Below are 112,025 nucleotides of genomic sequence, written 5' to 3'. Positions count from 1 at the left end.
TTCGGCTCCAGAGCCTGCTCCTCCGAAAAGACCTAGACAGTCTAAGCCTGCAGCCATCCCACCACAACCACAACAACTCTCTGAATCAATTTCGGTTGGTTCTCCTTCAGATGATGACGGACTACTGTCCCATCAACTGTGTTCTCGGTCTCCGGAATGGGATGACAGAGTTGACCCCCTGACGTCCTCTTCTCCCAGTTCAGAACTGTCTATTCCTTCAAGCAATCCTTTGGTTATTGCCTCCCCCAATGATCTCCATCCTGAACAGCTCGACACCATTCCATATTCGATACCCTCGGATCGCCCACCGATCCCTAACCAGAACCGTCGACATCACCAATCTCAACAGCTTGCTTCATCACGTGTGGTTGAAACTCATGCTCAGCACACGCATCAGGTTGCCATTTGCCCCGACCCGTGCTCTGTTCGACAAACTGCATTGACTAGTCGACCAAGTGTTTTGCCCGGTTCGATAATATCATCTAGCAGTCAGCCTACCTCTCAACAGCCATCGGTGTCAAAACGGCCACATCACCAAGACATTGCTATACCTCAACCTGATCCCCACCTGGTACTAAAAAAGCCCAGAACTGTCGAGCAATTTTCTTCTGCAGACGAGGCTTTTGCAGCCCCAGCCTCCCATTACTTTCCTACCAGACTAGATGATGGAAGCCACTCTCCATGCTCGGCATCACCAGCGTCTGTTTATTCTACTGCTATGCCATCGCATCAGCAATCTCCGTTTCGACATCAACGATCCTTGATATCCATCCTGGTTCATGGACACATGTTCTATTCTGTTACCTCGACAGAGTTCCCGTCCTCCAGTAAATCCAAGTTGTCAACCCCAGCACTGTTACAACACCGGGCTCAACACTGAGGTCCATCCCTACCATATGAGGTCCATGGACACTCAACCACCATCTTTCGATGTCAACGATCCTTGACACTGACAGATGTCCATGGACATGCTGCCTCCATCTATTTCAACTCATAACCGGCAATACTACAAAGCTCAGCCTCTCGACACCGAAGTCAATCGACAGTCCGTCAATTCCAGACCCAACCTCGAAAATGTTCATAAGTCAAAAAGTTCGTAAGTCGAATCAGCATTTCTCATAGGAATGCATTGAAAATCGATTAATCCGTTCTGGCTGTTTTTTATTTGTATGTAGAGGAGCCATTTGTAAGTTGAAGCATTAGTTCCCAAAGGAACTAATGCAAAACCAGTTAATCCACCCTCTACCACTAGGGGAAGATTTCTTTTAACCTAAGATAATTTAGGTTTTAAAAAGGACAGTAAAGGAGGAAGGGAACGAACACCTTTTAAACAAAACACCTTTAAAACCAATCCGCTTTAAAACAAACCAAGCACTTTTTAAACCAATTTTTACCTTTTAAAATTACAGTACCAGGCAATCCATTTCCCACTTTCCCCACATTTTGTTTGTTGTTCGTAAGTCGAAGCTCCGTTTGCAAGTCGAAGCAAAATTTTGCAAACATAGCTGTTCGTAAGTCAAAATGTTCGTATATAGGGGCGTTCATAAGTCAAGGCACCACTGCCAAAGATGGACAGCCTGTTTAAGCTTTCTGGAAATGAAAGGCCATACTGGGGAGGAAATGGCAAATCAGGTGTTGCAGTGCTTAACTGAAGTTTGTAGGCTAAACTTTTAAAAATGTAGGGGTCAGTCTTATGACAACGCTGCTAACATGTCTGGGTGTTATAAGGGGATGCAGCAAAGTTTTTTAGAAACAAACAAGTTTGCTACGTATGTACCCTGTGCAGCTCCTTCACTAAATCTGGTAGGCCGAAGTGCTGTTGACTGCTGTCAAGAGGCAGTTAATTTATTCTCTACAGTGTAGTTACTCTATACCTTTTTTTCAGCGTCAAGCAGCCTGTGCAAAATTCTTAGAGGCTGTATTGGAAATGAAAATGTCTTAAAATCTCTCTCTGATACCAGATGGGAGGCACATACTATGGCAACAGCAGTGATTTTGAAATCTTTCCTCAAAATTTTAGAAGCATTAGAATACAGTGGTGCCTCGCAAGACGATTTTAATTTGTTCCGTGAAAATCATCATCTTGTGAAAAAATCATCTTGCGAGGTTCCCTAGGCATCCGTCTCAAAAAAAAAGTCTTGTGAAGCATCGGTCTTAAAAAAAACCCGTCTGGTGAAGCACGGTCATAGGGGAAAAAAAGTCTCGCGAGGCACTATAGTGATCGCAAAAACCAATCGTCTTGCAGGTTTTTCGTCCCGCGAGGCAATCGTCTAGCGAGGCACCACTGTATATAGCCGAAGACCAGTCACAAAAGGAAGACTCTAGAAGAGAAGCAAATAATATTGCAGATAAGATGCAAGAGCTAGAATTTTTTTTATGTTGGATTTTTGTAATGAGATTTTGCAGACTTTTCACAGAGTAAACCAAGTTCTACAAAATGAGGATGTGAACTTGGAAACATGTGCAGACCTGTATGTACCATTAGCTGACCAACTGTGCACTTCACGAGGTGAATTTGAAAGATATGAAGCAGCTGCAAAGGAAATGCTATCAGATGTTGACTACAAGGCAGTTACAACTAGCAAATATATCAGAAAGAAGGTAGCCAAGATGGAGATGCACCAGAAGTATATCTGAATGCCAGAGATAAATTCCATATTACCACCTATTACACAATTGTTGACAAACTTGAAGCTGAGATGAAAAGAAGAGGAGAAGAATATAAAGAAATAGCAGAGAGATTTTCTTTTCTAAGTGATGTGCCACATGATGTCACTTCATCATCTGCTAACATTGAAAGATATTCTCAGTGCTGTCAAAAGCTGATGGATGCTTACCCAGAGGACCTCAACAGCAGTTTCTCAGCTGCACTTCAGCAGTTTCATTCATATGTGCGCCATAAGTTCAGTGCAACAAAAAATGTAAAAACAAAATTCAGTTCTGCTGAACTTTATAAAATAATTGTAGAAGACAATATTGAGTGTGCCTTTCCAAAGTAGACATTGGCTTTTGTATATTTTTAACATTAATGGTCACAAATTGCTCAGCTGAGTGTTCCTTTTCTCAGTTGAAGTACGTATATTAAAAATCCCATCAGAACAACTATGCAACAAGGCAGGCCGGATGCCTTATGTCTATTAAGTATAGAAGCAGAAGTGTTCCATAAGATTAGTCTTGAGGATCCGTTCAATTAAAAAAAAGTAGGAGAAAACTTTTCAAATATATAGTGGAAGTATACAAAAATAAACATTATTTTCCATCTTAATGTAAATGTTTAATTTGGATAAATAAAAATTTTATTTTATAGTTTATTATTGTTTATATTTTGAATTACCTATATATGGGGGCACCAAAATCTTTTAAGTGCTTAGGGCCTCTAAGGGTCTTAATCCGGCCCGGCATACGTACAATATGACAAGCCTTAGGAGAAGTTATTCCAGGCTTTCAGGAATGGGAAAAACCCTGTACAAAACCAAGCAATTGTGACAATAGACAGCATTTCCTGTTCATATGGAAATGCTCCAGTGCCACTGCTATTTGGCAATGCTGGTTCATCGTACTTAAGACACTTGTGATGGATGGAGAAAACTGAATCCGTACTTCTGTTCTATAAAGGAAAAGCAACTTTCAAAGCCTTGCCGGGGTTCAAGCCAACCTTCTCTCTCAACCTGTTCCTATGGGCTTAAAACTCACCACTATGTAGAAATCCTCTATCCAGCCTCCATTTTCGCTGCCCGGTAAGCGAGGAAAGAGTGCAAAAACACAGCAGGTGGCCATTTTTTTCTGGCGGCCATTTTGGAACTGTCGATCAGCTGTTTTTTAAACATCACAATGTGAAAATCGGTAAGCGAAACGCTTACCAATCATCGCAAAGCGATTTTTAGCCATTGAAAACATCGCAATGCAAGCGCTTTTGCGATCGCAAAAAATCCATCGCTATGCGGATTCATTGTTAAACAGGGCACTCGTAAAGCGAGGCACCATTGTATTCTGTTATAGAATGCCAGTCAATGTTTTAAGGCTCAAATGTCTGAAAAAATGGATTGTACTGTAATCGTGACAGCTCATGTGTTAGTCTGAAAAGATGCCACAATGTATCTGTTTTTGTTGTTGCTGAGACAACTGTCGCTGAAAACTGGAAATGCTTAGTAATTTGGAAACAAGCAATGAAAAGCATCAGAGAGGTAACACAAGATTCAATACGTAATCTTTTGTCTCATTCAAATGCTGAATTTGCAATTTCTGTGTTGAGATGGCCACCGGCAAGGATTAATTCGATTATAAATCTGAGAATTAATTTGATTATAAATCCATGAAATCTCTAGCAAAAAATTATGTTTGGTGCCAGGATGAAAGTAGGCATAACAGAACATTAGCGTTTAATAACTCTTTTGATGCCAGAACCGTAAAATATACACTTCTTCATAACTAGAATTTTTTGACACTTGTAAATCATAGAATCGTGAAGTTGGAAGGGGCCTATAAGGCCATCAGGTCTAACCCCCTGATTGATGCAGGAATATAAATCAAAGGATATTGCCAGTTGGTTGTCAATGTTTCTTTTGAATGCCTCCAGCGTTGGAGCAGTTGGGTCATAAAATGTGAACCTTGCATTGTATGTCATCGATCTAATAATGACTGTACAGTGGTGCTCCACATAGCGACGATAATCCGTGCAGCCAAAATCGTTGCTATACGGATTTGTCGCTATGTGGAACAAAGAAACCCATAGGAATGCATTAAAACACGTTTAATGCGTTCCTATGGGCAAAAAACTCACAGTTCTGTGAAAATCCTCCATGCCGCCGCCATTTTCGCTGCCTGGTAAGCGAGGAATCCGGGCAAAAACACAGCAGGCAGCCATTTTATTTACCCGGCAGCCATTTTGGAACCGCCAATCAGCTGTTTACAAAAATTGCTGTGCAAAGCGATGTTTTACCATTACAAATATCGGAATGTGATCGCTTTTGCGATCACAAAAAACACATCGCTATGCGGATTCATCGTTAAATGAATCGCTCGTTATGCGAGGCACCACTGTACTATAGTTTACAAGTGAATTTAAAACTCAGTAATGCTTTGAAGTGTCCAGGACTGTGTTGTGAGGTGCTAAGTTACTTATAGGTTGTATTTCTGAGTTCCTCTTTCTGGGATTATATACCCTTTTGCCAGCTCAGAAATATCAACTGCAAGCAACGTAGCACCTGATGTCACCTTTCTGGACACTTTCATGCTGTGTTGAGTTTTACATTCACTTCTAAACTACAGTCATTATTAGATCAATGACAAAATAACATAAGGTTCGCATTTTTTGATCCAGCTGACCTTGGATCTCCTTAACAATGGGAGGCAAGGGCCTGACAAGACCTCAAAGTTAAAATCCATCAAAATGAAAGAGCATGACCCTGTTGTCTATACTAGAAAATCTGATTACCAGCGGTGCTGTACTGGTAAATTTGGGTGATCATTACTGCAACTCCACTACCCAGCCCACCACTACGAAAGTCCACAAAAATGCGGGCAGCTAGGTTGGTCCACATCAACCAATGAGGGGCAGATCTTTTGTGAGGTTAATGCCTCTTAATTGCTCATTCAAGGCAAATCCACCCTCAAATATTTTGCATTACAGCCAGGATTGCTTGCAACAATTTATACAGTTCCTGGGGAAATCCATTTCTTCCAGTTGATGTTAGGATTGTAGCTAAGCACAGAGGGAACAGGGAAGTAGGAGGTAGTGATAGGAGATCATGCTGCTCAGAACGTTCTGGGGCATTGACCTTTGACTCCATTATACCACTAGTTATCCGTAATTTTTGGAATTCCATTTCATGGTTATACCAATGGGAACGACAACAAAATATTGTAGCATGGAATGCTGGTATTCAAGACACATCTTTCCTTTCTCCAAAGAAAAATATGAGGATGAAGCGGAAAGACAGTTTTGCTTCCCATGCTCCTCATCTGAACAAGTAGCTTGATGGTCCCTGTTTATCCACAAGACACTTGCTAGTTTTCATGCACCATTTTTTCTCTCTAGCCTTTGAGGCAGAAGGTACTCTGTCTTCACATATTTTTTTCACGCCCCTATTTCTGATCAAGATGGGGGAAGTACATCCATGTGTTATATATACCGTTCTAATGTGTCTTCAGGACTAGAAGCTGGTTTCTTTCACTCTGGAAAGGCAATCTGTGCATGCTCAGAAGCACTGCGCTTTGGGGTGCCTTATCGGTAGACAACATCTCCTTCAAACCTGAAGTACAAACAGGTTGGAAGGTGAATGGTGCACACTAGATACCATGGCTACCCTGTCAATGCACTTTATTCGAAAGCAATTCCATGGATGCTAGTTTTGCTATTATGGCATAAGCTGCTTTGAGACTACTGCTTCTTCTTTTTTTATGCTTCAGTTTTTGTGTGTTTAATTGTACGTAGATCAAGATGTGAATTGTAGGCTGCTTGTGGTTTGATGTCGTTTGCTTCTAACCATAAAACAAAACTGTAGTAATGGTCATGTCATCCTTGAAGGGGCTTGCTTTGCCATTTAGTTTATCTCACCATGTCAGATCACATCTGACTTACCTACTTGGTTTTCAGGTCATTCTTATCTCAGAAGATTGAGGTTTTGAGCTAGAAGGTTGCCGATTCTCCACCCCCCTCCCAGCTCCTGTGCTGCTTTTTAAATGAAGGCTTACAGCTCTGACTTTCACAGATGATAATGCTCCTTAGCAAAAGCTTTGGCTGCTGCAGATCAAAGGGATAAAGGCACAAAAGCATCATTCCATGGCAAATTTCTAATCATCAGTTGGCAATCTTATCAATATGGTACATAGAGGTAGGTGAGGACTAAATTTGAAGGCTTAAATCTAGACTGTGTTTTGTTTACAGACCATGCTTCAGATTAAAGGGGCAGAAGGATGAAACAAAAATAATAAACAGCGGCTGTGCAAGATCTAAAAAACAGTCAAACCGCTTAGAGAATGAATGCAAACTTCATTTGAGCTCCAAAGTTTATGATGGTATAAACTTTGGAAAGAAGGTTTCATAAGTGGGATTGCTTGATGGGGGAGCTAATTTCTTTCATTTTGATCCTCATATTATCTCGCCCCCCCTATTTCAGCCCTGGTATCCCCCATGGTGGTGTAGTGGATAGTGTGTGATGAACTAGAGTTCTGGAGATTAGAGTTTGAATTCCCGTTCAGCCATGGAAATTCACGGGGGGTACGGAACTAAAACCAGATTAGGATCAGTATAAGTCAGTTCTGACTCTATGGCACATAATCATGAAGAACACAGGAGAACTTGTAGAAAAAAAGTTGGCAGCACTATCATTCAGGTCTCCAATAATTTTTAAAAAATGGAACCACAGCTCAGTTCGAAGAATTCTGGTTTTGGATCATAAGCCAGACTCTCCAACCAGCATGGATTGGGGGATTCTGGGAATCATAGTCCATAAAAATGTTCCAAAGCTCCGACTCAGTCACTGTAAAAACCTACCAGACAAAAACTACACAAAAGCCTTTGACTGTGTGGACCACAACAAACTATGGCAAGTCCTTAAAGAAATGGGAGTGCCTGACCACCTTAGCCATCTCCTGAGAAACCTATATGTGGGACAGGAAGCAACAGTTAGAACTGGATATGGAACAACTGATTGGTTCAAAATTGGGAAAGGAGTATGACAAGACTGTATATTGTTCCCCGGCTTATTTAACTTCTATGCAGAATACTGTACATCATGCGGAAGGCAGGACTGGATGAATCCCAAGCCAGAATAAATATCAACAACTTTCAATATGCACATGATACCATTCTGTTGGCAGAAAGTGAGGAGGAATTAAAGAACCTCTTAAGGACGGTCAAAGAGGAGAGCACAAAAATGGTCTGAAGCTCAAAATAAATAAATAAAAACTAAGATCATGGCCACTGGCCCCATCACCTCCTGGCAAATAGAAGGGGAAGATACGGAGGCAGTGACAGATGTTACCTTCTTGGGCTTCATGATCACTGCAGATGGTGACAGCAGCCCCGAAATTAAAAGACCTGCCTCTTGGGAGGAAAGCGATGACAAACCTCGACAGCATCTTAAAAGGCAGAGACATCACCTTGCCAACAAAGGTCCACATAGTCAAACCTATGGTTTTTCCTGTTGTGATGTATGGAAGTGAGAGCTGGACCACAAAGAAGGCTGGCCGTCGAAGAATTGATGCTTTTGAATTGTGGTGCTGGAGGAGGCTCTTGAGAGTCCCCTGGACTGCAAGGAGAACAAACCTATCCGTTCTGAAGGAAATCAACCCTGAGTGCTCACTGGAAGGACGGATCCTGAAGCTGAGGCTCCAATCCTTTAGCCATCTCATGAGAAGAGAAGACTCCCTGGAAAAGACCCTGATTTTGGGAAAGCAAGAGGAGAAGGGAACATCAGAGGATGAGATGGTTGGACAGGGTCATTGAAGTGACCAACATGAATTTGACCCAACTCTGGGAGGCTGTGGAAGACAGGAGGGCCTGGCGTGCTCTGGTCCGTGGGGTCACGAAGAGTCGGATACGACTTGACTAAACCACCACCAAAAATGGCCCTTGCCTTCCATTGAAAGAGAGTGAGGAAGAAAGGCATTTTGGTTCCTGGGTGCCATCACCATGAGGATCCTGCCCCACCAGCCCACCCTCCGTCGGGTGTGGTATGCAAAGCAGAGTCGTATGGACGATTTCTCAAGGTGGGCAACGTTTTAAGGTGCTTGAGGCTATGACAGGCTTTAAAAAAGGTCATAGTCAAGACTTCAGATTCTGCTTGGAAGTGATCTGGAAGCCTGTGCGTGTCAAAAAGGGCAGGAGAAAAAGGTTCCAGATAAGAAGCACACCAGTTGCAAACGCTTTTCAAAAACAGTTCACGGCCAGGCTAAAGGAGCAGCAGAAAGACTGGCAATCTGCACGTTCTCGGACCACCTTGCTACCGAGTTTTCCCAGAAGAAGTAATTGTTTAGTTGTTCTGTTTCATGATGATTTATTTGTTGTATTTTATTTTATATTAGTGATGATGGCTTGTTTTTTTTAATTCTATTGTGACCTGCCCAGAGTGGACTTAATCTAGATGGGCAATGTACAAATGAATGAATGAATGAATGAATGAATGAATGAATGAATGAATGAATGAATGAATGAATGAATTGCCTCCGATTTATGGCCATCCTATGCATGAGTGCCTTTTTTTCCTCCCCAGCCCTGCCGGGCTCTTGCAAACCCAAGCTGGTGGCTTCCTTCCGGCAGTGCGTCCATCTCTCCTGGTCAGCCCCTCCTCTCTTCCTGCTGCCTTCTCCCGTGGGACCCGAAATATCGCAGCCCCTGAGATTCCTCATTTTTGCTCAGGTTGAGACGGGGTGGGGTGGGGGGACAAAAGTGGAGGTATGTGGGTGGGTGTGCGCTGGCTTGGCTGATGCTGCGTGACCCCCCCCCCCTTGACATTTCAAGAAAGGTTAAGTAAGCCCCGCGATCCTGCGGGATGGTTTGGTGATCTCACGCGCGTGCAGAGCCCCGGGTGTGTGTGAGTGAGTGAGTGTGTGTGCGTCGCCACCGCCGATGCGGGGGCGTCGATGAGCACGAACCCGGCCCCCCTTTCTCTTTTTGCTCTGCCTCTGATCTCTGCAAGGAAAGGAGGAGGAGGAGGAAGACCAACGTCATCCCCGAAGGCAACCTCGTCACTTGGGGGAAATTCCCCGCCGAGGGGAGGTGTGGCGGGGCGGGGAGAAAGGGAGCAGCCGCCCCAACCGCGGCAGAAGGCGCCGGCGATCCGGGCGAGGAGCACAGCCTTCGCCGGACGGACGCTGCAGAGCAGGCCAAGAGGGGACCCGATCCTTCCGACCCTTGGGGCAGCGCCGCCGCCGCCGCTCTTCCTTGCCCGCCTGCCCGGGGGTTGGGCAGCCTCCGCGTTCGCCATGGCCGGTAAGGGCTGCCTGGGCTCGGAGGCAGGGCGCGGCAGGGCGCGGGTTCGAATCCGGCGCTCCCGGGGAGCTGGGGTGGTTCGAATCCGGCTTTCCCCCCTTCTTCTTCCTTCCTTCCTTCTCCCTCTTGGGAGGACTTCGATGAGTCCTCCTCCATCAGCCGGGGGGGGGGGAGTGGGGATGACGGCGCGGCCGCTTCGGACGTTCTTCCCCTCTCCTCCCCACCTCCTGCTTTTTTTTTTTTTTTTTGAGTCTTGACTCCGGTCTCGAACTCGCGGGGAGCGAGAGGAAGTCGGGAGTAGCAGAGAGGAAGGTCGGAGAAAGATTGCTGGGGGAAAAGGGGGGTTCTACTCGGATTGCGGCTGGCAGAACTCTGTATTCCTCTCCCCAAAAAGGGGGGGGGGACGTGTCTCACCTGGCTATGAGATGCAACGTTTTGGAGCAGGATTTCTGGAAAGGTTACTTTTGGGGATTCTGGGAATTGGAGTTCAAAAAAAAAAAGGAACTTTAAGAAAGACCAAATCGTCTTAAAGCGGCAGAGCTGAATGGGACCCCTAGCGGCCATCAAGTCGAGCGCAGGGCGGGGATCGAACCCCCAACCCCCTGGCTCTGCCCTTGAGATTCTTCTTGGGCTTTGATAGGCCCAGGAGCGGTGGTGGTGGTGGTGATGGGGGATTAATGGCTTGCGTATTTGGTGATATGGATGGAGATGAAGCTGGAGGGAACGAGGAATTGCCTGCTAATGTTTCCAGGCAAGGAGCAGTGAATCAAATCTTGAATGGCAAGTCAACACTTAGTTAAAGAAGTGACAATCCTTTTTAAATAAACTTGCTCTTTTGTAGTATTTGCATACTTACTGTTTTAGCTTTAACATTGGCTTATTGTTTGAACTGTAATATTATCCTTTAATGATGCAAACCATCTGTTGTATACTCCTTGTTTTCCCCTTTAAATATTGTCTTTCAAGGATATGAGCAGTCATGGGTCCTTTAGATAGATAGATAGATAGATAGATAGATAGATAGATAGATAGATAGATAGATAGATAGATAGATAGATAGATAGATAGATAGATAGATAGATTGACTGACTGACTGACTGACTGACTGACTGACTGACTGACTGACTGACTGATTGACTGATTGACTGATTTAACTTATAGCTTGCCCACACTACCCAAAGGTCTCTGGGTGGCTTATAACAATTTAAACTAAATACAGTAAATCCCACTAAGTCCTTAGTTCTATGCTAGTCAGGACTAGTGATAGGACACGAGTCAACATATGTGAAATATCCAGGATGGAAGTCATTAATATTAAGCAGCTCTGAGAATATTGTACTTTGCTATCCAGTGTTGGAGTGCCTGGCCAAAGTTGCCTTGAATAAGTTGTTATTTCTTAGTATATCCTACCTCAGCAGGGTTGTTGTTGTTTAGTTGTTAAGTTGTGTCCGACTCTTTGTGACCCCATGGACCAGAGCACGCCAGGCCCTCCTATCTTCCACTGCCTCCTGCAGTTGGGTAAAATTCACGTTGGTCGCTTCAATGACCCTGTACATCAATCTCATCCTCTGTCATCCCCTTCTCCTCTTGCCGTCGCACTTTCCTAACATCAGGGTCTTTCCCAGGGAGTCTTCTCTTCTCATGAGATGGCCAAAGTCTTGGAGCCTCAGCTTCAGGATCTGTCCTGGGTTATTTGCTGCTAAAATGCAGCTCTGATCTCCCGGCAGCTGGCTTTGTGGTACTCCTGAGGCAGTGGATCAATGCAAGCTCCGGGTGTTGCTTACAAAGCCCTCTGAAACATGTTCTTCCTCTTTCGGTATTTACAATGAGAGGGACAACTATGTTAATCTGTCACCGTAAAAAGTCAGTTGTAGGCTAGCAAATTTGTTATGGCAGCGGCTGTTGTGTTCTAGTTACTTTGCAAAAAAATGTCTTGTGGACAGTCCATGGCTTTCCAGATAGTGCGTTACCGCAAATCCTATCAGACCAAGCGCCGTATTCAAGGGTACATATTGTGGGAACTGCAGTGGGCGCATGTACGGTACATATTTCCCACCACTGAACTGTGTTGCCCAAAGCTGTTGGAATTGAGGTTGGAAAACATCTGGAGAGGCTGCTGTTGCCTTAGAACAGTGCTTCCCCAACCCGGGGTCTCCAGAGGTTCTTGGACTACAACTCCCAGAAATCCTGGTCGTTGTGAAGGCTTCTGGGAGTTGTAGTCCAAGAACCACTGGGGACCCCACGTTGGGAGCCATTGCTTTTTAGAGTTTTGCATATGTCCTCTTCAGAATCCTTGTTCTGGTTCTGTGGGACGGGTTAGTATTATTATTGTACCTGAACTGCAGGTACTGAGGGCTGAGGGCCAAACCCAGGGCAGATGTTTTGAACTACAACCGTCATCATCCCCTACCATTGACATGCTGATAGGACTTGTAGTCCAAAATACTAATCCAAAGCTCTGAAATCGGATTATCCCACTGGCAGGTCCCGAACCACTGCCGTACAAGGTTAAGGGGGTCAGAATATGCTTACTTTTTAAAAGAAGAGACCAATGCTGTCTTTTGCTGATGACACTAATAGGTGTGCATGGGCAATTTATACACATATGTTAAAATGGGAGTCTTTGACCCAAGACTGGGACCTTTGGAGCTTTCTACTTTGAAATCAATTAATCAATTGAATAGATTTCCTGTACTGAACTCTGAAATTAGGTTCACAAACTGTTATGACATTCTATGGTCACTCTTTGATTTTAAGTACTGTAGTTTCCGTCATCTCTTCTCATTCTAATTCAAATCAGTTAGAATTTTCCCTCACAGTGATTTGGAAGAAAAGGGAGGAGTTTTACCTCAGATCCCAACACCTTGTACCACACATGTCGAAGGACCACTCTCTCACATAAGCAGAGCTGAGGTGATTGGTTTCGTGTACATATTTGGCTTATGATGCACATACAAAGAGAGTGAGAGGCCCAATGTGGTTTCAGTGGATAGAAGGATGGACTAGGGCTCAGGAGGTCTGAATTTGAATCCTTGCTCAGCCATGAAAACTCACTGGGGGTCTGGAACTGGCAAAGAAAGGCAAAGTGTACTGTTTACATACCACCCCATAACACTTAAAGCACTCTCTGATGGTTTACAATTTAATTAAGCAGGGTACACATGGCCTCCCTGGCAAGCTAGGCACTCAGTTTACCAATATTGGAAGGATGGAAGGCTGAATCAACCTTAAGCAGGCTACCAGAGCCTATTAGGATTAAACTCAGGTTGTGAGCAGAGTCTTGAATGCAGTGCTGCATATTTCACTTATCTTGAAAGCTCTATGAGGGTTGCTATAACTCAGGTCTGACTTGCTGGCACATAACAACTACAGTGGTGCCTCGCAAAACGATTGCTTCGTATGATGATGAATTTGCTTTACGATGTTTTCGGAGCGATCTTGCGCTTCGTTTAACGATGTTTCCTATGGGCGATTTTTGCTTTACAATGTTAGGGACCTTGCCTCGCAAGACGGTTAAATCTTAGGTCCCTGTTTTTCGCTTTACTATGTTTTTGACAGCTTGGTCTTGCTTCGCTATACGAGTCTTTTAATGGTCTCTGTTTCGTTAGATGGCTGTCTTCGCTTGGGAACCGCATTTCGCTTAACGATGTTTCCTATGGCAATTTTCTCTTTACGATGACAATCCGTTTCCATTGGAACAGATTATCAGGCTTTCAATGCATTTCAATGAGAAAACGTGTTTCGCAAGACGATGTTTTCGCTTAACAGTGATTTTCGCAGAACGAATTAACATTGTCTTGAGAGGCACCACTGTATATCTATAATTTTTTTTAGCCCGAGTTACAATTAGTTTGAATAATCTTCCTCTGTTTCTATTGTTACTGTCTTTCTTTAAAGTTTGACATATAGTTGGGGTTAGGCAGTATAAAGCGGAGCTGGACAATTGTGACCCTCCATACATTTTTTGGGCTGCATCTCCTGGCATTTTTTTTCTTGGCTTAGCTGAGTTGGGCTGATGGAAGTTATAGATGGGCAACATCCAAAGATCTACAGTTCCTTATTCCTCATACATAAAACCCCAATTTAAAAGTGAATCCGGAGTGGGAAATGTTTGGCTCACCCAACATCTGGGCTTCTGGCTTCCATAACCTTCACCCAGCAGGGATGGTAACAATAGGAGGGTTGAAATAGCTCGAGGGACGAAGGTTGCTTACCCTTGAGGAGAAATGGGTGGCTCATCAAGTTTCCAAGACTCTTGTGTGACCACGACTCTTGTCATTCTGTGATCCCTGTCCATTAGCTGTGCTGATGTACAGACCAACCACATAGGCAGGTTTGAGAGTCATGATCTGTCTAGTTCTGTATATACAACAAAATAGTCCAGTCTTGGAACTGAGATTCATACTTCCTCAATTATAAATTTTTAAGAACTTGCTTGACATTTCACCCACTACATTCTCAGGAATCAAAATATATATAGCTGGAACCATATATCAGTTTTTTTAAATAACAATAACATATTGCCAGTAATTTTCAGGAGACCCCATATTTCCTCTTCTTGCAGCAGACCAGAGAATAACTTTAAAAAAATGATTTATGGTAGCCAGCTTGGCCTCATTTTTGCTGTTCTTCTGCAAGCAGGCCAGGATCTTTCTTTTCAGGCAAGTGACTGGCTGCCTGAGTGTGACTTTTAGATGGACTGTTACGCATTACTTCTCTGACTGGGTCTTTAGTACTACTTGTGTTTAACATCTGTCAGAGTGGTATTTGTTTGTTCCTTTTAAAGATGTGTATAAAGGTAAAGGTTCCCCTTGACATTTAGTCCAGTCGTGTCCGATTCCAGGGTGTGGTGCTCATCCCTGTTTCTAAGCCACAGAGCCAGTGTTTGTCCGCTTCTGTGGTCACGTGGCCAGCGCGACTAGACACCGTGAACACCGTGACCTTCCCACCGAGGTGGTACCTATTTATCTACTCGCATTTTTACATGCTTTCGAACAGCTAGGTTGGCAGGAGCTGGGACAAGCGATGGGCGCTCACTCCGCTGCGTGGATTCGATCTTATGACGGCTGGTCTTCTGACCCTGCAGCACAGAGGCTTCTGCAGTTTAACGCACAGTGCCACCATGTCCGTCCACAATGTACAGTGGTACCTTGCTTAGCGATTTCCTCATTTAACAATGTAATCGCTTAGCGATGAGGTTTTAGGAGCGATCTTGCGCTCCGTTTAGCGATGTTTCCTATGGGGGAATTTCGCATAGCGATGTTCGGGACCTTGCTTCGCTTAGCAATGACAGTTTAGGTCCCCCTGTTTCACTTAGCGATGGCTTTGACAGCTCCGTTTTCGCTGTTTTTAAAAGGTGTTAAAATGTTTTAAAAGGGTTTTAGAGTGCTTGAAATCGTTAGTACGCTTAATAAACCCTTTGTTAAACTAATCTGGCTTCATTCTGACTCTTTTTGAATTTTTGGTGATTTTTCCCCCCATTGAAATACATTGAAAAGGTTTCAATGCATTCCAATGGGGGAACTGCGCTTCGCTTAGCGATTTTCCCTATGGCGATTTTCGCTTAAGGACGGCAATCCGTTCCCATGGGAACGGATTATCTGGTTTTGCATCTCTATGGGAAAACGCGTTTCGCTTAGCGATGTTTTCCCATAGCGATGTTTTTTTCTGCACCAATTAAAATCGCTAAGCGAGGCACCACTGTATACATAATATTTCTATACTTATTGTTTTTGGCTGTGGTTTTAGCTTTGAATATTGCCTTTTAATGATGTAAGCTGCCTTTTTATGGTTTTAGCTCTAAATATCGTCTTTTAAATGATGTAATCATCTTTGTATACATTTTGTTTTTAGCTTTAAACATTGTCTTTCGATGACATAAGCCGCCTTGGGTCCTTTTAAAGGAGAAAGTTGGGGAAAATATTTTAAAGAAAATGAATAAATAAACAGCTAGAGAAGGAGAAGAACAGGGTGATGTGACTTTGGTCATTTTTTGCTGGCATTATATGATTTTTAACATTCTTAGCCATTTAGAGCCTTTAGGAAGAAAGTACTGTATGAAGTCACTGTTTCTAAATGATTATTGTTCCTTTTTTATTTGCAGATAAATTAATGTTGTAAACTTACTACGAATCGCATACTCATGTCAGCCGACTTCGGGGGGTGGGTAGGGTTATCGGCTTGGTTGTGTTGTACATCCCCCATAGTCTTGTGACAAATGTGGATGCATAAATTTGAATGTTAGGAGGGGGGAAATCACTATTACAAGCAAATGCAATATAGATACCGACCCTCTTTCTCTCTGTCTGCTTTGTCAGATCTGCCAGGGGGTTGTTTTGTTTTATGCAAAAGCAAAACAACTCGGGATTCCCCCCACCAACCAAATTGGGAAGTTAATGAAACACAGATCTGGGAAAAGTTGCATTTTTGAAGGACAGCTTTCACAATGGCCACCCATAGGGGATTTTGGCCTTTGTAGTAAAATCATCATCCTCTTTCAAAGCCGCAGAGAATGTGACCTTTGAATATATTTTGCCTACTAGACAGACACTCAGCGAATACTATCTGATTCAGTTCTGTCTCTTCAGAGACAGACTGAAAAGGTTTTTGAGGTTGGTCGGTTTGTTTCTTTGAACGACAACGAACAAAACCCCAAGCCATGCTGGCTGGAGGATTAGGCACACAAAAGCCCCAGGAAATAGCGTTTCACAAATCTGAGCTAACTCAAGAAAGGAGGAAGTGCAGGAAAAGACTCTGGTTGGAATCTCTGGCCTCACCCATCCAGCCCTGTGTTCTGAATCCAACCTGAACATTGAACTACAGCCGGTGTCACAGAGGAAGGGGTGAAACTGTTTGAAGGAAGTCCCTGATGTTCTTGGAGGAAATATGCAAATCTGAAATGAACGGGAGACTGCTTTAAATGTACAGCCACATGTGTATCCCCCACCTCACCCCAAGTGAAGCGGAAGGTGTGGCTTCTCTCTCTCTCTTTTTGGTCAACCCTGCAGAAGCGAATGAGGTATTGAGTTTGAGACATGTTCGTTCAGATCGAAGGCCCTGCCCTCAGAAGATGGGAACAGAGAAAGGGTTGGCTCCTAGCAGTCAATAAACAGAGCTATCCCTTAACGTTTCCCGAAATACAGGAATGTTTGACGTCATTCCGTGACTTCCATGCAAGCTGAGCTGTTGGCTTCTTGGAGAATCAAACTCTTAAAAAAACTGGGGATATGGAAGATGTTTAAGAATTGGGAGTTTACACCAGGGGCGATTAGGGGTGGAGCTTGTTGGTGGTGGAGCTGAATGGTAAGAGCATGGCGTGGTCCATCTAGGTTGATGATATGTCAGCCATAGGGGGTGTGGAGGAGCTTAGCAACAAGCCAAATGGGAAAACCAGGGCTCTGAAAAGTGATTTTGAGCAGGGGGCAGGGTGGGGCTGTGCTTCCAGAATTTCTTTTAATGAAAAAAAAAAATTAAAAGTTAGATAATTTGTGTGCTTTGATTCGATTGTCAATTCAAAGAGAAAGGTGCCATCAAGAAATCAGAAGAAGACGGAGACTTGGAAGGGAATTGAGGAAGGAATTAGAAAAGGAATCTACCAAATCTACCATCAGGAGTAAGGATGTGGTCACTGGACACCAAGACCAAGATCTTCCACTTGATCATATTTCCAGTCGCCATTTATGGATGTGAAAACTGGATAGTAAAGAAAGCTGACGGGGGGTAGGGCGAGGAATGGATTAGTTGGAATTGTGTTGCTGGACGAGAGCTTTGCTGATTCCCTGGACTGCCCAAAAGACAAACAAGTGGGTCCGAGATCAAATCAAGGCTGGACTAACTATGGTGTAAAAAAAAAAGTTGAAACTGAGGCTGTTTTACTCTCGGCACATCCTGAGAAGGCAGAATTCTCTGGAAAAGACAATAATGCTGGGAAAAGTTGGAGGCAGCAGGAAAAGAAGAAGACTAAATAAAAGATGGACTGACTCTACAGGTTTCAGTCTACAAGAGCTGAGCAGGACAGCTGAGGAGAGGATGTTTTAGAGATCGCTCATTTGTCGGGTTGCCAAAAATTGGAGGTGACTTGATGGCACATAAGAACAACAATAGCTATGTTGGCTGGAGATTTGGTAGATAGGATTCGAAGAATTTACTTTTCCAAGCCTTAAACAGCTGGCCCTTAAACAGCTGACCGGTGACACCTACCTTCAGATCAGAAATAAGAGAAGTTATCTTTTTTTTGGACTACAGCTCATAGTACTGTAAGATCTTAGTCCTCCCTCCATGATGCCAGTGTGCTGTAGTGGATGGAGCGACAGGCTAGGACATGGAGGCCTGGGTTCGAATCCTCACTTGGCCATGGAAGTGCGTTGCGCGTATGGAAGGAGTAAAACCCTTCCTTAAGTATCTCACTTTGAAAACTCTACTGTTGTTGTTGTTTAGTCATTAAGTCATGTCTGACTCTTGTGACCCCACTGAGCAGAGCACGCCAGGCCCTCCTGTCTTCCACTGCCTCCCGGATTTGGGTCAGATTCATGTTCGTAGCTTTGATGACACTGTCCAACCATCTTGTCTTCTGTCGTCCCCTTCTCCTCTTGCCTTCACATGTTCCCAACATCAGGATCTTGTCCAGGTAGTCTTCTCTTCTCATGAGATGGCCAAAGTATTGGAGCCTCAGCTTCAGGATCTGTCCTTCCAGTGAGCACTCAGGGTTGATTTCCTTTAGAATGGATAGGTTTGATCTCCTTGCAGTCCAGGGGACTCTCGAAATTCTCCTCCAACACCACAATTCAAAAGCATCAATTATTTGACAGTCAGCCTTCTTTATGGTCCAGCTCTCACTTCCATGCATCACTTCTGGAAAAATCATAGCTTTGACTATGCGGACTTTTGTCGGCAAGGTGATGTCTCTGCTTTTTAAGATGCTGTCTAGGTTTGTCATCGCTTTCCTCCCAAGAAGCAGGTGTCTTTTAATTTCGTGGTTGCTGTCACCATCTGCAGTGATCATGGAGCCCAAGAAAGTAAAATCTGTCCCTGCCTCCCTATCTTCCCCTTCGATTTGCCAGGAGGTGAAAACCCTACTAGCGTCCTTATAAGTTATTTCTGACTTGATGGCCCATAGCATCAGCAACAGTCGTCTCTCCACTTCAGAGGTGGTAGTTGCTTTTTAAATCAACTGCTCTCTCAATATACCCCTGCCAGCTTAGCAATGGACATCTTAATTCTAGGAATTCTTATTCAGAAAAATAGCTCTTCTCATTTCCGGTGCAGGTACTGTACCTCACAAAATAAATCAAAAAGGCCCAACCTTCAGTTCTCAATTTTATCTGAGCCACAGCAACCCTTGTTATCTCACTATAATCAGTATAATAAACATCATTTCTGCCCTGCCGTTTCGATTTATAACATTCAACACAAGGTTATTATGCACAATCCCCAAAGTGTGAAAAGAAAGACATCAAAACATTCGATGCATTATGCAATCAGCGATCGAGCCACTCAGAACTTATTTTTTTCAGACACCAAGACTGAAACAGAGGGGAAATCAGTTTTCGTCTTTGGCAGGTTGCCAGCGGTTTTCTTGTTTACTCCTTAGAGCTAACTAATTTTTCTTTTACTACTTAGAGCTAACTAATTTCTCTTCCCCCCCCCACCGGTTCCCCCCCTCATCGAGATGAGCAATATTGCCGGTCTTCACGGGTTGGTTTTGTTTTGTTTTGAAAGGCTGAACAATTCCCACAGAGTAGAAGGAAACAACCACCTTACGGTTCCTCCCTGGCAACTGGGGAAATTGCTTGCTTGGGTATTAAGATCATCAGAGGAGGCCTTTCTCTTGGTTCCACCATTTTCCCAAGTATGTCTGACGGGGACACCGGAGAGGGCCTTCTCTGTGGCTGCTCTTAGACTTTGGAACTTCCTCCCACTGGAGGCCAGCCTAGCCGCATCTTTGCTGTCCTTCCGCAAGCAGGCAAAGACCTTTCTCTCTAGCCAAGCTTTCCCTGAGCAACTGGCTGCCTGAGTGGGGTCGTTAAATGGATTATTGTGCCTTACTGCTTTGACAGTGTCGTTAGGATTGCTTTTGTTTACCTTTTCCCAGAGTAGTATTGGTTGGATCCATTTTGATATTTGTACACTTCTTGGTTTTAGCGTTAAATATTGTCTTTTAATGATTGATGTAAAGCTGCCTTGTGTCCTTTTTAAGGAGAAAGGCGGGATAAAAATATTTTAAATAATAAATACATTAAATAAATAATTGTCCAGAAGGGCAAACTACACTTAACCATTTCCATACAAGCTGGGTATTAAACTTTGGCCTACAGCTGGTTTTGTAAATTGGCTTGTTTAGAAATGAAGGCGCTACACAAGAAGAGGGTGAAAGAGGAGAGTCTGAAGCTCAAGATAAATTAAAAAAAAAACGATCATGGCCACTGGTCCCATCTAGTAGGCATCCTTCAGTCTCGAAAGACTATGGTATCGTGCTCTGTATGGAGGACTTGGAACAGCGTCTAGTGTGGCTGAGGAGGCCAATTCGAGAGTGACAATCCCTTCCACACTGGAGACAAATCCAATCTGTCCCCTGTCCAGCTCCCTGGTTTTGCTTCCTTTGTGACTTCCTCTTTGCCTCAGCCTGCTGGACAAGGGTCTCTTCAAATTGGGAGAGGCCGTGATGTACTGCCTGCCTCCAGGCTGAACGATCAGATGTCAGAGTTTCCCATCTGTTGAGGTCTATTCCTAAGGCCTTCAGATCCCGCTTGCAGATGTCCTTGTATCGCAGCTGTGGTCTCCCTCTGGGGCGATTTCCCTGCACTAATTCTCCATATAGGAGATCCTTTGGAATCCGACCATCAGCCATTCTCACAACGTGCCCAAGCCAGCGTAGACGTCGCTGTTTCAGTAATGTATGCATGCTGAAAATTCCAGCTCGTTCTAGGACTACTCTATTTGGAACTCTGTCCTGCCAGGTGATACCAAAAATCCGTCGTAGGCAACGCATATGGAAGGTGTTCAGCTTCCTCTCCTGCCGGGCACAAAGTGTCCAGGACTCACTGCAGTACAGGAGTGTGCTCAGGACACAGGCTCTATAGACCTGGATCTTGGTATGTGTCATCAGTTTCTTATTGAGCCATACTCTCTTTGTGAGTCTAGAGAACATGGTGGCTGCTTTCCCAATGCGTTTATCCAGCTCGACATCTAGAGAGAGGGTGTCAGAGATGGTTGAGCCAAGGTACACAAAGTCATGAACAACCTCCAATTCTTGTGTGGAGATGGTAATAGAGGGAGGTGAGTCCACACCCTGGCCCATGACTTGTGTTTTCTTCAGGCTGATTGTTAGTCCAAAGTCTTGGCAGGCCTTGCTGAAACGGTTCATGAGTTGTTGGAGGTCTTCAGCAGAGTGGGCAACAATGGCTGCATCGTCTGCAAAGAGGAAGTCCCTCATGCATTTCAGTTGGACTTTGGTCTTCGCTCTCAATCTAGAGAGATTAAAGAGCTTTCCATCTGATCTAGTCCGGAGATAGACACCTTCTGTTGCAGTTCCAAAGGCATGCTTCAGCATGACAGCAAAAAAGATCCCAAAAAGTGTTGGTGCGAGGACACAGCCCTGTTTCACTCCGCTTCGGATGTCAAAGGGATCTGATGTTGAGCCGTCAAAAACTACAGTGCCTTTCATTCCATCGTGGAAGGACCTGATGATGTTAAGGAGACGAGGTGGACATCCAATCTTGGGAAGTATTTTGAAAAGGCCATCCCTGCTAACCAAGTCAAATGCTTTTGTAAGGTCTATGAAGGCCACTAAGAGTGGCTGTTGTTGTTCCCTGCATTTCTCCTGCAACTGTCGGAGGGAGAATACCATGTCAGTGGTGGATCTATTTGCTCGAAATCCACACTGTGATTCCGGATAGACTCTGTCTGCAAGCACCTGGAGCCTCTTCAGCACAACACGGGCAAGCAGCTTCCCTACAACGCTAAGAAGAGAGATACCACGGTAGTTATTGCAGTCACCCCTGTCACCTTTGTTCTTGTACAACGTGACAATGTTTGCGTCCTTCATGTCCTGTGGTACTCCACCTTCCCTCCAGCAGAGACAAAAGATTTCATACAGTTCGGTGATGATGATCTCCTTACCGCATTTCAGCACTTCAACAGGGATGTTGTCCCTTCCAGGTGCCTTGCCAGAGGTGAGGGAATCCAAGGCCGCATTTATTTCTGCTAGGGTTGGTTCGCTGTCCAGCTCTTCCAAGACAGGCAGGCACTCAATGTTATTTAATGCTTCTTCGGTTACTACATTCTTTCTGGAATATAGCTCGGAGTAGTGCTGCACCCAGCGTTCCATCTGCTGTGCTCGGTCCTGGATGATCACACCTGTAGTAGACTTTAAGGGAGCAGATTTCTTCTGTAATGGACCTAAGGCCTGCTTGATACCATCATACATTCCTTTGATGTTACCTGTGTCCGCTGCTATCTGTATCTGAGAGCAAAGCTGAAGCCAATAGTCATTGGAGCATCTCCTGGCAGCCTGTTGGACTTGGCTACGAGCGGCTCGAAGAGCTTGCAGGTTGTACTCGCTAGGGCAGGCTTTGTATGCTGCTAGAGCTCTTCTCTTATCCTCAATGGCTGGCATTAACTCCTCCGAATGGGCTTCGAACCAGTCAGCCATCTTTCTGGTCTTCTTGCCGAAGGTGGACAAGGCGGTGTTGTAGACAGTGTTCTTGAAGTGTTCCCATCGTTCAGGTGCATTTACATTAGCTGGACCTGGAAGGGTTTCCTCGAGTGCTTGGGCAAATTCCTTCACTTTTCTTTGATCGCGAGTCTTGTTGATGTCAATACGTGGTCTTCCTTCCTTTTTCATGTGATACAATTTCTTTGTTCGCAGTTTTACTCTACTACACACCAGGGAGTGATCAGTATCGCAATCAGCACTCTGGTAGCTGCGTGTGATCGTAACACTAGGAAGGCTAGAACGTCTAGTGAGGATCAAATCGAGCTGATGCCAATGCTTGGATCTTGGATGTCTCCAGGAAACTCTGTGTTGCAGCTTCGTATTAAAGAATGTGTTGCTGACACAGAGACCATAGTAACAGCAAAACTCCAGTAAGCGTTGGCCATTTTCGTTCATCTTTCCAATGCCAAAACGGCCTAGACAAGTGGGCCAAGAATTGTGATCAGCACCAACTCTAGCATTAAAGTCTCCAAGAATGAACAGTGACTCTCTTTCAGGGACTTTTTTGATAGTAGCTGCCAGATCGTCGTAGAATTTGTCTTTCACTTCTGGAGTGGATGACAGTGTTGGTGCATATGCACTAATGAGGGTTACTGGTCCTGCTGATGAGTGGAGCTGCAGAGACAGGATTCTTTCACTCCCCACAGTGGGTGGAACAATGCATCTCAGGAGAGTGTTTCTGACTGCAAAGCCAACACCATATTCCCTGGTCTCATTCGATGGTTTTCCCTGCCAGAAGAATGAGAAGTTTTTTTCTTTGACAGATCCCGAGTCTGGCAGTCTTGTCTCTTGCAGGGCAACAATGTCCATCTGCAGTCTACTCAGTTCCATGTCAATGACAGCTGTCTTGCGCACATCGTCTATTTCTTGCAGGTCGTTAGGAAAGCCGTAGTCAGGAAAGCCAGGGGTCATTGTCCGTACATTCCAGGTGCCCAGCTTTAGGGCAGAAGTTTTCTTATGATTGTTGCATGGTGCACGGTTGTCGATCTGCTTGTCGGGTTTCACCCTAAACCCCACGCACCCCGTGAGGTTAACAGACCGTGGCGAGGTAGCACCTTACTGGCTGGGGGCTGCCCAGCTTAAGGCGGGCGGTATCTACCTAGTGAGGTGCAATGACCTCTCCCACCGTCAGAAGTAGCCCCTGGCGTCCTGCTCTACGCCAATTCAGCAATGACTTATAACCGGTAACTGCTACTTCCCGTGTTGTTTCGACGCTGTATGCGAAGCTGGAGTGTCCTCTCCAGAGCACGAAGCCTGGGTAAAATAGTATGGAGGATAGGCTGTTACCCAAGCAGCAAATCCCCCCTCTCCACATCGCTGAAATGGTCCAGTGGAAAGGCAAGAGCCAATACAACTGGTTCCAGCAACGTCGCAGGAGTTGGCAGAGTGAAAGAAAATGCCTCCGGGACTCCGGCTCCGGATTTTGCCTCGAGGTTATCTCCTGAAGCCCTTTCCATAAGTGGATATAGCCACAAGGCAGTGGAGGTTAAAATTTGGAGTTTTCCTTCTCCTAGATGGGCTGCCTTCCAGGGCTGACGAGTCCCACCTACCCGGCCTGCTCTCTTTTACCAAATTAAGTAAGAGATAGGATTAGGGAATTTCATGTGACACACTCTCCTCCTCATTCTCTTTTTAAAGCTGAAATTCTGCCCTCCTTCAGGACATCCATATTCAGCATATTGGGGTTGGAGATAGACTTAGAGTATTTCGCGCGCCGTTAGGCGCGCGGTCCAGTAAAATCAGGATTCAAACTACTAGGCCCTCCCACTAGACCATGTGATGAGCCAGAACAAAGAGACAGGAAAAAACAGACTTCTCCACAAAAAGCCTACCTTTCGCCTCCTTCCCAGCCAAGACCCTTAAGGAAAATGGACACAGGCTCCAGTAAAATCAGGATTCAAACTACTAGGCCCTCCCACTAGACCATGTGATGAGCCAGAACAAAGAGACAGGAAAAAACAGACTTCTCCACAAAAAGCCTACCTTTCGCCTCCTTCCCAGCCAAGACCCTTAAGGAAAATGGACACAGGCTCCAGTAAAATCAGGATTCAAACTACTAGGCCCTCCCACTAGACCATGTGATGAGCCAGAACAAAGAGACAGGAAAAAACAGACTTCTCCACAAAAAGCCTACCTTTCGCCTCCTTCCCAGCCAAGACCCTTAAGGAAAATGGACACAGGCTCCAGTAAAATCAGGATTCAAACTACTAGGCCCTCCCACTAGACCATGTGATGAGCCAGAACAAAGAGACAGGAAAAAACAGACTTCTCCACAAAAAGCCTACCTTTCGCCTCCTTCCCAGCCAAGACCCTTAAGGAAAATGGACACAGGCTCCAGTAAAATCAGGATTCAAACTACTAGGCCCTCCCACTAGACCATGTGATGAGCCAGAACAAAGAGACAGGAAAAAACAGACTTCTCCACAAAAAGCCTACCTTTCGCCTCCTTCCCAGCCAAGACCCTTAAGGAAAATGGACACAGGCTCCAGTAAAATCAGGATTCAAACTACTAGGCCCTCCCACTAGACCATGTGATGAGCCAGAACAAAGAGACAGGAAAAAACAGACTTCTCCACAAAAAGCCTACCTTTCGCCTCCTTCCCAGCCAAGACCCTTAAGGAAAATGGACACAGGCTCCAGTAAAATCAGGATTCAAACTACTAGGCCCTCCCACTAGACCATGTGATGAGCCAGAACAAAGAGACAGGAAAAAACAGACTTCTCCACAAAAAGCCTACCTTTCGCCTCCTTCCCAGCCAAGACCCTTAAGGAAAATGGACACAGGCTCCAGTAAAATCAGGATTCAAACTACTAGGCCCTCCCACTAGACCATGTGATGAGCCAGAACAAAGAGACAGGAAAAAACAGACTTCTCCACAAAAAGCCTACCTTTCGCCTCCTTCCCAGCCAAGACCCTTAAGGAAAATGGACACAGGCTCCAGTAAAATCAGGATTCAAACTACTAGGCCCTCCCACTAGACCATGTGATGAGCCAGAACAAAGAGACAGGAAAAAACAGACTTCTCCACAAAAAGCCTACCTTTCGCCTCCTTCCCAGCCAAGACCCTTAAGGAAAATGGACACAGGCTCCAGTAAAATCAGGATTCAAACTACTAGGCCCTCCCACTAGACCATGTGATGAGCCAGAACAAAGAGACAGGAAAAAACAGACTTCTCCACAAAAAGCCTACCTTTCGCCTCCTTCCCAGCCAAGACCCTTAAGGAAAATGGACACAGGCTCCAGTAAAATCAGGATTCAAACTACTAGGCCCTCCCACTAGACCATGTGATGAGCCAGAACAAAGAGACAGGAAAAAACAGACTTCTCCACAAAAAGCCTACCTTTCGCCTCCTTCCCAGCCAAGACCCTTAAGGAAAATGGACACAGGCTCCAGTAAAATCAGGATTCAAACTACTAGGCCCTCCCACTAGACCATGTGATGAGCCAGAACAAAGAGACAGGAAAAAACAGACTTCTCCACAAAAAGCCTACCTTTCGCCTCCTTCCCAGCCAAGACCCTTAAGGAAAATGGACACAGGCTCCAGTAAAATCAGGATTCAAACTACTAGGCCCTCCCACTAGACCATGTGATGAGCCAGAACAAAGAGACAGGAAAAAACAGACTTCTCCACAAAAAGCCTACCTTTCGCCTCCTTCCCAGCCAAGACCCTTAAGGAAAATGGACACAGGCTCCAGTAAAATCAGGATTCAAACTACTAGGCCCTCCCACTAGACCATGTGATGAGCCAGAACAAAGAGACAGGAAAAAACAGACTTCTCCACAAAAAGCCTACCTTTCGCCTCCTTCCCAGCCAAGACCCTTAAGGAAAATGGACACAGGCTCCAGTAAAATCAGGATTCAAACTACTAGGCCCTCCCACTAGACCATGTGATGAGCCAGAACAAAGAGACAGGAAAAAACAGACTTCTCCACAAAAAGCCTACCTTTCGCCTCCTTCCCAGCCAAGACCCTTAAGGAAAATGGACACAGGCTCCAGTAAAATCAGGATTCAAACTACTAGGCCCTCCCACTAGACCATGTGATGAGCCAGAACAAAGAGACAGGAAAAAACAGACTTCTCCACAAAAAGCCTACCTTTCGCCTCCTTCCCAGCCAAGACCCTTAAGGAAAATGGACACAGGCTCCAGTAAAATCAGGATTCAAACTACTAGGCCCTCCCACTAGACCATGTGATGAGCCAGAACAAAGAGACAGGAAAAAACAGACTTCTCCACAAAAAGCCTACCTTTCGCCTCCTTCCCAGCCAAGACCCTTAAGGAAAATGGACACAGGCTCCAGTAAAATCAGGATTCAAACTACTAGGCCCTCCCACTAGACCATGTGATGAGCCAGAACAAAGAGACAGGAAAAAACAGACTTCTCCACAAAAAGCCTACCTTTCGCCTCCTTCCCAGCCAAGACCCTTAAGGAAAATGGACACAGGCTCCAGTAAAATCAGGATTCAAACTACTAGGCCCTCCCACTAGACCATGTGATGAGCCAGAACAAAGAGACAGGAAAAAACAGACTTCTCCACAAAAAGCCTACCTTTCGCCTCCTTCCCAGCCAAGACCCTTAAGGAAAATGGACACAGGCTCCAGTAAAATCAGGATTCAAACTACTAGGCCCTCCCACTAGACCATGTGATGAGCCAGAACAAAGAGACAGGAAAAAACAGACTTCTCCACAAAAAGCCTACCTTTCGCCTCCTTCCCAGCCAAGACCCTTAAGGAAAATGGACACAGGCTCCAGTAAAATCAGGATTCAAACTACTAGGCCCTCCCACTAGACCATGTGATGAGCCAGAACAAAGAGACAGGAAAAAACAGACTTCTCCACAAAAAGCCTACCTTTCGCCTCCTTCCCAGCCAAGACCCTTAAGGAAAATGGACACAGGCTCCAGTAAAATCAGGATTCAAACTACTAGGCCCTCCCACTAGACCATGTGATGAGCCAGAACAAAGAGACAGGAAAAAACAGACTTCTCCACAAAAAGCCTACCTTTCGCCTCCTTCCCAGCCAAGACCCTTAAGGAAAATGGACACAGGCTCCAGTAAAATCAGGATTCAAACTACTAGGCCCTCCCACTAGACCATGTGATGAGCCAGAACAAAGAGACAGGAAAAAACAGACTTCTCCACAAAAAGCCTACCTTTCGCCTCCTTCCCAGCCAAGACCCTTAAGGAAAATGGACACAGGCTCCAGTAAAATCAGGATTCAAACTACTAGGCCCTCCCACTAGACCATGTGATGAGCCAGAACAAAGAGACAGGAAAAAACAGACTTCTCCACAAAAAGCCTACCTTTCGCCTCCTTCCCAGCCAAGACCCTTAAGGAAAATGGACACAGGCTCCAGTAAAATCAGGATTCAAACTACTAGGCCCTCCCACTAGACCATGTGATGAGCCAGAACAAAGAGACAGGAAAAAACAGACTTCTCCACAAAAAGCCTACCTTTCGCCTCCTTCCCAGCCAAGACCCTTAAGGAAAATGGACACAGGCTCCAGTAAAATCAGGATTCAAACTACTAGGCCCTCCCACTAGACCATGTGATGAGCCAGAACAAAGAGACAGGAAAAAACAGACTTCTCCACAAAAAGCCTACCTTTCGCCTCCTTCCCAGCCAAGACCCTTAAGGAAAATGGACACAGGCTCCAGTAAAATCAGGATTCAAACTACTAGGCCCTCCCACTAGACCATGTGATGAGCCAGAACAAAGAGACAGGAAAAAACAGACTTCTCCACAAAAAGCCTACCTTTCGCCTCCTTCCCAGCCAAGACCCTTAAGGAAAATGGACACAGGCTCCAGTAAAATCAGGATTCAAACTACTAGGCCCTCCCACTAGACCATGTGATGAGCCAGAACAAAGAGACAGGAAAAAACAGACTTCTCCACAAAAAGCCTACCTTTCGCCTCCTTCCCAGCCAAGACCCTTAAGGAAAATGGACACAGGCTCCAGTAAAATCAGGATTCAAACTACTAGGCCCTCCCACTAGACCATGTGATGAGCCAGAACAAAGAGACAGGAAAAAACAGACTTCTCCACAAAAAGCCTACCTTTCGCCTCCTTCCCAGCCAAGACCCTTAAGGAAAATGGACACAGGCTCCAGTAAAATCAGGATTCAAACTACTAGGCCCTCCCACTAGACCATGTGATGAGCCAGAACAAAGAGACAGGAAAAAACAGACTTCTCCACAAAAAGCCTACCTTTCGCCTCCTTCCCAGCCAAGACCCTTAAGGAAAATGGACACAGGCTCCAGTAAAATCAGGATTCAAACTACTAGGCCCTCCCACTAGACCATGTGATGAGCCAGAACAAAGAGACAGGAAAAAACAGACTTCTCCACAAAAAGCCTACCTTTCGCCTCCTTCCCAGCCAAGACCCTTAAGGAAAATGGACACAGGCTCCAGTAAAATCAGGATTCAAACTACTAGGCCCTCCCACTAGACCATGTGATGAGCCAGAACAAAGAGACAGGAAAAAACAGACTTCTCCACAAAAAGCCTACCTTTCGCCTCCTTCCCAGCCAAGACCCATCACTCCCTGGCAATTAGAAAGGGAAGATATGGAGGCAGTGACAGATTTTACTTTCTTGGGCTCCATGATCACTGCAGATGGTGACAGCAGCCCCGAAATTAAAAGATGCATGCTTCTTGGGAGGAAAGCGATGAGAAACCTCGACAGTATCTTAAAAAGCAGACACATCACCTTGTCGACAAAGGTCCGCATAGTCATAGCTATGGTTTTTCCAGTAGTGATGTATGGAAGTGAAAGCTGGACCATAAAGAAGGCTGACCGCCAAAGAATGGATACTTTTGAATTGTGGTGCTGGAGGAGACTCTTGAGAGTCCCCTGGACTGCAAGGAGAACAAACCAATCCATTTTGAAGGAAATCAACCCTGAGTGCTCACTGGAAGGACAGATCCTGAAGCTGAGGCTCCAATACTTTGGGCATCTCATGAGAAGAGAAGACCCACTGGATGTTGGGAAAGTGTGAGGGCAAGAGGAGAAGGGGACGACAGAGGAGGAGATGATTGGACAGGGTCATCAAAGCGACTAACGTGAATTTGACCCAACTCCGGGAAGCAGTGGAAGACAGGAGGGCCTGGCGTGCTCTGGTCCATGGGGTCACGAAGAGTCGGAAACGATTTAACAACTAAACAACAACACACAAGAAGAAAAGGGTTTGTGCCTGCATTATGAACTGACATGTGGGCCTCTAAATGACTTTACTGATTCATTGGGCACCTTGCACTATTCTCCGTAGCAATTTCAACACCCAGGGCTTTGGCTTGCCTTTTGAGTTGAGCTTGGATCATGATTGGTCTAAAGACCGTAACAATAAACTGAACTAAACTGAGATCGGATCATATGAGAAGCAGATGGGAAGGATGTCTTGGGATGAAATTTATGACACCCGGATTGGTTTCCTGCTGCGCCTTCTTGTTCTATGTTTCCTTATCAGAGAGGAGAAGCTACAAACATTATATCCATTCAGAGCAGGTGGGTCCCTTCTATTCCGCAGCAGAATTCCTCATCCCGTCTCAAAGCCCTAATTGCTCCACCTCTGACATCTTTTGCAACACTTGGTGGACATCCGGTGACTGTGTGTAAAGTACTGAGCTGTATAATCTTGCAAATTCATGTTTTCAGATGACAGCTTCTGAAATTTCCCAGGTAGCCCGGCCAGAGGCTGTGTGGGGAGTTATGGGAGTTGTAGTCCAAAGACAAATGGCCAGCACCTCCAAGCAGGGTTGGGAAATGTCCCCAGCACGGAACCGAGGAAAGGTTACCAATGATCTGACTCAAGCGTAGTGCAGTTTTCTGTGTTTCGTTCTCAGTAGCTCTGCTCAGTTCTTGGGAATCTTTTTTTAATGTCTTGTTTCCCAAACACCCCAGAAACTCAGTTCTTGTGAATCCTGTTACATCACTTTCTCCTGAGTGCCAAAACGCTCCCAAAATACAGCTGCCGCTACTAGAAAAAAAGAGGAACTTTCGCTGACACTATCCCTATTGGGGAGATTAAGCCTAGTATTGAAATGCTAGAAAAGTATATTTTCATCACAGTCATCATCATCATCATCCCACCCCCTTAAATTTGATAAGCACTCTACAGGTATCAAAAGACAACAGTGATTAAGCATTTAAAAATCGCCTGCAACTTCCTTGGTGCTGCGTGAATATTAAAAATAATAAGGCATTCCTCTCTTCCCACCGATTCAAAATCTAAATGGCGTACTTGAAATGTTAAAAGTGGTCTCCAGAATGTCTTTTCTTGCAGGGAAAAATATTTAAAGTTTCTGGTTAATTTTCAACTTTACAGAAGGATAATGGACTGCTGCTGGGCAAGTGAAGTCTGATTTTTCTTTGTTTCCTGTTGGGTCAAGGGAGGAAGGTCGGGAAATAAGTCTGAAAATATAGTCTGGGATGTGGAGGAAAGATCTTTCGAGAGCGAGAAGCATTCCGGTCGTTCCTCATATTCCAAATGAATATTTGAAATATCGTTCAGTGAAGTACGTACAACTGAACTACTGACCCGGTCGGCTTCTGCACGATGGAAGCACCAACTTGTCTGTCAAACAAGCCAGCAAAATATCACGCTAGCCCCAGGCTTGGGGGTGAGGAGTGAGAAGAAGGGGCTGCCAGAAAAGAGAGAAGTAACATAGTTCTTCTCTATATAGCCTACCCCAGGTGATCTCACATTTACCTGGGAGTAGCAACCATCACCTGGTTAAGGTTCAGCAGGTGGGCACTGTTTTTTAGAGATGATGAATCCCCCGTTATGAACTCTATCAAATCAATGAATGGGGTTGACAGATGATGACACTCTTCCCTTAGTTATGGCAGTGTATATGATTGCTCACACTCCAGGCAGGCCTTTAGCCAGAGTTTCTACAGGTCTTCTGTAACAAACTTCCCCCCCCTCACTGCCAAATTGAAGCATAAGTCCAGTCATTAATTTCAGTTAAAGTGAACTTTGTGAATCCATGGAAGCTACTTAAGTATTGACTTTGTTGTTCAGTCGTTAAGTCATGTCCGACTCTTCGTGACCCCATGGACCAGAGCATGCCAGGCCCTCCTGTCTTCCACTGCCTCCCAGAGTCTGGTCAAATTCATCTTGGTACCTTCGATGACACTGCCCAACCATCTCGTCCTCTGTCATCCCCTTCTCCTCTTGCCTTCACACTTTGCCAACATCAGGGTCTTTTCCAGGGAGTCTTCTCTTCTCATGAGATGGCCAAAGGATTGGAGCCTCAGCTTCAGGATCTGTCCTTCCACTGAGCACTCGGGGTTGATTTCCTTTAGAATTGATAGGTTTGTTCTCCTTGCAGTCCAGGGGATTCTCAAGAGTCTCCTCCAGCACCACAGTTCAAAAGCATTAATTCTTCGGCGGTCAGCTTTCTTTATAGTACAGTGGTGCCCCGCTTGACGATGATAATCTGTTCCAGGAAAATCCCTGTTAAGCGAAATCATCGTCAAGGAAAAAAAATCCCCATGAAAACCGATCAATGCCTTCCAATGGGGGAAATACCTCATCGTCCAGCGAAGGTTGCCCATAGAGAACTGCCAATGAGCTGTTCTAATTTGCTATAATGCGAAACTTCTGCCCAGAAAGCAGCCATTTTGAGGAGGGAGGGAATCCATTTTGCGGAGGGAAGCCATTTTGCGGAGCCGGAAAAAACATCATTTTGCGAACAAGCGGTTCGCGAAGCAGGCTCCTAATCAACGTAATGCAAAAAAACCCCCATCAGAACCATCGTTTTGCGATCACAGTAGCGATTGCAAAAATGTCATAGTCAAGCGATTTCGACGTTATGCGGGGTAAGCGTCAAGCAGGGCACCACTGTATTGACTACCATTTATCAGTCTGTCTACTCTAGCTGAGCCTGGCCATTAGAGTCAAGCCTAAGAAGTGAATAAATATATCCGTTTAAGCACCTGGGGATAAAATATTTTTTGAAATGTTAATTGATATATTTAATCGGAAACATCTTGCTTGTTTATTCACATATTCATATTTGTATGCAAATTATTAAATAGTTGTTGTTGGAAACTCACTTTGATTGGGGATTTGACCTGGGATGTATTGAGCATAAAGGTTAATTACAGCCTTGCTCTTTTGAGCCTTGCTTCTTTTCCTGGGGCCACTGTCAATGTCCATTTCAATGTCACTGGCATCAATTTGTAATTTGTTGCAAAGGAAATCCAAAAATCTGACCAAACTTGTATTGAGTTTTTTCAGTAAGCCAGTTCTGGATACATGTTTAATCTGTTTACTCAAGTGAAACGCTGCCTGATTATTTGCATGCATGCAGGATTGACAATTGAGTGGGCAGGTAAAGCTTTAAAGGTCTGTTATCTCAACTAGCAATCTGTGAAGGGAGTTCACCTCCTCCCTGTCTCTTCTTGAAACAATAGGGGAAGTTTCTAACTTCCTAGTAAAGGCTTATAATTATATTTCTAGCTAATTGGAGTCTGCTGTGGTGAGATTGAAAGTGAAGAGGAAGTCCTGAAGCAGCTTGTTTTTAAATGCTCTTGACTTTTGACTTTAATGAATGGCCACATTTCAGTGCTAAAGACTCTATCCAAAAGAGCCAACTTAAATGGCCATATTAATTTGTTCATTTATTATTACCTTTCTATTGTATCTTCCCACTAATGAGGTCTGGTACAAGGCTCCAAAGAGAACAAACCTACCCATTCTAAAGGAAATCAACCCTGAATGCTCACTGGAAGGACAGATCCTGAAGCTGAGGCTCCAATCCTTTGGCCATCTCATGAGAAGAGAAGACTCCCTGGAAAAGACCCTGATGTTCGGAAAGTGTGAAGGCAAGAGGAGAAGGGGACGACAGAGTTCGAGATGGCTGGACAGTGTCATCAAAGCGACCAGCATGAATTTGGCCCAACTCCGGGAGGCAGTGGAAGACAGGAGGGCCTGGCGTGCTCTGGTCCATGGGGTCACGAAGAGTCAGACAAGACTTAACGACTAAACGACAACAACAATGACGCTGTTCTCCCTGTTCCTGACAACAGCCCTATAAAGTACATCAAGCTGAGAGTATGAGTAACCCAGGGTCACCCAAGAAAACCTCCTGACCCAAATGGGGATTTGAATCCAGGTCTTCCACATTCTAGCTGAACCACACGGAAAACACAAAGCAGCCGTCTTCTCTAGGTGGAGAAAAAAGTCTGGGTCGGATGACACCTCTGCCACCTCAGGGAAAGCTTGCTTGTTTTAAACTTTACTTATTTGAACATTGTGAGCTGCCTCAAGTCCCCTCCTCAGGAGAAAGGCGGCCTCCAGATGAGGCGAAAAAAATCACTGCAAAAAAGGGAAAGCTTTGGGAATGGTCCAGGCGTCTTCTTTCGGGTGGAGATATTATAAAAACTGGATAAATGAGGAAGAAGCACAAGTAGTCCCAACGTTAAAAAAAAAAATAAAAGCGGCCAACTCTTAGTCATGATTCTGGAAAGCAGCCTGCCCAAGAAGGAGAAAGACTGCAGAAAAGTGCCAATCTTTTCCCTCCTTGTAGCTTGTCTGTGACCCTTGTAAATGACTTCACTGCCTGGGGCAGTGTCTTCTGTTTGGCTTTCGGAAGCCACGTGGTAGGCTTTGTGTCAGCCCAACAAGAAGTGGAATTCAATTGTACGACTAGGTTCAAACAGCAATATCAAGCCATTTTGGTCCTCCTACCTCATGGCAGGATGAGACCCGAGTTCTCACATGTGCACCATCTCCTTGGAAAACGATACCACTCCAGGATATAGAGCAATGCCTTTTAATAACACAACTCTGTAGGTAGAGCTACAGCATGAATGGCTACCCTGTTTTCCCGAAAATAAGACCTAACCTGAAAATAAGACCTAGTATAATTTTTCAAGATGCTCGCTTTATAAGCCCTACCCCAAAAATAAGCCCCAGTTAAGTGAAACCCTGCCCTCCACCCTTGTACAATGGTGCCTCGCTTAACGACAATAATCTGTTCCAGGAAAATCACGTTAAGCGAAAACATCGGAAAGCGAAAATAAAACCCCATTGAAACGCATTGAAACCTGTTTTTACCCCAATGGGGTAAAAACTCACTGTCCAGCGAAGATCCTCCATACGGCAGTCATTTTTGCTGCCTGTATAGCGAGGAATCTGTCCCTAAACACAGCGGGGATTTTGAAACCGCCGATTAGCTGTTCAAAAAATGTCGTTTTGTGAACAATCGGTTCCCGAAGCAGGGAACTGATCATCGCAAAACGAAATTTCCGCATTCAGACCATCGTTTTGCAATCGCAATTGCGATTGCAAAAAGATCATCGTTAAGCAGTTTCGTCGTAATGTGGGGCAATTGTAAAGCCACTATACAGCAACTGGAAGAAGATGACAACTGTGTTTGAATAAATGTAGATGGTTGTACATGAAAAAAAATAAAGCATCCCCTGAAAATAAGTCCTAATGCGTTTTTTGGTGCAAAAAGTAATATAAGACCCTGTCTTATTTTTGGGGAAACATGCTACAAAAGTCATGATAGACGAAGTTGGTTAGTGCAGCCTTCCTGGGGCCATCATCCCATCTAGGCTGGGGATTATGAGAGATTGATCCAAGAACATCTGGATCCCAACACTGGAATCCTCTGGTTTTGTGCTTTACCATTAATGGTAAGTGATTATTGTCACCTAGATGGAGGCTTGGAAATGCTGACCCTCCTGATGTTTTCCTGGCCCTTGTAAAGTGTTCAGGCAGAAATCGAAAGCAGAATGTTTTTAAAAAGTGAATGTGAAGTTGAATGTGTGTAACTCCCCAAATTGTTCTGCATTAGCAGATCTTCTATAAGATGTATTACATAAGGTAGCAGTTTGCTATACCGTCAAGCGTCAGTGATTGACAAAGGTTTTCAGTCACTGAATTCTGCTAACCCTCATCACATGCAGCTCATTGTTTGGCGTACACACAGGTGTTGTTCTGTGCCGTCAAATAGCCCTTGACTTATGCTGACCTCATGAATGAGTGATCTCCAAAATGTCCAGTCCACAGCAGCTCTTGTAGACTGGTGGCTTCCTTTAGGGAGTAAGCCCATCTTGTATTTGCTTTTCCTCTTTTCCTGCTGCCTTCCGCCTTTCCCAGCATCGTCGTCCGGATGTAGCCAAAACAGGACAACCTCCGCTTCAACCTTTTTGCCTTTTGAGTTGGCAACATTGATTTCCAACTGTGGATCAACTCCACATAAGGATGCTGAGCTCATTATAGCGGAGGTTATGTCACCAGCAGGATGAGAAACCAAACAGCTTTCAACCCCCCCTTTCTCTTTAGCCACCCAAGGCAAAAACTACCATGTAAAACAGGGGTGGGCAATTAATTTCTTGGGGGGGGGGACATTAAAAATCTGTGTTCAGGGGCCGAACCAACTTTACTTAAAAATAAAATGAAACAGTGATGTTATGATTGTTTTTATTTTATACTTGTTAATCTTCACAAATCCTAAAGAGGTTTTTTTGCGGCATGTTAAAGATAAGCATCTGATCAACTTTAGACAAAAAGCTATAAATGGTTTTGACGTTCAAAACTGTCCGTGGGCGGGACAGGAGTGGCTCGCGGGCCGTATGTGGCCCTCGGGCCGCACTTTGCCCAGGTCTGATGTAAAACGAAAGCACAGCAGGAACACAGCAGTGCAGTGGGTAGCGATGGCAGTGACCATACTAATCATGCACGGAGGAGAAAATCCTACAACGTGAGATTATGCCACTTGTACAAGAGAGATTGCCACTGGGCAAGAGATTATCTCCAGAAAGAAAACCTGCCTTTTGTTTGTGCAAGCAACATAGGCTTTTACTATGCCGGCAGGGGAGTTTCCACACCTCTGAAGCTCAATAGAACACTGGCACATTTTATTCATTTCAAGAAGTGTCGTTCAAGCCATGAATTCTGTGAGTGCAAGTGTAATTTTCAAATATGAACAACGTTTGACTTCTCCCATCCTTAAAACAGACCCACATGACATGTGTGGAGAATGCTTTGTATAATGATGTACATCCTAATGAAGACCATCACTTTGCCACACTGACTGAGATGTTTTGCCCTCTCTTTTTCTCCTCTCTTGTTGCCACGTTTGCTTTATGGGACCCTTCTCTGGAATTTGGTCCAGAGAGATGCCCATTTTCCTTTTAACAGAAAGTTTCCTGTGCCAGCTCAAGGACCAGAAGTTTTAGAAAGGCCTTCAACTTCACCAAAGGCTATTTCTTCCTTAACTTAGAACTACCATTATATTTGCAGCGCCAAACAATCTCTTGTCGTCCTACTCTCCTCTCTGGACTAACTGTTTCAGTTCAATATTTAATTGTTGTTGTTTAGTCGTTTAGTCGTGTCCGATTCTTCATGACCCCATGGACCAGAGCATGCCAGGCCCTCCTGTCCTCCAGTGCCTCCCGGATCTTGGTCAAATTCATGTTGATCTCTTCGATGACACCGTCCAGCCATCTCGTCCTCTGTCGTCCCCCTTCTCCTCTTGCCTTCGCACTTTCCTAACATAGAATTCACTAAAATACTGTATTAAATAATATTTGTTGTTGTTGTTGTTTAGTCGTTTAGTCATGTCCGACTCTTCGTGACCCCATGGACCAGAGCACGCCAGGCCCTCCTGTCTTCCACTGGCTCCTGGAGTTGTGTCAAATTCATGTTGGTCGCTTCGTTGACATTGTCCATCCATCTCATCCTCTGTCGTCCCCTTCTCCTCTTGCCTTCACATTTTCCCAACATCAGGGTCTTTTCTAGGGAGTCTTCTCATGAGATGAACAAAGTATTGGAGCCTCAGCTTCAGGGTCTGTCCTTCCAATGAGCACTCAGGGTTTATATTATATTAAATAATATAAACACCTTTAGCTGAAATAACAAAAATGTATACTGTGAGCCACACTGGGTCCAGCATCCAAGAAAGGCAGAGTATAAATGAAACTAATTGTATGGGGGATCATTCTGCCCCCCCATACCCTGAAGTAGTACAGTGAGGGTTATGTCTACATTTAATAACAATGGTAGAGTAATTGTTACACTGGACAGAAAGTGATTCAGCAATACAGTGGTGCCCCGTATAGCGAGGTTAATCCGTTCCGGATTAACCTTCGCTATACGAAAACATCGCTGTGCGGGTAAGTAAAACCTACTGGAACGCATTAAACTTAGTTTAATGCGTTCCAATAAGTGTGTAAACTTACCCCTCCAGCAATGTTTTCGCTCCAGCGGCCATTTTGGAGCCGCCGATCAGCTGTTCGGCGGCTCCAAAATGGCCGCCGGAGCCCTGATTGTCGCAAAGCGAGTGCGGCGATTGGGGCTGATCCGTATAGCGATCCCCAAAAAGGGATTGCTATACGGATTTTTCGTTAAACGGTGCACTCGTTAAGCGAGGCACCACTGTATTTGGTCTCATGTCATCGGGTCTGGCTAACATGAACATAACTGCCTATGCTATAGCGGTTGTTCTGACTTATTGTAATAACGAACTTACTTTGATTTTAAACAAACCTTGATTACCCTTTTAGTTCTTTGACTCAGTGTATGTTGCTATACCCTCTGGGCGTTTTTGAACTCATAATACCTACAATTTCTTTCTTCTGCTTATGTTGACTATGGCTGACGTTGGGCCCCGTTGCCCAACATGGTATGTATTATGATGATGACCATTCAGTGTGAGTGACCACATAACATGGCCCCAGGCATTCTATCATGTTTTGGAAGTGTGCTTTTCTCTATCTTTTCTGTTGTGCTGTTTGCTGTGATCCATTTATACTAGGAATGCTTTTATACCGGTGTGGGTGGGCGGATCTGCAACTTTGGAAGATTTACTGGGGAGTAAGTTTGTTTTTAACTAGAACTCGTAAGATCTACCAAGGAGAGCCAGTTGTTCCATTGAAATTGAATAACTAGGTTACTCTCTTATTTCTCATCAGATTCGTCCTATTAGCTGAAATCCTGTTGCCGTGCTATGGAAGAGGTGTAACTTTTAGAAGTAAATTGCTTCAAGTTAAGCAATCTCTGTAGACATTATCTTCCATTCGCCACAGAAAGTTACACCTTCTGCATAGCAGCACAACAGGATTTCGGACCTTTAGGTGCTGACTTACCTTTCAGAAGTTGATTTTAAAGGGTCTGTTCCCTAGCCAAGACTTTAGTGGTGTGTGTTATGCCTTTGAATCCTCTCCAGTTTTAGTCTGAGGTTTACAAGCAGGTACCTCTAAGATGCTGAAATTATTTTGGTAACAAGGTTCAGCAGCTTGAATAGTCCCTGTAAAGCAGGGGAGGATAAAAATCAATGATTTTTTAATAAATCAACTTGATTTAAATTAAGATTTAATTTTTTAAAAGTATCTGATTTTTTTAAAAAAATTAAATCAAATCCACCCTGCTGTAAAGTATAAACCAGAACCAAAAGAGGATTCACCACTCCCATGACATCAAAAGTTACCAACCTCTACTGCTAATAGTTCAGGAATATTTTTAATGTCACCTTCCCCCCCACCCCTTCTTCTTTCTAAAGGTAGCCATGAACCGTACATTGAAATACGTGAGCAGCCTAGACAGAGAGGGATGCGTTTCCGGTACAAATGTGAAGGGAGATCAGCAGGAAGCATTCCAGGAGAACACAGCACTGATATCAACCGGACTTTCCCATCTGTACAGGTATTTCTATTTGTTTCCATAGGTGTTGCTTCCTCTTTCTCCTTCTAAGTATGAGTAACTGCTGTACCTAGAGGTGAGACGGTTTGTGTTTTTTGGAGCACAGTTTCCAGAATTCCCGAAAGGGTCATCCGAAAACATGTCTGCCCACCTCTGGCCATATCACCCGGAACATAATGATTTTGGAAGCTAAGCAGGGTCGGACCTGGTTAGTACTTGCAGATCCTTAGTATTTCCTGGGAACGTCACTTGCAATCTGGAAGAGGCCTTTCTAAGAGTCAGAATGGACTGGTCTTGTCCAGAGGAGCCAAATATGATTTGCCTCGTGATAAGGCAGCTTTCTGTGTTTCCCATGCCATGCTAACAACAATGCTGGGGGATGTTTTGCCCATCTAATGAAGAAAAGTATCCCTGAAATTAATTCAGACTGCAGTCCTGTACCTGCTAACAGGGAGTAAGCCCCACTGACCTCAGTGAGGCTTAAACATCTGAGTAAATGGAAATAGGATATTGCTATAATGTGTCCTACCACTTTTCTTCCACGTAAAGAAAAGTGGGGGACTGTTGAGGTGATGATTTCCTCTGCCTTTTCATTCTTATATTATTTTTTTCTCCAAAAAAACACACACAAGTGCTTATTTTCAGGAGTTGTTTTATTTTATTTTTTGTTCATGTACGACCATCTACATTTATTCAATTATAGTCATGTCATCTTCTGGTTGCTGCACAAGGGCGAAGGGCGGGGATTCACTTAACTGGGGCTTATTTTTGGGGGTAGGGCTTATATTACGAGCATCCTGAAAAATTCTACAAGGGCTTATTTTCAGGTTAGGTCTTGTTTTCGGGGAACTAGGGTATATTCCCCTGTGCAAAGTATATTTCAGAGGTCAAGGGCCACAGTGATCATGGATGTGCTTCTAGCAGATGGCGTCTTTATCTGTCACAAAGATGGAGCAGCAAAAGGCTGATTGGGCAAACTTTAGCTACTGTCCACATGGGTTCACATGAACACAAAAATGTGTCTTCTGATATCTTAGTCCAAAGCACATACAGTTCTAGTATTTCTCTGAAATTGAACCTGGAAGTAGATTGGCAGCTGACGTCACTGACATGGAGTACAGTGGTGCCTCGCTTAACGACGATAATCTGTTCTAGGAAAATCGTCGTTAAGCGAAAACATTGTAAAGCGAAATTAAAAACCCCATTAAACCTCATTGAAACCCGTTTGATTTGTTCCAATGGGGTAAAAACTCACCGTCCAGCAAAGATCCTCCATACGGCGGCAATTTTCGCTGCCTGTATAGCGAGGAATCCATCCCTAAGCACAGCGGGGAGCCATTTTGAGCAGCTGGTGGCCATTTTGAAAACCCGACAATCAGCTGTTTGCTGATCATCGTAATGTGAAGAATCAGTTCCCGAAGCAGGGAACTGATCGTCACAAAGCAAAAAAAAAAACCATTAAAACATCGTTTTGCGATCGTAGTTGCGATCGCAAAAAGATCGTCGTAAAGTGGATTTGTCATAATGCGGGGCAATCGTTAAGCAAGGCACCACTGTATTTTGTATGTGAACATGTCTGGTTCCAACTAACAGAAAACATGTGGCTATATTTTGCACCAGTCTATATCTCTGCATAGTCTTCAAAAGCAGCACCAGGAAAAGCACATCACAACAATCAAGCATGGAGTTTGGAAGAGACATAAATAGTGTTGGCCTAGTGAGGCATTAATGTTTTTCCAGGCATGTAAAGGGAGCCTGTGATTCAGACTCCAGTCCCATAACCTCCCCAGATTGCTATAACTATGTTTAAGTTAGATTGTTCCTATCTTATCAGCATTCTTGTTACAATGACATATGACCAAGCTAACATCCTTCTGGGGAATCTGGGAGTATTGGAAACTGACACTCTAGGAAACAACAGGATGGTTTATATTTTGTTGCTTCTAACTCTGTTTCTGCTAATGCTTTTTACCTAACATTTTAAATATTATATTATTAATTCTTCTTCAATATTTGAATAATCTATTGTTTTTTAGTTTTTCATATTGTGTTTGGAATGATGCAAGCCCCATTGAGTCCTTTTTTTAAGGAGAAAAGTGGGGTAACATTATTTTAAATAAAGAAATAATAAATAGAGGGAATACTAAAACTGAAATAACAGAGGTGGAGGGGAAGAAACCCTGCCTGAAAGATGCTAGTGATAGTCCAGAAGTCACGTGTAACAAGCCTGAGTATCTGCCCGCCAAGAAATAGTTCTGAATCCAGGAGGCTCCTTATGTCCTTCTGATAGAATAATGGCCATCTCTTTTACAATTGGAGAACTAAGGAAAAGCGCCATAGTCCCAGATATTTTTGATTTATGGTTTTTTAGTATATTTGCTTTGATGGAACCTGTTTGTCTATTCCAGATTCTTTGAAGAAACAGACTTTAGAGAAATGTTCCTTTCCTTTCCTTCCCTTATTTTATTTTTATTTTTGGATCACAGCTCTAAGAATCTTCCAGTCAGCCTTAGGGGGCTGGGGGGCTGAGTTTCTTGGTATTACGCCTCAAGACAAGTTAACCTTTCTAGATGGGATTTTAAAAAAATCAAAATACCAAGAACAGTTTTGCTGAGTCATTCAATCCGAGCTGGACAATAATTAATTAGCTATGGGTGTAAACCGAAAGAGTAAGCTCTCCTTCTGAGGAAGTCCTGGGCTTTCTAAGAGACAAGTTGTTCCTTGTAAGCCTCATTTTCCTCTAGACGTGGTTAGCAGTTCCTATAGAGACTGTCCTTTTTCACTTTTAGTGGACAAGATTCTTCAAGACGCGATCAGCTAGAAAGATGCTGGATGCTCTGTGTCATTGGTGTCAGGTTGTGTGGTCCTTTCTGGTCCTCAGCATAAAGGCTATGGGATGCTGGCTTGAAAGCAGTTCCTTGAACATGGCAGGACAGAGGAACAAAACAGGGGGCCCTTTTCCACAACGCTGAATGCCCAAGACTGATAATAGATCTGAGGACTTCATTTTTCTTTTTAAGCAGATAACCTCCTGGCCAGCATGGTAATTCTGGAAGCAGTCATCCAAAAAAATGTACCGTATTTTTCGCTCCATAAGACACACATTTCCATAACACGCACCAATTTTTTAGGAGAAGAAAACAGGAAAATATAATCTGTTTTCTTCGCTCCATAAGACGCACAGACTTTCCACCACCACCCTGTTTTGTGGGGGAAAAGTGCGTCTTATGGTGCGAAAAATACGGTAACTTCTGGTCTTGCCAAGGCTTTGTCTTTCCCCACTCGCTTACATCTTCTCATGGAAAATCTGTTCAGGAGGAAAAGATGGAAGAGAATTTACAGAGTCTTTTGGAAAGTAAAAATCAGAATAACGTTGGTCACCAAGAACAAGCCATACCTAGATCTACTCGTATTACTCGTTCTAGCCAGGAGGGGCGGTTGAGGGGCCTAACGCTGAGGGAGGCCCCGAAGGAAGAAAACAAGAAACCGGGCCTTCTCGGCAGTGGCTCCCCATCTTTGGAATAATCTCCCCTCCGAGATCCGCTTGGCCCCTTTGCTGGGTATTTTCAAAAGTCAACTCAAAACCTGGCTATTTAGGCAGGCTTTCCTTCCGGGCACCACTTGATTTATTTTTCTCTTCATCTTGAATGATTGTTCGCTGTTGTGAAATTTTTGTCATATGTTAACTGTTTTTCTTCTATTTGATGTGAGCCGCCCGGATTAGACAGTGTCTAGATGGGCAGGATACAAGTTCAATAAATAAATAAATAAATTTTGACTAGCATCCTTTTTTGGTAGCATTTTGTCTGCTCAGAGATATCCAGTAGAGCAGTGGTCTGGGAACAGGGGTAAATTACCCCAAATGGGGTAAAAATGAAAATCCTGGGGGTAATGAGCAAAACCTACCTTGTAGGATTTTGAGCATAACCTTGTTAGCGTGTGAAATCACTGCAATTGTACAGTAGTTGGAGCATTCTTTGGCACTTCCCTTCTTTGGGACTGGGATGTAGTCTGATCTTTTCCAGTCCTCTGGCCACTGCTGAGTTTTCCATTGATGATGATAAAAAAAATAGTGCACTGGTCTTTGATGTTGGGCTGTGGCACCAGGGTGGGTGACATGATCTTTAGCCTGGTTTATTCCTTTTTGCAAACCACACACAGAATGATTAAGGTGGTAGGAAAAGCGCCCCCCCCCCATTTCTAGCATCACTCTGGCAGCCATTGATGATGATTAAATCCTCTGCGAGCTAACAAAAATTTAATGCAACTTGCTAGGCACGTTGGACACCTTACTACCTCCTATACCACCCCATGGCTGGGGTGCAATGTGTTCCAGCAAAAATAGTGCACATCTTTATTAAATTTGGTGCATCCTGCTAGTTCGGTACATAGCCTGGCAGCCATTGATGCTTATGATATATCTTGCTAGTTCAATACACAGCCTTTGTAGATTCAATAATATTTTGAATTCAAATAATGTATGATTTCCTTACTTTCAAATCAAGGGGGTAATGTTGGCGTATATAATTTTTTTTTGGGGGGGGGGGGTAAAAGGTAAAAAAGTTCCCTGACCCCTGCAGTAGAGTTATCCTGAATGGTTTATTATGCTCTGACCCAGAAGAGAAGAATTCAAGGCTGGTACATACCATGATAGGAAGCTGCCTTAGACTTAGCTGCTGAGTCAAACTGAGTTCATCTAGTCCAATGATTCCCAACCTTGGGTAAACCAGGCAGTGCAGTTGGTGGTGAAGGCTTCTGGGAATTGTAGTCCAACAACACCTGGGTTACCCAAGTTGGGAACCACTGATATAGCCCAATATTGTCAGCTCTGACTGGTAGCAGTTGTTAGTGGTTTGGGATATGATTCTCTCAGCTCCAACTGGAGGTCTTGGGGATTAAACCTGGTATATTTTTTTCACAAAGAGCATGCATTCTACCGAGCATCGCTCCTTCCCTGTTGCTTGACAGTATATTGAACGTTGTAGCTGAAGGATCCTGGTGGTGTTGACTTCTCTAACTCTCTCCCCTGCGCCTCCTTTCCAGATTTTGAACTATGTAGGGAAAGTAAAAATCAGAATAACGTTGGTCACCAAGAACGAGCCATACCGGCCGCATCCCCATCGTCTTGTTGGGAAAGACTGTGAAAACGGTTACTATGAAGCTGAATTTGGACCGGACCGCCGAATTCTATGGTAAGTAATAGATGTTTTTTCTGTATGACTGGATGCAGAATTGGTCTGTCAGATCTTCAACGCCTTGAGCAGGACGTTGGGCTTGATGGCTTTATCAGCCCCTTCCAAATCAGTTATGATTCTATTTTAAAGGTGAAAACAAAATAAAAATAAGAAGTACAATAAGTCAAAAAAAATAGGGTAGCACCTAAAGGATTAACTTATATACAGTATATATATATTTAATATGAGCTGTATGGGTTTCCGTTGTATTTGCAGTCATTCTTCAAGCCTGCTTCTCCAGCTTAAACAGAGAGAAAGGTTTTACAACTGTAATTCAAAATGCTGCAGCCAGACTGCAGATTGGTTGGCTGCTGGTTATAGGGAGCATGTAACTCCCTTACTACAACAGCTTCCTCGCTAGCTGCCAGTCTGTTTCTGGGCCAAAATTAAAGTGCTGGGTATTACGTATAAAGCCCTATATGGCTTGGGTCCATGCTGTTTGAAGGATCAAGGTGTATCATTGATTTGCCATCAGCTTTCTTGTTTTCCAGACTGTTGACCAAAACAAAATACATTTTAGGAGGGATAAATGTAGAATTCTTTATAAGAGAAGATAAAATGAAAAAGTATAAATATAGGCTGGGTGACACCTGGATTAAGAGCAATGTGAATAAAAAGGATTTGGAGTCTAATGTAATTAATAGTATCACTTTAATCTGATTTGGTCAGACCCCCCCACCTTGAAGACTATGTCCATGTTGGATTGTTCCAGTTTAAGATACCAGCAAGCTGGAATTGGGTGCAAAGGAGGGTGACCAAGATCATAAAGAGTCTGGAAATCAAGCTTGTGGGGGACAGTTGAAGGAAGTGAGCATGTGAGCATTCTCCATAGTGCCTGAGGGTAGGACAAGAACCAATGAGTGGAAACGCATCAGGGGAAGATCCAACCTGGAAATCAGGAGGAATTTCCTGACGGTGAGAACCAGCTTGCTTCCCGATGTTGTGGGTGCCCAATCGCCGGAGGTTTTCAAGAAAAGATTGGACAGCCATCTGTCCAGGATGGTATGAGGTCTCCTGCCTTGGGCAGGGGGTTAGACTAGAAGACCTCCAAGGTCCCTTCCAACCCTACGACGCTTCTATGATATGATTCTATGTTTCACTTGGAGAGGAGAAAACTGAGAAGCGATAGGATAGTGTCTTAAAATATTTGAAGGCCTGCCATACGGAAGATGGAGCCAGCCTGTTTTCTGTAGTTCTAGGGGGCAGGACCTGAACCAAATGTATTCAAATTACAGGAAAGAAAGTTATGACCAAACATTAGGAAGAACTTCCCAATGGTAAACTCTGTTGGATAGTGGAAGGAATGTCAGAAGTTGGTGGACTCAACTTTCTTGGGAAGCTTTAAAACAAAGGTTGGATGCCAGCCCAGTGCTTTGATCTGTGAACTCCTCCATTGACAGATGATCATTTGACTTCCTTTCACATGCCATATGTGCATGTTTCCGTGATTCTGTGAATTGGCTGTGCCATTCTGAGAGCTTGAAAGAAGTCCTGCATGTAAGAATTTGTCCTTGCAGGTCCATCATCCCCAGAGATGTAAGATGGTCAGTTTACCATCTTCTGGAAGAGCCGGGAAGCCTTGAGAACAGCAGCGCCCAGGTGGCTACGGCCAAAAGTCTTGTGTTGCAATGTGTTCTAGTTTCTCCTATTGCACATAGATCTGTCTTGAATTTGACTTCCTATTTTGCGTCCTCCCATGTGTATGTGGGGGGCGGGAGGGCAGGACAGGGGATGATGTCATGGGTTTTCCATGTGGGAAAGAATCAGGTTGCTGAAGGTGGGTGGGGGAGTCCCCTGACAGTTGCCTTGTGACCCGATACTATGACATGCAAATTTGCAGGAGCTACTGCTTGCTACCGCGATACAGTTATCTGATGAGACTGGAAAACTTCTGTATAAAAGCGGGCCTTTTTCTTGGTTCACTGCTGACCCCCCCCCCTTTTTTGAAATCTTTGTGCCAATATAACTTCTCTCTCTCTCTCTCTCTCTCTCTCTCTCTCTCTCTCTCTCTCTCTGTGTGTGTGTGTGTGTGTGTGTGTGTGTGTGTGTGTGTGAGAGAGAGAGAGAGAGAGAGAGAGAATGTTTCTTGAGCATGGAATCAGAATGATAGCTATGTCTGAAGAGCAGTGGTTGGGGAAAAAATACTTAATGGGGATGGTAGTATCCTTTTCACTTCTACCACTTATGCCAGTCTCTTCCATGAGTGATTGTGCTCTTAGGCAACATGGACAACAGACACTTCCTTGTACAACTACACAAGCCCTCTTCTAAAGAGGCTGAACTACAGAGGATTATGATGCAGTAAGCATCAGAGATGATCCAGAGATCCGTGAAGGGAAGGTTGTACTCCATTTACTCCTAACTTCATGGAGTATAATTCCCAGTGGCCATGGCAGGGGAAGGATTCTAGAAGAATCGGTCCCCAGAAATCAACTTCTTTAGGTTGTGTTAAAGTGGCAGCTGTAGCTGCCGTTGAAAATGCAAAGGAAGATGCACAAATCTTTGTAAAAGTAACGTATCAGCTGTTTTAGAACCCTGAAATAAATGAAGTGGCCTTATTCTGAGTCAGACGGTCTAATTCAGTGCTGTCGATTGGCCAGCAGCAGTTCTCCAAAGTCTGAGACAGAATTCTTTCCTAGAAATCTCAGGGATTGGATCTTATTCTTTTCCTACTCATGTATTAGTTATTTGGGGGAAGAAGATGTGACACCCAGAGCTGTGATTCTGTGCATACTTACTACAGAGTAATCCCTATTGTACTCAGTGAAAAAAAAGAGGCTTTTTGGATAAAATAAGGCAGGGCTCTGACCATCTTTCTTTCTTGGTCAGGGCAGAACTAGACCAATGATAACATGCCCATGGGTCAGTATAGCTTGCTAGCAGCCTCTGTCCAGACTCAGTAGCAAGGATATAAACACTCGCTGGTCTCAGTCTTGTGTGCGATAATTTTCTCTTGCCTGTGAGATATTTTCATTGGTCATGGCTGATCATTTCCAAAAAAATGATTTTTGCACCCATGATGCACTTTGCACAAATTCTACAAATGGCTTGTGCAAAGCTATGACCGCTGCTGCTTTGCTTCTTGGACTTAGAAGCACTGGATGGGTTGTTTCTATCTCATCGGACAGTCGGCTTAGTCCTTCTGTGGTTTAATACATGTGTGTGCACACACTCTTTGCTTCTCTAAGTAAAAGAACAATAGTTTTACAGATTTTTTCAGATTTTGAAGACTTTGGTGTGGGAAGAGGCTGATCATAAGGACATAAAATCGTTGTGTTCTCACACTCGAAGCAAAGAGGCTGAGAAATTCTCATCAGGGTGTCTTGTTGATGAGTGTACAAAAGAAAATGGTGGTCGGAAAAGGCTGTTCTAAAGCTTCATTGTTGGCTGTCAGAGTGTTTACTTCATTTATGTATTTATTTAAAATACGTTTATCCCACCTTTCTCCTTAAAAGGACCCAAGACGGTTTAAATTAAAATGTAGTGATGCTTTAGATGTCTTTTGCTGTTGATTGTGCCAATGGCCTCCTGATCCTGATTTCCTCATAGGCTGAACAGAGGTGTCTAGGCTTTTAGTGGCAAAGCAGACGGATAGATCACATCAAGATCAAAAATTCTCTTCAGGTTCACAATGCTGTCTGGGGAATTCGGAGAGATGTAGTCCAAAAGCGTAAACTTGTGCGCTTTTGTAGGGGATCTTAGCAGAGCAGGTTTTGACCCAGGCCAGGGCAAGAAAATGTCATCAGCATAAACGTTTCCTGCTGGAGCAGCAAGAATACAGCTGTTGGTACTTGACACTGATAGGGTATGAACCTGCCTGAATTGTGCACTGGTCTCCTCCTCGGGTTGAAGGAAGATTAGGCATCCTTCAGCCTCGAGAGACTATGGTCACGTGCTCTGAATGGAGGACTTGCAACAGCATCTAGTGTGGCTGAGAAGGCCAATTCGAGAGTGACCATCCCTTCCACACTGAAGACAAATACAAATCTGTTCCCTGTCCAGCTTCCTGATTTGGCTGTTTTCGGGACTGCCTCTTGGCCTCGGCCTGCTGGAAAAGGGTCTCTTCAAATTTGGAGGGGCCGTGATGCAGTGCCTGCCTCCAGGCTGAACGCTCAGAGGTCAAGGTTTTTCATCTGTTGAGGTCCATTCCTAAGACCTTCAGATCCCGCTTGCAGATCTCCTTGTATCGCAGCTGTGGTCTCCCTCTGGGGCGGTTTCCCTGCACTAATTCTCCATACAGGAGATCCTTTGGGATCCGACCATCAGCCATTCTCACAACATGCCCAAGCCAGCGTAGACATCGCTGTTTCAGTAATGTATACATGCTGAAGATTTCAGCTTGTTCTAGGACTACTCTGTTTGGAAGTTTGTCCCACCAGGTGATGCCAAAAATGTGCCAGAGGCAACGCATATGGAATGTGTTCAGCTTCCTCTCCTGCCGTGCACAAAGGGTCCAGGACTCATTGCAGTGCAGGAGTATGCTCAGGACGCAGGTTCTATAGACCTGGATCTTGGTACCAAGATCCGGTTGAAGGAAACAAATGAACAAAAATAGGCAGGCTGAGTGTGAAACCAAAATAGCTGTAACCCAGCATGTCCTCTCCATTCCTTCTCTGCTTAGGCCAGTCTCCTACAACCCAAGCTTAACCAGTAGGGTATCAATGCCCCAGTTGCCAAAATTGTAGTTATGGCCAGTTTTATTCTTTGATCTTGTATTTGTGTCTTGCTTACAAAGGCATATGGCTAACACAAATAAAGACACTTGACTTGCTAGTTAAGGTTCTATAGTGAGAATGGATCCTACTGTGATACTTTTCAGTCTAATCTTGTTTATGGATACGATAAATTGGTCAGAATTAAAACTTCCACAATTCATTTTACTACTAGTCCCATAGTGGTGGCGCAATTTTGTTTTATTTTGGTTGTTAGTCTTCAGACTCCTAACTGTATGTGTATGTTCCAGTTTTCAGAACCTGGGTATTCAGTGTGTGAAGAAGAGGGAACTTAAAGAATCCATCATTTCACGGATTTCAAAGAAGATAAACCCTTTCAACGGTAAGTGATTGCTGTCAATGAGCTGCTCAGATACCTTGAATGCTGGATATCTGGTATCTCTCTGGTGAGTCGGGGAGAGATAATCCAACCAGCGACCGCCAGGGGTGGAAACTGAAACTTACACTTGTGACTTGTGTTTGCAGCCTGCATTTTGGAATTCAGTTTTAGGAAACAGTCTTGGTGCGGAGATCTGTCATGGCTTTGATTTTTTGGGGTGTTTTTTTTCCAGCATCATCCACCACGCAGTGGTTCCCAGTCTGACAAAAACTTCTCTGGGTCAAAAGCTAGTGGGTGGATGGGAATACTGAGCAGAAAACCTGAACAGGCCTCGCTTCACTTACTCAGTGAACTTGGAGGGGCCATACCAGATCTTGTCTATCTGACACACAATTAGGGGCTTGTGATTGGGACAGAATCTAAGAACATAAAGCACGCTTCAGGTCACAGTGGATCTGAGGCCACTGCCTTCTGTCAACTTAAGTGACCTTGTGACTCAAGTGACGTTGTGACCAGTGACCAAGTGATAATATATAATGTATAATATACATTAAATATTATAATGTTTATAATGAACATAGTATATATATATATACACAGTGGTGCCTCGCTTAACGATTACCTCGTTAAACAACGAAACCCCTTGACGATGAAGTTTTGCAATCGCAAAACGATGTTTAGATAGGGAAAAATTGCTTAACAATGATTGGTTCCCTGCTTCAGGAATCGATTTTTCACTACAAGACAACGATTTTAAAACAGCTGATCGGCGGCTCTAAAATGGCCGCCTGCTGTGCGAAATGGCTCTCCGCTGTGATTTAGGACAGATTCCTCGCTTTACAGGCACCAAAAATGGCCGCCCCTATGGAGGATCTTCGCTGGACGCTGAGGTATTTAGCCCATTGGAACGCATTGAACCGGTTTTCAGTGCATTTCAGTGGGCTTTTTTGTTTCACTTGATGAGGATTTCGCTTAACAGCGATTTCAACGGAACGAATTATCCTCGTCAAGCAAGGCACCACTGTAAATGGACTAAGATAATTGGGATTACTTCAGAATAGACATGTGCATATTTGATCGGTCTTTTCTGTGATTACTCTGAAGAATCACATTGGGGTGTCCTTCTGGGTAGATAAGTCTGGAACCAAGCAACACTTCATGATGTTGGTAGGCTAAAAAGGCCATACTGGTGCGAATTACCCTTGGCCCTGGCTGCTTTTCTTTGCCCCCAACCGTGAGGCTGAACCCTGTTGCTGAAACGCAGCCCCTCCCTGATGTTTTCCAAACTCGAATATTGCTGTTGGGCCAAAAACATCTGGGACGTTCCGCATGCAAATCATGTGTTGCAGCCTTTCCTGGAGAGTGGGGTTGCTTCCCTCCCCATGCAACGGTTACATCAGAAGAATGTCTTTAGTAAACTCTCATATGCGGAACAATAAAAAGTCTAAAGCAGTGGTAAAACACACGCAGCACAGAAGCAAAACAGCTGCATGGATTATTCTTCATCCCCTCAGTGTTTTGATACGTAATAATTTTTTAAAGAGAAAGCTTTGGTATTTATTCAGAATAAATTTGGTGTGCTCAACGTGGTTGTTGTGCCGTGACAGGAGCTGCATCGGTTTAATCCTGCTATTGTGCTGGGCTTATGTCTCTTTTTATTTTGCCTTGTATCCCCCAAAAATCTGTGCCAAAGAGTTCCCCAGTTGTCTGGAGAGCATCTGGAGCATGAACAGCTTCTGTCAGTGGAAGGACTTGGCCGGATTCAGGACATGTGTAGCCTGCATAACTAAATGGTAAACTGCCCAGAGAGTCCTTTAAGTGCTGTGGAACAGTACATAAGCAACACACTACAGTGGTGCCCCGCATAGCGACATTAATCCATTCCAGGATTAATGTCGCTATCCGGAATCGTCGCTAAACGGAAAGAAAAACCCCATAGGAATGCATAAAACTCCATTTAATGCATTCCTATGAGGGGAAAACTCACAGTTGAGCGAAGATCCTCCGTAGTGCCGCCATTTTCGCCGCCTCGGTAAGCGAGGGCAGCGCGCGAAAACGCTGCGGGTGGCCATTTTGTGCACCCGCCGACCATTTTGGAACCGTCGATCAGCTGTTTTAAAAAACATCGCAATGCGAAGATTGGTAAGCAAAACGCTTACCAATCATCACAATGTGATTTTCGGCCATTTAGATCATCACAATGCGATCGCATTAGCGATCGCAAAAAACGCGTCGCTATGCGAATTCGTTGTTAAACGGTGCACTCGTTATGCGAGGCAACAACTGTATAGAAAGGGTTGCAAAGCAATAGCTGCTTATGTAGTCTTCCACAGCACTTAAAGGACTCTCTGGGCAGTGTACCATTTAGTTATGCAGGCTTCACATGTCCTGAATCCCACGCGCTGGGTACTCAATTTCACCACTGCAACACAAGGCTCCTTTATAAGAACACTGTGAGCCTGATATTATCATCGGTTCATGGAACTGCAACAAAATGTTGCAATGAAGAGAGCTCTCTTCATGCTTCTGTAAAGCCAGTTGTTTCCCTGAGGAAGCCGATACCTTCTGTCTGTGCGTTTTTTTTAAAGTTCAAAATGCTAAAAGTCATTCCATCCACAGCCACTTCTATCTGTGACCGTATCAGGATGCTGTAGGCTAGCCTTGGTCCCCCTATGAAAATGGTACCTCTCTGTCATGTCGTGCACTGTAAACCTCCCACAGTGCAGTTGTTCCATACCAAAACCCAACACGTCACAGGGAGGGCTGTGGTCACAAGGGAAGAACTCTCTCCTTTGTGGGCTGAGCCGTGGCTGATGACATCAGTGGCAAAGTACAGGCTTCCGACAGGAAGCTGCAGAATAGTTCTGCCCACTACTGAGGTTGAGAAACCTCAGCAGATAGACACGTTAGGATAGATAACATAGTCCCCCCACGCATGTGTGCCCATATTTATAGCTAAAGATGATGATGATGATTTAAAGTATGGGTTCATCCCTTTTCTACAGCCTGTGGTCTCTGAGAGATGTACAATGAGGGGAAAAGCTATTTTTAAAAAAAAAAAATAGCCAGTTTATGCTTCCATAAAGAAAATCATATACAGTATGTTTTAGCAGTAGACAGATGTGGGAATGCAACCAGGTTCTCATTAAGGAATGGCAATTTGCCAACAAGGTTTTCATGCTTTTCTTTACGTACTCATTCGTTCGTTCGTTCGTTCGTTCATTCATTCAAAGTATTTTTATCCCATTTTTCTTCTTTAAAAAGGACCCAAGGCAGCTTACAACAGTCAAAAGACAGCATTTAACATTAACAACACTGAGTATACAATACTAGAAGGATCAAAGAAATACAGTACTAAAAAGCGTAAGCAACACCAATGCCTGAGTGTCAATTAGGCGATAGGATTATTTAGTTTTTTTAAAAGACCAGATCAAAAACACTGTTTAAGAGCAGGTCAAATACCTTGTTTGAAAGCCTTCAAAGGCCATTGAAGTCTTGAGGTTAGTTGGGTTGAGTTGTTTCCGATGGAGTTGTTCCGTATCCAAACCTCTGAGCTTGTCACACAAGTTCAATGCCGTTAAGTACGAGAGGAGTGAGGAAACTTTGGCTGTCTCGTTGTTGCTCCACTTCTGCTTCCCTCATCCCCTTCATGAACATCATGAGGCTCGTATATTCCCTTGGTGAATGGGGGTAGCCATCAAAGAGGCTAGAAGAGACACCCCCCCCAGAGGTACAGCTGGCAGAGCACCTCCCCTCTTGTGACCCTGGTCACTTTCCACAGAGTAATTCCAATGGCTATCCCTGTATCACTGCTGTAGACTGGCCACATCTCCTTCTTCATAGAGGAAAATTCCTGTCTTGAAAGGTGATCAAGGGATGGTTCCTCTTTGGGAGGTTTAAAAATTAAGAACCCGTAAGGAGGAAGATGGGAAATACTGTACAGTACCTGGATTTTGACTGCACATGCTGAGCAGCATCTAGTCTGTTGACCCCTCAGGTACACAGGTCTCTCTTTGTCTCTCTTTCCCACTCAGGGGAGAGGCACTGCAGTGTGTGTGTGTGTGTGTGTGTGTGTTTGGCATCTATACCGCCCATCTGGCTGCCAAGGAGTCTCTGGTTTACATATTAAACAAACAAGACGTCAAAGAACAATTCAAAACAATAAACAGAATACTGGTTGTTGTGGGTTTTTTGGGCTCTTTGGCCGTGTTCTGAGGGTTGTTCTTCCTAACGTTTTGCCAGTCTCTGTGGCCGGGATCTTCAGAGGACAACCTTCAGAACAATAGCCAAAGAGCTCAAAAAACCCACAACAACCAGTAGATCCCGGCCGTGAAAGCCTTCGCGAATATAATAAACAGAATAGTTATAAAATCAAAATTAAACACAAAACACGCCAATTTTAAGTAAATCAGTGTCCTCCTTTGTCCTCTTTCCTTGGTGACGGAAGACCTCCTCATGAGTAAGTAGACAGCCTGCCCTGGCAGAAGTTCTTCCACACCAGTCTGTCATAAATCGCTCTATTCTTTCATACCCTCTCCTCAGTCCTGGATGACTTCCTTTTTTCAGTTATATGTAAGCAGTTGCTCTTACTGACGCAGAAGGTTTTCCTCATCACCAATCCTTAATTGATGCTAAAATGCAGTGGATTGAATCCCAGGACGTCTGCATAGAAAATACCTTCCTTATTTATTCAACTTTATTTCTGTCCTCTGACAACATCATAGAATCATAGAAAAGTGAAGTTGGAAGGGGCCTACAAAGGCCATCAAGTCCAACCCCCTGCTCAATGCAGGAATGCAATCAAAGCAGATCTGCCAGGTGATTATCTAAGGTTTTCTTGAATGCCTCTAGTCTAGTGTTGGAGCACTCACCAACTCCAAATGCTTGAAATGGGTTGCAAATTACTAGAAGACATATGTATGTATTTATTTATTTATTTATTTATTTATTTATTTATTTATTTATTGGACTTATATACCGCCCCATAGCGCTACAAGCACTCTCCGGGCGGTTTACAATTTTTAATTATACAGGCTACACATTGCCCCCCCAGCAAGCTGGATACTCATTTTACCGACCTCGGAAGGATGGAAGGCTGAGTCAACCTTGAGCCGGCTACCTGGGATTTGAACCCCAGGTCGTGAGCACAGTTTTAGCTGCAGTACAGCGTTTTAACCACTGCGCCATGAGGCTCTTAGATAGCTAAAACAATAAATTACAGCATCAAAGTGCCGTTAGATATATTAAATACATGTTACGTGCTGTCAAGTCAGAACTGCCTTATAGTGATCCTAATAAGGGTTTCAAAATAAGTGAGATATTTAAGGAATGTGACTGTGATTCCCCAGTGTTCCTCCTTGTGAGTAAAGCCAGCCTGTGTAGTCTTGGGCAAGCCACACAACCCCAAAATACCCCCCAATGAAGGGAATGGTAGACAATTTCTGAGTACTTTCTACAAGAAAGACCTGGAAAGGGTCACGATAAGTCAGAATTAACTTGATGGCATGCAATTATATTATTACCCGCTGAGTCAGGTTTTTGACTGCAGAGCCAAAGGTTGGAAATTCAGTTTTTCACGTTGCTTCCTGTGAGTAGAGCCAGCCTGTGTAGCCATGGGCAAGCTGCATAGTTGCAGAAGAAAGGTATGGCAACACTGAAAAGGGTTGCCATACATCAGAATAGACTTGACAGCACACAATTATTATTATTATTATTTTACCAGTTCCAGACCCCCGATGAGTTTCTGTGGCTGAACGGGGATTTGAACTCAGGCCTCCTGAGTCCTAGTCCATCACTCTATCCCCCACACCACACTAGATATCATTTAATTTATAATGTATTCGTAGCTGGAGCTGGAGTCCCGAAGGCAGTTCATGTCATTCTGCCAACTCCTGCGATGTTGCTGGAACCAGTTGCATTGGCTCTTGCCTTTCCATTGGACCATTTCAGCAATGTGGAGAGGGGGGATCTGCTGCTTGGGTAACAGCCTATCCTCCATATTACCTTACCTGGGCTTCATGCTCTGGAGAGGACACTCCTCGATTCAGAGTATGTTACCATAGTCTCTCGAGACTGAAGGATGCCTATATTAGTATTATGCATTATTGTATTAATACATAAGCCAGTGATAGTCACAGAACATATACACTCCAATACTTTTAATTGTACTATTATTATAAATCTATCTGGCCCACTTATCTTTCACATAAGGTATTTTAAGCAGACAGCATCTTTCCAAAATGAAACAAGACTGCAGTTCTGAGTATAATGCTCTAGTTGGACTGCGTGTTTAAGAGTGCAAAAGTTAAAGGAAGTAACAGAAGAGGAAGTTGTTAAAGTTAACGTAAAGCAAACTTTAGGCTCACTAAAGCAGGGGCTAAAGAGACCTTACTCAATAGAATGGAGGAGACAGTGGTTCCGAACTGATATTCTTGTAAACTGAATATAGTTTATATAAGCCTGTCACTTTCTAACATTTTACTGAGCAAAGAAAAACTAAGGGTACAAATAGTGAAACTTAAAGTATGCTAGTATTAATGATACAACGATGGTAAGATAACCATTGCATATAATGTCATTATCCCCACTCAGCCAAGAAAACTCACTGGGGGAGAGGAACTGGTAAAACCACTCCTTAAATATCTCACCTTGAAAGCCCTATTAGGGTCACTGTAAGTTGGTCAAAGCTATGATTTTTCCTGTAGTGATGTATGAAAGTGAGAGCTGGACCATAAAGAAAGCAGACCGCCGAAGAATTGATGCTTTTGAATGGTGGTGCTGGAGGAGGCTCTTGAGAGTCCCCTGGACTGCAAGGAGAACAAACCTATCAGTTCTAAACGAAATCAACCCTGAGTGCTCACTGGAAGGATAGATCATGAAGCTGAGGCTCCAATACTTTGGCCATCTAATGAGAAGAGAAGACTCCTTGGAAAAGACCTTGATGTTGGGAAAGTGTGAAGGCAAGAGGAGAAGGGGACAACCGAGGATGAGATGGTTGGACAGTGTCATCGAAGCGACCAACATGAATTTGACCCAAATCCGGGAGGCAATGGAAGACAGGAGGGCCTGGCGTGCTCTGGGCCATGGGGTCACGAAGAGTCGGACACGACTAAACAACTAAACAACAACAACAACAAGTTGGTTCTGACTTGATAGCAGGCAACAGCAAAAACATAAGATAAGGTCTGTCTGAGACTTCTTATTGACGATATTTCGCAAGGTGTCAGTAAAATATGTTGATGCATGTCTCATTATGTCAGTAAATCATTCTGCAAGTTAATATGGGAGGATAATAATGTATGAGATGATACACTGATGTTGGAATGCTGTCAAAGAAGCCGAAGTCAGCAGTTGTACGGTTTTAGGCTGGAGAGCCAGCCAACATGATTAGTGATCAAGCTGGCTAAGGAAATCTGGGAATTCAGCGATTTTTAGCCCACCCAAAATTAAATGAATCAAAGCCTACAAAGAGAGGGTAAGGTAGATCCTCAGAAAGTTCAGAAACAAGAATGGAACCAAGGAAGGATCTGTACACCAATGTCCAAGGAACATAATGAAGAAGGAGAAACTCATTGAGCAATTGTTTCACAATTTGAGGTTAAGACCAGTAGAAGAAAACAGTAATTTAGCAAGGCAGATCATAAGTTGCAGTGCATGTCAAAAATACACATTCCTGCAAAGAAATATAGGAGGAAGAGATTGGCTGTCCCATTGAGATCATTTGGATCAATCTAGCTGGGGCGAAAAGCAAAAGGAACATGGTAGTTGAAGTTTACTACCAACCACGCAGTCGAGGAGAGGATGTGGATGAAACTTCTGAAAAACAAATCGCAAGGATTTCAAAGAGACAGAGTGTAGTAGTGATGGGAGATTTCAATTGGAAAGAATTGCAGCGATGGCCTTATGAGGGCAAAAGCTGAGAATGAGCTGAAGTTAGCTAGAAACTACATTAACAAAAGTATCGTCTCCAAATCCCGTGAGGCACTAGCCCCCCCCCTCTATTCAGCACTGGTTAGGCCTCACCTTGAGTGTTGTGTCCAGTTTTGGACACCACACTTCAAGAAGGATGCTGACAAATTGGAACCAAGTTCAGAGGAGGGCAACAAGGATGATCACGCGGCTGGAAACCAAGCCTTATGATAAAAGGCTGAAAGAACTGGGCATGTTTAGCCTTGAGAAAAGAAGGCTGAGGGGAGATCTGATAGCAAGTTTCAAATTCTTGAAAGGCAGAGAAGGGGCAGGGTCTTTTCTTGATCCTCCCAGAATGCAGGACAAGCAATAGGCTCAAGTTAAAGGAAGCCAGATTTCAATTGAGTACAGTGGTGCCTCGCTTGACGAGGATAATTTGTTCTGTTGAAATTGTTGTTAAGCGAAATCCTCGTCAAGCGAAATGAAAAAGCCAATTGAAATGTATTGAAAACCGGTTCAATGCGTTGCAATGGGCTAAATACTTCAGCGTCCAGTGAAGATCCTCCATAAGGGCGGCCATTTTCAGTGCCTATAAAGCGAGGAATCCGACCTAAAGCACAGCGGAGAGCCATTTTGCACAGCAGGCGGCCATTTTAGAGCTGCCGATCAGCTGTTTCAGAATCATTGTCTAGCGAAAAATCGGTTCGCGAAGCAGGGAACTGATCATTGTCAAGCGAAATTTCCCTATCTAAACATTGATTTGCGATTGCTGTTGCAATTGCAAAAATCTCATCGTAAAGCGGATTTGTCATTTAACGAGGTAACCGTTAAGCGAGGCACCAGTGTATCAGGAAAAACTTCCTAACTGTAGAACAGTATGATAATGGAACCAAATTAACCTGAGAGGTGGTGAGTGCTCCAGTGCTGGAGGCATTCAAGAGAAATTTAGACAACCACCTGGCAGATATCCTTTGATTTGTATTAGAGCTCATAGAATCATAGACTCACAGAGTTGGAAGAGACCAAAAAGCAAAAAAAGCATGCTGCTTAGTTTCATAGAGTCCAACCCGCTGTCATGCAGAAACTCCATCAAAGCACTTCTGACAGATGTCACATCTGCCGAGTGGCCGGCTGAGCGGGAAGAGAGCAGTGCTCTGGAAGGATGAACGGGACTATCGCTGCAGCAGGATGTCCTAGTGGACAGTCCAAGTCCCAGGGGCCAAACCGTCGTTAAGTCCAGCTGCGTGGGGATATTTGTATTCATATATGAATACCCCCATCTCTAATTTTGGATTCCTGCTTTGAGCAGGGGGTTGGACTCGATGGCCTTAGAAGCCCCTTCCAACTTCACGATTCTATGACTTCAAGCAAGGACGGACAGATGGTGAAGTGATAGAATACCAGCCTTAATATTCAGCGTTAGCTTCGTTTTTCAAGACAAAATAAAGTGAAACTATTACTTCCCGTGACTTGGAAACTCTATGCTATTTATGCAACGTAAAATCACATCATATTTTTTTACAGCTACATTGCAGTGCTGACTCATGCTTAGCTTGTGACTGACCACAGTATCAGGTAAATTTCTTCCACCCCTTCCTTTGAGCCACTGATTAAAAACAAAAAAACATAGTGAAGAGTCTCAGGACCCGAACGCACCCTGGTGTCAGCGTAGAGAGCCAGAATAATTTATTTTTGGGACGGTTTGGGCCTGGAAACCTCCTGTATAAATGGGCCTATTTCTTCATAGATTCGAAGGAAAGAATATTATATTTTTATTTTTAAATTGTATTGTAATTAGAGCTTGGAAATGCTTCTCAGAATATCCATCCAGGTTGGCCATCCAGCCTCCGAAATAATGCAACTATCGAATGGGGGGGGAACAAAAGTGACAAATTAGTTCAAGGCAACCATATTTGTGGCACAGAATTTGGACTTACTGTACACTGCTTTGGCTGCTACCTAATAGGCATATAAAACTCAATCTTCTTCATACAGGGAATCATTCTACCTACCTACCTACCTACCTAGTTACCTACCTGGATTTTGAGTAATCCTATGAGTGCTGACCATTGAGAGCTGTGCTCCATTTATTTTTGATAACCCCCACCCCAAATTAGCAAAATTCTCCATAAATTCTACACCAAGGATTTGCAAACTTTTTTTTATAAAAAATTGAGGTTAGTTAGGCATCCTTCAGTCTCGAAAGACTATGGTAACATGCTCTGTATGGAGGTCTTGGAACAGCGTCTACTGTGGCTGAGAAGGCCAATTCGAGAGTTACAGTCCCTTCCACACTGAAGACAAATCCAATCTGTCCCATCCGGCTCCCTGGTTTTGCTGCTTTTGTGGCTTCCTCTTTGCCTCTACCTGCTGGGCAAGGGTCTCTTCAAATTGGGAGAGGCCGTGATGTAATGCTTGCCTCCAGGCTGAGCGCTCAGATGTCAGAGTTTCCCATCTGTTGAGGTCTATTCCTAAGGCCTTCAGATCCCGCTTGCAGATGTCCTTGTATCGCAGCTGTGGTCTCCCTCTGGGGTGCTTTCCCTGCACTAATTCTCCATAGAGGAGATCCTTTGGAATCCGACCATCAGCCATTCTCACGATGTGCCCGGGCCAACGTAGACGTCGCTGTTTCAGTAATGTATAGATGCTTAAAATTCCAGCTCGTTCTAGGACTGCTCTGTTTGGAACTTTGTCCTGCCAGGTGATACCAAAAATCCATCGGAGGCAACGCATATGGAAGGTGTTCAGCTTCCTCTCCTGCCGGGCACAAAGTGTCCAGGACTCACTGCAGTACAGGAGTGTGCTTAGAACACAGGCTCTATAAACCTGGATCTTCGTTATGTGTCGTCAGCTTCTTATTGAGCCATACTCTCTTTGTGAGTCTAGAGAACATGGTGGCTGCTTTGCCAATGCGTTTATCCAGCTCGACGTCTAGAGAGAGGGTGTCAGAGATGGTTGAGCCGAGGTACACAAAGTCATGAACAACCTCCAATTCTCCAATTCAAAATGGAGGTAAAGAGCAGGTACATGTGGGGTTCATTTGCAGCTCTGATAATCTTTTGAACCGGGGTTCTTGGAGAGAAAGTGCTGGGAAACAACATGGCAGTCCAATACGCGATTTAAGGTTAAGTCTGAAAAAGACTTTTGAAAGACTGCTGAGCTCTGTCTCATCTCTCCACCCCTGGTTTCCCATGTTCTGAGGGTGGTATTTGACTTTTTGCCTTCTGTGCTGCAGCGGCTAAGCTTGTATGTTGCATGTAATAACAATTACAATGGGCCGTCAAGTCAATTCTGACTTAAGGCGACCCTTTCGAGGTTTCCTAGATACTCAGAGAATACTTTCTCTTCTTCTGGGGCTGCCCTGAGACTGTGCAGCTTGCCCATGAGTACAGAGACCAGCTTATCCTGAGAAACACAGTGGGAACTCAGTGGAAATGATACCTGTCTCCATAGCCATTTACCTTAACCACTGAGCAATCCAGCCTGAATAAAATGGGATGTCTAGACCTAACTCCACTGTACTTCACCTTTTTGATCTCACTGTTTCTCCTGGACTTCTTTTGTTATCATCACCGATTCTGAATTGATTGTGTGGATGTTGACAGTAATGGAGTACTACGTCGTGTTCCTCTCCTCCAGGTATGGAGATTTGTGTTTGCAACTACAATGCCCAGGATTCCTCCAGCCAGCTATGCTGCTGGGGAGTTCTGCGATTTCCCATCCAAAACCATAAAATCTCTAAATTTCAGCGTTGCCAACAATTGGGTTCCCCCGTTCCTAATTCACAGGGTTCATCCAACAATATACTGCTTTGATTTGCTTTATCTCCGTTGCTCTTTAATAATGTGCCCTGGATTAGGCAACATCCAGCAGCTGGAGGAGTTTATTTTATTGCATTTTAATTTTTGTCTTATTGATAGGTCCTCTTTCTCCTAATAAGGGGATTGGTTGTTGCTGTTGATCTGTTCGGTTGGTTGCTAGTGTGTATACAGTTGAAATGATGTTATGAGACCCTTTGGTAGCCACTACAGCAGTGATTCCCAACCTGAGGGTCATGGCCCCCAAGGGAGTGGCAGGTCTCCTTGTATGTGTTGTAGCATTTGTTAAATAATTTATTCCTTGCCCTACCTGGATGTGGGGGCGCTCACCATCTTGGTACATGCGCTCGTAATCTCAAGATTAGACCACTGTAATGCGCTCTACGTGGGGCTTCCTTTGAGGTTGCTGCGGAAATTACAGGTGGTGCAGAATGCGGCGGCCAGATTACTCAGTGGAGTGAAAAAATTCCAACACATTTCGCCCACTCTGGCCGCATTGCATTGGCTGCCCATCAGGTTCCGCATCGACTTCAAAGTGTTAACGCTTACGTATAAAGCCCTAAACGGTTTAGGGCCTCGATACCTGGCGGAACGCCTACTCCCACCAAGTTCTACCCGGGTCACACGGGTGAGCCAGGAGGTGAGGCTGAGGAGCTTAACGCTGAGGGAGGCCCGAAAAGAGAAAACAAGAAATAGGGCCTTCTCGGCGGTGGCTCCTCGCCTTTGGAATAACTTACCTCCTGGTATTCGCGGAGCTCCCTCGCTGGGCACCGTTAAGAACCTATTAAAGACTTGGATGTTTCGGCAGGCCTTCTCTCCAGATTACTTTTGATTTTCTTCTTTCCTTTATTGTTTCCCTACTTTTAATTGTTGTTGTAATTATGCTGTTTTATGTTATTGAATTTTATCTCTGTTGTTGGCCGCCTAGAGTAGTCCACCGCGACTAGATAGGCGGGATATAAATTAAATAAATAAATAATAATAATAATTCATAGCTGGAAATTAAGGTTAGCATGTATGTATTCCACAGACAAGACTTTGAGGAAGAAAAAAAACCCTCTACTTTCTGAGAAGGAATGATTTTATCCCATTAAAAACTGTTTTTATGCAAGTATGGTGCAGGGGTCACAGGTTACTTGGCTGTTATAAAAGGGAGTCATCATTTGAAAAAGGCTGGGAACCACTGCACTATAGGCTACATTGCTGCCATTACATTTTGATATAGTTGTCTGGTTTTGTACTACTCTTGTTGCCACTACCAAAATTTGAAGAAAATACCTGTAATAACTTCCCAAGAGTCCACTGTTTTCTCATTAACTGGCACTTCATCCCAGTAACTCACTCTGAGATATTTATAGGGGAATAGAGTAAAAAAGATTCTTTACTTACATAGTTGCTTGAAATTACAGACTTGTGTATATTGCTTTCTTTACTGCACACATGCAGGCAGCCAACTGGCTAGATCAACAGCAACAAACAACGGCTACCACCTGGTGAAAGAGAGGGCTAGAACTCAGCAGAAAGGTGGTGACTGCTTTCGAATTTCATGAGCCTCGTGGCGCAGTGGTTAAAACGCTGTACTGCAGCTAAAACTGTGCTCACGACCTGGGGTTCAAATCCCAGGTAGCCGGCTCAAGGTTGACTCAGCCTTCCATCCTTCCGAGGTCGGTAAAATGAGTACCCAGCTTGCTGGGGGGGGCAATGTGTAGCCTGTATAATTAAAAATTGTAAACCGCCCGGAGAGTGCTTGTAGCGCTATGGGGCGGTATATAAGTCCAATAAATAAATAATAAATAAATAAAAGCCGGAAGGAACACAATGGGTAGGTGCTGGATAGACAGGTGATCACCCCAGTTGCTCAAACTACAGACAGTACGAGAGGTTGTAAATAAAACTCCAGTCGTTTCCAAATGGACAGCCCCACGGCTTTCCATCTTGATGCGTAGCCATTCCATCTTCCCTTGCTCAGTGGATTTTTCTGCGATAAGAAAAAAGGCAGAAGAAGTGGCAGGAAGTCATGGGAAGTCTGCAAATAGAAGAGGTTATCTGGACTCTTGTGCAATCCCTGGAAATGAGAGAGGATTCCTTCTCTGAATGTCCAGTATCTAGAGCAGAAGTCCTTTTTTTGCCCAGGGGTTGGGCTGGATCCTTGTAAGCTAGCTGTAGAAGTAGTAATGACGATGGTGTACTGTAGTGGTTAGGACGTGTGAAATGTGGCCCTGGAAACACCTGTTCTAAATCCGACCTTTTGTGAAACAACCTGCGAACACATCTCTTTGATGAGGAAGCACCTTTGTAAGGCCGGAAACCTTGCAATTGGGGAAGCTGTTGTGTTGAAATGCTTTGAGCAATGTGGTAGGAACGATGGTTCCTTTTTTCTTCTTCCTGTTCAACATGACTCTTTGTGCAGCCTTAAATAAGCCATCATATCATGGCTGTATTTGCATACGTCCTGTTTTACTACGAGGCTTAGAACATCAACCTAAGAATCATAGAGTTGGAAGGGGCCTATAAGCCCTTGCTCAATGCAAGAATCCTAGTCAAAGCAGATCTGTCCCATTTTCTCTTGAATGCCTCCAGCATTGGAGTGCTCACCAAGATTATTGGTTCTGTTGTCGTACTGCTCTAACAGTTAAGAAGTTTTTTCCCCCCTGAGATTCAGCCTACAGTAAATCTGGCTTCCTGTAGCCGCAGCCCATTCTTACATGTCCTGCGCTCTTGAGATAACTGAGAACAGATCTTGCCCCTCTTCTGTATGACTGCCTTTCAGGGATTTGAAAAGTGCTAGCCTATCTCTCCTCAGTCTTTTCTCAAGGCTAAACAAGCCCAGTTTTTCCCGTCTTTCCTCAAAGGGCTTGGTTTCCAGTCCCCTGGCTGGTCCTTCCGGTCCTCCAGTTTGTTGCCATACTTTGAAGAATAGTTGTCCGTATGATCAAGACCGAGCATGTGAACTGCTTGTACAGGAACATTAACACAATGTGGGCAAAAGGAAGAAGAAGAAGAAAAAGAGTACTTGTACTGTAATTTTACTCTTGTAATAGGAAGTGGAATTTAAAAATAGCATGTATTTCCTTCTTCTGAACAGCAGATTTAAAAACAAACAAACCACACACACTATATTAAGAATGCAGTGGTTTTCACTCAAAGCCCTGTGTGTGTGTGTGCGTGCGCGTGCGCGTGCGCGTGCATGCGTGCTGTAGAGTTCTTTCAACACTTTCCAGTGGTGAAAGAGAGTGTAAAATGGCCATGGCACCATTGACTGTGTGGATCTGCCTGCCTCTCTTAAGCATAGCTGGATCGCGTATGCTAGCCTTTGGCTGGAGCACCATCTGTTGGGAAGCACTCCTGTGTGTCAAGATGGGTTGGGCTGCCCATTGTTGTGGCTTGGGTGCACAAGCCGCCACGACTTACGTCTGCAGAAGTGCCTTTGCGATGCACGGAAGCAGGTCAAGGCGGTGGCGGTGCCATTGTGCGGCTCTCCTTCACTTCTGTAGATCTGTTGCGTGGCAAAAATACGTCTTTTACAAATATTTCATATAGGTGTCTGTGTTAAGGAGGAAAACATGGCATAGCAACAAAATGTCTTGGTTTTTAGAATTTAGATGTTTTGAAGTGTCTACGGGCCTGCCACGAAAACTGGGAGTACTCTTTAAGGCACCTTGAGCTCGGCTTTGTTGCCTTTTCCATTATGCTCAGCCCACCCCAAACATTGGCTTGATTTAGGTCTTTTCAACCCTGAGTGCTCACTGGAAGGACAGATCCCGAAGCTGAGGGTCCAATACTTTGGCCATCTCGTGAGAAGAAAAGACTCCCTGGAAAAGCCCCTGATGTTGGGAAAGAGTGAAGGCAAGAGGAGAAGGGGACGACAGAGTTCGAGATGGTTGGACAGGGTCACCGAAGCGACCAACACGACTTTGACCCAACTCCGGGAGGCAGTGGAAGACAGGAGGGCCTGGCGTGCTCTGGTCCATGGGGTCACGAAGAGTCGGACACGACTTAACAACTAAATAACAATAACAACAAGCAGCTAAGATATTCCTAGGTATTTCCTTAAAATATCTGCTGTTCCGAGTCACTGAGCCTTCTGCAGTTGGTGTATTGTGATCACATTGACATCTAGAGTACAAGAATGGTTTTCTCGGTATTTTGGTCTTTTAGTTTTCTTTTAGGGCCGTGGTGGCGCTGTGGACTAAACCGCAGAAGCCTGTGCTGCAGGGTCAGAAGACCAAGCAGTTGTAAGATCGAATCCACGCGACGGAGTGAGCGCCCGTCGCTTGGCCCAGCTCCCGCCAACCTAGCGGTTTGAAAGCATGCAAATGCAAGTAGATAAATAGGGACCACCTCGGTGGGAAGGTAACAGTGTTCCATGTCTAAGTTGCACTGGCCGTGTGACCACGGAAGATTGTCTTCGGACAAAAAACGCTGGCTGTATGGCTTGGAAACGGGGATGAGCACCGCCCCCTAGAGTCGAACACGACTAGACAAAAATTGTCAAGGGGAACCTTTACCTTTTTAGTTTTCTTTTGCCTGAATCACTTGATCTGGTTTTAACTCTCTGTCTGGCGATATTTTCAATTTCCTTCTCTTGGATTCTAGCATACTGAGATTTTGTCACATGAATTGTTACATGGTGATGATGAAGATTCCAGAGATAAGCCAACATTTTCTTTTATTTTCTCTCCCCCCTCCCCCCGTGCGAATAAAAAGTGGCTGTCTTGTACAGAGGACCCTGAAGCCACTGTGATAATAAGTGCTAATAAGTGCTCTTGAGATGCAAACTTCGTAGAACTGAGATTTGTAGGTGGGCTTGCCAGACAGAGCATCTCTCTACTTTTAAGTGCATTTTTTACATATGGAAATAGCTGCCCCCCTTCCCCGTACACACACAAGAGGAGGAGGAGGAAGTGTGAAAGTTAACAACGACAGTGAGAGAAGTGTGTCACCCCACACACTGGGTAGGTAGGGCCACACTGCTGACGCGAGCTACCTTCTCTTTTTGGTAACCTGTACTTCGTATCAGCACAACGGGTGTAGAGAGAGTGCTGTTGAAATTTCACTCAGAAATTGTTCCCAGAACTAAAAGAGCAAATGGGGTTGACCGTCAATTCTGTATGTTGGTTGGACACCCATGAGGAATCGGTGGAGGAGAGGAATGGGAGAGATCCCTCATGCTTCCGGTTGGCTTTGCTCCAGTTTTCAGCAAGCTGGCACTGTAGCGCCATTTGGACGTAGTGCTAATTCAGATCTTTTAAAAGCTTCCCTTTTTAAAGCCTGCAATCCCCTGAATCAACATAGCTGGGAGATTCTGAGAGTTGTAGAAATCCACCTACTAGCCTAGGAGTTAAGTGCACCATTACTGGGCTGAGCCATTTATCTAGGCCCAAACCTTAGCAGAACATGCACCTCATTCTCAAGTTATTTGGGAGAGCTGGAAGAACAGAATCCAGCTTTAGACATGCTGGCCCCATGGCATGCCCTGGGTAGTAATTAGGAGGCGTTAGAAGCCAGAGCTACGTATACCGGTCACTATCCCTAAATTCTCCTCCTGCCATTGTGTTCAGTGGAGAATGAGGTTTTCTCATCACTTTTGAAGTCCAGGATCTTCCAGAGGGAGCTTGTATTCTCCATTCAGTGCTGATCTCATCTGTGTACTGTCCCACCATCCACGTGACGTTAGGCTTGCATGAGTACCAGCAGTGACAAAATTCATCAGTTTCCAAGTTGCTTTATCCCTTCTCTTGAGTTTGATCATTCCAGGGACAGAGATTTAAAAGCATGCCATTTCCCGGAGGAAATTCATTTCCAGGGTCAGCTTTATAGTAGTCAGCTTTCCACCTGCTTCCAGTTGCTGCAAACACATGCATGCATACATACACACAAGGCTCCAGAAGAGAAGTCCCAGCAGGGAAATTCAGTGGTGGTGAAGGGGATTGCAAATTTTTGAAAGGATTTCCTGTGGAGAAGCAGCTTCAAAGAAGCATCCCTTTGAATAGTTCGGGGCACACTGCTTGGGGATGACCCACAGCTGAACGTGGGGTGCAGCTGGATAAGTAGAATTCTCAGGGTGGGCTCACTTGACAGTGTCCTGGATGTGGAATTTGCTTTGTCTCGGAGTAGACACTGTGTCATTTCACAGAAGATCCTCTCCGGAGTATTTGTCTACATGGTTTGGGGTGATCCACAACTTTTTGTAGGGTGCAGTATAACAATTCTTTCTATACTTATCCTTGTCATCTGCAACTGTCATATACGTATTTATACTTCCCTCAGAATGATTATATTCATTGGAAAACTGGATTTTTTCTTAACCTGGAAAGGAACAAGGGGATATATAACATGGCATAGTGAATTCTGTTGTGAATGCTACTTTGTAGTGGAAAAGTGAGATATAAATGTAATATAACAATAACAACAGCTTAATTCTGGGTTCAGGGCCATCCTTGTTGAAGCTGAATGAATGCGCCCAGATAAAAACCTGGGTCCAGGATTTGTAGGATCAGGCTCCTGGTTGTCTGAGGGTCCAGGATCTCCAGGATCAAGCAGGTCCTCTATGCCCGCAGGCATCAGAATCTCCCGTTCCTTTGGCTCAGCCTCCTTGGAGGACGACTCTGTTGAGATCACGGCAGGTTCACACCAGGAAATGGGTGTTGGTGTGGAAAGGGGAGGAAGAAACCCACAATTCCAGCGGTAAAGAGGAATCTTGCCTGGATCCTGAGGAGGCCACCTTGCCACCACTGGTGTCCGTACTAGGGATCAAGAGCTTGTATCACTTTCCAACCGTCTTTGTTTCCACAGTGCCCGAAGAGCAACTGCTGGCTGTGGAGGAGTATGACCTCAATGTAGTGAGACTCTGTTTCCAAGCTTTCCTCACGGATGAACACGGCAATTGCACTCACTCTCTGCCACCAGTGATCTCTAATCCTATTTATGACAACCGTAAGTTCCTGTGCATCTGATTTCTGTTGACTCCTTGGCCCCAGTCACTCTCTGAGGTCCTTTCTGATGGTCTTTTCTGTGCTCCCCATCAAAAGCCACGGTGGACCGATTTCATCTTGTCCTACTTACTCAATGTTTTTTGGTAGAAGGAAGCTGGAGAACACTGGAGGCTAACAATTAAGTAATCTAAATACCATATTTTTCAGTGTATAAGACAATTTTTCAGTGTATTTCCCCATGTATAAGACACCCTTTCCACTTTTCTAACCCAAAATTTCTTTCTTCACAAGAAAGTGGAGGGAGAAGGCAGGAATCAAAGCACTTTGATGATTCCTATTTTCTCCCTCCACCTTCTTGCAAAGAAAGAAATTTTGGGTTAGAAAAGGGGCATCTTATACACTGAAAAATATGGTATTGAGATTACTTGTTAGCCTCCAGTGTTCTCCCACTACTTCTTCCAGCTTCCTTCTATGAAGAATAGAGTGGAGAGGGAAAGCAGGGATCAAAGTTCTTTGATCCCTTCCCCCTCTTACTTCTGTGTCTAAGATGACTCTCAATTTCTAATCTAAATGTTTTAGAAAAAAGTATCATCTTATACACTGAAAAATACGGTAAATAAACCATGAGCTGTCAAGTCGATTTTATTATTATTATTATTATTTATTTATTTATTTAATTTATATCCCGCCTATCTAGTCGTGGTGGACTACTCTAGGCGGCCAAGATTTTGACTTATGAGAACCTTTGCCAGGTTTCCTAGGTATAAATTACAGTACGTCTTCCTTATCCACGGGATTAGTATCTCATGATTCACTTATCCACAGTCTGGAAATATTAAAACCATTGCAAGAAAAATCCTAGGGAAATATATTTCTAAAGATGAAGTTACCAGAACTGGCCACTAGAGGTAGACAGAGACCAGGCTTTGTACAGCTTTTGACATTATAATAGTGCTTGCTATAATGTGTGTTTTTCAGCATCCGGGGGGAGGGGCTTGGACCTGATACGTGGATACGGAGGTTGTACTGTACTCAGAAGTTGTTTAGCATCCCCTTATTCTGGTAACACTCTCAGACTGTGCAGTTTTGGTCATTGATGTTTCTGTCTTGCAGTCTGTTTGAATGAACCTATATGTTCTGCATCTGTGTTTGTGTGTTTATTTCTTGCATTTATATCCCACTGCTTATTCTACAAGCTAAAAGTGAACTGCATGGCTCTAGGCCTCCCCATGATATTCCCATAACAACCCTGCAGGGTAGATCAGATGGAGACGCAACAACTGAGCAAAGGTTACCCAGAAAATTCAATGGATTTGAACCTGGGTCTCCTGAGTTTTAGTCCAGCACTCTACGTATATCAGCTGGCTCATATAAGCCAGGATCATACGAGCCAGGTTTAAGGTGCAGTTTATGACTGAGACTTGCTAACAAACTCTATTTAAAACAGAGCCTCCAAACTTGCACTAACACAGTCCGTAGAGAGTCCAGAGGAATATGCACGTTCTTGCACGTTTCATTAAGAAGGGAATTTTCCTTTACACTCATGCCACCCCTATTCTGGGGGAGAGGGGCATTCTGTGTTATCTCTGTTAAGCATTAAAAAAATAGCACATTGCCCCTCTTTAACTAGGCAGTGGGATTTTCTCCATACAGAAAGAGCTACTGAGCACCTACGTCTGTCTGTATGGAAAGAACTGCAGACAGATTGGCACGGAGGTGAGATTGCTTGGAGAAATTGAAAGTGAAGGGGGAATCTTTTTCATCAAGTTACCTTTAAATAGTTAGGTTAAAAGGGAGTGGGGAAGGAATTTACAGAGAATGGCACGCTTGTTTGTCAGTGCTGTCCCCTAGTGGCACATTTTGTTATTGACTCCTTCCAAAGTGCTGTTTTTATTGTTGCCTTCCCAAGGAGGAAGGGTCTGATTTCTGAAGTTGCCTTGTGTACATTGGGACACACTAACAAAAATGTTTAAAGTCTCCCTTCAAAGCCAAAGTCTAGACAGTGATGTAAAAGCAATGTCTTTGGGAAACTAGAAGAAGCCTTCAACTCTGTAAAGTACAGTGGTGCCCCGGATAGCGACGATAATCCATTCCGGATATATCGTCGCTATACGGAAATAAAAACTCCATAGGAACGCATTAAATTCTGTTTAATGCGTTCCTATGGGGGATAAACTCACTGCTAAGCGGGAATCCTCCATAGGGCCGCCATTTTCGCCACCTCTGTAAGCGAGGAATCGGCGCGAAAACGCTGCGGGCAGCCCTTTTGTTGATCCGGCGGCCATTTTGGAACCACCGATCAGCTGTTTCTGAAACATTGCAGTGCGAAGATCGCAAAATGCGATTTTCGGCCACCTAAAACATCGCAATGCAATCGCTTTTGCGATCGCAAAATCCGCATCGCTATGCGGATTCGTCGTTAAATGGGGCGCTCACTATGCGAGGCATCACTGTATATAGATTATATACTGGCTTTATCTTTCTTCTAGGCTCACATATGATATTTCAGCTTGCGCTTAGCAAAGATTGCTGTCACCATGTACTGCTGTGTTCAGTATCACATCTGCAGAACTTCCTCTACCTTCCTTCCCCACCTCAGCTCTATTTATAATCACGGGTTACGGTAAAAGCAGCCCCTCTCTCCTTTTCTCTCACTCCTGACCATTTCCTTTTTCCATCTAGGTGCTCCTAATTCAGCAGAACTGAGAATCTGCCGTGTGAACAAGAACTGCGGAAGCGTGAAAGGAGGCGATGAAATTTTCCTCCTGTGTGACAAAGTTCAAAAAGGTAACAATGAGCTTCCTCCAGTTCTCCTTCCGGGCTGGCAGAGGAAAAGACCGCCCCTCTCTGTGGTCCATTCAAGAGTCTTCACAAAAACCAGGGGGAGCAAGCATGGCCACTGCAAGCGCCGCCCGTTCTTTCCAGATAACCAAGACTAGCATGAAAGACTAGCCATCTTTGCAAGGTTAAAGCACTCTCTGGAGGGTTTACAAATTAATTATACAGGCTACACTAGCCCCACCTCCCAGGGCAAGCTGGGTGCTTATTTTAAGGCTGAGACAACCTTGAGCTGGTGTACTTGACTCCATTAGGATTGAACTCAGGTTTTATGCGTAGAGTCTTGGCTGCAGTACTGCGGTTCAACCACTGTGCCACGAGGCTCCTCGTACTCAAGGGTTTTATTTTATTTCTAGGTTGCCTTTCTCCCGATAAGGGGACCCAAGATGTCTCACGACGCTAAAAAGAGTTCAAAACATAATAAGTTAAACATTTTTTTAAAAAAGTATTTATTTAAAATATTTTTATCCCACCTTTCTTCTTAAAAAAAGAAAAAGAAAACCGAGGCAGTTAACCTATACGCTAATTAAAATACGATTGAACCATTAAAAGCAAGTAAACATTAAAAACTATTTTAACTTTTTTATATAAAAAAGACAACTGCTGCCAGCCCATAACGTGAGTTGGCTCGCTCAGAATCAGGTGAAGGAACTTGATCGTTACATGACCACTTCTTTTTCTGTTGGCAAGAACTGAATTCCCTCGGGTGAACTACACTCTTTGTCGGCGCCTCCCCTCCTTGATACTCTTAACTTTGGAGGTGTTTCCACTGGTCTGCCATGTTCTTTCCAGAAGCCAAGGGCAAAGGACAGCCGCAAGTGAGGGTTGCAGCTGTTCTTTGTCACGATTAAGGCCTTGCTTTCTCGCCCACTGAAAGATTTGCGCAGGTGTGAAGAAAGGGTTGTGAATGGCTTGGAGCCGCCAACAGGGGACATGGGGGGTGGGTGCGTGCACGTTCTGGCACATTTGAAGGGGGCCACCAATTCCTCTGTTCGTGTTGTGTCTTTGTTGGCATGCAGCCCAAGGTTTGCCTTGTTTGACAGGGGGGTCCCTGGAAACTTGAGCAGAGCTTTTGAAAGGGCCGTAGCCAAAATAATAATAATAATAATAATAATAATAATAATAATAATAATAATAATAATAATAATAATAATAATAATAATAATAATAATAATAATAATAATAATAATAATAATAATAATAATGAAGAAGAAGAAGAAGAAGAAGAAGAAGAGGGTGGGTAAGAATGGCTGGCTGGGGGAGCCTCTGTTCCTGCCACCAGTCCTCTGGCTTTGTGGCCCACCGCGGCTTCTCCTAGCCAACGTGGCTTCTTGCGAACCAAGGTGAGAAGGCGGTTGATCGATGAGTGTGGCAGCAAATGTGAGCAACCCGTGTCTGGAACATCTACGTAGGAAAGGCTGCTCTCAAACTGGGAGCTGGCGGTCTCATTGAAACCGAAAAAGAAGCCTATAGCAGCCTACAGAGTTTGGGTTGACTGTGTGTCCGTCGTGTTTTTTTGTTTTTAATGGCATATGGGTGCCCTTCTGGGAAGCGACAATCCACGGTGGCTGTCCTGTCCAGGTATACAGTTCAGGTCTGTGTCCCGCCTGTAACAAGAGTTCTGCAGTCAACCGCCCTGCTGGCTTTGGAACGCCAAGATTCCTGTGGCACAGTCTCTGGGTTAATCCACCAAAAGTGTAGTTGATTAACTTAGTGTGGACAAAGTTTCATCAGCACAATACTGCCTTGAGACCCTATATGGTTATTATTTCCAGTGAAGGAAGGACGTTGGGTAGGTCTGGAATGTAATGGATTTTTGGCCCCAGCAAAAATCTTTTTCCTGATGTTACCTAAATATTCAAAACTGACGATCATCCTACAGTTCAGTTCTTTTTGGAAAAGGCAGCCCATTGGGAAGTCTTGAGCAAGGCAATTGTGTCATGGCCTGAAATAACCCTACGAGACTGATGTGAAATGCATGGTCAGAGTAGAAAGCAGAGCTGAACTTCTACGGAGGGGCTTCACGTGAAGATTCCTTCAGCGGGTTCCCTTCCCTTTTCTCTCTCCCCGTTGCCTCTTTGTGTGTTAATGTGAACCCTTTTGGTCTTTCTAACACCTAGATGACATAGAGGTGCGGTTTGTCATGAACGACTGGGAAGCCAAAGGGATTTTTTCTCAAGCGGACGTGCATCGCCAAGTGGCCATCGTCTTCCGGACCCCTCCTTTTTACAAAGACATCTCGGAGCCGGTCACGGTGAAGATGCAGCTGAGGAGGCCCTCGGATCAAGAAGTCAGTGACCCGATGGACTTCAGATACCTGCCGGAGGAAAAAGGTATGATGCCTACATTAGACATGGGGAAAACGCCAAATATTGTTCGCTCTCCCCACTGGCTAGGCTCATAAGAGCTGGTGGGAGGTCAAAAAATCTGCACTGGGGCCCAGGGAAATGGCATCTTTTCTAAAACAAGATTTCCTGTCTGTTGTTGAATAGTGTCTCATGCCAGTTTATACAGGAACTAGATGGGTCACTCCATTTACAAGAGTCTTGTTCTGGAACCACTTCCGCTTCTGTACAATTCAGTGTTGTTATAGCAAATTCCCCACCCTTTTTTTTCTTTCAAATCTTTTTAACCTCATTGCATTATAAACAACTTCCTCTTCTCTTGCTAGTAATGTTTACCTTCTCCAAGAAGAAGGTACCGTGCATTCAGGAAAGAGCTTTGCATTTAAACTCGCCAGCTTATTTCCTCTTGGGAAATCTGACTTCTTATGTCCAAGGCTGACTAAGATATTTTGCTGCCCGAGGCTGGTCCAAGCTAGCCAAATTATTTTGGCCTGCCATACTGAAAATCCCACAGATGTTTCTCCCTATCCTGGACTGTAAAAATAAAGGAGTAAATTTACACTTCTTTGCTATTTGATAACATCTCAAATCTGCCTCAGTAGATTAGCTCCCTTGCCTAATAAGATGGTCATACCTCAATAAGCTCTACAAGAGAAGAATATTTACAATAATTAAAGTACAATCAATCTTTTTTTAAAAAGGGGTGGTGTTAATATCTTCAGTTTATGCATTGATAGGGTGGAAGAATACTTACTGCGTATGCAGAAAATACCAGATGCGATGTTCAGTTCTCAAGTCACAAGAGTAAATAGTTACTGTTGTAGTTACAATTTTAAAGGGGACTTTAGAATTTTAAAACTAGTTTTGCTTTCTTCATTTCTCAACAGTAACTAAATCATTACTTTTAAAAAAAGCACCTAGACATTACAAACCCTTAGTCCGTATTCGTTCGTTTAGTCGTTTAGTCGTGTCCGACTCTTCGTGACCCCATGGACCAGAGCACGCCAGGCCCGCCTATCTTCCACTGCCTCCCGGAGTTGTGTCAAATTCATGTTGGTTGCTTCGCAAACACTGTCCAGCCATCTCATCCTCAGTCTTCCCCTTCTCCTCTTGCCGTCACACTTTCCTAACATCAAGTTTTTTTCCAAGGAGCCCATGTTAGAAAACTTCCCTGTTTCTTGAGGCCGCAGTCTTGTAAATACAAAACAACTTCCAAAAGTTGCAGTCAGCACTGAAAGCAATGTAATGTGGTTAAAACTTTTTTACTGGGGAAAGGAATTACCATATTTTTTCCGTTTATAAGACGACACGATGTTTAAGATGACCCCCCCTCCCTTTTCTAACCCCCAAATTAGCAAATTTGATCCGCGTGGGGCTTAGGAAGTGGGTAAAGCAGCAGTGAAAAGACTTCAGGATCAAACGGCTGCAGTCGTGCAGCCCTTTCATGGCTGCGTTACCCGAAGGGAGCCTTCCCTTCCTTTTTGCTAAGCCCTGTGGTGACGTGGTGGCACTGTGGGTTAAACCACAGAAGCCTCTGTGCTGCACGGTCAGAAGACCAGCCGTCGTAAGATCGAATCCACACGACGGAGTGAGCTCCTGTCACTTGTCCCAGCTCCTGCCAACCTAGCTGTTCAAAAGCATGTAAAAAATGTGAGTTGAGAAATAGGTACCACCTTGGTGGGAAGGTACCGGTGTTCCGTGTCTAGTCGCGCTGGCCACGTGACCATGGAAACTGTCTACGTACAAACGCTGTCTCTATGGCTTGGAGACAGGGATGAGCACTGACCCCTAGAGTCGAACACGACTGGACTAAATGTCAAGGGGAATGTTTACCTTTACCTAGTGGCTTCGCAAAAGGCAGGGAAGGCAACTGCCTTCTGTGTATGAAACAACCCTCAGTTTTTGTCTAATTATTTAAGGAAAAAGTGTCGTTTTTATACACGGAAAAATGTGGGAATTGCAAGTGACCTGTTATTTGGAACAAAGTTCCTTCCAGATTCTAATCTGACTTTATAAGCCGGCTTGCTGCAAGAATAAGGAAACAGAACTCAAAAATGGGTCTTCTTTTTTCTTCTTCCTCTGATTGTATGTGAGTGTGCGTGGCTTAATGGTTAATTGTAATGCTGTTTTTAATCTTCTTTGTGTCTTGTTTCTCTCTTTTTTTAAAAAAGATCCTTATGGTCATAAGGCCAAAAAACAGAGATCGCCAATGGCTTTACAGCGGCTCCTCCAGGACTGTGGTAAGGATGTTCCCCACCTCTTTCCCTTCCTCGATAGTCCAGAAATGGGAACAAGAAAGGTTTCTTGAGAATCTCGTTTCTTGTCAGTGAGTGACAAACTGTGCATCACCCGAGGGCCAAGGGGCAAATTTTGCTGTGTCTTCAAAAATTTTTTCCAGGTGTTATGGCTTTCTTTTCTCTCCAACAAAATTAAATTCTACATGAAAACATAACAAGAATGCACTTTATTTTAATGCCTCTCGTGACACATACACACACCAAAAAATATTAGCAATCATGCCAGCTTCTGTGTTCACAGCCCCATTTTCACACTGTGGAAGTAATTTGCTACAAAACTGACTGGTCTCTAATTTATTAAACTCTTAAACATTCTCTATTTAAAAACTCATGCTTTTCTTTTTTGAGCAAGGAAGAACATTTTCCTTCCTTTTTCATTTGCTTCTGGTTAATTTTTTTGTCATTTTGGATTGTACATTTTAATAATTCAATGAATGACTGTTTCCTTGAAAATAAGACAGGGTCTTATATTAATTTTTGCTTGGAAAAAAAAGCATTAGGGCTTATTTTCAGGGGATGTTTTATTTTTTTCATGTACAGCCATCTGCATATATTCAAATACAGTCATGTCATCTGGCTGCTGCTCAATGGTGGAGGGCAGGGTTTCACTTAACTAGGGCTTATTTTTGGGGTAGGGCTTATATTAGGAGCCTCCTGAAAAATCATACTAGGGCTTATTTTCAAGTTAGGTCTTATTTTCGGGGACAGGGTAAGAATGACAGGAATTTGGTAAATCTGTAAATCACAGGGTGCCTTCATGCTGGTTGTGTTGACTCATTGGGCAGAATCCTGTCCATGTTTGCATAACGTTTGCATAGATTGCTGTGGCTAATTGTGGTGGATTGACAGGTGGCCATGGAATGTCTCAGCTGCATGCCATTGACACTTTGACAATTAGCCACAATTAGCTGTGGCAAGTTACATAGATCTTTTTAGGCAAACACCCATAGGATGCTGACCATTGACTGGGTCAACACCGCCAGTGCTATGTGTTGCTTTACCAAATTCCTTAGGAGTAAGAGTTGGGTTATCTTGAGGAGTCATTTGAATGATTCATTCTCCTTCAGTGATTTAACGTTAAGGTATTCATACTAGCACCATCCTTCCAAAGGTCAACTCATTCTTCATTCTTTTGGTCAAGCTGATGGAATCCTGGAAGTTGGCTTTTTCATGGTCAGCCAGAGCTTTTAATATCAACTGACTTCCTACCTTAATGTGTAGCTTCCTGTTAGCAAAATGGCTTTTCCCAGGGTTTTCATCATCCTCCCATTCTGAGTAGGACAGTCTTATTTTCCTTCCTCCACCACCAAGATTTCCATTTTTCTTGCCCTACTAGCCCTCGATATCTCACATGGCCCAGCCATCCAAGGCCTCTTGGGCGTGAGGGTTCTCCCTTCCGGACCAGTCAGGAGCCTTCCATCCCCAAATACCTACCGATGGATTGGAAGCCTTTTCCCCCCTGACTTTCTGGAGTTTAGTGGCCATGATCCAAGCCCCAGTCAACCTGTCCCTAGTTTCAGCCATTGATCCAGCCTAACCATTATTCCCTTCTTGTAGGTCCACACGAGAGTTCTAAAGCTGCGGCGTTCGAAACTGAACGGAAGGTCATTAAGAAAGGTAGGTTCTCCTTCGGAACCCCCCTCAGCGCTCTTGCCTCCCTGTCCTTCCTCATCTTTCCCACGACTGTGTTCTCTCTGTACATGTTCAAGAAGGAAGTGCTTTCTCAACAGAGCTTGCTTGCTTTCAAAGAAGAAAAGAAGCTCGTTTGTGAGGTTGGCCAAGCGAGTTGTTTAAGTAGTTCTGAGTTACATTGGTACGCCTCCATTCCTTCAGTAGAGTCAAGGTGGACAGGCGTGGCTCTTCCCTTTCCCCTTCGTTTCCACAACAAAACGGTGAGGAAGGACAAGATTTGTGTAGGAGCTTTGGAAGGGCGAAATGTTAGGAAGAACAACCTTCAGAACATGGCCAAAGAGCCCGAAAAACCCACAACAACCATTTTCAAGTGTTCCTTTGCCCATTTCTGGAGACGTCTGATCTGGCCACAGGGACACATGCCCTCGTTACATCCTGGCTGGATTGCTGCAACATATTCTACTTGGGGCTGCCTCTGGCAAGCGTTCGGAAACTTCAGTGGGTTCGAAACACAGCAGCCGGTTGCTAACTAGAGCTGGTCACAGAGAACATATAAACTCCCCTGTTACAGTAGCTCTGCTGGCTCCTGATCCAGGCACAATTCAAAGTGCTGGTTTTAACCTATAAAGCCCAGAACAGCTTGGTTCCAAGCTATCCCAAGGACCATACAGTGGTGCCTCACTTGATGACGATAATCCGTTCCAGCAAAATCGCTGTACAACGAAATCGTCAAGCAAAAGTAAAAAGCCCATTAGAATGCATTAAAAACCGGTTAATGTGTTCTAATGGGCGAAATACCTCATCGTCCAGAGAAGATTCTTCACAGGGCGGCCATTTTCCAGTGCCTGTAAAGCGATAAAGCCCTCCTAAACACAGTGGGTAGCCATTTTGTACAGCGGGTGGCCATTTTGAAACCTGACAATCAGCTGTTTTCTGATAGTCATTAAACGAAAAATCGGTTCCCGAAGCAGGGAACTAATCATCGTCAAGCAAAAAAGAAAAAAGAAAATAGCCCTTTGAAACATTGTTTTGGGATCGCAATAGCGATTGCAAAAACATTGTCGTGAAGCGATTTCGTCATATAGCGAGGTAATTGTCAAGCGGGGCACCACTGTATCTCCCTTTATGAGCCTGCTTGAATGCTAAGGTCATCAGAAGATGCTTTTCTTTCAGTCCCACCACCCTCACGAGTGCATTGGGTTGGGCCACCAGAGAGGGCCTGCTCTGCGGCTGCTCCCAGACTTTGGAACTCCCTGCCACAGGAGGCCAGCCTGGCTCCCTCTTTGCGGTCCTTCTGCAAGCAGGCCAAGACCTCTCTCTTCAGGCCAGCCTTCCCTCAGTGACTGGCTGCTTGAGTGCAGTTTTAAAATAGATCATTGTGCTTTTCTGCTTTGAATGTGTTTTTGGTGTTACTTTGTTTACTATCTTTTAGCGTGTCCTTTGTTTGATCCTTTCCTAGTACAATATCTGTATACTTACTGGTTTTAGCTTTAGATGTCATTTTTTAAAACGATTTAAGCAACCTTGTGTTCTTTTTAAGGAGAAAGTGTGGCAAATCAATCAATCAAGACTACAAGATATTATTAATATTTAATGTCATTTTAATTCATTCGATTTTTAAATTAGAATTTAATTTAGTTGACTAATACCTCTTTGGGATAGCTGACCAGAGCCTCATTCAGGAATCCCTGTAAATTGATTCAGTCTTTTTCTAAGGGGTGTTTAACCCTCTTTTACAGAACCAAATATGTATCATGCACCTGCTGGACTGGTCCTCCCCATGCAGAGAACATCCATGAGCACTCCCCTGACGCAGTCGTATTATACCTCTTCAGTGACCAACCACTGCTCCAGCACATCCTCCATTCCATCTTTACAGATGAGGGCAGCTGTTAAGCAAGATGGCGCCCTTCCACCACGTTGGCCTTCCTCTGCTCCCTCCTTTAACATCTTCCCAACTCAAGGCAACTTTGCGGGAGATTCTTTCCCGACGAGCATGACCAACGGGGGCTCTCCATTGCTCGGACAAGAGTATGGCCTGAACTGGCCTGGCCAAAAGGAAGGGTTCGTTGGCGCAGCCAACGGACAAGGGCCATCTCTGTTACCATCGGCGTCACCGTCGGTGTCTCACCAAGACCTACTGAATGCCTCCAGCACAGTCACCAGCCAGCCGCCGCACCCTGTCAACCTGTCAATGATCAACAGCCTCCGTATGGATGTGGAAGATATCAGATGCCAAAGCGTCACCTTGGAAAAGGCGTCCTTCGCTCAAGTTTCGAATCAAAATGATCACAGGCAGCAGGTGTCCCATCCGCGTACCTCCTCGTTCAGCTCCATGCCTGCTCCCTACGATATGATGGCTTTCCATTATCTGGACAGCTTCAGCGAACCAAGATCCTCTAGCGGTTCTGTGCTCCAGAATCCCATCAGCCTCTCAGACAACCAGTACTTCACCCAAGATGATGAGTACCTGAACTCTTTTGGGGGCAGCTTTGACGCCATCATTTAACGCTTTGGATTTTTCTTGTGGAGAGGGGCCCAGTGGGTTTCCTTCAGTAGAAGAACTCGTTTTGGGGGATGACCCCTGTGGAGAAGTCATGCTTGTTCTCAAAGTGCTCCTTTAAAAAAAAAAAAAAACCACAGCCCCTATTGCTACCCGTCTCTGACTTTAAACAGTTTCGTCCTCGGGCTTTGTAAAAAGCACACTGTGTTTGCGCTTTTGTGCTGCTGAAAATGTTGATGGAAAGGGTTTATTTAATTTTTTTTAAAAAAGAATATGTTCATTTGTATGTAGATTCTTGGCTAAAAACTCTGTTCATTTGGAAAGAGACGGACTGTGGCTTTTTGTGTTTTCGTTTTGCTCTTGAGGAGTCACATCCAGGGTTGACGTTTGGTCCAGTCTGAGGCTGAACAGTGCACTGAAACGGACTCTCTGGGTATCCTGTCCATTTGTTCAACTTTCGAGTATTTTTCATTTTGATTTCTATTTTTTTTAAGAGATATTGGGTTTTTTTACACTTACAATGCACAGCTTCTCTCAAACCTTTACAAGGTGATGAATTTGCACAATTTTTGTCTAATGATTGTTTCTTTCGGGCACATAACTGTTTGTAGAATGGGGTCATGATGCTGTCGATTTTCTGGGTCTTCAGGCCATGCCAGCGACGCGGTGTGACACTGCTGGTTTCCAAGAAACTGATTGTATGATAGTTAAAGAGAGTGCCTAGATATTAGAGAAGTTACTCTCTTGCTGTAGGTTCTGTGTCCTGAAATCTCACGGCTGGCAGCTTGTGGTTATCCCGGCTGTACATAGAAATTATACACAAAATCATTGTGGCACCTTCAAATCCATTTCACAGTGGACAGCGTGAACTTTTGTGGATCAGAACCCAACCACAATAAATTCAACAAGAAACATGAAGCAACAGAAGAAGAAAAACCAAAGATATTATAGTACCTTAAAGACTGCTATATTTTAATAATATAAGGTTTCGTGGAATATGTCCCCTTCATCAGGCATAAGAGTCAGAATACAGAGACTACATGGTTAAAAACGTTCATGCAAATCTCCAAGATTTGGAGATCTCCAGGACAGGAGTGTTTGGTTGCAAATCACACCTAGTAATGATTTATGACCCCTGTTCGGTATTCAGTTCTTTTAAAGCCAGGTTCTCTGAACAGCAACCATGATTAAAGGAAACAACAGCTTTTACCTTTGAGCCTTGTTCTGAAAAGAGGGGTCGGTTGGTTGGGAGGAAAAATAACAGTAGGTAACAGTATAATTATCACATTTGGCAATGGCCAAGTTTCCTTAAGCCATTACAACAATTATTAGGTGTGAAATGCATCCAAAGTCTTAGACCCTTGCATGAATACTTACCAGGTCATCTTCCTATTCTGACTCTTACGCCTGACGAAGTGAACACGTTCCACGAAAGCTTGCATTAAAATATAGCATTTAGTCTTTAAGGTGCCACCATGTCTTTTTCTCTGTCTTTTGTTTTGTGTGTTTCTTGCTGAAATACTTGCACAGACCAGCTTGGCTGAAGCTTCGAAAACTACCAAAATATTAGACTTAAAGGTGCCACAATTTTTTTTTGTCTTTTATTGAATGTTATTGAAACAGGCTGAAATGGCTGAAAACATGTTGGGTGTGACAATTGGGAAGTTATGATCTGAAAAAAAAAAGGATTTGCCTGGAGTCCAGGGTGAATCCTTGGGTTGTTTACCCTAGATCCATGTGCTGTCATAGTGGGGAGTAATTGCAAGGAGGGGCTCACCTCAATCTGCCTTGGCTGCTGTATCAGCTCAGCTGTGTCCTTCATGTCTGGGCTGAGCTCCTTGGCTAGGTTTGCGTCAAACCGCCCTTGCTCTACCCAACTGAACAATTTCTCCCTCCCCGTGGGAGTTGGATAGCCATGCTCTTCTCTTGCCATGCTTGCAATAAAACCAGAGGACCCCAGTGATTTTACGGGGTTTGTTTGCAGAAGATGCTGGGGGCATCTGTTTTGGCATTCTTGGCTTTTCCAATTTTTTTAATGCACTGCGGCGCAACGTGTGCGCGCGCCATGGGTTGCGGAGCAGTGACGTTCTGGACTGGAAGCCAGATTCTTTGGTGCAAAGCATGTGGGTGGCCCTCCCTCTTTTCACATCGTCTTGGAACGTTGCAGCCCAAATCACGTTAGATTCTACTTGCTGGTCTCGTTCGTCTTACATTGGATTTATAGAAGTCTTTGGCTCAGGAGTAATATTAGCCTGTGGTTCCGTGTTGAGTGATCCATTTGAACATAGGGGCCAGAGATGGTAAGATGTGGTGGATGGGTCACTGGGCTGTGTAGCTGGGCACACTGTGGGCCAGAAGTAGGTTAAACCGTACAACACGGTCAGGTCCAAGAAACAGCTGCATCCGCTCCCTAAGTCCTCCAGCTAAAACTGGTTCTTTCCCTCTTCGTTGGGGCTGTGTCTGTGCCACGTGCCTTAATCTTGGTCCTTGGCGCCTCTACGTGTCATTTACTGAAGGCACACAGGTCTTTTGTTTGTAAGAGGATCTCAAGTCAACTAATTATCTTCAGTACCAAAGACCACGGTGGGAAGGTCACGGCGTTCCGTGTCTAGTCGCGCTGGCCACGGGACCACGGCAATGGTCTACAGACAAACGCTGGCTCTACGGCTTGGAGACGGGGATGAGCACCCCGCCCTAGAGTCGGACACGACTGGACTAAATGTCAAGGGGAACCTTTACCTTACCAAACATCAGGGCATGTTGCGTTCTCAGGCAGCCCCATTATAATCCCCATCATCTCCAGCCAGCGTGGCTAGTATCTGCACTGGCTTGCTGATGGAAATTGTAGTCTAAGACATCCAGAGGACACCACCAATGTCAGAGGCTGGGATACACTCTGTACTGACACCCAGAGGGCTCATCTCCAGTACACATGGGCTGTTCAAGCAGCATTTATAAAAGTAGCCAAAGCTCACCTGATCAATCAGGCCATTTTACAGAACTTGTGGAAGTTATTTTCTTGGCCTACAACCTCCAGGGAAATATAGAATATAAAGTCCCCAAATTGCCTAAATGCTCTATAGATAGAAGACCCTGGAAAGGGTCATCATACGTTGGACTGTATCTTACTTGACAGCACATTATTATTCTTTATTCTTATTACTATTCCAAAGTCTTCCCACGTTATGTTAGGGGTCATTCCATCTCCTTCAGTCCATATTTCTAGCCGTCATTGTGGAATCTCCAGTGCAAAGCTTTTTTTTTTTCCAAGAAGGGCAACTTAATTTTCTTCTTAGCCTGTCAGACCCATCTGACAAGGCTTGAAAGATGGATGAACATTTTCCCACTTTTCAGGTGGGGAAATTGCTTCACAACGATGCTTCTCCATTAGTGATTGCAAAATGAAGCAGCTTTCAGAAGCAACTCCCATATTGTAAGAAGGCAGGTCTTGAATGCTGTTGCTTTTGTAGATAAGGGTGAAGTGTGTGTGTTTGTGTGTGCATGTGTGGAGTATACTGGTTTAATGGTCCTGCACCATACATGCTTTACTTCTGTGCTCATAGAATTTGAGATTATGAACCACGGAACTCACTAGAACTTCCTTGGGAGTCTTTGTACATGGGATTTTGCTGCTAATTAATTTGGCCAATCAAGCAGTTAATTTGGAAAGTTCCTCCATAAGTGCTCCAGGTTCTGTGGATGGCAGGCATCACTTTAGGGCTCAAGGACATAGGCCCAAAGAACCTAATTCTGATGTTATTTAAAATGTTTAATAAACAGTTATAAATTTCTGTTCACATGACACACAGGTAAGATTGATTGATTTGGCCAGCCAATCTGTTTTTTTTTCCTCCTCACCAGCAGGTTGATTTAAAATATACTGATTACGTATCGCTTCAATCCTGATTATTCTAGCCTGTGTGAATCTTGCTATTTGTGAGGGGGATTAGGGTTTTGGGTGCTGTGGCCACTTCATGGCTGTTGTGCTTGCACCTTTTTATAAAATTAAGGGATATTGATAAATTGCTTGTAGCTGACAAACAACATGAATACATTGCTCAGAAGTAGACAGCCTCCCCCCCCTTGCAGGTGCAAGAAAGGAAAGGGGAAAGAGGGCTTGATCAGAGAAATGAACATTTCCTGTTCTGAATTGTTTGAGGGGAGATATGGGTATTGCATTAGTATCCTCTCTCTCTTTTTTAAATCCCTACTCTTCACAATACTTTGCAAGTCTTTTAATACCTGCTTCCTCCTCCCAACACTGTTCAAAGGAGAAAAGAAAAATGAAAGCCAAGAACTGAGAGGGAGAGATATGCAGGGAAATAAGGAAAATGGGATGAGTGAGTAAAGGAGGGAATGGAAAAGGGGAGGAGGAGAGAAGGAAAGGGAGAGGAAAGCAAAACAAAGTGGAGAAAGGAATCAAGAAGTGAAAAATAAAAAGGGAAGGAAGAGGTGCAGGTGACATATCCCACCAAATTGCCATCTACTAACAGATGGACGTGGCAGGAAAAGAGCAATATATCACAATTTTTTAAAAAAATAAAAATTTTAGGGCAGCAGGGACCCCCAGAAACAGGATGGCAAATAAATCAATTTATATGAGATGGCACATTTAGCTACAGGTGGCAAGAAATGTACTGATTGAACTGACAGTCATGTGAATGGGCCCAGCGGTACATATACAACGTGACTGCAGATAAATACTGTATCCATTCAAGAAAGAGATCAAAAGAATTGCTATACATAGGGCTCTTTAGGCACATGCGATTGAGCTCTTGGATGAGGCATTTCTCCAGGTGGGAGAATATATCTGCTATGAGATTTCCTGCTGTATCTGTCCTCTAAAAACCAGAAAGGAAGATACTTATCATTCAACATGATAAGGTGCATGCTATCTCAACGCCTTGTTTTCAAGGGGAATTACTGGATTTGCTATCACCGGGCTGCTGAAATTGGCTAGCGTGGTGCCAGTCTTGGAAGTGACAGGTGGAGCACTGGAGGTTGGTTGCAAGATGGGTATTTGAGTTGCTTGCTGCCCATGAGCCACAATCCATCAAAAGGAAAAAAGTTACTTTTTTTGTACTTAGGACTGCAGAAACAATCTAGGCCGCTTTGTCATTGAATGTGGATAAAATATTGCTGCTGAGACACATTCTCAACTGCTGGGTTTGCACAATAAACAAAATCAATCTTGTAAAGCTGTGAGCAACATTAGAAGGTGATCATCGTTCTTTAAGTACTTAAGTCACTTACGCTTCCAAGTGTGAAGTTACTTGTCTTGTTCATCTTGTCTTGTCTGTTTTGGGACCGCTTAACCCAGAACCTTCCAGCTAGCATGTCTGATAGCTATACAAGCCAGGGAATGAGAAGTTGTAATTTAAAAAAAAAAGCTCTAGTGTATAGGATTGCAGCCTTGGTTACTCTTTTATTCTAGGTGAACATGTTTCACTTGAAAAAGATTAGTTTCCTCACTGTGGTCTGGGTTTGTTTGGGAGTTTCCCCATTTTCTAAGGTTGATTCGAGCACTGATATATTTTGTCCACAATTATATGTCATTTTTGTTGGCATGTAGGCAAATCTACCTTTAGATGGTGGTAATGACTATGTCATTGTGAATTCTTGTTTTTTTAAAAAACAAAACATCTTTTAAAAAAATTAAGATGGGAATCCCCAGAATTCTCACATTGAGGAGAAAACTCTCACCACAAATATAGGACCTGTGTCGTGGTATTTTAAAACAAAACATTTAACTTAAGTTAGTATTCAGAAATAGATTAAAGAGGTAAATCTTCTCCCCTGTTCTGTTTTCCTTGCTCCCCATTACTGCCAGCAAGCCTGGGCATAGGCCAGTACATCGGTAAGGTGCCGAGCTGTGCATCATGAGTAAGTGAGTGCAGACGAAGATGGTATGAACAGAGACGGTGCAGTAGACATCTGGAACAAGGATGAGGGCCTCTGTTCCCTTGGCCTGGTGCGAGGAGCGAAGTAGCCCTGCAAGAAAGCATTCAGTGGGTGCCATGTTTATGGGGATTGAGGCTGTGTTTCCCATCCATGCAAGAACATGTAGCAAATAAGCTTCCAAAGATGGGTTCAGAAGCTTGGGGCAGCCCATCTTTTTTTGTGTTTGTGTGGTGCTTCCAGACTTTGGAAGTCTGGGGGATGTGTCTGTGGGTGTCCCTTCTTCCCTTTTAGACTAAGGTTTCCTGAACTCTCCAGCCACCCCCTTGGCCACTGCTATGACAGTCCAGGGGTTCTGACAGCTGTTCTCCAAAAACCCTCAATTTTTCCAAACACGGATGCTTCTTTTCTCCAGTTGACAAGATTCAACGAAATCCAAAACAGGCTTTAAATCCTTGGATGGTTTGTTTGTTTTGTATTAGGCAACGTGAGGGGAGAAGATTTGAAAAAGGAAAAAAAAACCCAAACCTTTTCCTACTTATTTGCAATAAAATGCACAAGAGGCAGCTCAATGCATACAGTAATTGGAATGATTTTCAGGGATTTGAAAACTTAAGTTCTCATGTTATTAATACACTGTTAAATATTTTACTACCTATGGCATTCTTATTATGATTTGTTTCTTAAGAATTTTGCTATTGTAAATAAATAAGTTTTTTTTTGGAAAAATATTTTAATTGGTATCCCAATTGTGATTCTATTCTTAATGTCTTTTATTCTTATTTGATTATGAAGCTCTATGAATCCAAGCCGCTACCACTATTATGTTGACATTATTGTACAGTAGGGACCCCACATCCCCAGGAGATCAGCTGCAAGCCTCTGTGGATGGGTGCTGAAAAAATGTGGATTATAGCAAACACTATTTTCATCATGAACAACAGGCAGAACATGAGCTCTGGCTCCCCCTAATGGCCAATTCTGACATTGCAGAAATATTTTTCTCTAACAAACACAATACTGTACTGTACATAGCATGGTCTCTCACTCCCTATAGTGGCTAGTTCAAGTATCTTCTTTAGAAGCACACATTTCTAGGATTTTCAAAAAATATTTTCACACCATGGAGAAGTGAATCCACAAATACTGATTCCCTGGAGATGGGGGTTCTATTGTATATTATTTGTGCATTTCTTCATTTTTCTTTCATAAATGTAAGCTGGTATAACTCTTACTGATATAAGCCAAGCAAGCTCACCCTGAATACGTGTGGCTGATGGGATTATGTGCCCTGCCAGCTGCTTGGCATTGGACAGGCTATACCATCTCAGAGCACAGCCAGAAGGAGGCCCAGGCAAAACACCTCTGAGTACTTTCTACCTTGAAAACCCTAGGAGGGGCATCGTAAGCTTAACCACTGTACCTAGGGACTCCTCAATAAATAGCACCAATAAATAGCAATTAAAAAGTCAAATGCTTAGGTCTAAATTGGCTCAGCTTCAGAGACCAGTCAGCATTTGAAATGAAAGCATTTCTGAGAAGCAACTTAAAGAAAGCAGCCTGGGGATGTTCTTGGAACGACCATTTCAAGAATCACCCATCATGGCCAAATAAGAGATGTTGTCTACAGCTTTTCTAGGCTTTTCTGGAAAGAGATGCAAAGCTACCTGGACATCTGGTACGAGTTGTTACTATTCAGTTCCACTTTGCTGGTTGTGTTGGGTAGGAAAGAGGAGCTGGAACTGAGAATTTCTGCAGTTTTTATGAACTGAAAGAGATTAGGTTGGATGACCCAGAAGCTGCCACGAGGAGACCTCTTTCGCTCCCACCCACTGAGAGGAAACTGCTCAATATCGTATAGTCTTAGGGATCCCCTTCATGTGAAAAGTTTAGTTGGCAGGTAAACTGGGTGGTTTATTTTTAAAAGTCTGTCATCCAAAATATTCCCAGGGCAGCTTTTAAACTAATAATAAAATGAGAGTAAGTAATTTTTTAAATCCCGAAGCTGAGGCTCCAAGACTTTGGCCATCTCATGAGAAGAGAAGACTCCCTGGAAAAGCCCCTGATGTTGGGAAAGTGTGAAGGCAAGAGGAGAAGGGGACGACAGAGGACGAGATGGTTGGACAGGGTCATTGAAGTGACCAACATGAATTTGCCCAAACTCCGGGAGGCAGTGGAAGACAGGACAGCCTGGCGTGCTCTGGTCCATGGGGTCACAAAGAGTTGGACACCACTTAACGACTAAACAACAAAAATTTTCAAAACCAGAGAACAGTGAAAGCTCAGCAGTAATAAATGTCTTGACAGTTCAAAAATTAAATTTCTGTGAAAATTCAATAGGTTTGATTTTCAATTTGGTTTGTATGCAACTTTATCAGTTATGACTCTTTGAATTGTTTCCAAATACTATGGGAACGATTTAAGCACTGGTCAGTTGTGCTTCTGGTGGGCAACTCCAGGTACTAAGGTAATTGTTATAAATGCCTTCCACACATCTCCATTTACCATACTACCGATCCTTTTGATAGAGTGTGGCATTTGGTGGCTTAATAACCTCTATGCTGCAGAAAAAGGTTCAGGGACCTACTGAGCAGAATTAGCTTTACGTCCCCCCTCAAGGAGACCACCCCCTTATTTCTTGTTCTCCTCAACTGGCGCTTAATAACTCTTGTAGACACAGATAAGAGAAAAAAATTAAAAGTTCTGCTTACTCACCATTCTAGGTAGATCCAAAACAGCATATGATTGGTTACATGAACAGAGCTTAACTGATTCATAGCTTCATAACTATCTATTTCGTTGACTTACTGAATCCATAGCTGACTTTTGAGTATGCAACTCTTGACTCCCGGTTGGAAAAAGAACTGAGCAGAGAGGCATGGCTCTCTTCAAAACTCTGAGGCAGAGAAGGGAACAATCAGTGGCTGCTGGATTGTTTGACCATGATCCTAGCCCAAAAAGGTCCCTCCTAGTCACAACCTCTTTCTTAAAAGGCATCGTATGAAGATTGCAATATTTCCCCACCTTTTGATTCCAGTAAAAATCCTTGCGGTGAAATTTAGAACTGCAGAGTTTTCCAAATAGTCTTCATCAAGGTCCCCGCGGGCACCTGTATTCAATGTTTTACCGAAAACACCCCAACGCGAATACACATGCGAATAAATGAGCGATGGTTGCTAAAATCTCAGGAGAAAGAACTGCTGCTAAGTGAGGATTTACATCAGTTGGGAGAAGACTACCAGTGCCTCCTGTCATGCCTTCTCTCTTTTTTCCTGCAACTAACAAAATCAGAATGAATAATTCACAAGAGGATAAAAATGAGTGCAATTATCAAGGGTACAGGATTCAGCTTCTCTTGGTGGAGAACAGCCATCAGTATCAGCAAGCTTGGAATAACTTCAAGGTTTAAGGTAAAGGTTCCCCTTGACATTTAGTCCAGTCCTGTCTGACTGGAGGGCGCGGAGCTCATCCCCGTTTCCAAGCTGTAGAGCCAGCATTTGTCCATAGACAGTTTCCATGGTCATGTGGCCAGCGCAACTAGACATGGAATGCCACGACCTTCCCAAGGTGGTACCTATTTATCTACTAGTACAGTGGTGCCTCGCTTAGTGACTGCTTCGTTTAACAATGAAATCGCTTAGCGATTACTTTTTCAGAGCAATCTTGCGCGCCGTTTGATGGTTCCTATGAGCGATTTTTGCATAGCGATGTTTGGGACCATGCTTCACATAGCGATGACAGTTTGGGTCCCCCTGTTTCGCTTAACGATGGTTTTGACAGCCTCATGTTGGCTGTTTTTTAAATGTTTAAAAATGTTTAAAAAATGTTTAGAATGCTTGAAATCATAAGTGCACTTAATAAACCCTTTGTTAAACTAATTTGACTTTGTTCCGACTCTTTTTAAATTTGTTGTAATTTTTTTCCTCATTGAGATGCATTGAATAGGTTTCAATGCATTTCAATTGGGGAACCGTGTTTCGCTTAGCGATGTTTCCTATGGCGATTTTCGTTTAAGCACAGCAATCCGTTCCCATTGGAACAGATTATCCGGTTTTCAATGCATTTCTATGGGAAACCGTGTTTCGCTTAGTGATGAAATCGCTTAACAGCGATTTTTTGGGAACCAATTATCATCGTTAAGCGAGGCACCACTGTATTTACATACTTTCAAATGGCTAGGTTGGCAGGAGCTGGGACAAGCGATGGGAGCTCACTCCATCGCATGGATTCGATCTTACGATGGCTGGTCTTCCAACCTTGCAGCCCAGAGGCTTCTGGGGTTTAACCCACAGCGCCACCGCGTCCCACAACTTTATGGTTTACAGAACAGCAATAACAACCATCTTTTAAAGAATTCTTAAGCCCCTTGCTGAGAATTTAAGCAAAGAATGTGACCAAAACAGCGTATCTTGAAAGAAGGATCCATTCTGCAACATTTTGGCGCAGACCCTATTGGTCATAGATAGATATAGATAGAACAGGTGTGTGTGTAAAAAGAAACACTGCAGCAATGAAGCAAAGAATTATAAAGGGAAAAAAACCTTTTAGTTTCTTTATTTAAAAGAACGTGGAGCTCTGCTTTATCCCGCATCCCAACTTGCTCTACCTATCACGTGATCTTCTTTCTTTCCTGGTAGATGACACTGGTCAAATGCTACTATTTCAGAAGTCCACAGATCCCCTCTAGGTCACTGCTTGGCCGTGAAGACCTCCGTATTTAGGATTAGGTCAATAATGGTACATATTCAAGACTGAGGCTGCCATCATAGGCACGGTCCATGGGGGGGGAGGGGGGGGAAATTAAATCAATGTGGTTTGCTTCTGAGTAAAGATGTGCAGGACGGAGCTGTAAGGCTGTTCAGCAATGACTGCCACAGGCTAACAATTTGCCCGGCCCCTAAAGGGGTTGAAGGATCTTGACGGCTGCCATGATCTTGCTACTCCCTTACCTGGAGGTACTATATATACACAAACACACACACATATATCTATTGCAGTCAGCCATTTTTTGGGGCGAAAGCTGCTTTCCAGACGGAGTCTAGTGGATGGGTTGAGGTGCAGGTATGGCCTGCAAGAGACCCAGAAGGTAAAAATGCCCCTTGGGCCTGGCAAAGTGGCCTCTCTCTGCTTCCACCTGCGGTGAACACCACTGCATTTGAGTAAATGAACAGAAAGCTTTTGCCAGAATTAACAAAGATCTCCTTCTGTGTCTTTTGATCTTTGGAGCCAAGGATGTCTGGGGGTGGGGTGGGGGGCCCACAGCCAGTTGTTCCTGGTGGGAGTTAACCTCCACACCAGTTTCCAATCTGCCTTCTTAGCTGGAAAATCCATGAGATGGGATTTTGCAAGAATTTTTTTTATGTGTTGTCAAGTTGTCTCTGACTCACGGCGACCCTGCGAAGGACTGATCTCTGGAATCTTGTCCTCAACAGGACTGCTCAGCTCTTGTAAACTCAAGCCTATGGTTTCCTTTAGGGAGTTAAGTCTATCTTGTGCCCGGTCTTCCTCTTTTCCTGCTGCCTTCCACTTTCCCCAGCATTCTTGTCCGTTTTAGAGAATCCTGACTTCTCCTGACATGTAGGGCAGCCTCCGCTTCAGTGCTTTTGCCTCTAGGTCTGATTCAATTTAGGGCTCGCTCGTTTGTCTTTCTGGCAGTCCAAGCTTTTCTGCAGAAACACCTTTCAAACCAATCAGGTTTCTTTTCCCCCGTCCGCTTTCTTCACGGTCCAGCTTTCACGCCTGAATCGGAAAGACAAGAGTGTGGAAGATCTCGGTCTCGGTCTTTGGTGGCAAGGAATGCATTTACATGATGAGGGTAAACCTGGTCAAAAGACTAGAGTTTCGGTCCATATTTGAGAAGGTGCAACTGGGCTGCTGAAAGCCTCCATTCCAGACCTTTGAAAATGCCACACAAAAGGCTGGACCGCTGTCAATGGGGTGAGGGCGGCAAACAGAGGAACTCCCTCAACTCAGGAGAAGGCATCTGCTGGAAATTTAAAGCCCTGCCAGCCGCAGAAGGCAGGTCCCATTGTATTCTTCTCCGTGTTTAAGGCTCATTAAACCAACACTGCTTAATTATAAAACAAAGAAACCTGGGACAGATCAACATGATCTAAAACACTCCAGAAAACAACCGGGGCAATGCAAGTCGCTGTCGTTGTCTGTTGCGTTCCGTGGAGACTGCCGTTCCTCAAAGCTTTCCCATCTTGAAAAATCAAACGGTCCATTAATCGTCCAGAGTTGGAGGCCAATCCGCGTCCACGGACTGTAAGGAGAAACAAACCATACTGGTGTTAGGACTGGGAGAACCCCTTTGTTCTCTGTACATCATCATCTTATAACTGCGGAGCTGGAAGGGACCTCGTGGATCATGGGGTCCAACCCTTGTCAAGGGCGGGAATCGAACTCCCAACCTCTGCATCGGCAGCCGAAGGCCTAAACTGCTGAGCTATCCAGCCATTCGTCTGGATCCGTATTCAGAAAATGGGCCCAATGCCCAGAATTGCAGATTTTGTCTCTGAAGAGAAGAAGATATTGTCTGGATGTTGCCCCGATGGGAAGGAGAGGACTGGGGTTCTGAGCCCTTTAGAGGAAAAGAGCAGCAAGCAACGTGAACTAATAAATTGCAAACCATATTCCTAAGACCCAATACAAAATGGCAAAATATGACAATCAGGATACACTGAGTTTTTGCTTATCCTTTCCTCTTGGGAATACTCTTGCTGAACCTGGAAACCTGCTCACTGAATCTCTGGGTCAACCAGGCAGGCTTCTTAGGAAGGGAGTGGATGTACTGCAAGAAGCCACATAGCTTGCCAGAGATGAAATAGGCTGGATCAGGCCAGCACTCAGAAGCTTGAAAAGAATGTGCTCCAGGCGTGATATTCTCGCTTCTCCGCCCAGATGGGACATTTTGAGTTCCTCAGGGTCATGTTTTGTGACAGAAGGGACACAAAACGAGACCTAAAAGTAGACAACTCTGATACCTGGAAGGGTTGTAAATGATATAGCAGAAAATATGAATATAAGTGGATAGGCAATGCTTCCTCCAACTGGTTTTGTTGCCCTGAATGTAAGGAAGGCAAAACAGAGCCCTCCCCCACCTGCCCTGGATAATGGAGTTTCTCCTGTTCAGACTCATTAATCAAAGGGGGGTAATGGATGTGTATGTTTAACTCCACCGCAATCCTACTCTTAATTCTCAGTCCACAGGAATTCACAGAGGATCAGAAAGTGCCCTAAAACTCAAAATATATAAAATAAGTTATCCACCTAGTAAGAGTACTAATTTCACACAAGGAAAAGGTCATTTCAGGAACACCCCCTTAACCACGGTATCAGTATCCACTGATTCACTGACCCATGGCCTGAAAATATTCAAAGAAAAGTTCTAGACCTACTGTACTGTATTTATTTCTAAAGTGGAAGTTACCAGAACTGGCCATTAGAGGGAGCAAGAGACTACGCTTACTACAGTATTACAATAGTGTTTGCTATAATTTGTGTTTTTTAAGCTTGGAACCCAATCCCCGTGGATATGGGGGTCCCAGGAACTCTAGAGGAGGAAATGCTTACTTCCACATCCAGTTCCAGGATGTCAGCTGTTGTCCCCAAGAGGGATCCTATATGGGGTTTCGTCCTTCCAAAATCCCCATGCACAAATTCTTTGATGTAGCTAGACAGCAATTAAGGAAACAAGAAGGATGAGCTGTTGACACGAGATTCAGGAACATGCGCACGCCTCCTCTTATCGCCCGTAAACGGAGAAGAGGTTTGCTAGTACGGTGTTACAGGCATCTTCAGAACATTACGACTCAGAAAAGGATACGTCCCTGCCTGTGTCTTCAGATGGAGACGGAAATGATGCTCGTCGATGTACTCGGAGTGCATGGTGTGGATGATGCGAACCCGGACGGCTAGTGGTCGCCGATGCAGGACCCGCAGTGGGGTTTTTTGATCAAGCTTTAACTCCTGCCCAAGGATTTTAAAAATGACATTTTAAACATACGCACGGAAAGGTAACTAGATACGGGAAGAGGTGGCGTGGGACAGAAAATTCAAATGTTGCTGGGCATCTAGGCCTCCTGCAGGAACCGACGGGGATCAAAACAGCCCTAAAGAATTAGCTCCCGCAGTCCTCTGGCAGCACCCCTCCCCTCTGCCGCTTTCATATCAGGGAGGCTGTCAGGTCTTGCCAAAATCTAGGGCAGGTGACAGTGCTTTAAAGATAAAGACCAAACTTTAAGCACAACTTCTTTGTCTTCACCTCCCAATCCAAATCTTCCAGGAGCCTCGTGGTGCAGTGGTTCAACTGCAGTACTGCAGCCAAAACTCTGCTCATGAGCGAGGGTTCAAACCCAGGCAGTTGGCTTGAGGTTCGCGCGCGCGCGTGTGTGTTGGCAATGTGTAGCCTTAAATTGCAAACCACCCAGAGAGTGCTTTAAGTGCTATGGAGTGATATATAAGCAGCACATGTTGCTTTTGCTTTGTATCAAAATATCTGTGTTCTGCAAGTCCAGTTCTATGTGTGTCCAACATTAACTGTTCAGCAGCCCCAGGCAGGAATCAAAAGGCCTCTCACTTATATAATTTGGAGAATAATTTGCCACCAGATCTGATCTGTGGATAAAACTAGGTTTCACCAGATGGGAGAAGATTTTTCAGCAACCATGATACAAATATTTCTAATTACACCCTTCCTAGAAAGAAATTGGACCAAGACGTACAATCCCAGGAGAAGCCTGTGGATTTTGAGTTTGCTCAACACCTAACCTGACAGCCCTGAAGCAACGTCTTAGAGGGAGCTCCGTGATTAAAAACCCCATGCAAGATTCATGCTACTGAATCTTTAGTGCACCTTAGGAAGAATTCCCCCATCTCCAAAGTTCTTTGACAATAGAACCAACTACCCCACAAAGTGTTAGACTTTCCTCCTTTGGAAATATTTTAACAGACATTGGATGAGCCTCTGTCAGACATGATTTCACTTTGGATTCCAGCACTGGCACCGGTGGCTCTCAATCTTGGGTCCCTAGATGTTCTTCGACTGCAAAACCCAGAAATCCTGGCCAGTGGTGAAGGCTTCTGGGAATTGCAGCCCAAGAACACTGGGGGACCCCAGTTCGAGAACCACTGTCCTAGATCACTGGTTCTTAACCTTGGGTTACTCAGGAGTTTTGGACTGCAACTCCCAGAAGCCTTCACCACCAAATGTGCTGGCTGGGGTTTCTGGGAGTTGCAGTTCAAAAACATCTGAGTAACAAAGGTTAAGAACCACTGTCCTAGATGACCCTTGAATCATAGAATATTCGAGTTGGAAGGGGTTTATAAGGCTATTGAGTCCAACCCCCTGCTTCAGGCAGGAATCCAAATCAAAGCAGATCAGACAGAGAATGGTCCCATTTTTTCCTGAATGCCTCCAACGTTGGAGTGCTCATTACCTACCGAGCCCATTCTAAGTCGACAGCATGACTCTGTGCTTGGCAGTTCATGATGTTTACTCACAACCCATTTTAAACCCAGGAGAACGCCCTGCTCCTTAGAGTCGTCTGCCACCCGCCCGACTTCTGTGCCTTTCCTCTGTCAAAGAACAACGCTCATCACAAGCCTCATGCAGCTTAAGCAAGGCCCGCCTGCACACGATCGAACCCACAAGCCAGCGATAAATACCACACCAGACATGCTACCTGCATATTGTCTAGAAACGCAATGTCTTCCTTCTGGATGGCTTTTTCTGTCCATATTAAAGCGCTGTAGGTCTTGGTCTTCTCTTCCTCTCCCTCCTTCATGCGTCCGAGGGCCTCCCTGAAAGAAAGGATGAGATGATGCCACCGCAGAGCAGCATCTGCAGAATCAAGGGGTTTCTGGATAGATGAACTTTTCCAGAATGCCTTCTCTGGCGATAGGAATATGGACCCTTCCCTTTGCTTCCAAATGATCCCTAAAGTACAGGGTGTTCTAAGGTGCTTTTGACCAAATGAAGGCTCCTACTTTGCACTTTATGGACGGGGCTGTTTGAACTAAATTTTATATTTTACTGTTCTTCTGTTTTGTAGCTAGCTGGATAGCTCAGTGGTTTAGAGATCTACATGGCTGTGGAGCCAGAGGCCGAGAGTTTGAGGCTGAGATTCCCCACGGTACCTCCTGGGAGAAGAGCCAACCTGGGTGGCCTTGGGCCAGCTGCACCGTTCCAGGGCTGCCCCCAAAAGAAAGGAAGGGTCAACCCCTTCTGTGTATTTTCTACCTGGAAAGCATTGCCATGAGTCAGAATGGATTTGATGGCACACAATGACAACGATTCTACTATTTTACTTTGTGAGTATGGAACAGACTCAGACCTGAAACCCATTCATTTTTATTGTACCCACAGTCGTCTACGGTGTGTATCGTTGTCCTTCCCTGGCGACTGTGTAAAGGGGTATTCACTACTCCCTTATGCACTAGGAAGCCCAGTTGATCTCAGGGAGCGAACTCTGGTTCATGCTGCTGTAAGCCAGAAACCGTACCGAGAGCCACCTCCGTATGAGGTGCTACACTCTCTGTACCCGAACCGGAAACACAGATATGTCAGCCTCCGATGGGGCATATGTCGCTTCAGCTCAGGACAGTCAAACGACACCAGCTCACACACCAACATCCACCAGAGATCAAAAGGGCTCGGTTTTTGGAATTCATGTAAAATCTGAGCCAAAAATGGTGTGAAGGGCTGCTCAGAAAGCAAAAAAAATGCAGAGTGCTTTTGCAATGATTGTTGTTTTGTGCTGTCAAGCTAACCTGGCAACCTCATGAATTAGGTTTGCAAAATGTCCTGTCCTCAATGCCCTGCTCAGCGCTTGCAGACGGATGCCTGTGGCTTCCTTCTGGGAGTCAAGTCCATCTCACACGTGGTCTTCCTCTTTTCCTGCTGCCGCCTGCTTTTCCCAGCATTACTGTCTTTTCCCCAAGAATCCAGCCTTCTTCTAATGGGCCCAAAGTGGCAACTGGGTGGACACCAAAACCCGGTCATGATTAAGGAATGTGGGAAGGGTCTCCAACACAGTGGGAGCTAACATGAATTTGGTTTACCTCCACAATCATGTCTGTGATCATGGCCCTTTTAATGATGTGATGCAGCTTACCACCATCAGATTGTTCCAGAACAGGATAGTAGCAACCGTAGGGGCAATGCTGTTTCTTTTGAAGGTTACCAGATGGGTCTAATTACAAAGTTCTCAAACTAAGGTTTCTTTTGGCAGTCAAGTCCTAAATTCATCTGGCCAGAAATCTCGTGATCAGAGTTCCGCCCTGTGCCTTAAAAAATGCTCTCAGAAAGGATTCCTGTGTCATTGCGTAATTCTGGTAGCTGCTATTATCAAACTCCTTACAGATAACTTTATCTGAGAATCCCAACACTGACCTTGTGACAAGCTGCAAGTCACGAACTTGGACTTTGTCTGATGAGCTATTGATAGTCTGCAGATATTCAAAACGAAAACAGAAGAGGGGGAATAAAATTTAACAATCTGTCCAACAGCGTCTCTGTTAAAATGCCGACAGTCAACAAGAGTGATCTCAAGTTACAGGTTGATAGAACAGTATCATCTTCTTACATAAGGGGGGGGGAACCCAAACCAGGCCAAGAACACCCATTTTGGTACATCATCCTCATCATCTTAGAACTGCATAGCTGGAAGGGACCCTATGGATCATTGAGTCCAGCCCCTGTCTGGGAGGCACAGATTTGGTGCTCCATAAGGTTCCTGGGTTCTGAGATGATGATGAAGATGGATAGCTCAACGGTTTAGGTCTCTGGTTGCAGAGCCAGAGGTTGGGAGTTTGATTCCCCCATGGAGCTTCGTTGACAGGAGATGGACTTGATGATCCATCAGGTCCCTTCCATCTGTGCAGTTTTGAGATGCTGATGTTAAGTGTAAACTGGCAATAGGATTCTACCCTTAATTTTTTAAAAAACTACAGTGGTGCCCCGCATAGTGACGTTAATCCCTTCCGGATTAATCGTCGCTATGTGGAAACATCGCTAAACGAAATGGAAAAACCCATAGGAACGCATTAAACATCGTTTAATGCGTTCCTATGGGGCCCAAACTCACCGTTCAGCGAAGTTCCTCCATAGCGCCGCCATTTTCGCGCCCTCAGTAAGCGAGGAAACCACGCGAAAATGGTTGCGGCGGCCATTTTGGGCACCCGGCGGCCATTTTGGAACCGCCGATCAGCTGTTTTAGGAACATCGCAATGCGAAGATCGGTAAGCGAAACGCCCATTAAAATGCGATCGCATTAGCGATCTAAAAATATAGATCGCTATGCGGATTCATTGTTAAACGGTGCACTCGTTATGCGAGGCACCACTGTATTACAAAATAACACATATCACAAATAAATTTAATCCACTAAATGCCCAATGAAGAAATTGACTGTGGCAAAAATCTAAGTGTGTACAATCTTTGCAATGTTTGCTGTAGCTTTATTGTGTCCTGTGGAATTCAGGCTCTTGGGATCACCCACCTGGCTACTCTCCGGAGGCCTAGAGGGCAGAAAAGGGACGAAAGGTGTATCTGAATCCACAGGTAAATCTGTGGCAGCAACCTGCAGTTGATCCATAACAACGGTGGGTTTTCAGTTGTTTTAACAGTAGTAAGAATAGAATTACTCTATTTAGGGCACCCCGGTTAACAATGGGTGCTTGGAAGGAAAACTCAAGTGTGCTTAAAAAAACATTTCAAAACCTCACAAACTATTTACCTGCTGAAGTGCCTTCATTTCTGCTGTGTCGAAACAGACTCTCCGAGGATTCACCAATTCAATGGCGAAAGGCCTTCCTATCCACCATGGGACAACCCACAGAGAGAGAAGAGAAATTGGGGCGGGGGGGGAGGAGAAATAAGCACATGTGACTGTAAACCAAATCCCTGGCTGTGCATAGGTTGGGGCAAGGGAGAACTCACAGAAAACATCCGTCACCATTCAGGAAACAAATTAAGATAGAAAAGAAATAGACATTGTTTGATAGAGAAAAAAAGCACAGCAATTTTTCCCAAAGAACAAGCGTTCAACATTTGTTTCCTGTCTACTGGAAAATTGCACAAGCAAATTTTCAATGAACCAGAAAGAAAAAGATCATTTTGATCATGTAGTTCTTTTTTTAAAAAAATCACATAATTCAAAGTAAAGCATTTAAAAGCTGCTGTCTTTGCAGCTTGAGGGGCCCTGAATTCAGGCAGGCCAATAATGTCTGTGCAGAAATATGGGAATGATGTCCTGGTGCAGGATTGGTTTCAATGAATGATATCCAAGTTCTTCTGCTCTTCCTATAAATGGTGCTGTAGGTATTCGGAGGGGGGGGGAGATGAGCTTACCGTTTCCCAGTGTTCTCACGTCCACGTCTTCTCTTCCAGAGGATGAAAAATTAAAACCTTAAGAAAACACACGGACACAACTGCTGAGCGTATTTGTTTATTAGGGGTCTCTCCCCCTTTTTTCCAGTCAGCTCAAGGGGGCATGTTTCTCTCTCCCCCCCCCATTTCATCCTTACCACTAACCTTGGGAGGGTGCCAGGCCGAAGGGCAACAGGGCTGGCCCAAGGACCTGAACCCAGGTTCCACCAGCCTGAGTTCAACCCTCCAGCCATCGTTCCCTGTTCACTTAATAAATAAGCCCTTTCCAAGGTCCCTGGCCCTCCACAGGGCTTCATGTGGTCCCACGGCCCCACTGAAAGAGGCTCGTAACCCATTTGCCATATGCTATAGCAGTTCTCTCTGGACACAATCTAAGGTTTCCTCGCAGTGGAAAGCACAGGGATATTCTTCAACTGAGAAACATTTCAATCCAGATCTGTTTGCTGATAGGCTAAATTTTGTATGAACTATGCAAAATAAACAGATTTGAGTACAGGGCTTCTCTGCATGTAATGGCTAATGGTACATCCACGGAAGTCCAGATTATAAATGAGAGACAAAGTCTCAGCGTGTAGAAAGTAGAAACAAGCTCTTTATTCTGTATTTCTTTAAATGAGTTGTTAAAATCTCTGGCTCAACACGTTTCGGTGAAGGCTTCTTCAGGACCGGTGCATAACACAAAACCACACATTAGATATTGAATCATTCATATTTTCCTTTTAAAAAATTATATATATATATATACACTTGGATTAGGACTCTCAGCTTTATATAAAGACATGCATTTATACTAAGCACATTAGGCACAATAAAAAATATTAGAAAGAATATCAAACACTTATATATTTTTATCATGCCTAATGATAAATTGAATGATTCAATATCTCATGTGTGGTTTTGTGTTATGCTCAGCTCCTGAAGACGGTTTCGCCGAAACGCATTGAGCCAGAGCTTTTTAACAACTCATTTAAAGAAATACAGAATAAAGAGCTTGTTTCTACTTTCTAAATGAGACTTCGTCTCTCATTTATAATCTTGACTAAAGGAAGCTACAAAATGCAGAGCACTGAAATTCTTCCCTTTGAAACCACTGTCCAGCCACATGCCCTTGGGTCAGTTCAAGGGTCCCCCGAGCATCACCTGTTCTTCAATGGTTGCTGAATCCCCGTGTTTTTAAAAACGCCGCGTGTACAGAGCTGCTGTTGACATGAATGCACAGGCAGTGACGTCCCCCCACGACGCACGCAAAAACTCACTGTCTGCTTTGAAGGCAGCCATGAGAGGCTCCGAGATCAGTTCTTCCACCGAAGACTCCATTTTTCTTTCTCCATCGATAATCCAGGGAGTCTGAGGTAACGTTCTTGAGTATTTGTTATATCTTCCTGCACAGAAAAACAAGAATGATGACAAGAAGAAGAACAACAACACAGGGCATTTATTCTTCTTGGTTAGTAAAAGCAACAAGAAGTATTTTATTTTATTTGTTTAATTTCTATACCGCCCATCTGATCAATGTCCACGCTGGCTGGTCTACAGCAATGACAATTAACATTTAATAATGCAAACATAAACGAGAGCAAAAAAAAAGTAAAACTGAGATTACGTTTTAAAACAGACGGGGAAATTGAAGATGATAGGGTTAAAACCTGGTGGGCTATTCAGGTGGAATATTTTGGAAGGCCTGCCAGAATAAGAAGCTTTCGGGGGATTTCTTAAAGGTCACCAGCGAGTGGTGGGTGGGACAGGAGGGGTGCAAGGCAAGTTTCAGATGGCAACTGATTCTTTCTTTTCTCCTTTGGGGCCTCGTTGGCGTCCTCCGCCACCCAGTCTGGGATGTATGGGTAAGGCAGGTCATCCCGGTTAGAAGCAGCTGAGGTCCCAAACCGTTTAGGGCTTTATAGGTCAAAACCGGGACCTTGAATTTGATACGGAAAAGTACTGGTAACTCTTGGGACTTGGTGGCGCTGCGGACTAAACCGCAGAAGCCTTTGTGTGCTGCAGGGTCAGAAGACTAGCAGTCGTAAGATCGAATCCACGTGACAGAGTGAGCTCCCGTCGCTTTGTCCCAGCTCCTTGCCAACCTAGCAGTTCGAAAGCATGTAAATGCGAGTAGATAAATAGGTACCACCTCAGTGGGAAGGTAAACAGCGTTCCGGGTCTAAGTCGCACTGGCCACGTGATAACGGAAACTGTCTACGGACAAACGCTGGCTCTACGGCTTGGAAACGGGGATGAGCACTGCCTGCTAGAGTCGAACACGACTGACTAAAATGTCAAGGGGAACCTTTACCTTTACCTGTTATTGGTAACTAGTGTAAGGCGGAGAGAATGAACAAACAAACAAACACACAGACAGACACAAAATAAAATAAAATACAGACTTGGAAAGGGTGGTACCAGAGGCCTCAGAGGCCGGCTGCACCTCAAGTCAGAGCTCATTTGAGAGCAAATAGCAAGAAAGGATGTACCTCCTCTTTAAAAGAAAAGAAATGATGGGGGACGCAAGTGTAGGAACACTAGCATACTTAAAAAAATAATCATAAGCTGACGGGAGGGGGAAAAATAATTCTCTCTCTCTCTTTTTTTTACCAGCCACAAAGACGGCACCGTGGGTGCACTGAATGTCGACAGCTGCACAAGCAGTCTTAGGCAAACTCGGAGGAGATTTGAAGTTCCTGCAGAAGAGACAGAAGAAAACAGCCCCTGTTCAAAAAACGAAGCAAAATACGGCGGACAAGAGAGCAAGAGAAAACAGATAAAGGACAGACAAGCAGTTCCTCTTTCAAATATTTAGAAATGGAAAGGCTCACTTAAATTTTGAAAACTAATTTTTACCCGGAGCTAAAAATCAACTACGTTCTGCACTGCATCTTTTGCACATGCCTCTAATTGTATTAAAGTGACCTTACAACCACTGCCAAAACAAGACAGGTTTCTGTTCAAACTTGGGCAACAGAAACAAATAATGATAAGCAGGAGGCACGCACGCACACGTGCCTGAAATCACCCAGGGAGGTGGCAGCAAAATCTGCACTTGTGCAAAATACCAGAATCTTGTTTACTCACTACTACTGGTCTGGGTTGGGGACCGCTGTTACACAGGATGTTTAGCATTATGGCCTTGTCTTCAGTTCAGTTGAGAAGGATTCATACACTGTGACTAAAATAGGTTCATGACTTACTTATGGAAATCTTCTTCGCTAATTGCATCCAAAGCCTTTACAACAGCCATTCTGGTGAAAAGAGACTGCAGAGTAAAATAAAACAAAACATCCAGTATCAGCCACTCTTAAACACTGCTTTTTCTCTGACTTAGTTTTAATGAGCAGAAGGCAATGGGGATTTTTTTTGCCCAATGTCTTTCTTTATTATGTTTCTGTATGTTATTTTTAATGTCTGAAAAGAAAAAATGTTATTCGTAAGTGGTTTAAATGCATTGGCTGAAATCCTGTTGCTTAGTGTTCCATTTATTCAAATAGGACTACTCTAGTTGCAATTTATTGTGCTAAAGTAAGTCACAGTTAGAGTAGGCCCATTTGAATCAATGGAACTCATGAGGGAGCTGACTTACCAAATCCCTCCAGATTCAGTGAGACTACTTTAGTGTGACTTACTCTACTGAGCGACAGGATTTCAGCCACTGAATATTCTCATGTATTCCAACGGTAAGCTGCTTCAGAAGCTGGCTTTGTTGAAAACTGGACTAGGCATACCAATGTTAGTTTCAATCTCTCAAAAATATGGTAAACAAATAAAATATATGTAGCTGCTGGTTTCAAAACCTACGTACACTGAAAAAAGCTAAACAAGTTCACACAATCACTTCTGGCTGATGTAGGGATTATATATAATGTCCATTTAAAAATGCCAGTTTTGTGTCTGAAACTGACATTCCCATGTGGATGAAAATAAAGGTTAAAATTTAGGTTATGTTGTCCAGAAGTAGCTTACCTGCTTGTTCTTTGCGGGCTTGAAACAACTAGGACAGGTTGAAGCTCTAAACACAAGCGAGAGAAAACCAGTCATGCAAACAGTGCCACTACTTTTGAAAGGATGTTAATATCTCCTATCAAAACAGAGCCATTCGGGACAAGCTGGCTAAGGCTTAGCTTAACCAGTGCCCCAATGTTTCAGTAAGACGATGCAGGTTTCCTCTGAAAAAGCCTCTCCGTCTCTATTCAGAGGGCCAATGTCTTAACAATCCTTAGGAACAAAGGAAAATGGTCACATGCAGAGTCAGGCTCTTTCGCATCAATGATGCTAATACAGTGGTGCCCCGCTTAACGCTTATCCCGCTTGATGATGAATCCACCACACGATGAAGTTTTTAAGATCACAAAACAATGTTTACATTTTTTTTCCACTTTACGATGATCGGTTCCCTGCTTTGGGAACCGATTCTTTGAATTACTACGATCAAAAAAAGCTGACTGTCGGGTTTCAAAATGGCTGTTGGGTGTACAAAATGGCTCCCTGCTGTGTTTAGAAAGGCTTTTTTGCAAGACAGGGAGCAGAAAATGGCCGCCCTAGGGAGGATCTTTGCTGGACGGTGAGTTATTCATCCCACTGAAACGCACTGAACGGGTTTTCAATGCATTTCAATGGGATTTTTTATTTTGCTTGACGAGGATATCGCTTAACAGCGATTTTGCTGCAACGGATTATCCTCATCAAGCGAGGCACCACTGTACTGGCTAGATGGGAGTTGTCATCTGAGACAAGTGACATGGCCAAGCTCTACTGCTGAATGATAACCCTTCCCCATCTCCCCTAAACCTCACTCTCAACATCCCATGAAACTGAACCCTTTCCAAAACTGTGTTAAGCCATAGAAGCTACACATGGAAAAGGCGGAACAGAGGCCTATCGGTAGAGCCACCCACCATGTTTTTATTTTATTTTTATTTATATTTTCCCCTGAGTCCATTCGCTGGCAACTTGCATGTGCATAGGCTGATGAGTTACAGTAGGACCCCCATATACATGGGGGATCCATTCCAAGCCCCCTCCCCACAAATGCTAAAAGACAGAGAATGCTATTTTCAATAAGGAACCCTATACACAGCATGATGTCCAGTGGCCAGTTCTGGTAACTTTATCATTCCACCTTTGAGTCCCACTTATGCGGACCCTGGGGGGGGAAGTAGGACCCCCTTATCCAGGGGGGTCCTACTCCCCCCCCAGTTCAGCATAGGTGGGATTCAAAGGTGGAAATAATGGTCTTCACCATTCAGGGGAGTGACCTTGGCAAGCACAGCGCTCTCCCTTCTAGGTGAAACTCCAGTGACCTTCACTTGACATTTGAGCGAAGGTGAGAGATCATCAGAAATCTCTGTATCAGAGATCTCTGAAGAGGGTCCTAAGACAATGAGCAGAAACAGACTGGGCTCTTTTAGTAAATAAAGATCACATCTTCAGAGGCCATCCTTCCCTCTACTGTGCCTTGACAATCCTGAACTGCTACAAAGGTGTGGTGCATGCAAGAATGGAGACTAGAGGCCCCGAGTGCCATCTGGGCCCGTCTGCCTATCCTCTATTCTCTGGACTCACCACTGCTATTGCATGGTCCCTACTGCTGATCTACATAAGGCAGAACAGAGCCAGGATCCGCCAGGGGGAAGCACCGGTGGGCACATTCCAAGCATGTGGTCAGGAAGCTCCCTTTGACCTTGCTCCCTAGGCTGCTAAACCTTGGAGACAGGCTGGTGGGCAGCTTGCCCACCAGCAAGCGATGGAAGGGGGCAGATATCATGAAGGAGGCAATGAGGAGGAGGACGATGATTCCCCACTCAAGTCCCAGAAGCCGGGCTTGGGGACATTGAGCCCCTTCGGCTCCTCTCACTGAAACATCCTGCGCCCCCCCATTGCAACTTACAGGAAACGGCAATCCTCGTCGGTTTCTGGATGAGCAAAAATCACGCTGACTTCAAACAGGCTCTGTGACAAAAAGGAAAGCGAGCAGAACGTCATTTCTGAAGTCATCACTGCTGATTTAACCCATTCCCGTTTTCTTCTGCATCTTCAACTTGGCTACGAGGGGTTTTAAAATGAGACAGTTTGCATTACGTTGCTTCTCAATCTGTTTTAGGAATGCTTTATCTATCATACTTAATACAATGTTACTAATGAACTTAATGTCGGAATAATATTTTTAGCTTGAGCATTGTGTTTAATAATGTAAGCCGCCTTGGACCCTTTCTTAGGAGAAAGGTGGGATAAAAATATTTTAAATAAATAAACAAACAGGTATCATTTAAAACTGTATCTGCATATAATCACCTTGCCATCAGCAGGGACCCCCATCTCTTCTAAGAACAAGGGGTGGATAATCCACTTGTATGCTTCTTTCAGCTGAACGAGATCCTCTTTTTCCACTAACAGGTTCTGTTTCCTGCAAAGAAAAAGGGAAGGTAGCTGACGAATGAATCTGTCAGTTCTGCTTCTTCCCACATTGCTTCAAGGGTTCAAGTTCTGTCCCCAAAGCACTCACCCCGTTTCTTCTTTTACGAGCAGCCACGCTGCATGCTGCCAGGGCGGACCGAGAAAAGGGGTGGGAAAAGAAACAGGAAGGGAGGAGAGGGGGGGCAGGAGAGAGAGAGAAAGAGAGAGAGAGAGAGAGAGAGAGAGAGAGAGAGAGAGGTGATAAATTAAATGAAAGATTTATACCCTTCCATTCTGCAACTTGGCTAGCAAAAGTCTGTCCAGGAACGGTGTCTTCCACAAATACATCAAGGTCACATGAGATAAATTAGATTGGAATAACAAATATAGGCATCCTAAAGCAATGCTTGAAATTTGAAATAAACAAAAATCTCTCCGGTCCTCCCTGCCTCGTTATCACTGGCCCCACGTTGTAAGACATTGCATATCATTCTGTCTTCACCAGTAAGGTGCATTTCCAGGCCAACAAAAAGCACAGTATTTGGGGGTAACTTATCTCTTTTCTCCTCTTCACAGGCCACAGTTGAAATGTAAAGAAAATACTCACCTCCCTGACAGAGAGCTGAGGTGGAAAAGACACTGAAAACACAAAGCTGGAAAACTGATATTCAGAGGAATTAATTTTATGGCACACCTGAAAAATACAGAGGGAGAATTATTCAAAATATGCTGTACGCTACTATACAGAGTGCAAAATATTTCCGTAGCTGTTTTCGGTGAGAACAACACGGACAAATCTCAGGATAATTTATATTACCCAAAGTGCCTCACAAATATGTTGGAATAGAATTGTTAAGAGCTTCTACATAGAGATGAGAACATATGGATTTCCCCTGCCAGCTGATAAAAATCTGGTTCTGGCAGTCCTAGTGATGAGGGAAAGACCACCACCCTTACCCAGAAGAACCCTTCAACCAGAAATTCAGGAGTAACACAGGTTAATAATGATTAGGTCAAAAATCGTAGGTTGGGGGGACGGGAATAATAGATCAGGGCTGAGAAACATATGGCTTTTTAGGTTCTGTTGAATTCTTGCTGGACAGCTCAGTGGTTTAGGTCTTTGGCTGCAGAGCCAGAGGTAGAGCGTTCAATGCCCCAGTGAAGTGTCCTTGACAGGGACTGGATGCGATGATCCATCGGGTCCCTTCCAGCTCTGCAGTTCTAAGATTATATTATTATGGCAGCCAGCCCCACCTATGTACAAAAGCCAAAACAAGCAGGTTTTTAAAAACCAGTATTCAAACAGGGTTCAAACCAGATTTAAAGCAGGATTGCTGGTTTTAAAATGAGGATGACGTTTAAAATAGGTTTTTAATTATTGGTTTTTGTCTGTTTTTAAATAAATAGTTCAGCTTTTTGTGATTATAGCTCACTTTGGAGATCCTCATGGGTTGAAAAGCAATACTTAAACACAAATGTTGATACTAATCATACATCAGCTGGGAATCTACCACCAAGACTCAACCTTTATATGGAACAGGACCTGCTAACGAAGTCAATTTGAGCAGCAGACAGACGAGCAAAGGGGGGGAAACCCAATAATCTAAACACCCACTGCTGTGTGTGTATGTAGCCAAGGGTCTTCAGGTTGGCTGGGGGAGTCTGGGGTCAGTTATCCCTAAAAGTGATCCCCAAGCTCTGTTTTTAGTGAAGCAGGCAAAATATTTGGTTTGACAACACAGCAAAAGCTCAAGTCATACACCCAGCTTAGGGAAAGGAACATGTGACCTTCCAGGTGATATTGGCTTACAAGCTCAATGAGTCTTTAATACTCATTCAAGATAGGGCTGATGGAACCCCAGTCAGATAACATTCGTACCAGGCCCTGCCAACTCCAGAGTCTTCACCACCACCGTAAATTAGTCCATTTGAAACATTCGTCAAGCCCTTGAGATCATTCATGTCTTCCCCTCTGCAAGAGCAGACAGGCGTGGCACCAGAGGTCGATCCGGGGGAGCAGTTACCACCCTGATCCCGAGCAGCCAGGACTCTGACATGGAAAAGGGAGGAACCGGTTGAACCAGGCGTGTGGGAAACTTCTGCTTCGAGGCTGTAGCTGCATTATGCTTCAGTGACGTGAATACACTCCTGGCAGGATGCAGCAGCTGCCAGCAGGCGGGCTAGCCCCTTATTCAGCCCTTTCGCTTAGAGGTAGAGCATAAGATCAAAGTGTTATTTTATTTATTCTTTATTTATTTAATTTATACCCCGCCCATCTGGTCTTCCGACCACTCTGGGCAGCTAGATCCCAATCCTAGTTATGATTAGGTAACTAGTATCCTATCTCTTTCTCTCATAACATACTATGTAATCATGCTAAGTCAATAAAAGAGCCCTTAGGGCGTTGCCATTTGGCTCTGCTGGCTCAGACTTTTGCTGCCGACTCCTTTGTTCTTGTTCTAAAGCAACTGGCCTTCCTTTGTTCTGTGATCACCCACACAGGAGGAGTCATGGATGTAAATGACAGCGCCACTGAATTCAGACCTCAGCACCGAGCTTCAGGGTATAAGTTAGGAGCCTCTAGAGTCAAAACCCTCCATTCAGGATCCCCAAAGTGATAACTTTTTGATCTGGACTCTCCAGAGTAATGACACCATTTTACACGAGGCACCTCAAAATGTTGAGACAGATAGAAAATCTTGGCTGGATTTCACACTTTGGGTCATACTTAAATGATACAGATTCTCTAGTGTAGCCCCAGGGCTGAAGCAGACCTTCTTTAAGAAACAAACAAACAAACAAAAAACCTGTGTGGCACTTTAACACGAACGTGCCTTATTTTCCAGTTTGCAAATTAATTTGCTTTTGTTTCGTGACTTGCATTAGGAAAGAGGGAGTTCATATATAAGTGTGATTGTTCAGGCATGGAGCTCTGGAGAAACCAAACTCCTAAAAGAAATCAAAGCGGAGGAAATACATTTCTTTGAAGTAAGAACTGAAACATACACCCCCATTATAGTCAGCTGACTACTGGGAGCCTCCCAAGGTCCTGCAATTCTGGGCCAACCCTCTCTGTCTGATATTAACCATGTTCATTTGGAAGCAAGTTGAATTGCATTGAGTAAAACTTATTGGCAGGTCAGCATGTATGGGATGGGAAGCTTAAATAAGATTTTTTTTTTGTAACAGAGTTTGGCCTAGCCACAAGCAAAAACTTGGAACACCAGATGCTGGAAAGGACTGCTTGTTTCAAAGCCGATAGATGGTCTGTCACCACTTACTGCTTTAACAAAATCTGCCTCGCAGAGCTCCTGCAGAATCCCCAGGCATATTGTACAAATAGCTGGCATTGAATTCTTTCCATCAGAAGCAGCAGGAGATGTGTTTCCATCATCCTCTGCACTGTCCAGCTGATGGCTTCCATTCAGGGTCTGCTCTTCAGATTCTTTGGTATTCTCCAGCCTGGGTCTTTTACATGGTGGATCTGCTGTTTCACAAGATAATTCCTCCTCCTCTTTGCTGTTATCTAGGAACTCACGCAGTTCGCTAAGTAACTCCTGATTGAATAAGAAAACAGAGTAAGTAAATATCAGCAAATTCAAACTGATGAACTGCTAAAAGCAGCTTCTTTAGCATGTGATGAGATTCACAGACCTCCACTGCAATTCTATGCCCATTCAGCAGGGAGTAAGTCTCACTATAGTATAGAGGATTGCAGTAACAACAGCAGAAGTGAGAAAAGGAACCAGGAAGAGGAATCACCACTGGGGAGAAAGGCAGGATAAGCCTTAATTAATTAAATAAAAAGTGTGCTGGTTCCCAGTCAGAGAATGAAAGACATTGTAGCCTGGACTTCTAAGTGGATGAAGTGAAAAATGAAAAGAAGAGAAGTTATGAAAGAAGAGAGTCTGAAATACACTAAATAAGAGAATACCCAGTTTCATTTAATACTCTCACTCACTGACAGAGCACATTACATATAGAGGTACACAGGTTCTCTTCATCCACACACTCATACATTAGAGCAATGGTCCCCAACCTTGGGCCTCCAGGTGTTCTTGGACTTCAACTCCCAGAAATCCTGGCCAGCAGAGGTGGTGGTGGAGGCTTCTGGTAGTTGTAGTCCAAGAACATCTGGAGGCCCAAGATTGGGGACCACTGCATTAGAGGACTTCCAATCACAAATCTGGGAAAACCCCTTGACTGTGACCTCAAAAAGCAGCTGCTGGTCCAAGGAAATAATATGCAACTACATGGACCTACATGCAACTACATCTGAATTTGTACAAGGCAGTTGAATTTATCTAGAAATCTTTGGTTCTCTTAGTGGAAAAGTCTTAGAAATCAGCTAGGAGAATAAGGGCAACCTTAGTCAAAGCACCTAACTGCAACTGTGTGTTTGGTTAGCAACAGAACCGGACAAGACAAGAAATCTGCAAATGATAGAGGATCAGGCAGAAGAACTAGCTGAATGTGCTATGGTGGCAGAGAGAAACAGAGGGGAAACGCAAGGACAGATTAACAAATGCTATCCCAGGGCAGGGGACTTCAGTACAAAAAGCCTACAGGAACAGCAGTGGGTTACAAGAACTTCTTGTGATTAATATGCGTTCAGATTTTATCTTTCCCATTTTGTTGAGGAAATGGATGAAATGTCTAATATTGCACTTAGCTGCTTCTTTATGCAGTGCTCTCAAAGATAACACGTCAGTGAATACTATTTGCTTACCATCTCTCTCACACACACACACACAGATTCAAACCCACAACACACAATGAACAGTTCTACAGCTTGCCTTTCCTCCCACACGGCTTCTTTTCTTCTTCTTCTTCAAGATCCTGCAATCTCTGTGGCCCCTGCCTCTATGCCCCAAGCCTCCCTTTGTTCCCTAAGAATATTCCCCTTCCTTTGCAGAAGACTGGTTAGGCATGCCAACATTTAAAAACAACTCCCATCACCAACGTCTACTTTAACTGAACCAAACCTTAGGAGGCTGCCTGTACAAAGCTTGCAGGCCCACACGGCAGAACCGGAGAACACAGCGGGGGCACGCTCCAAATTTCAGTAACAGCTGAGCAACAATCTTGTCCTTTTCTGTCAGGGGAATCATGACGACAGAGCCTGCATTTGGAATAATATTATTATTTTAATTACATAATTTGTTTTACAGACAAAATAGAAATTCAGAGAGGCTGGTTTGAAAATACTTTAAGCAGATATACATACATGCATAGATGTACAGTATGTATGCACACACACATTTTAAGTAATCAGAACACATACACACACAAACACTATATGTATATGTGTATATACACTATATACAGTATACACACACACACTATATATATATAAACATACACTATACAGTATATATATACACACACTAGATAGATAGATAGATAGATAGATAGATAGATAGATAGATAGATAGATAGATAGATAGATAGATAGATAGATAGATAGATAGATAGATAGATAGACAGATAGATAGAGATACACACATGCGTGAATTTTGTCACGCCATGTGCATTGACGACGGAAGAAGTCAGTCCTATTCCTATGGAAGTCAATGGGACTTACTTCTGAGTAAGTATCAGCAAGTCCAATTTTCGCTGCCTTCTTTCTTCGAAGTGAGACGTCTTGCCAAACCCCCACCTCTTACAAAAATAAAAAAAATAAAAGGCTAGTCCAGTTGCCAGCTTGCTGTTCAATTTTTTCCAAAAAAAGTGGGGGAACCATTTCCCCGTCGTACCAGGAGGTGTGTCGGTACCAATCATTTCCTCTTCCGCCCTCACTTCCGGCGGAATAAAAAAGGAAGCGGATTCCAGAAGCGAATACTGTACTTTGGGCTCAGCAGCATCGACGGAGCCTGAAGGGGTTCAAGGTCTACAGATTGCAATCCTTACTTCCGGTTCCTGAAGGCAGTTCATGTAGAGTGCTGACAGACTGAGCAGGGGCTTCTTTTGGTGGCCGCCTTTTAAATAACGTTGGCTCTTTGTTTCATAAATGCTGAGAAAGGGGTCTGATGGGGGGGAATCTGGGTCTGTTGGAATAGAAGGGCAGCTCGAAAATGTAACTTTTGGGAACGGCAACCATTCCAAAATGACTTGTAGTATTAAAAACAAACATGTAGTGGATATAAAAAAAATTAATACACTTTGAATACCTAAAAGAAAACACCAGGCTGTTTTTTTTTTTTTAATGAATATTGGAAGGAAGGCAAACACACAGGACTTACTGTTGTCTTTCCCCCCTCTAAATTGTTGATTAGAAATGTTAACCGCCTTTGGACACCGCTGATCTTATAATGGGACAACTGATGGATTAAAAATCTGCAAAGATTACTCAATAATTAGGCAAGTAAGGAAGACGGTCTCCAAAGGCTCGTTAAGAAAAGCGGGTCTGTCTTTAAATCAGGAAAAACCACGGAGCCCCGCATAATTACATTGTAAACCTCCCAGAGAGTGCTTTAGCATCAT

The 112,025-nt window shown here is 44.1% G+C and overlaps 2 protein-coding genes across 3 annotated transcripts; one reads left to right on the top strand and one right to left on the bottom strand.

Moving 5' to 3' along the window:
- The first annotated feature begins 9,809 nt into the window (after nt 1-9,809).
- REL (REL proto-oncogene, NF-kB subunit) lies at nt 9,810-86,505 on the top strand. The gene is made up of 10 exons (XM_072986998.2): nt 9,810-9,934; nt 39,169-39,311; nt 44,352-44,500; nt 49,506-49,597; nt 68,116-68,256; nt 70,938-71,042; nt 73,214-73,426; nt 75,610-75,678; nt 77,293-77,352; nt 79,107-86,505. The coding sequence occupies exons 1-10, from the start codon at nt 9,928-9,930 to the stop codon at nt 79,874-79,876; spliced, it is 1,749 nt and encodes a 582-aa protein (XP_072843099.2). The 5' UTR covers nt 9,810-9,927; the 3' UTR covers nt 79,877-86,505.
- Nucleotides 79,993-111,320, bottom strand: PUS10 (pseudouridine synthase 10). Of its 2 annotated transcripts, none has more exons than XM_072987000.2 (18): nt 111,127-111,320; nt 110,528-110,664; nt 108,824-109,099; nt 106,150-106,236; nt 105,652-105,686; nt 105,441-105,552; nt 105,037-105,098; nt 103,113-103,158; nt 102,344-102,408; nt 101,751-101,836; nt 100,418-100,543; nt 99,123-99,179; nt 98,509-98,585; nt 97,164-97,219; nt 95,455-95,572; nt 93,597-93,739; nt 93,344-93,443; nt 79,993-92,033 (listed from the first exon to the last, which is right to left on the bottom strand). In XM_072987000.2, the coding sequence occupies exons 2-18, from the start codon at nt 110,651-110,653 to the stop codon at nt 91,995-91,997; spliced, it is 1,611 nt and encodes a 536-aa protein (XP_072843101.2). In that variant the 5' UTR covers nt 110,654-110,664; nt 111,127-111,320; the 3' UTR covers nt 79,993-91,994. The 2 variants fall into 2 exon arrangements, with proteins under 2 accessions (XP_072843101.2, XP_072843100.2); XM_072986999.2 differs by lacking the exon at nt 79,993-92,033 and adding an exon at nt 92,047-92,351.
- Between the last annotated feature and the right edge of the window lie 705 nt (nt 111,321-112,025).

Source organism: Pogona vitticeps, chromosome 1, assembly GCF_051106095.1.
Source record: "Pogona vitticeps strain Pit_001003342236 chromosome 1, PviZW2.1, whole genome shotgun sequence".
NCBI classification, from domain to species: Eukaryota; Metazoa; Chordata; class Lepidosauria; order Squamata; family Agamidae; genus Pogona; species Pogona vitticeps.
Note: the sequence above shows the minus strand (reverse complement) of the source record. Positions and strands in the feature narration are given on the sequence as shown.

Coding starts and splice junctions, on each gene's coding strand:
- PUS10 (XM_072986999.2), bottom strand. CDS start 110,653: ATGATTCCCCTGACAGAAAAGGACAAGATTGTTGCTCAGCTGTTACTG. Junction 109,100..110,527: donor TGTACAGGCAGCCTCCTAAG/GTTTGGTTCAGT, acceptor TTATTCAATCAG/GAGTTACTTAGCGAACTGCG. Junction 99,180..100,417: donor GGCTGCCTTCAAAGCAGACA/GTGAGTTTTTGC, acceptor TGTTTTCTTAAG/GTTTTAATTTTTCATCCTCT.
- REL (XM_072986998.2), top strand. Junction 71,043..73,213: donor GTGTGACAAAGTTCAAAAAG/GTAACAATGAGC, acceptor TCTAACACCTAG/ATGACATAGAGGTGCGGTTT. Junction 77,353..79,106: donor ACGGAAGGTCATTAAGAAAG/GTAGGTTCTCCT, acceptor CCTCTTTTACAG/AACCAAATATGTATCATGCA.